Source organism: Macaca nemestrina, chromosome 10, assembly GCF_043159975.1.
Source record: "Macaca nemestrina isolate mMacNem1 chromosome 10, mMacNem.hap1, whole genome shotgun sequence".
In the NCBI taxonomy this organism is placed as follows: Eukaryota; Metazoa; Chordata; class Mammalia; order Primates; family Cercopithecidae; genus Macaca; species Macaca nemestrina.
In genome coordinates, this window is record NC_092134.1 from 128,856,889 (window position 1) to 128,982,435 (window position 125,547).

The following is a 125,547-nucleotide window of genomic DNA, read 5'->3' on the forward strand; positions in this document are numbered from 1 at the left end:
AACCAAGATCATGCCATTGCTCTCCAACCTGGGCAAAAAAGAGCAAAACTCCATCTCAAAAAAAAAAAGAAGTTGTATTGGCACACGGTCATACCCGTTTGCTTATGCATTGTGTCTGGCAGCTTTGGCTCCCCTAGACAGCAACGTTGAGTCATTGTGACAGACAGTGTCCTGCAAAGCCTAAAATACTCACTCTGTGGCATTTTATGGAAAAAATATGTCAACCGTTGGTCTAGAAATTCTTACTCTAAAAAATCAATAGAACCTGAAAGTGTGCTTCCTGACATCATTGGTTTACATTTTGGTGCAAGCACCTTAACTAGTTGTAACTGGTAGCAGTTTCTGGCCAGGCTTCTGTGATGGACTTTGAGCAGTGCTGTCCATAGAGCAGTGGGGAAGGACAGCTACAGCTTACCTGTGGATTCAAAGGTCAGGCTCCAAGGAGGCGAAGCCACCGTCCTTCCCTCCATAACAGACAGACGTCCTGGACACCATACTTAAAAGATACTCAGGAGCTACAGAGCAGAGGCCCTGCCTGCAGGTTATTTTGATGAGAGAAGCATGTATGTGTGTTTATGCTTGTTTGTGTTCATTATAATTAGACTGCTCACTCCTCAGGGTAAAACTTGTTTAACCATCAACTACTGAGGATACATTTTGTCACTAAAGGTAAATAAAATTATAACAGGAAACCACCAAAATCTTTACTAGGAAAGGAAAAAACTATTTATTTTCATTCTATGGAAATTTTTGTGAAGTAGTAGATAATAATAATGTGGAGGTAATTTGTCCAATTTCTCCCGATTTTAGCATCTGATTAATTTCCTTGAGCTTTGCAAACTGTCCTAGGTCAGGGTGGTGTTGTTTGCTTTATTTCTTGGGACACGTGTGTTTTAAATCAGGAATGGTAAGTTGTTTCAGAAATGTAGTTGGTTATATTATAAGAGGATAACAAAGAAGCCTCCTTACTCCATCTATCCATCTACCCATCCATCTATTCACCCATCCGTCCATCTATCCATCCATCCATCCATCCATTCATTCATTAGTGAACACTTACCTCATGCCAGGAGCTGTGCTAGGTACTAGGGGTAAGTGATGAGACAAATACACAGAAAAGGTTGTAGTCTGAGTAGGGTAGTGAGGAGAGGCCTCCTGCATGACTGAACACTGGCTTGGATCCTGATTCTACTCTAAACTAGTTGTTCAACTCAATCGTCTTTGGCCTGCTGGGCACACAGTGTTCCATGACACGGAGATGACCCTGCCAGAATGTGGTCACATTCGGACCGGATCCCTGGGCTGGCTCCGACTCATCTCACTGCCCTGACACCACTGTGGTACTTGACTCACTCCTCAGCCAGTCCGCAGGGAGGCGTGGGTGCCCAGAGGAGCTCTCCCACAGCCACACCTCCCCCAGCCTTACAGAAAGTCCCCTCAAGGACTCTCCTGCGTTCCAGCAACCAGCCCTTCCAGTTGAGCAGAAATTTCCTGCCCTGGCAATCAAGAGGCATTTTGTTTTGTTTTACTTTAAATGCACAGCACATCCCCAGGCAGCTCCACCCCCAGATCTAAGCCCTTTAAATCTATTCCTTTTGGACCTTTATTTCTATGCATGAGAAAGGGAAACTGGGAGAGAGGGTGGGGAGAGAACATAACAAAATAAGGGTCTCCTGTAAACAGAGGAAGAGAAATTGAAAGGCCCCTTGCACCCCTTGTTCCATGTCTTTACGTTCTCCTCCCTTGAATATGTCACCTCCAATCACCAAAGGCTCTTGAGCTTGTGCCCAGCCTCCTCACCCCAGGGACCCTGGGCTGCATTAATTGAGCTGAAATATGTAAGGTCACAAGAGCTGGTAATAATTAAAGAATACAGCAGACATCCGTGTCTTCAGACTAGAGCACATGTGCTTACTGCTCTTCATTTAAAACTAATAACAATGTCATGCTTATATAATTAATGCCTCATTTATTAGGTCTAGTGGGAAATTAGCTGTTCTACATAATTGATTCAGATTCTTGGAGCTTACAATTTGGGGAATGAAGTCATTTAAACATTTTTAATTGTTATGGAAATCTTTCTAAATATATTGTATTATTCTCCACTTTTCTAAAGTTTACTCAACATAATTTATTACCTTCTATTAGGGCAGGACCGTGTCTGTCATTACATACCCAGTGCCAGGTGGAGTATCCAGGCTTCCAATATATGTTTGTAAAAGAGATAATTATAACCTCCAATATTTAATTTTGATGAAGAAAAATAATGAACTCTTGGACTCATGAGTTCTGGAGAGCTGTTTGCCCTTACCTCAAATTAATACATTTTCTGCATTCTTATATAATTCTCCTGGCTCCTCCCTCATCATAAAACTGCTAACTTCTAGCTTCTGTTTCTAAAGTTTCCCCCTGTCCCATTAATGTGCTGTTTCTAATCTTCTGTAGATCATAATTAAGCTTACTAGGTCATGCCTGAAATAAAAGTGAATAGTGTTGAAGAGATACAGAATAGTTCGAAGATTTTTTGATGTCCATGTTGGCCACCCAAAGGCCTTTTTTGCTTCCTGCTGGTTTCACCTGTGTTTCAGATGGCTGTGTCTGCGTTGTGTGAATAATTGCCAGATAAGTCAAATATTACTGTGAGAACTGCAGAAGAAATGCATAATAGATGCCTTCTACATTGGTTAGAATATCTCACCATATGTCATCCAGGAAAAAGATTGCTTCTAATTATAGAATACGACATCTAAATTAACCGGTTCCTCCACACTTGGGAGTCAAAGCCAACCGGGAATCCCAGTCCAGACAAGTGGGAGCCCCTGACACATCTAAAGGCTACAATATTCCTCAAAAGTCCAGGGTAAACTTCTCCCAGGATTTGGTAAATCTTCCACTTGCTGTTGCTTTGGATCTGACAGTAATTCCCTCCCAGGTTCCAGGAGTCTCCAAATTTATCACCATAATCAATCTAGTAGGATTGAGTGTCCCACAGTCCAGTGAAATTGTAAGAATCTCTCCTTTATGCAAAAAGGATGCAATAATATATTCTGTCAAGCCACAAAGAGTTCAATGAAGACAGCAATGGACTGGTCCAAAGTAGGGAGGGAAGAAGTAGAGAAATGAGATGGATTTAGAATTAGACCCACTGGTTCCCACCCTTGCTGTGGCCTCTAATACCACACTGGTGCCAATGCAAACTGCTTAAACCATGAATTTTCTTCCCCCTACTTGGTCTGGTTTAGAGCCAGAGAGTTCTTTGTCGGTTGGAGTCAGGCAGGGCAGGGCCAGAAGGCAGAACTCTTTTTTTTTTTTTTTTTTTTTTTTTTTTTGAGACGGAGTCTCGCTCTGTCGCCCAGGCTGGAGTGCAGTGGCGCAATCTCGGCTCACTGCAAGCTCCGCCTCCCGGGTTCACGCCATTCTCCTGCCTCAGCCTCCCGAGTAGCTGGGACTACAGGCGCCCGCCCCTGCGCCCGGCTAATTTTTTCTATTTTTAGTAGAGACGGGGTTTCACCATGGTCTCGATCTCCTGACCTTGTGATCCGCCCACCTCGGCCTCCCAAAGTGCTGGGATTACAGGCGTGAGCCACCACGCCCGGCCAAAGGCAGAACTCTTAAGCTTCATCCCTGAGTCAGCAGCTGCCTCGCCAGATGACCTCAGACAGGTTGTCTGCACCTTTTGGGGTTCCAATTCAATATCTGTTAAACCAGCAATGAGTGCACCCCTCTGCTCATACCATGGTGCAAGATTTTGTTAATTGGTATCTGGAAAAGTTTGTATCTTCGGATGAAAGGGTTTATAAGTTTTGAGCTCTGTTCTTAGCTGAGGTCTTTGTACAGCTGGGTTTTATTGGCAATGGCAATGAGGTTTCTATAATTTCTCTTTGGAGAGTTAATTCTATAAGCCTAAGAGTGTCGTGGCAAATAGATGCATTTACAAACCTCTTTTATTTCCTTCTGACTAATTTTCCTTCTCATAGATGGTCAACATAGATTCATTCAACTCTAAGAAAAATTCTTTGAATAATTTTAATTCTAAAGATATTTGGGGGCCGGGCACAGTGGCACACACCTGTAATCCTAACACTTTGGGAAGCTGAGACAGGTGGATTGCCAGAGCTCAGGAGTTGGAGACCAGCCTGGGCAACACGGTAAAACCCCATTTCTACCAAAATACAAAAAATTAGCCAGGCATGGCGGCATGTACCTATAGTCCCAGCTACTCGGGAGGCCGAGGCAGGATAATCATTTGAACCCTGGAGGCAGAGGTTGCAGTGAGCCAAGATCATGCCACTACACTCCAGCCTGGGTGACAGAGCAAGATTCCATCTCTAAAAAAAAAATACTGGTATTAACTAAATTTTTCAAAATAAAATTGTGGATTAAACATAGTAATAAATATTGCTGGCTTAAAACATTTAATTTTGAATCTTTTAGAAAAGATCATGTTTTTTAAAGTGAATAGGTACCTTCTGACGTTATCTTTTTTAACAACTTAATTGGGATATAATTGACATATAATAATATACGCTATTTAAATTGTACAATTTGAACAATTCCGACATACATAGACATCCATGTAACCATCAACACAATCAAGATAATGAATATATCCACTACACCTAAAACCGTTGGTGCACTTTTGTTAGGGCTCCCTGTCTCCCTTCCTCCATGGTTTGTATTTTCTAGAATTCTAGGGAAATAGAATCATGAAGCATGTGCTCTCTTTTGTCTGGCTTCCTTCTTTTTTTTTTTTTTTTTTAGACAGAGTCTCTCTCTGTCACCCAGGCTGGAGTGCAGTGGCATGATCTCGGCTCACTGCAACTTCTTCCTCCTGAGTTCAAGCAATTCTCCTGCCTCAGCCTCCTGCGAGTAACTGGAATTACAAGCATGCACCACCATGCGCGGCTGATTTTTGCGTTTTTAATAAAGACAGGGTTTCACCATGTTGGCCAGGCTGGTCTCGAATTCCTGACCTCAAGTAATCCGCCCACCTCTGCCTCCCAAAGTGCTGGGATTGCAGGCATGAGCCACAGCGCCCTGCCAGGCTTCCTTCACTCAGTATAATTATTTGGGGATTCATTCATGTTGTTGGGTGTATCAGAGTTCCTTCTTTTTTATTGCTGACCAAGATTCCATTGTGCAGATATTCCACAATGGTATATCTATTCCCTTGTTGACGGACATTTAGGCTATTTCAGACACAGCTACTACACACACAGCTGCTGTGGACATTCATGTACTAGGCTCTATATGGATCTATCCTTTCATTTCTCTCAGGTAAATACTCAGGAGTGGAATGGCTGGGTCATATAGTACAGGAAGTCCTTGTTTAACGTCATTGATAGCTTCTTGGAAATTGTGACTTTAAGCAAAACAACATATAACAAAATCAATTTGAACATAGGCTAATTGATATACACCAGAGTTAAATTCCTACAGCATATTTCTGATCACAAAAACATCACCAAACTTTTAAATAAAGACAAAAGCAATTCTAATATTAAACATTCAAATAAAAGTGGACCCAGCATGGTGGCTCACGCCTGTAATCCCAACACTTTGGGAGGCCGAGGTGGGCAGATGGCTTGAGTCCAGGAATTTGAGAACAGCCTGGGCAACATGACAAAACACTGTCTCTACAAAAAAATTAGCTGGGTGTCGTGGCGCGTGCCTGTGGTCCCAGCTACTTGGGAGACTGAGGTGAGAGAATCACTTGAGCTCAGGGAGTCAAGGTTGCAGTGAGCCATGATCATGCCACCGCACTGCAGCCTGAGCGACAGAGCAAGACCGTGTCTCAAAAACATAAAAAAAAAAGAATGAGTTATGCAGACATTTATGAAAGATTAATAAAAACAAGTAAGATAGCTATTTACCCAATTATTCCAGTTCAGTGTCATGGGTGGCCAGAGCCTCTTCCAGGATCTCAGGGCACAAGGCAGGCTCCCACCCTGGACAGGATGCCATTGCATCACAGGGCACACTCACTCCCACACTCACACACACACAATCAGAATGGACAAACTAGACACACCAATTCACCTAACGTGCACAGCTATTGGGTGTGGAAGGAAACTGGAATACCTGGAGAAAATCCATACAGACAAGGGGAGAAGAAGTAAACTCCACACAGACAACAGCCCCAGCCAGGAAATGATTATTTTTCCTCATCAGTATTATAACAAAACTACATTGAATGAAATGACATTATTCAAGGACCTGCTGTTCAATATTCACTTTTTATTAGATCCTGAATAAATACATAGTGTATTGTAGAAAGCATGACACATGTGAACCCTTATTTATAGTTCTTTGAACCCCTGCAAGTATTTATCATGGCAATAAAACATTGGCACTTTCTTCTTCTTTCCTTATGTTGTGTTAATAATAGAAAGAAATTGCTTTTGTGCTATGCAGTGCAATTGACAAAAATTCTTTTGCATTCCTTTTAACATGTCCTTGTAAGTGATTTTTTCTTCTTCTTCTTCTCTTTCTCTGGTTCGCTCCAACTGATTGTCTGCTAAACAACACTAACTAACATTTCCAAGACAGGATGAGATAGTCTAGATGTGTTCTCAAAAGAACTATATATCCATATTTCTTTTGTTCCCTTGTTTCTCAAATGGCAACGTTGACCCTACATCATGCTCCCTTGCCAAAGGCTGCCTTGTCCCCTACCTCAAAAGTGAAACTGCAAAGTGTAGCCAGACCCTCCCTCTGACTGCTGTGCTCTTGGCTGCTGTCTTCTCTCTCTCTTCTTTCACATGTCCCCAGACTCATCAGTTACTAATGCTGCAGTTGATATCTGACAAATTGCACACCTTGACTCCAACGCTTTCACAGATAAGTCTTCACTAAAAAGATACAGAAACTGTTTTTGACATAATTCCCAAGCTCTGAATCACCGTATTATCCTGTTAAATAAAATTACGTGGGAGATATTGTTGAAGACAAAACCTGCGTTTTCACAGTTTTATGCAAAAAATAACTTTGTTCAATTGTTGCAGAAAAAATTTCGTGAGACTTTTAGAATCTTCACTCCAAACTCTCATTTTCTGTCCATCCCCTCTGCACTGCCTTCTCCTGCTTTCTTGCTGCTTTCTTCCTGCCTTCTTGCTGCCTTTTCTTCTTCCACTCTTCCAACTTCTTCTAAATTTTGGAGAAAATCATCCATCAAAGACTAAAGCAGATAATTCTGAAAAGAGTCTGGCTTTGGGACAACTGGTTTGCTATTGCAAGAGTTAGGTTTTATTAATCCCTACACAAAAATATAATTTAATATAGATTTTTAAAATTAAAACTATAACTACCAAAACTCTTAAAAAATTGAATTTGTAAAATAATATTCAATTATTTTATTTAATAAAATAACATTCAATTATTTTATTTAATAAAATAAAATAACATTCAATTACTTTATTTAATAAAATAAAATAACATTCAATTACTTTATTTAATAAAATAAAATAACATTCAATTACTTTATTTAATAAAATAAAATAACATTCAATTACTTTATTTAATAAAATAAAATAACATTCAATTATTTTATTTAATAAAATAAAATAACATTCAATTATTTTATTTAATAAAATAAAATAACATTCAATTATTTTATTTAATAAAATAACATTCAATTATTTTATTTAATAAAATAACATTCAATTATTTTATTTAATAAAATAAAATAATATTGGGACAGGAGAAGTCATCCTAAGGAAGATGCAAGCTCTAGAATCCATAAAGAAAATTATTGACTATGTAAATTTTGCAGTTCTGTATGTGAAGGATATCATAACAAAGTTAAAAGGTAAGTGCCAGATTGGAAGAAAATACTTGCAATATAAATAAAAAGGGAACGATTATTCCCCTTAACATATATATATAAAGCCCCCACATTGAATTAAACTTTAAGATTTGTGCATTTTACTATCTGTAAACATTACCATAAAAAATAAAAAGGATTGTAAACAAATATTAAATTCTGTTATTGATAAGAATCTGAAATAGTATACTGAGATCTGCAACTTATTCTGAAATGCATAAAAAGAAGGTGGATTGATAAATGAATAAAAGGATGGATAGGTGAAAAGCTACGTAATAAAAGTCAAAACAGCAAAATGTTATTTATAAATTCTCGGTGGTGGATACATGGATGTTTATTATATATGCAATTCTGTTAATTTCTCTGTATGCTTAAAAATTAATCATAAAATCTTGGAAAAGAACCCCATGAAATTAATAAGAAAATATGTACAATTCCTAAGAACAGTAAAAAAAGAAAATGAACAAACAATTTGAAATTAGAAAAAAAAAAATGGACAGAGAACAAGAGGCTCAATGTCACCTGAAATCAGCAAAAATTTGTAAAGTTTTATAACATCCACAAAAATATATATGAAAAAATATATGTGTAAGGGTATTTATTGCTTTATTGTTCGAAATAGAAAAAGGAAAGAGAGAATAGGAACGATGCCACCCCAACAACCCTCCCTGGGAGAATGGTTAGGTAAAGGATGTTATGCCCATGTTCCAGAACCCTCCACAGCAGCTAAAGAGGGAGATAATTCTGTATGCACTAACATGAACGATCTCCAAGGTCTGTTATTCAATGAATAAATGAACATCACAGAATAAATTGTATGACCATTTATGTGAAAGTAATAATGGAACCGAGTGTGTGCAAATGCACAGGGAAAAAAATTGTCCCAAAGCGCACATATTCAATCCATGAATTTGTCTCAGGAAAGAGTGAAATGGAGGGAGAGGAAGGAAGGCGGAAGGGACATTTAAGCTTCTGCTCTGTAGATTTTCATATTATTTGGACTTCTTACAGCAATCATGCAATAGTTTGCTAACTTTTTTAATTATCTCAACTGACTCAAGATGCTAATCATGACTATTACCTAAGTATCCCTAAAACACCCTGTGAAAATTGCAAAGTTCAGTCAAGAATCCACATTTTTCCTGCCTAACATCGAAACCCTCAAGCCTTGCAGACAAAACATCTGCTGATCTTTTACTGGATTTTTCTTTACTTTTCATTTGAATGTCTCAGCATTCATGTCTATAAGTCAAATGGTCACAAGCCTAAAAACCATGTGAAAATTCTTTCTTCTCCCAACTTCATCCCCTTAGGGCTTAAGCCAACTCTGGGTGCAAGGTCTGGTCTTAATAGAAGCCCCATTGAGAGAAAACTGTTCTTAGATATAATGGAATGCATTCTGAGCTAAATGCCAGGGATTATATGGGGTCAAGAAGGGGAGAATTTTACAAAAACACTGCAAGCCAAAGGAAAGAGGGAGGCAGACATGAGAAGTAAGAAAAAAACAGAAGAGAGGTCGCGGCAGAGGGAGGAGAAGAGAGAAAGAAAAGGGTTTTGACTTAAGTTTGCAAGATTCTGACCCACGGAAGAATTCAGAAGGTATTTCACCACCTGAGCACGCACATGCACACGCTCTTACAGATCCATGCAAGAGATGAGACTTTGTGGAGGCAGACAGAATGGTAATTGTTCCTTCACAGTGAAGATTCTAGCTAAACGATAAGCAGGAATGGAAAAAGGAGTGGGAAGAGCTGAGTCAGGACACACTCTAGAAAATTATATGCAGGCGACAGACACACTTCTTGCCCACGAAGACCCCCGGAGCAATTTACAAATGTATTTACCCTGACTGGGGAGGAATTCGGCCTCTAATCACCCACCCCTTTTCCAGTAGGGAGGGATGGCTTACATCTGGGATCTATCAAAAATGCCTGTGTCCAGGCCAGGCGTGGTGGCTCACGCCTGTAATCCTAGCACTTTGGGAGGCCAAGGTGGGTGGATCACCTGAGGTCAGGAGTTAGAGATCAGCCTGACCAACATGGCAAAACCCAGTCTCTACCAAGTATACTAAAATTAGCCAGGTGTGGTGGCGCGTGCCTGTAATCCCAGCTACTCAGGAGGCTGAGGCAGGAGAATCACTTAAACCTGGGAGGCAGAGGTTGCAGTGAGCTGAGATCACACCACTGCACTCCAGCCTGAGTGACAGAGCAAGACTCCACAAAAAAAAAAAAAAAAAAGCCTGTATCCAGGTAAGGATGTAATGGAAACAAGACCAGGAGACACAGCATGTTTCTCATACTTCTGCTGAAGCAAAACTCACCCAGTGCTTTTCAGGGAAGCAGGGGTGCCCTGCTCACTTGGGTCCTCATTTTACACCTTTAGCTCACTTGACACACATATACTACACACATTAGCTAGTGTCAGATACTATGCTTTGCTCTGGAAATGTAAAAATGAGTGGCATATCCCTCTCCCCAAGAATGTTACAGTCTGATGAGTAAATATTTATAATATGATGGATATTTGTAAAAGACACAGTAATGGCACAGAGTCAATAGTGATCAACTTCTGGAGACAGAAATAGACAGTTCCAGTTATCACAAAAGTTGAGTCCCAAGCTGTGCTTTAAAAATGAGTAGGAGCTCTTCCAATCTGGGGAGTAGAAAAAAATAAATTTAAAAAAGAAAGAAAGAAAAATGAGTAGGAGCTCAAGAGCATGAGAAAACAAGCCACAGACCGAAAGAAAATGTTTGCAAAAGACGTATCTTATAAAGAACTATTATCCAAAATGCAGGCCTGGCGTGGTGGTTCACGCCTGTAATCCTAGTACTTTGGGAGGCTGAGGCAGGTGGATCACCTGAGGTCAAGAGTTCAAGACCAGCTTGGCCAACAAGGTGAACCCTCGTCTCTACTAAAAACACAAAAATTAGCTGGGCATGGTGGTGGGTGCCTATAATCCCAGCTACTCGGGAGGCTGTGGCAGGAGAATCACTTGAACCCAGGAGGCAGAGGTGGCAGTGAGCCATTGTACTCCAGCCTGGGTGACAGAACATATATATATTTGTGTGTGTGTGTGTATATATATATATATATATATACAACTCTTCAAACTCAACAATAAAGAAAACAATTTGATTTTAAGATGATGAAAAGATTTGAACAGACACCTCACCAAAGAAGATATACAGATGTCAAAGAAGCATATGACAAGGTGCTCAATATCATATGTCACTAGAGAATTGCAAGTTAAAATAAGATACTACCACGCACTTTTTATTTAATAGAATGGTCAAAATCCAGAACAGTGATGACATCAAGTGCTGACAAGAATGTGGAGCTAAAGACACTCCCGTTCATGACTGGTGGAAAGGCAAAACAGTACAACCACTTTGAAAGGCGGTTGAACGGTTTCTCAAAAAACAAAACATGCTCCTATCAAATGACTCAGCAACCATATTCCTTGGTTGGTTTCAACCAAATGAGTTGAAAACTTATGTCCATGCCAAAACATGCACATAGATGTTACAGCAGTTTTGTTCATAATTACCAAAACTTGGAAGCAACCAAAATGTCCTTCAGTTTTGTCCTTCAAAAACTGTTTTGCATTCAGACAATGGAATATTATTCAGGACTAAACAACAATGAGCTATTAAGCCATGAAAATACATGGAGGAAACGTAAATGCATGTTACTAAGTGAAAGAAGCTGCTCTGAAAAGGCTATGTACTGTATGATTGCAACTATATGACATTTCAGAAAAGGCAAAACTATGGAGATAATAAAAAGATCAGTGGTTGGCAGGGGTTTGAGGGAGTGAAGAAGAGGTGAAGCACAGGGGATTTGTAGGGCAGGGAAGGTACTCTGTCTCACTGTAATAGTGGATACGTGTCATTACACGTGTGCCTAAACCCATAGAATGTACTACACCAAGAGGGAGCCCTAATGTAAGCTAGGGACTTGGGGTGATACTCATGTGTTAATGTAGGTTCATCAATCATAACAAATGTATCACTCTGGTCTGGGATGCTGATAGTGAGGCTGGGGCAAGGGCTTAGAGGACATGTCAGAACTCTGCTGTCTGCTTAATTTTGCTGTGAACCTAAAACTGCTCTAGAAACCAAAGTCTATTTTTTTAAAATGAGTAGGAGGGCAGCACTGACTACCACACATGCCAACGTGGGCTCGAGTAAGGGCCCAGTAAAGTCAAGCCCTCTGTATTCCAGGTGAAGCACTCCCGTAAATCAACACAACGATATATTCCTAAAGATCATAATTCTGTGCCCAGGCGCAGTGACTCACGCCTAATCCCAGCACTTTGGGAGGCCTAGGTGGGCTGATGATGAGGTCAGGAGTCCAAGACCAGCCTGAACAAAATGGTGAAACCCCGTCTCTACTAAAATGACAAAAATTAGCTGGGCATAGTGGCACACACCTATAATCCCATCTACTCAGGAGGCTGAGGCAGGAAAATCGCTTGAACCTGGGAGGCGGAGGTTGCAGTGAGCCAAGATTGTGCCACTGCCCTCCAGCCTGGGTGACAGAGTGAGACTCCACCTCAAAAAAAAAATCATAATTCTATTTGAGGAGTTCACCAGGTAACCAAGGTTGGGGAAAGACAGATTATGAATGCAAAGTACTGAGCACAGAAAACGGTTATTGTTGTAAATCGCCGATACCTGGCAGCTGTTACTGCTACTCTCAGCCTCTTCCTCTTCATCATCATCATCAACCGCATTCCTAGAAAGCAGAACATGTCTAAGGCACAGAGACAGGAAATGCCATAAAGCTATAGAAAGTGCCCACAGAATGCCCTGTTGCTGGACACAGGAGTTGTGGTAGGAGTAGTAAGGAGACCGGCTAGGTCTTGCAAAACTGTGATTAATCCCAAAGAAACGTAGGCTTTATCCTGTAGATAAAGAGGGCACCAGTGGATAGTCTTAAGCAAGGAAGCAATGAGATCAGATTTGCATTTCTGAACAACTGGTGCGGGGGCCAGTCTGAGGGTGCTGCCATTGTCCAAAATAGGAATGAGGCTGCTCTGGACCAAGTAGCTGAGCTAAGGTCGGCGGAAGGAGGGTGAGCTGGTAGGACTCATAGACTTTAGAGACTGCTTAGATGTTGAGGTGAGGGAGGAGGAGAGAGAGAAGTCTAGGGTGATGTCTTGGTTTCTGGTTTTAGTAAATGAGATGGTGGGGACATGACGGGAGTCACCTGTTCGGACAGAGCAGTGAGGTGAGGAGGAGGAAACAGGAAAGAGCATGTGAGTTCTCTGTCCATAAGGCATCCTGGATGACTCAGGGCTTCCTGGAACCATCGATGATCAACACAGGTAGCATTTATGAAGCCCTGACACTCTGCTGAGCCTTCTGCTGCATTATCTCATTTAATCCTTCCAACAACCATATAAAACAGATCTTGTTGTTGCTATTGTTTTTATTCTTGTTTTACAGATGAGAAAACTGAGGCTGACAAACTTGCCAAAAGTCACACAGATAGTGGTGGGGGGCAAAGATCTAAGCCTATGCCTCTCTTCCTGCAAAGCCCACATGCTCCAAATTAATCCACCCTATTGGCTCCTTGGACCACCATCACCTCCTGCCCTTTCTCCTTCGTGTGAACTAGAAACATGTGGCCTTGTCTTCCTAACAGACCCAGACTCCGCTTGGGTACATAGCTTAGTGAGGGAGCCCACTCTTCCCTCAGCTGGAGACCCTTGGCAGGGTGCAACCTGCACCACTGTACACTGTGTCACCGTGCCCTATCTCCCAAGCACAGTCATGCACAGTCCTCTTGTTCTCACCCTGAGGCAGGACTGGGCAAATCTAAAGGCACCATAAGTCCATGAGGGGATTTCAGCTGTAGTAAGTGGTCAAGTTCCACTTTGGCTAAATGACACTTCAAAGAGGAATGTCCTTATCCACATATGCTGCCATCTCCCTTTCCCGGACAGTGTGAACTGACTGGGGAACTAAATAAGCCACCATGACAAGGTAAGATATTCACTTAAAAAATAAAAAGTAGAGCTAGGGTAAAAATTGAGCCATGAAGAAATAAACGAAGGATGTATATTTGGTAAATTTGTCATGAAAACCTTTGGGACTCAGAAACTTGCTTTCCTTAGCAATATAGAGCAATGGCAATTGCTACAGCTAATTAATGGCTGTGACTTTTAGGAGAGCAGTTTCCAAATATCAGTCCTTGGACGAAGTGGTCCGTGATGAAGTGTCACTGCAAGATAAACTGAGAAGCATAAGGGCAAAGCAATGCCTGTTTCTGTGCCAGTAGGTGGAATACATATTACATAAATATGTACCTATCAGTCTAACCTTCCTCATTGCCTTTCTTGGGAAGAAATACTTTAAGAACTACTCCATTTTTAGAGTATTTTTTACATTCCAAGCAGCAACCCCAAAATTCTGGAACATCGATTGCAGTTAGCAAACCTTCATCAGTCATTTAACCAACATTCACTAAGCATCTCCTCTCTGCCAGGCCCTGGGGATGTCCCAGTGAACAACAGCAACCAACTTCCTCTCTTACAGAGATTCCCTAGTGGAAAAGATGGGTACTGATGATGTCAGGAGAAGCACAGTGAAGGAGGAGCCCCAGGCATTAAGGGGGCAGATGACAGGCAACCTCGCCTCACTGCTGGCATCTCGGAAGACTTTTCTGGAAAAAGAGCACTTACGCTGAGACCTAAAAAATGACTGGGAATTGGCTGAGTGAAGTAGCCCTAAGTGGCAGCAAAGAATAGAGCAGTTTTGATGAACTGAAGGAAGGCGGTGAGGCTGAAGGGCTGGTAGGCTGGCTGCATCACAGAGGACTTGACTGGTTTACATCCAGATAGCTAAGAGAGGACAGTGCCCCCACTACAGGGTAAGCCATAAACAAACACATCACCTGTGTCTCCAGAGGATGCTGCTGTCTGTCTGCTGGCAGCGAGTCAGCAACCAATGAATGATTGACTGCACACGATCAAGCCCTTGATAAGTAATCAGTGTTCAGTGAGTAAGTTTCCGTCACCCCTGGCAAGGTTGAGCAAACAGGTCACTTAGCTGACTGCTCTGAGCTTCTTCATTTCTTCTCATGTCTAAAATAAACAGGTTATATTAAATATGCCATAAGGTCCCTTCCAGGACTAGCATTCCATCAGGATCAATCTATAACAGCCACCACTTATCGAGCATTTATTTATTTTATTTTATTTTATTATTATAATTTTTTTTTTTTTTGAGATGGAGTCTCGCTCTGTCGCCCAGGCCAGAGTGCAGTGGCACGATCTCGGCTCACTGCAAGCTCCGCCTCCTGGGTTCACACCATTCTCCTGCCTCAGCCTCCCAAGTAGCTGGGACTACAGGCACCCGCCACCACGCCCGGCTAATTTTTTGTATTTTTAATAGAGACAGGGTTTCACCGTGTTTGCCAGAATGGTCTCAATCTCCTGACCTCGTGATCCGTCCGCCTTGGCCTCCCAAAGTGCTGGGATTACAGGCGTGAGCCACCACGCCCGGCCGAGCATTTATAATTCAAAGTCACTGTGCTAGATATTGTATCTGTTTTATCGACAATCTTCATAACAGCCCCATTGGGTAGGTATTATTATCACAGTTTTCTAGATAAGAAACTCTGAGACACAAAGTTCCAAGGTCACACCTCATAGGTAGCAGATCCAGGATTCAAATCCATCTCTACCTGACACCCAAGCCATACTGTATCCACCAGTCCACACCACCATGGAGTCTCTTGTGATGTTCGATGATTCAGTCACTGAGTTCTGTTTGCATTCTTCATCCTGGCATTGGGAATCTCTATTCTCCCATTCTTTACCCCGGGTCAGATCATACTGGCTTCCTGGTTGGCCAAATACACTCATTTCCCTGCAGCACTTTGCTTATGCTGTCCACCTTTGAAGCACCCATCACCACCTCTCTCCCCTCATTGCAATGAAACCAGGTAAACAACTGGACAAATGACTGCCGGAGACTGAATGTTTGTGTCCCTCTAAAATCTGTATGTTGAAATCCTAACCCCCAATATGATGGCAATTATAGGTCGGGCCTTTAATAGGTGATTAGGTCATGAATGGGATTAGTGCCCTTACAAGAAGAAAACCCAGAGCGTTCCCTCACCCCTTCCGCCATGTGGAGACACAGTGAGAAGACAGCTGTCTGTGAACCAGAAAGTAAGCCCTCCCCAGACACATAATCTTCTGGCTCCTTGATCTTGGACTTCCCATCCTCCAGAACTGTGAGAAATAAATTTCTGCTGTTTATAAGCCACCCAGGCTATGGTATTCTTTTACTGCTGCCTGAGTGCATCGAGACAATGATCCAGCAACAAAACACACGGTACAGGGTGAGACAAGCACATGGGAGTAGATGTAATAGAAGATACTTGAAATCCAACAGAACCTGTGGAGCAGTCTTAGGTTGGCAGATGAAGTGACAGGTTAAAGTTCTTGGTGGGCAGGTCAACAAGGCAGAGCTCCTGCAAGTGTGACGAGTGGCCCATATGCAGCAGCACATCCGGGATAGAAGACACAAAGATCCAGGCATCATGCTGGCCAAGAGTGGCCTGGAATATGGCAGTCGAATGCATGGGATTGTGGGACTAGGTCAAGGACAAGGCAGGCACTTCATCCTGGGGAACTAGACAAGAAACATCGCAAAAGTGGAGCCCAGGATCAGGGTGTGTCCCCAAGGGACAAAGAAGGAGCATAATCACTGACACGGTGCTACCCCACACAAGCCAGGCCAGCAACATAAAGGCCGTGTTGCTTAAATGCCAAAATTGCCCACGCAGGAAGAGAGGTGGTCCCAGAAATTGGGATAGATTGGAGTCTGATGATCTTGGACAGGGAGTCAGTGAGGTCATTAAATGTTCCTCGGCCTGCTTGGTTTCTAATCCTAGCCCAGATGCTTGCTGCTAGCTTGGGAACCTTGAGCAAGTTGTTAGGAGAGAATTCTCCATGGGTCTCTCACATTTTTCCATGTTTTGTGAGAGACGCACTATCTTTGGTTCCAGATTACTTTTTCAAGGATGCTTGTATAGTAAGCAGCCTTAGAAGACAGAGTAGAATTTTCCTTTGGAACAGAAGTCAAGCAGGCTTACTGTCCATTACAAAAGAGTTGGGAAGTCAGGCACGGTGGCTCATACCTATAATTCTAGCGTTTTGGGAGGCCAAGGCAAGGGGATCACTTGAGATCAAGAGTTACACACCAGCCTAAGCAACATAGTAAAACCCCATCTCTAGAATAATAAAAATAAGAAAGTCACAAGCACAGGGGTGCACACCTGTAGTCTCTGCTACTCACGAGGCTGAGGTGGGAGGATCGCTTGAGCCTGAGAGGTCGAGGATGCTGAGATCACACCACTGCACTCCAGCCTGGGCAATGGAGCGAGACCCCATCTCAAAAAAAAAAAAAGAGAGAAAGAAAGAAAGAGATAGAGAGAGAGAGAAAGAAAGAGAGAGAGAAAGAAAGAAAGAAAGAAAGAAAGAAAGAAAGAAAGAAAGAAAGAAAGAAAGAAAGAAAGAAAGAAAGAAAGAAAGAAAGAAAGAAAGAAAGAGAGAAAGAAAGAGAAAGAAAGAAAGAAAGAAAAGAGAAAAGGAGAGGACAGGAGAGGAAGGCGAGGCAAGGCAAGGCAAAGAAAAAAGAAAAGAAAAGAAAAGGAAGGAGAAAGAAAAGAAAGAGAAAGAAAGGAAGGAAGGAAGGAGGGAGGGAGGGAGGGAAGGAGGGAAGGAGGGAAGGAAGGAAGGAAGGAAGACAGACGGACGGATGGACAGACAGACAAGAGATGGTTTCTGTAAGTTCTTAGAATGAACCCTGAGCAGTTGTCATCTGGTCCACTTTGCATAGTTTGCTTAGTTACTCAACAAATTGTCCTCCCTCTTTCTGTCTTCCCTCCTTCTGTCACCTTTCTCAGAGGGATTATAAAAAGAGCTCACTGTAAATGCTAATGTACTCCATTATAAGTATTATTAATAATTCAAACCTTCTTCAAGGTCCTGCTTATCCCTTTGTCTTCATGGTGACCTTTTCAAATACTCCAGGACAGAGGTTAGTCACATCATTTATACATATTGTCAAAAATTTTTATGCTGGCTTCTTGAGTGTTATTTTTAGCTCTCCGATTTGATTATTCATGCACAAGGGAGGCAGGGATCATATCTTTCACATCTTCTGGATCAAGCATCTACACTTAGCTTTATGGTGGGAACACACAAGATGCCAGTAAACACTTGTGTATGGATTGAATCTCACACATCACCATTCTACATACCCATTCCCAGGGGAAGCTTAAGACAAGTCAATAGGAAAGAATGTTAATCATTTTTACTCAGTTTTACTGTCTCTATGACACAGGCTTTGTAGCCTGGAGAGAGGGCAGGCTGGTAAAAACTGTCTGTGGGATGGCAAGCCCACTGAACTTACCTGAGGCTGGTTTAGCAGTAAATGTGTTTGCAGGATATTTGGATCAAGTGTATTATTAAGCACAACTTAAGTATTTATGTATGCAAAGTCAACTGCAATAATTCATATTAGTTCTTTCCAGCAACTCATCATGTGGAACGGGCCATTTGCCCACCTACAGAAAACAGTCAGGGTCAAACCTCAGAAGCCACATCTTTGCCCCGTTCCTAGGATCCCTGACCCACCAAGCATGTCATCTGTTCCAAAAAACATGTTAACAGAATTAAGGTCTAAGCTATTATGATCTGCAAGCAATAATTCTCATGAGCAAAAGCAAAACTAAAGCAATAGGAACCAAAATCAGCTGATATTACAAATGGTAATTATGCCATTGCCTGCATTTTTACAGATTGGCGGTAATACAAGCAGTTTATTTCCTCCTCCAAGACGTTTGTCCTGCAAGGTAAGAAAGATGCCTTGGTTATAGCCTCATGGTCTAACAGCTATGATCCTCAGACATGTGGCTAACTAAGAGCTGAGAATGTTCTCCCAATGAGTTAGGCTAAAGATACTAAAGTGTTTCTGCAGAGACACTAACGCAGATCCAAAATGCCACTGCCAGTGGTATGACAGTCCAGAATGTAAATAAATCTATCATTTCAGGAACCTGCAAACAAGAATTTGTAACCCCCAAAAGTACCCAAATGTGGAAGTATACCAGTGCTAGAATCTGACATTTCAGCACTTTCATGCCCTGTGAGCAGAAAGAATAGAAGAGGCCACAGGGAATCTCCCTGCCCTCTTGCCTCCTGTGTTCTGGTCTAAATGTATATTAATATGTATATTACCCACTGTGTTCCTTAACTTGGATTTTCAAAAACACCACGGCTCTCAGGTCACATTACAACCTGTGAAATTAATTGAACTCATGTATGTGACACGTCTGATTCATGATAAGCATCCACTGAATGTTAATTCACTTCTCTCTTTCCATCTCCCTTAAGAAACTAGAAATGCGGGATAAGAATGTGCCACCAAACCCAAGGGAGTGGTGACAGTGAGAGGCAACAGCCAGTTTCATTGAGTGCCACCTCCATGCCTGCCAGCCATGCATTGAGCAGAGGACAAGAGGAACACCCATCTCTGCAGAGGACAAGGGCAGCGGGCAAGAAGAAAATCCAGTGGCATCTGTTGCCACTGGAAATGGGAATCATGTCTTTATATATATATGTACACACACACACATGTATACACACACACACACACATACGTATATATTTTTTGTTTGTTTGTTTGTTTTTGAGATAAGTCTCACTCTGTTGCCCAGGCTGGAGTGCAGTGCCACGATCTCGGCTCACTGCAACCTCTGCCTTCAAGCAATTCTCCTACCTCAGCCTCCCGAGTAGCTGGGATTACAGGTGCCCACCACCATGCCCGGCTAATTTTTTTTATTTTTAGTAGAGACAGCGTTTTGCCATGTTGGCCAGGCTGGTCTCGAACTCCTGACCTCAAGTGATCCACCCACCTCGGCCTCCCAAAGTGCTGAGATTACAGGCATGAGCCACCACACCCGGCCCAGGAATGCATTTCTTTAAAAACCTGTGTGGTGAACAGATCCGCCCTGATCAATGAACTTTAATCCTTCTGACTGATAGGTTCAGGTTATCTCTAGCAGATGGCACACCCTATTGAGACTGTTCACATGGGTGATCAGGAAATAAAATTTTGCCGTCACTTTTTTTCACCAAAAGTGAGGGATTTGCAATGCAGTTGAGTGCTAGTGAATTAGACTGAGTCAGCCTTGGACCATTCACAGTTGTGCATGTGCCAGCCTCCAAATGACCCACTATGTGGTTACTGCAGTGCAGTCAGCCGGCCCAACCATGCAGCCCAGAACTGAGACTGGAGCAGATCTTTTGCACATCCTCGATTGATGAATATTCCAGAGTTGATTAAAAATCAGAAAGAATGGACTGATCTTTTCACAAGCCAACACATTACTGTTGGTGCTGTTTACACCTAAAAAGTGCAATTCTAACCTGGGTCAAGTCAGAAATTAAGCACAGCTATGCCTGACAGCAGATATCAGTATGTTGAGTATAAATAGATCTGAGATCTTCAGAGGAAAGGCCCATTTCTCTCTGCTGTTGGTGATGTTATTTTGCGGGGATCCAATATGACTGTCCTCTCCCTCTTTTGTCCTGTGCTTTCCACTTTGCCCCATCTGAGAAAGCAGAGCTGGAGGGGACATTCAGACCAAGCCTTTGTCTCTGGTTTGCCAAGGGAGAGGGAAAGAAGGAATGGAAAGGAGATTCTGGGTTCAACTATTCTGGTCACTGAAATTCAAAGAATACTTGGAATAAGCAAACCTCTTAAAACTGCTTGAATGCTCCAGATAACGAGCATGTTTCACAATGGGCTGTATCGGGATGACTTGTTGTACCTGCCATGCAATTGTTAATGTTTTAATGAATGTTTTTGCTTCTTTTATTCGAGGGCCTTGGAATCTTTCAGGATGAAAGGCCTCAGGAGCCTGAAAGGCATTAATGACAGGCTTTAGGTGTTGTTCTCCTCCCCCAGAGACACCTGCAATCTAGAGGGCAGAAGGTGACTTTTCAGCCTGAAGTACTCATGCAAGGTGCAGTTTTTGCTGCTCTGGAAAATCTCCCCAAGAGTGACCTACAGCACCAAGAGAAAAGGAGGGCAGGGAGAATAATAATGATAATTTTTATAGCATGGGTTGAGACGCACCATGATGCCAAATGCTGTTCTCAGTACTTTTAATTTGATCCGGTACAATTTTACATGCCCCAAAGGAGGAAACTGAGGCACAGAGGAATGCAGTAACTTGCTCACATTTAGACATTGTTTAAGTGGGACAAGACAGGATTTGTATCCAAGTAGCCTGGTTCTGGAAATGAAGCTCTTGACATAGCAAAAGAGACAGAGGTGTTGAATCATATTCATTTCATAAGGCCCTTGAGCAACTCAGATGTGAATAAAGCCCCCACACTGCTGCCCTTGTTCCTCCCCCTGATTCTGTTCTTGTCATTGATGAGCGCCAATCCCATGTACTGTGCCCAAGAAAGTATGTGAAAAGAAGCTCCAGGAAATGAGGGAGCTAAGCATCTGCTCCCTGAGTCTAAGTGGCTATGTCAGGTCAGGCTGAGAGACACGAGAACGAGAGGCTGAAGGAAGCTGCATCGAGCTCTGGCCAGACCCTGTAAAACACAGACCATAGGCAGCTCATGCAGAGGAGCAACCAGGCCAATGAAAGGCCAGAAAACTACCCCAAATATGGGACTGCTGAAGGACCTAGAGATGTTTAGCCTGAAGAAGAAAAAACTCAGGAGACAGGAGAGCTGTTCCCAAATAGCTCAGCTGTCCTCTTGGGAAGAGGGATGAGGTTTTCCCCACCTGGTGATCCCAAGGGGAAGAAGTCATACAAAGACAAAGATGCTAATTTCAGCAAATACTCAGAGAAATTCAAAGACAAATGAAGTTCCTGATCTCAGTAAAGTATTTAAGCACCAGCTAGAAGCCCACTGGCATCCTCGTCAGTAACACACCTTTTCACTCAAAAGAGTCCTGGTTTGGGTCTCAATCACTGGTCACCAGAAAGAGGGTCCACGGCCCCTCAGCTCCCAAATAGCTTGTGTTGGCTTCACAACACTTCCAAGCTTGCAATTATGAAATTTGCATATAGAGGATGCTTTGAGATAGCAATCTTTTTAAGGATTTGTAACTACATGGCTTATACTTTTTATCTACTTTTCATCATTTCCATTGTGGTGATTGAACATATTCCTTCAAAGGTTTGCTCCATTTTCCTCTACCTACGAGCTGCATGCCAGCAGTGGAAACGAGCCCAGGAATGTTGTACGGAATGGAAAAGGCAGGAAAGCACTGTTTGACTTGGAATTCCGCAGCTGGGGCAGGCAGGGTGGAGGAATGACAGAGCTCTCTGAACAGGGTGTTCTTTGGGGCGTAGGGGACCTGATGAAGGGATCTAAGTTCAAAACAAATGGGCAGCAAGGGCAGGAGGGGCGTGAGAAGGGCCCAGGCTGGTGTCCCTGTGGGCCAGGTAGGAAACATCCAGGACACAGTTGTCCTTTCAGATTACAGCACTGTTCTGTTTTGCTAATTTATTCTTTGCATGCATCACATACCTCGTGGCTAAAATAGTAATTTTTAGTTACAGTTTATAGGGAGGGAGGAACTAAGAGAAAAGCAAGCAAAAAGAGAAAGAGAGAGAGGCTTGGAAGGGATCTCAGTAAAAGAAATCATCTAAGATGAAGTAATGCTGCCTCAATTAAAGGAGTAGAGCAAGGATCTTTCAAGTGTCTTTCTAGTTTATGATTCTTTGATTATTGCAAAGAGGAACTTCAGTCCAGTGCAGAGTGGGAGTCTCTCTTGCCCTGCTCAGCTGAGGGACTTTAAATCATCTCGCCTCTTTGAGCTTCAGGGTCCACATGTGCTCACATGAAGTCTTTAGGATAGATATTTCCAAGGCCCCTACTAACTCTGAAGTTCGCTGATGCTGTGATTTAAGCTTAAAGGACTTTGTGACTGCCCTGGAAACACCTTCCTCCAGGTAAAGCAATGAAATGCACAAAGTGGCAAGAAGGGAATTTGTTCATGAGCTGCTTGAAGAGTTTGTAAATATTAATAGGAACAGACATGATGAGAAATGTAAGCAAGGAAGCCTCTAGACTTTTCCAGGGGACCAGCCACCTCTGTCTTCCTCTGTGTCTTATAGTTACCAACAGAAGGGGCAAAAGCAAGCTCAGATGTCCCTTCTCTTTTGGAAACCTCCCCAAAAAATGAGGTGATGAGTGTCATGGTGAGAGCTGATGGTGTCCCCTTCCTGAGGGAGGAGGAGGCATGGATAGGAGACCTATCTGGCGTCAGCAACTGACTTTGTCACTAGGCAAGTCAGGCTTAAAGCTCCATGGGCCAGGTGTACCAGTGGCTTATTGTTCTTTCACCCCATACCGTAAGTTAAAGCAGAGACACTCAAAGGAGAAATCTGGCAAAATGTGGAGTAGACAAGGGAGGTGTCAGGGTAGAAATACTAGCAGAAGACCCAGAAAACACCAGGATCCCTGAACCACTAGGGGCTGGTTACCTTCTCACAAGGAAATTCTGCTCTGGGGTCCTCAAAAGCATCCCACTCACAACCAGCCATCTCCTAAATGCCTGTCAGTGCTCCCAGGGGCCGTGCGTGAAACAGGGGCTAGTCCATGTGAACACATGAGTGTTGGAATAGGGGAATATATTCATGCACATCTCCTTTACTTCTGAAGGACAGACAGGTTTGCATCTGTGCTGTTTGGAGGCAATCGAAGCACAGTCCATGCACTGGAGAACTGGGGCCACCAAGGGGCTCAGCCCCCAGAGTGCTCTGTACTGCCATCCCTCCTAGAAGCCAAAGAAGCATGTAAAGCTTTGAACGCAGCTGATTGTCATCTCTGAGGAAGGAAGCCACCAATAAAGACCCAGGCCCTAGCTGATGACATCATAATAGTACCTTCCATGTATATCATGCTTGACAGTGTGCACAGTTCGTCTGTAAACCATCTCATCGTATGCTGACGACAACCCTGTGAAGTAAACAGAACTGATATTATCACCCCTGTTTTAAAAATAAAAAAGCTGAAGCTCAAAGTGACCTAATGACATACTCAAGCTCCCACGGCTAGGGAGTGGCGGGGCATGGACTTTGGTGTCTAAATTAATGAAAGGCAGCACTTCAAAAGAGAACTAAAGGAGGCAGAACCAATCCTCTTTGCTTTATAGAATGTATTTTCATTCACGCCACTGTCGATGGAAGCCCTGGGGAGAGAACCACTTGTGCATTCATTTGTAAGCAGCCCCGAATTCCTGGCAACTCATTAGGCTTTCTAGAGCCCACTCCCAGTGTGCATCACACTCAGCTCCCCAGAATCACATTGGGTGGAAAAGTTAATAACAATCTCAGCTTTCCTCTGGAACTAGTTAGTACTTAATATATTGAACACCCACACAGTCCTCACCAAGCCCTTCAGGGCTTTATGGCCACAGAGAAAATGCTATCATTATGCTCAAGGAATTTACAGTCTCAAGAGGAAATAGAAGAAGATGCATATCAAGTTACACAGGACATAAAATGCTTCACCAAATACCAGTACATGAAATCTAAATATAGGTGTGCTATGTCTCAACCAATGGAAACTCATTAGGGTTTGGTCATACTCCTATGTCTGAAGCCAATCACTGGAACAAGTATATTCACCTTGCTTACTGTCATTAGTAAATCAAAACACACTTGCATAGATTCAGAGGCATGCTTTAATTTCACAAGCCTTGCATGTTCTACTACTACTATAACTAATATACTATAAAATTATTTTTCACCTTTTAATTCCTTTTATATAAACATATGAACTATGAACATTAATAATAATAGTTTCCATTAATTAAATGTTTACTCTGTGCACATGTAAATGCTTTATAATTGTTATCTCATTAAATCCCCTCCAAGACTCTATGAAGTAGCTTTTATTATCTCCACTCGTTACACATAGAAACTGAGGACTAAATGTATTCAAAATAGAGATTTTGAATAAATTTCCCCAAAGTCATATAGCATAGAAGTGGAAAAGGCAGAATTTAAACCAAGATCGGTCTAAATCCAAAGCTCTTAAGAAGTTTATATTTCCTTATTTTAACCTTATTATGTCTTTATGAAGTAAGTAGGGAAGGTTGTATCAACCCACCTTTTAAAGGGGCAACACCCAAAGTTTCCATGACTTACCCAAGAGTTCTGCCACTAACTCGGCAACTCAATTCTACTTACAATCCATCCCATCATCTTTCTAAGGTAACAGCAACTACTTGCATTTAGAGGAAAAGCAAGAGTGTCATAACTAGCCTTGAGACTGAAATATAAACAGGGTGCAATTTGTGCATTTTTTAATTGTTCTTTGCTTCATGGATAGTAGCACATCCAAATGTTAAAAACTCTACCTTTTCCTCAATAGAGAATGCAGATGGTTTGGAATCTTCAAAGCCACGCTGGAAATGACCTACATTTGAGAAAAGTTCTGCCCTGGTCGCTTCTCAAAGCCGCTTAATGCCAGAAGTGGTTGGATAATCAGCAGACTCCCCTGAGCAATCATACAATTTAAAATAGCAGTTATGTCTGGATCCCTGATGACTCAGTAGAGCCCAAACTCCATTGGAAATTCTCTCCATACATCCTGCCCACTCTCAGTTTGCCCTATGGAGAGTCACCTTCTCTGAAACTCTGTCATATTTGCTAATCACCATAGCAAGTTGGACAAAATGTGTATCTCGGCCATAGTACTCCCACTTGCATGAACCCCCATAAAAACTGTGGTCCTGCTGTAATTGATCAGAAAGTCACATGTCACCATCAATAAAGCCACATCCTCAGGTTCCTCTTCAGTAAAATAATATTAATGGACCTACCTTATTGCATTATGGAGATTAAATGAGACAATAAGCAAAAAAGTTTATAGCATAGTACCTGGTACATTTTAAGTAGTCCATAAATATTAGCCAGTCAACGTTATATTATTATTATTAAGGACGAGGAGTTTAAGTCTGTTAAATTTCAATAAGGAGAGTATGACTAATTAGAATATGTAATTGGATTTTTTTTTTAAGTCTGAGTTGGATCCTTTCTCAGACTAACAATGCTTTAACAAAGAAAAGACAAGAGGTAGAATTATTCATATGGTCACTCTGGATCATGCTGTGGTTCATAATACTGGAATGGATCAAGGAAAGAAGGATGGGAACCATTTGCCTTTATCTATTAGAGGGAGGAGAGGTTTGCATGAAGAAGTTGTATTTTTCATACTTTTGCTCCTTTATGTACTATATCTTTATGTGTTCAATTTTTCTATGTCACAAATTAAAGCAATAAGACTCAGAGAGTACACGCCTTCCTGAAAGTATGCGTATGAGTTGCTAGTAGAAATGGAATTGAAGTAATTTCCATTTTACCACTGTATTACTTTTCTAAGGCTGCTGTAATAAATTACCACTAACTTGGTGGCTCAAAACAACAGAAATTTATTCTCCCAGAATTCTGGAGGTCAAGAGTCTAAAATCTGTTTCCTTGGTCCAAAATCAAGGTATCAGCAGGACTGCACTTTCTCTGGAGGCTCAGGAGCAAATCCTTCCTTGCCTCTTCTGACTTCTGGTGGCTGGCAGCATTCCTTGGCTTGTGGCTGCATCCTCTGCCTCCACAGTCGTGTTGCCTGCTCCTCTTCAGTATGTGTCAAATCTTCCTCTGCCTCCCTCTCCTAAGGATACATGTGATCATATTTAGGGCCCACCCTGATGATCCAGGATAATCTCCATCTCAAAATCCTTAACTTAATCACATCTGCAAAGTCCTTTTTTGACATATAAGATAATAGTCCCAGGATATGGATATCTTTTGGGTAGGGGGTCGCAGGGAGCATTTTCAGCCTACCACAACCACTTTTTCTGCTAAACTCTTTATCCAGCTTTGCTTTTACCACTTTCACCTGATCCAAAAAAAGGAGATCTTGGAAATACTGCTGATCAGACTACACTCCTTGATTTTAAAGGGGTTTTCCCCCAAGACCTCCAGACAAAAATTCTGATACTAGAACAATCTGGATTCATTCAATCCATTTCAGGTCAGCAAATGTTAACTGAGCACGCACCTGTGTTTTGGGCACTGTGGGAATTTCAAAGATGAGTAAGATATATTATCTGCCCCCAGGAATGAACCAGATGGAACTAGAAAAAACAGCAGTCCCACTTCCCTATATGAAAAATAACAGAGTAAACAAGAAATCAACTGCAATGAACACCTGGAAGCCACAGTGGGACCTGAGCCTATAGTCCCAAAAGTATAATGTCAGATATTCTGGATGTATTCACATCTATCCACAGAAAATAGTTGAGAACTGTATAGGGGGTCCCTAGATGCTTTTAATATTGTCTGGACATTGACATTTTTGATAAATACAAATCCTAACTTTTAAAAATGGAGTATTTACTCATTTTGAATTTGTATGATGATTTCCTGCATTTAGACTCAAGTTATACAGTCACTGCCTGAATACTACATAAGTGACATTGTGCCCTTCTCAGGAGACACACAATGGTCATCTGCCTCCTCAAGCTGAAGTCAATTTTAATTACCTGGTTAAGCTGTTATTTGATTTCTTGACTATGTAAAGTGTTATCTGAGTTCCCTATTGTAGGGCTACCTTTTCCCCTTAAAATTAATGAGCAATCTGTGGGGAGACAGTTTAAGACCATGCAACTGGCCTGTTCCTCATTAAAATGTTCCTCTGTATTTAGCATCCACTGATGATTGTGTCTAAATTCATATTTACTAAAATAGTTGCAAAATTATGATCTTCCAACTTCAGTACACCCTCCGTATTCATCAGTCAGCTCCTTGCTTTGTACAGTAAGCAAGAGTCTTCTGTTCTCATTCATTTATGTATATATTTATCTGCCTATCTATTTATCATCCATATGGACTCATGAAGTCCTGTTTTTTCCTGTGGCTTATAATTCAATACCGTGTTTAATTATTTTGGAGCTTAAATTGTACCAGATTTAGCCAGTAGGAATCCCTTCAGGAGGCTGGTGTGTCTCTGTGAAATGTCCCCATCATTTTTTCATAGACATTTCTTTACTTTCTGGCATATCAAGATGTCCCAGGTTCATCTTGTACCTGCCCTATCCCAGCTCTAGAATTGGACATTTATTTGAGGAGCTCTGGTTCCTCTTAGTATTAGAGACCAAGATTTGAGTGCTAGTTTTTCATTGCTACTGGGGAGTCTTTCTTCTAAGTCCTTTTAGCAAATAAAACTAGAAAAAAATACTCATTTATTTACACAAACATATACAAATATAATACACATATATACATAGATAAATATACGTGCATACGTGTTTATGTGTACATGCATGTATGTATATGTGGGTATTTCACATATAAATATAAGAAATCATGGCTTCATACTGATGCCCCTCATTCCAATCTAACCCATAGGTTCCTTCTTGCCTTCCTCCATTCCATATGTTGATGTTCCTTTCCTATAATGAGAACTCTGGCTCTCAACAGCATTTACTCATGTGCCCAATCCCACAATACATCCAAAACGGTTCCACAGTTGTTTCACAATCTACCACAAGATGAATAAGGTATATACACTAAAAATAGTTCAGCAGACCAAGAATGAGTAATTAAATAGAATCAATAATAAAAAACCTGACAACCACAAAAAGCCCTGAACCAGATGAATTCACAGCCAAATTCTACCAGACATACAAAGAAGAGCTGGTACCAATCCTACTGAGACTATTCCAAAATATCAAGGAGGGGGGACTCCCCACTAGCTCATTCTTCAAAACCAGTTCATCCTGATACCAAAATCTGGCAAAGACACAACAAAAAAAGAAAACTAGAGACAAATATCCCTGATTAACATGGATACAAAAATCCTTGAAAAAATACTAGCAAACTGAATCCAGCAGTACATCAAAAAGTTAATTCATCACAATCAAATGGGCTTTATTCCTGGGATGCAAGGATGGCTCAACATATGCAAATCAATAAATGTGATACAACACATAAACATACTTAAAAACAAAAAACATATGATATGATCATCTCGATAGATTCAGAAAAAGCATTTGATAAAATCCAACATCCCTTCATGATAAAAACCGTCGACAAACTAGGCATCAAAGGAACATACCTCAAAATAATAACAGCCACTTAAAACAAACCCACAGCCAACATAATACTGAATGGGGAACCCCTAAGAATGGGAACAAGACAAGGATATTCACTCTCACCATTCATATTCAACACATTACTGGAAGTCCCAGTCAGAGCAATCAGGCAAGAGAAAGAAATAAAAGGCATCCAACTAGGAAAAGAAGTTATCAAACTATCTCTTTGCTGATAATATGAAACTATACCCAGAAACCTTAAAGATTCCACCAAAAAACTCCTAGTCTTGGTAAACTTCTGCAAAGTCTTAGGCTATAAAATCAATGCACAAGCACTATATTAAGCATGATAGAAGTAAAAAAGCAGATTCTGTCCTCAAGCAACTTAGAATTTCACGAGAAACAGACTAACACACTGAAAGCAAAGCAGGCATGCTGTGTGAGCACAGAGGAAATGGGGAGTGAGGAAGAGCCACAAGGTGCTGAGACTGGAATCATGTGCCCTGAGGTTGTGTAAGATTTAGGCGGGGCAGCAAGGAGGAGGAAGGGATCCCAGTGAGGGGAGCCCTGGCAAAAGCTCAGAGGAGGACTGAGTGTGACAGGTTTCACAGGGCAGAGGGCCCTGTCCAGACTGTGAGCTGGAATCCTGGATGAGGCCAACATTACACCTTCTTCCAGTCTCCAAGAGTTATACCTCCTATTAACAGTCCCCAGACACTAATTATGGATTCATTAAAATGATGTTAGTGAATGTTTACTGGGTTTCCAGATACTAGTCCTTTAGAAGGGTAATTTCTGTACATTGTTACCTTTTCAGAGAATGGCCTTGAGTTGTGCCATCCAATACGGTAGCTACTTGCCACGTGTGGCTGTGGAGCCCTTATGATATGGACAGTGTAACTGAGCAACTGAATTTCTCATTTTATGTAATCTGAATTCATTAAATTTTAATTTTAAAATGAAAGCAGTATAAAATACTTTTCATTAAACCCAACTTTATTGTTTGGGGAGGGCTACATTTTAAACATAGTATTGTATAGCATATGATTGCTGTATCGCCGTATGTGTGTCCAATTTACTTTTTTTTAATGTGGCTACTAGAAAATTTTAAGTGACATATGCTGCTCACATTGCATTTGGCTTTGACAGCACTGGTCTAGAGTCTCACAACTCAGTGTGGTCTGGCTGGACTCGCATGAGAGCCATCCCAGACCTTCAGGACCTGCACTTGACTAGGCTCCCCAGGTGAATCTTACGCACAATAAGAGAAGCAGTGATCTGGACGACCTCAGAAGACATCCAGCCACTGGCAGGTACCCAGCATGACCCCCCAGTCCTTCTGGGGCTGGAAAGAGGAGGAGGCTGAGGGAGCAACAAGGAGACCCCTGCTTGCCATTGTGACATCACAGAGTAAACCCCCTGGGTCACCTAGCCCCGCCCTGGCTGGTGTCCTGCCCTCAGGACATCCTCTCCAATCCACCACACACCACCTTACCCCTCTGCTGGCAAGAGGGGAGCTGATTCATCCTCACGCTAAACACCCATTCTACCCAACTGATTGAGACAGAACAGAAGATAAACTGAAACTTCTCTGCCTTCGCACTGCAAGAGTGAATGAGCGATTCCTCTCAACTGACTCAAAATGTTTGCCTCACCCAGGAGGTAGGTACATGGATTTTGAAATCTCATGAACATCTCGTACACATACTTACTTACTGCTGGATTTGTAACACAGGTTACACTAACTCATCAATTTCATGTATTTCACATGGTCACAGTAAGGAGCTTGGAAATGCACTATAGGGTTCTACAAAATGGAATGAAAATGTGTTACTCAGCCCAGTTTTCATAGATAAAACTGGTATGTCCATACCTTAGCCTATTACCTTTTCATCTTCCTTCATTAAAACTTCCATTTCTTCTTCCCTTGCCTCATCGTCTTCCTTCTCCTCTCTGTTCCCAGGGCTCCCTATGCCTCTCCTTTTTTCCTTTCATCTGTATTATTCTTGTTGCCAAAATCTGGAGCCCGGTAAAGGCCCAGTAGTGGTGGCAACAATAGAGCTGTGTGTCACCGTGAGCTGGAAGAGCAGACATTAAGCTCTATGCCAGAGAACAGTGGGGCACCCCCAAAGTCCTGCTGGAAACCAGCTCTGATCTGGAACTGGGAAGGACAACACACGGTCGAGCTCTTTCTGGTCTCAGAGAATCCAGGAGAGTCTTCAGGGATCCTTCTAGACCCGGGCAGACTCTCACACTCTGCAGAGAAGTTGCGGCTTGTTTAGGATTTGACCTACATTCAGAAACGACCAGCCTCCCAATTTTCAGCTCTAAGGATTACTTAAAAAAACAAATGGTGTTCATTCGCAAATATCTTGCCTTTCTCATGAGAGAAAAATGAAGCTTGTGATTAGCCAGCAAACTAGCACATACACAAACTCACACACACGTACACACACACACTCCAACGGAGGGAGCAATGTGGTGTGTAGTTGACCAGCTGGAAGTTAGGATCTCAAAGGAAAGAACAGGATAACTTAAGAGGTGCTTCTGGGACTGCAGAGCTGAGCTGGTGGTTCTGAAGAGCCATCGGGGTGTGGGCTCAGGCAGTTTCCCTGATTCAGAAGCAGCCCAAAGTGAACAGATGATAAAGAAGTGGATGTGAACATGATAGAAAAAGCCAGTCACGGCTTAGAATAAATTTTATTATTGTTCTTTATCAGTGGTTTTCTAGGAGAGACACAGAGGGAATATGGGAGCTTCTGGTTGCTAATATATACCTGAGAGGTATAAAGTACACTTACTCCATTGCCTCATTCTGCAGGAGGTCCCATAATCTGGCCTGCAATCTGTACATTTTGTTAAAGGTGACTGTGCCTTGGCTTTTACTGAGTGGCAGCCTGGTGATGAGTCAGGCGAACAGTCCTCAAAGATTGCCAATGTTGACTCTACCATTTACTACCTTTGTGGCCTTGAGCAAGTCAAACCCTCTGAATCGGAACCCTCATTTGTAGAGTGGGGATGCCACGTCTCTTTCACGCTGGTTGTGAGGATTAAGGAAGATGTCTGAAGGGTCTAGCAAGGTGTCTGCTGGTAGCACACGTGCACTTCCCCTTCGTTGCTGCTTAGAGGCAATCTTCTACCTGTTTCGACTTTCACAGAAGGACAACTCTTTGACCTCATTTACCCCGGAGGGTAAATTTAACCCTCTGGGAGGTTAAGTAACTTGGCCAAAATCCTCAGTGCAGTCGTGCATAGGGGTCGTAAATAGAACTCGGATCTGCTGAGGGGTCTGGGTGGCGAAGTCCCGCCCCTCGAGTCCTCCCAATGAGGTGCAGACATCCCCTTCCCGTAGAAGGGGAGCCTGGGACCCGTAGCGTTAGGAGGCAGGGGCAGGGAAATGCCTGACTTTGGACTCCCAGCAGCCCGACACATCCCGAGCCCTGGCCCACCCGCCTGGGTGTAAGGAATCCCTCCGACTACCCCGTCTCTCCCGCCCTCCCGCCCTCCCGCCCAGCCTCGCCAGGCCGCAGAGGGGCCGCGCCGCAGGTGGCCTAGCGCCCCGGCCCAGCTCCCGGACACACATGGCCCCGCCCTCCGCGGCTCGCCGGGTCCCTGGCCTGCCCTGGCAGTCCCTGCTCTCTGGGAGGGCCCCCGGGACACGGTTCTCAGCCGACGCAGGAAGACCCAGAGGAAGAAACAGCCCGGGTCCCCCGCCCCACCCGGTCAGGAAGCCCTGGGTGGTTGGCGGCCGTGGGGCGGGGCCTCGCAAACAATGCCAAAGACGCCCGGCCCGTCGCCGCGGCAACGCGCCCCGTTGCTAGGCGACCGGGCGCCGTAGTAAACGCGAGAGGGCGCGTTACTCATTGCGGTGGGAGGGCGCGCTCGGAAGTGAAGATGGCGCGGCCCAGGCACCCCCGAGAGGCCCCACCCGTTACGCCCCCGCCCCGCCCCGCGGTCCCCAAAAGCCCCCGACCCCAGCCGGCCCGCGGGAGCCGTCACCCGCGCGTGAGCGATTGCCCCACAGGAAGTGCAGATGTGGCTGCCCCTCTGATTCACTCCAGCTGCTTGGGGCCTGGAAGAAAGGCGGCTTCCTCTCCTGGAAATGACTGCGTTAGCAAAAGTCCTCAAACAATTCCATTAAAAGGCGGAAAGGGAAAGACGAGAACGAGGTCCCGAAACGCTTTTCCAGGGTCCTTCCCACTGAATTGAAGTGTTCCCAACACTCGGGATCTACGTTAGGAAGACTAGAGTCATTTGATTGTGTGACCATTTGAGGTGATGTGGCCCCTTAAATGTGGTTACAGCTAAGAATAAATCCTGGAGCTGTGTCCTACAGTGATGTAGTCATTTTGAACACTAAGCCTGGGCATTTTGGTGGCATTACTCTTCCCTTCCGAGTTGGGAAACAGATGTGAAAATGTCCCGTGTGAAGACCTTCTTTGTCTTCATCAGTGAAGGAGCTGAAGGTCAGGCACTGATGTAAACATTGCAGTTAGAGCAGCAAAAGCTCAGAAGGTTGGAGATACATCATCCAAAATGGCTCTAATCCGTAGGGGACCACCCAGCTTGGAAAAGGATATAACATTTCCAATCTGTCACTGGTTTTTGAGCAATCTGTTTGTCCCCTGATCTCTGTGCACTAAAGATAATATACTATTTCATGAGATAATCACTGTTTTCTGGGCTTTGCTCATTTAAAAGCAGGAATGTTTCCACAGGTGAGAGGAAATGGATTGGCAGAGAATCTGTTTGATGAAACTCTGGGTGCATCTGCGTAAAAAGGCTTAGGGTGTGCCTGTGGACCCAGGACTTCCTTTGTAGCTTCTCACTGCTCTTACATATGTGAATCCGGAAGTATCCTGTTTCCTTTAGCAACAGAAGGCTGTTTGGACACACTTCTTTATTCACATCTTCACTCAGGATTCCTAATTGTATCCATAAGCCTTTTTGCATTACAAACCTCATTCATTCATTTATAGATGTTAAAACACTGCTAGGCTCTGAGGATAAACAATGAATAAAACATAGCTGCTACTATATCAAGCAACTTACAGTCAAATGAGCATAACAGACAGGAAAGCCATGTGATGAGTTACATGAGAGAGGCACATGCTAGAACATGCAGGAGCAGAGAACAGGGGCAGGCATGGTCATCAGACCAGTGATAGCCGAAACATTTACACCCCACTCCAGCCTTTGTCTACTGAGTAATAGAAAGAAGTTAATGGCGCGTGGGTCGGAAATCTAGCTCCTGGCAGGATAGAGATACTCCTGCCAGGGAGAGAAAACAAACCTTTCCAGGAAGATGCCAGTATGGATGATGTGAAGAAAAAAGAAACAAACCAAACAAACAAACAAACAAAGAAAAACACCGGATCCCTTAGCCCCAGGCCTTGGCATTAGGGAAGTGGTGTGATATATAACCTGCTTTCCGGCTCAGCATTCACGCTTGTCATTTAATCACCCCTAACCTGCAGTGAACTCACAAAACAATAAATTGCATTCCCATTTACAAAGTATGTGTAGGTGCCCCAAGACCACCGTTTTCTCTTGATGCACAGCCTAGTAAATGTGGTTTTGTCCAGCACAGGGAACAGGGACTGAGGACCTTAGCAAATATGGGTTATCCCCCACCGTTGGCCTTGTGGTGTCATAAATTGTGAGGTGCATATATATTCCTGCGGAGGTCATCTTGGAATGATCACAGTCCAAAATGCCGGAGCTAAATACTGTTTTTAGGTGTGGAATCTTCGTGTCTGTGCTGAGTCATGAGCTTCTGAGCCGAACCTAATTATATTTATGTCGCATTGACTAGCAATTACTTCTTCTGTTCTAAGAGAGGAAAGGGAAGAAAAAAATATTAACATGCCCAAATTACAATGAAAGGAAGTGAGTGGGATGCTGGGCTCTGATGTTTGTGGCCAGGCAGAAAAACTCATGTTTTGTCAAAAAGAGGAAATTAGACGTTGTGGTCCAGGGTCCTTGGGGAGGGGGAGATCAAGACTGGTCACATTCAGCAGCCAGGCAGCCAAGTACGCACACAAAATGCACAGCTTCCTAAGGGGTGGACCCAGGCTTTGTGGAGGCCTAAAATAATATAATTTTGGAGGCCCTCTTTAAGAAAAAGAGTACATAATTACAAGTGTAAATTAGGTAACAAGGTTTTAGAAGAGGTGGAGGGAGTAGGGGACATGGAAGCTGAAGCTTCACTTATTAGCTTCATTCTAAATAAATCCACCCCTGAGCCTCCTCATATAACACACTTAAGAGCCTGCCACTCCCATCCCCATTTCCCTGGAGAAGGCGAACTTCAGGCTATTAAGGCACAGGGGGTGCGGTTTATGAGCAGAGGCAATAAAAACCAAAGACATAAGACCGTGCCAAACAGTGACTCAAGCGGGCTATGAGAAGTGTCTGCAAGTATTTGAAGGGTGTAAGCACAGAGAGGGGAAAATAATTGTTCACTGTTCTGGGGTGGAAAGACAATGAAGATACAATTAAGTAAAGAAAAATGTGCACAAAACTCATCAGGAAACATTGGCTAACTGTATTTTCTGATACTGTGGAGTTGTATTTCCCATGGGAAGTATATGAGGATCTACTGAGTCACTGAAGCTGGAACTGGCCGCACAAAAAAAAAAAAAAAAAAAAAAAGTGCTACAGGAAACAATCCTACAAGACTCCTATAGGGAGTGGCTGGATGCCCCAAAGTTCAGCCTGAGCCCTGAATTCCACAGGGCTGACACATGGCATTCTGTAGATTAGCAGGCAGGGAGGATGCCAAATTTTAAAAAAAAGGATCCTATGGGGAGGAGCAGCCACCTCCACCCACATTTTGCCGACTGGTGGGGGAAGCACGTGACGGAAGCGGAAACGATGAGGGGATAGCGCCACCCAGCGTTATGATGAAACTACTAGCTAGGAAACCAACAGCCGATGCAACTGTAAAAAAAAAATAAAGAACACAAAATTCCTGCTTCTCCTCCCAAAGGAGAGTGGATTCTCTCACAATAAATAAAGGGTTGTTTGGGCGATGCAGAAAATATGCTTGAACATGGCACATGTTTATCAAATTTGCTTGTTAACATCAGTCTGAGGAGAGCAGACATTACAGGTGACAAAAGCAGGATCCAAAGCAACTCATTCAGCTAGAACGTGGACTAATTCAAACAGTTAAGTTCACAAGAACCTGCCTTTGATTCCCTAAACGAACTGCACAAATATAGAATGGGAAAAATACGGCCTCATGGCTAGTCTGGAAGAGGGGGAGGAAGGGCCAGGTGGGGTACAGAGGGTTTTATTAAATGTAAGCCCAAAATGAGTCCAACAGGTACCATTTTACATGAATTCCCTGGGTATATATTAAGAACTTTCTAAAATTCCCAATCCCTGGGCCTCATCCAGAACTATTATGAAATCTCAGGGTGGATCCAGGAATCGGCATATTCTCCAGACTTCCAAAGGTTGTTCTGATACTCCATCAGAACTGAGAACAACTGCTCTAAAATGAAAGTGAGACCTTTAAGGAAGTTACATTTAAGACAAATGCAGTAGTTATAATGGAATATAGAAAGTGTTGTGAGAAGGCCGGGTGCAGTGGCTCACGCCTGTAATCCCAGCACTTTGGGAGGCCAAGGTGGGAGGACTGGTTGAGCCCAGGATTTTGAGACCAGCCCAGACAATACAGTGAGACCCTGTCTCTGCTAAAATTTAAAAAAATAATAATAATAAGTGTTGTGAGAGAGGTATAGTGTGACAAGGACCATGAGGAGGGAACTGTATGTCCTAGGGAGAAAAGAAACATTTTCAAAGAGTGGATGACTTTTTAGACTAATTTCGTTGAGAGGCAGGCAGCTCACCAGATAAAAAGAGACTGAAGGCATTCCAGGCAGAAGGAAGAGTATCAGCAAAGGCTTGGAGGATGAAAGTCCATGCAGCGTTTAGGGACTCACAAACAGCGGCAGAATCTCTTTCAACGTTGGTGTCCCAATTAATTTGCACTTTTTTTTTTTTTTTTTTGAAATGGAGTCTCGTTCTGTGGCCCAGGTTGGAGGGCAGTGGCACAATCTCGGCTCACTGCAACCTCTGTCTCCCGGGTTCAAGAGATTCTCCTGCCTCAGCCTCCCAAGTAGTTGGGATTACAGGTGCCTGCCACAATGCCTGGCTTTTTTTTTTTTTTTTTTTTTTTGTATTTTTAAGTACGGACAGGGTGTCACTATGTTGACCAGGCTGGTCTCGAACTCCTCACCTCAAGTGATCCAACTGCCTTGGCCTCCCAAAGTGCTGGGATTGCAGTCATGAACCATCGGGCCCAGCTGTTTGTACAATTTTGAGGAGAAAAAGAACAACTTGTACTTCTGACTGACTGGTGGCAAGAAGATGTGCAAACGACCCCTTACTGGTCTGTCAGATTACTTTCTCAACATTTTAGAAACTCTTTTTTGAAATATAAAATATTGTCATTCCTTTGCCTGAAGGTTGGAAGAGGAATGGTAAATAGCCATGGCCTTCCGGATCCTGGAATTCATTTATCTCCAATCCTATCTGCATCCTCACCCCATCCCCAGCCAACACTCTCACTCAGCATTCCATGTGTAGAGGAGATACTTAATAGTACTTATTCTAATGTTCTAACTGGAAGGTGGAGACCACCCATGGAACGGGGAAACTATTTCCTGTTCATGGCTCCGTGAGGCCCTGACATTGCAGAGAACAGAGTTTCTTCAAAGGGCTGGGAAACCCTACTCAAGGGAAGGTAAACTTCTGCAATAATGGTGACCTGCCATATCTTCATGTCTGCCATAAATTCAAGCCCAATCTATTCACTCCAGTTACCTACAGAATGGCAGGCAGTGGAAACTAAACCATCATTTACTTTTTAAAGAAATTTTCCTCTGCAAATTGCACGTCCTTGCTTCTTTATGCTTAATCCCGGATCCCCATTGGCAAGCTCTCTGGTGTAATCTCCCAGAACAGCTGGGCCCTGATTGCCTTGTCAATTATTAAATGCCCATGTTCCCTGTAAGGCAGCATTTAATCATGAGGCACTCCAAAGAATATGAGATAGAAAGGGAGGGGTAGGAGGAGAGGAAGGAGGGTAGGAAGACAGTTTGTATTCTTGCAACGTTAAACCAAAGGGACTTGGAGTACAGATGGCATCCTTCGGTTCTTCCAGACAAGCTGCAAGACGCTGACCATGGCCAAGGTAACCGGCTTCCCCTCATATTGCTCAAGGGATGCAGTCTACAGCTATTTTGTACCTGGCTCTTTTTATGCACCTGCCTCATCGATCTGTTGTCCTTTCTAGCCTATGCTAATTTTGGGTTACTCTGTTGATATATGTTGATGGAAGGGTTACTGATTATACATTGGCGCCTATGCACTTCCTAATGATCTAAGGGCCCAAGTGTTAGAGAAACCACTCTGTCCCTTTTCCAGAGAGTCAAGAGTCACCTTGGCATAGGATCTGTTGCATACGCAAAGATAGAGTTGTTCTTATGGTCATTACTTCTTCAGAATCACTTTATGGAAACCATTGCAAAATTAGATTTGTTCTTCCAATTCAAGAGGTAATTGGATCCTAGCAGGGAAAGGCATGTTTGGGGAAAGGAGTAAAGTATGTGACAAAGGGCATGGTACTATAGGTGTTGAAGATAATTCTTGAAAATTCTCGAGTGAAATTATCATTTGATATCAAGAAGATGATTTTTGAATGAGGTTCCTTGTGTCTCTGCCTGGTGGACACTCCTTCCGGAAGGAACCTCTTTGAGCTTCAGTCCGAGCTCTTTTTTATTCTTTGTTTCTCACATTGCCTCTTCCTTAAATTGGTTGTCACCTTGTTGCCACAAAGTGGGTGTATCTTAGCACAGGGTTCATTATTCTTTCTTATTTCTGAATAACCCCGAGAATAACTTGCAAATATATATAACTTGAAGTGGATTGAATGTGGAGTAAAAATCTTGCAAGTGTAACTTGAAACGGATTGAGTGTGGAGTTAAAATCTGACATGATAATTGACAAATTTCCAAACCAGACTGAAAATGATTGTTGAAAAATGAATGCTGAGGTCACAAAAGTTAGAATTGCCTAAGTCTTTAGGTCAGTCTTTACACTAAATAGTTAGTGAAGATGTTTTACCTGGAAATCCATTTCTTATTCAAGCAATGTAAGAATTATTAGAAAAGGATGACTCACAGTAAGAGAATGATGACTAAAACCAATAGGATTTTCATAACTAAAACCAAGATGAAAACATTTTAGGAAAGGGGAACTGGGCAACATAGGACTTCAGTGTCTGGCAATAGAAAATCTTCCCTCCTCCCAGATGCTGCAGATAATTTGTCCTTAGTCAAGGTCACCCAGAGTCTTGCAAGAACTGACAATTCTTGGCAGAGTTCATTTGTTGAGTGCTTTTAAAAGTAAAATCATATTAGCAGATTGCTTTTCAGAAGTTGTCTTTATCATGTTTTGTATATTGGTTTTACATGCATATGATCTTTGTGTATTTCTTATTGCCATAAATAATAAGCACTTTGTGATATGCACTGTCTTAGTCCCTGGAAATTCTGAAGAACAAATTGTTTCATTTCTAAGGTAAAGTTCTCCGTTAATGTAGAAACATTAAGTTGGGCGTGATAAGGGAGGGAAATTTATGGGCCTGTCCATTTAACTATGGTTTTATTTATGGCTCTTAAGCTAAGCAGATTTAAGTCTGATTAATTCTGATATGAAGGATCCCCTGGAAAGCTCAAGAAGGTTTACTTTAAGAAGCGTCTGTCAGCAACTAAGCATGGGCTTCTTTTCTGTTCAGTGTGCATTAATATGACTGTATAAACTGCTCTAACACAAAGTGAGAGACTTGCCAAATTACTCCTCTAAGTCAAATTAAATCTGGCTCCAAGCCACCACTCAACAAAGTTGGCAGTCTAATACTGGTCATATTTTAGCTTGCCCTCCTATTCTCTTAGGCTGAAAATGACATAGCGAGTAGGGGCTCCAGCCAGAGCCATCCGGGGGGCTTCAGTTCTTTCGGCAGCCTCCTCTAGGTCCCCACCGTGAGGCAGGCATTTCTGCACCAGGCTGGAAGACACCGCCCTCCAGGTTCCTCTCCACTGACCAAGGGCTTGGCTGCCGACACCCTACCCATGGCTCTGTGGACACCAAACCTGCTGTCCAGCCTACACAGGCACCACAATTTCAAATGCGAGCATTTGAAATTCTATTGTCTCTGTGGCAGTGGATGGAAGCTGGGCCTGACTGCTACCTCTCCCAGAACCAGAAGCCCCATCTCTTCTCCAAAGGTTTCCATAGCCCCACATCCCAGTAGGTTCACTGCCCTCTTTTATCCTCCAGGCCCCAAAGCATCCATTTGCTTCCCCCGGAGGTTTCCAGTTTAATATTCATTGCCATACTCCTTTCAGAGGAATCTATAATGCAGGGAAGAGGACACCAATAGCTCACTACATTGTTACAATAGCAAACACTTCAGCAAGTCAGTGCTACTACCTGTCAGTGAAGACAAAGCCAAAAACGATTACCACGAAGAGCATTTGGAATGCTCCCAATTCTTTTTTCTAAACTTTTATATAAAGTTGAGACTTTATATAAAAGTTTTCCAGAAGTTGTCAATTGCCTTGTCAATTATTAATTATATAATTATATATTTATATATGTGTATATATATTATTATTTTATATAAAGTTAAAAGTTTATATAAACTGTTATGTAAAAGTTTATATAACCGGCCAGGCGCAGTGGCTCACACCTGTAATCCCAGCACTTTGGGAGGCCGAAGCGGGCAGATCACTTGAGATCAGGAGATCAAGACCAGCCTGGCCAACATGGTGAAACCCCATCTTTACTAAAAAAAATACAAAAAAATTAGTCGGCGCTTGTAATCCCAGCTACTCGGGAGGCTGAAGTAGGAGAATCTCTTGAACCCAGGAGGTGGAGGTTGTGGTGAGCCGAGATTGTGCCATCGCACCCCAGCCTGGGCAACAAGAGTGAAACTGTCTCAAAAAAAAAAAAAAAGTTTATATAACCTCTGACTGAGGTCATTGCTATCTGATGCTTATTCAGAACATCCTCAATTTACTCAGTCGTTTAGTATTGAGTGTCTAATGTGTAAAATACTGTGCTAGTTGCTGTGGGAAAGATAAAAATCACAAAGACACATTTGCTACCTAATGGCAGCTTGAAATATTGAAAGCTTGAAGACATGACCAAAAATAAATATGAAAAGAATACCATTAAGAAGGCACATACCACAGTCCTTGAAGCCCTTCCAAGCCTCACTTCCCATGGAAGGTGCTGTTTAGGGGATGTCCCTGAAGCAATTGGGACTTGGGGTGAGCCCCAGAGGGGCAGGACTTCAGTAGACAGGGCCTGGCCAGCAGTGGTATTAATATTTGCAGCAATCCACCTTCTCTCTCTCTTGCTCAATCTGCTGGTCCAAGAACTCCAGGTAGTGGCTGCTGGCAGATCCATCACTGCTACTCAGAATGATCCCCCTGCTGTTTGTTGGTGGGGTCATTATGGCACTTACCATAAAGGTACACACACACACACACACACACACACACACACACACACACACACCCTCCCTAGGATTTGCTAGCTGGAGGCTATGTTGATTCTACTCTCACCATTTGAAGCAGAAATGGAAGATTTTAATACGTTCACATCCAATTCATTCTGACTTCTGCATTCATCATTCTAATTTGTCATATCTGGTGGATCACCTTTATCCTACTTCTGTGTATTGCTGCATATCATGCCCAGAGACCAGCCCCTGTCATTCAATCTACGCAAATCACCGCTTTTCTGCGGTTGGACCTGTGTAAGGTCAACTTGAAGAAGCATCATCCCCGCGTTGTGTAGACGCCAGGAGAAAACTTTCCTTTTGCCCTCCGAAGGTTCACTGAAAATCACTGACAAGAGGCAGATTAATAGGAGAAAAAACATACAAGTTTATTTGATCATAGTTTCACATGACAAGGGATCCTTCAGAATGAAGACCCAAAGATGCAGGGAAAATTGTCTGTTTTTATGCTGAGTTTCAAAAAAGTATGGACAGTCACGTAGAAATATGATTGGACATCAAGGACATGATCTACTGTTTTTTTGTTTATTGATTGTTCTTTATTTTTTAGAGACAGATAGTCCAGACTGGGGTGCAATGGCACAGACTGCACTCTGTAAAACAGACTTTAGAGACAGTCTGTTGCCCAGACTGGAGTGCAGTGGCATGATCATGGCTCACTGCAGCCTCGACCTCCTGGGCTCAGGTGATCCTCCCACCTCAGCCTCAAAAGTAAGCTGGGACTACAGGCACGCACCATCATGCCCGGCTAATTTTTCATAGTGACAGGGTCTCACTATGTTACCCAGGCTGGTCATGAATTCCTGAACTCAAGCAACCCTCCCACCTCTGGGAGGGATTATGGTGCTAGGATTACAGGCGTGAGCCACTGCATCTGGCCTGATCTAATAACGTTAATAGACCGCGTGGGGGAAACCCAGCAAGGCCTGCTTCTCGTTGGCCTCTGTGAGCGTGCATTTCTTCCTTCCGGGTGCGGGGCGCGACCCTCTCTGGAATGGGAGTCTTATGACCTACAGTCACACAAGCTAGGTCAGAAAACTTCTTCAGGGTCCGTTTGTACACGGAAAGGCAGAGGGAAAGTTAGAGTACTATTTTTAGGTTTTATGGCTGGCTCTGGGGAAAGGGGCTCTGGTTTCTATGACCCACCTTGAGGCAGAGGGATCCTAGTTTCTGTGGCTAGCCTCGGGCAAGAGTGGGACTGAGACAGGAGGACAGGAGAAGGTCAGAGAGAGCTGCTCTGAGGCCCCCGTGCGGGCATATGGTTTTCTGAGACCCTCTGGGTGCTGGCTGCAGACCACTCCTGAAGCCGGGCTTCCATGCGGCCCCTGGAGAAAACTGGCAGAGGAGGGTTGTGCCTATCCGCCTTGGAGGGGTATGGCTTGAGCAGAGGGAGCACAGGGAAAGGTGGCCAAATCTCCGAGGCGACTCTGAGTCAAGCTCCCTTGCTCCCTTCCCTTCCACTTGTGCTTGTCTATTACAGATGGAGCTCGCGAAGGCCTTCTCTGGCCAGCGGACACTCCTATCTGCCGTCCTCAGCATGCTATCACTCAGCTTCTCCACAATATCCCTGCTCAGCAACTACTGGTTTGTGGGCACACAGAAGGTGCCCAAGCCCCTGTGCGAGAAAGGTCTGGCAGCCAAGTGCTTTGACATGCCAGTGTCCCTGGATGGAGATACCACCAACACATCCACCCAGGAGGTGGTACAATACAACTGGGAGACTGGGGATGACCGGTTCTCCTTCCGGAGCTTCCGGAGTGGCATATGGCTATCCTGTGAGGAAACTGTGGAAGAACCAGGTAGCCTCAATTCTGGGATATAAGAGCAACGGGGTCAGGGTGGGCAAGAGATCTAATGCAGGCATGGAAACCAGGTAGGCCCGCTTAGGGCTGGGGTTGCCCTGGGAAGTGCAGCCCACACCCCAGTGGGCCTCACCTCCTTCTCCCAGCACAGAGCCTTCCACCTCTGTGTAGTGTCCTTCTCTATGGCAGCCCCTTTTAATAAGGTTGGCTTTTCACTTCCTCCCTCTGTAGTAGACTTGTGGGTTCAAAATAGCATGTTAAAAATAGAATTAACCTTAAAAGTTTCATTTAGACCATTCACATTATGAGAATTTCCAGTCTAGAGACCTAGAATTGCTGTTTAGAAACAAAACGGAGAGGAATATTGTAGGAAAGCCCTAGCTCTGCTCAACTGTGACCTCATACAAATAACTTTGTTTCCTTCTTTTTTTTTGAGACGGAGTTTCACTCTTGTTGCCCAGGTTGGAGTGCAATGGCACCATCTCGGCTCACTGCAACCTCCGCCTCCCAGGTTCAAGCAATTTTCCTGCCTCAGCCTCCCAAGTAGCTGGGATTACAGGCATATGCCACCATGCCTGGCTAATTTTGTATTTTTAGTAGAGATGGGGTTTCTCCATGTTGGTCAGACTGGGCTCCAACTCCCGACCTCAGGTGATCCGCCCACCTCGGCCTCCCAAAGTGCTTAAGATTACAGGCGTGAGCCATCACGCCCAGCCTATAACTTCGCTTCTATAGGCTTTGATTTGCTCATTTGTGAGATGAAAGCATCACAGTAGATAATCTTTACAGCCTTTTCCTGGCCCCAAAGTGTTTTATCATTCTAAGTATTACTGCTACCATTTAAAAGTGGGGGAACTGAAGCCAGCCAGCTAGGGTAACTAGATCACGTAAGGGAGCCCTCAAGGAACTGAAGGCAGATCTGCCAGATCTCCTGCCCCTCGGTGCACACTAGCAAAGCAGGCAGGTGCTGGTCGATGTGTGTTCCTCAGGTTTGGAGGAACGAGTTGAAGGCACCTCCTCTTCCCTGCCCAGAACACTGAGAGGTGACTCTGTGTCCTGGGAAGAAAGCACCTGGTAGTGAAGTTTTTCTAATGCCCAGAATCATGAACAATTTGATATCTGCTACTTCTCCCTATTTGAGCTAAAAGGGAGATGGAAGAGGAATTTTTTTAAAAAATGTATTTACATTTATATTTATTATTGTGCCACTTAGCACTGCTCCATCCCCAGTCCTGGAAACAATTTAGAGACCTTCGGTCCAGTGGTACAGCGGCAGCAAAAGGTATTAGTTAACACTAAGATCGTTAACTCTTCAGGACACGGGAAATGGGAATATTAAGCTATGTAGGTGCTCTCAGGGAAACAGCTTCTGCATTATCAGAGATTGAAGAGAGAGAAATTCACCTGGGCTGACTCTTGGCTGTGCCATTCATTCACCCAGGTATTCTTTCCTGCTTTCCTGCTCTATGTGGGGCAGGTGCTGTCAGAGCAGAGGGAGCAGCGCCAGGTATGGGGTGGGGAAGGTTTTCATTCCAGCCATCCCCGGGAGCAGTTCCATGACGTTGCACCTTGTATGTTTCAGGGGAGAGGTGCCGAAGTTTCATTGAACTCACACCACCAACCGAGAGAGGTGAGAAAGGACTACTGGAATTTGCCACGTTGCAAGGCCCATGTCACCCCACTCTCCGATTTGGAGGGAAGCGGTTGATGGAGAAGGCTTCCCTCCCCTCCCCTCCCTTGGGGCTTTGTGGCAAGTATGTGTCTGATAAGGAATTTACAGTAGTTACCATTGACTTGAGCCTCTCCGGATCTAAACTGCACTGTGATCTCTCACTTTTCTCTTCTGAGCCCCACAGGGTGACACAAATTCCTCCTTGAACTGACTTTCATTCATATGCAGGAACGCAAAAAAAGGAACAGCGGGGATAAATAAGATTCACAAATAGAAAACCACCAACAGCGCTAACCTACTCTTGTTGCCAAGTAACCGTGTAGGAAGGCTTAGGTTTTTCCTCCTTCTCCTCCACTATTATTATATTATTATTTGGTCAAATGAAAGGAGTGAAGAAAGGAGGCAGGGAGGGAACCGTCCCAAAATTAAATGAGGAAAAAGAGGACAAAAATGATAACTAGAGCAACATTATTTCCCTGCAGGATTTATGAAAATTCGATGATTTCTTCTCAAATCTCCCCAACAGTATTGACAGTCGGTCAAACTTACTTGGGTATATACTGGTTATAGAGTAGGAGCTGTGAGCGACGTCAAAGAACCAGAATGAAGTAATGGTCCTCCCTGGTTTCAGCTGTGCCTCATTCTCCCCTTCTCGGATGCTGCTAGGGTCTTAACTCCTAATAGGCATCCTATGCTCACCGTTTGTTCAGTTTTTTAACTGAGGGTGAGCGCTCCCTCTTCCTCTGGTTTCTGGCAGAAATCCTATGGTTATCCCTGGGAACGCAGATCACCTACATCGGACTTCAATTCATCAGCTTCCTCCTGCTACTAATGGACTTGCTACTTACTGCGAACCCTGCCTGTGGGCTCAAACTGAGCGCCTTTGCTGCTGTTTCCTCTGTGCTGTCAGGTGAGTTGCTCCTGGAGTGGGAGGGGGTGATTGGCCCTGGCCACCTTTGAAGCCCTAGCTGGAGGACTTGAGTCTTTGCCCTGAAGGAGAGGGAGAGAAGGAGCCCAAAGACAGTATAAAGAATGGAGGTAGGCATCTTTAATTTTAAATTGAAGTAACATGTAAAATTGTATATTGGATCACCATGTACTTTACAAAATGATTTACCTCTAGGTTCCTTTATTTGCAAGCTTTCTCAATATGTAAAATCTATTGTTTGGGTTACTTTTCAGCTGTGACATACACACAGCTTTTCAAGACCAGTCTCCATTGAATAAAGTGAGAGATGCACATATGAAATGAAGAATTAAGCCAACATTGGGGTGTGGGTGGGAAGGAGTAGGGGTGGGGTGCAGTGGCCTTGGGTGCAGCATTGACTCAGACTTTTTCCATAGCTCTCAGCCTGCAGTCTGGGATCACCTACTGCAAAGATGTGCATTTAAGGAGAAGCCCCCCTTGTGGATTACTCTTCAGGAAATGTGGTGGCATAGGGTAATGGGCTACTCCAACAGAGGCTGCGCCTGACTGCGAGAAGGGTGATCCAAAATCATACTCCTGGCAGACGGCATGAAAGCCTTTCTCTAAGGGCTCTGCCTTCCTGTTTCCTCTGTAGGTCTCTTGGGGATGGTGGCCCACATGATGTATTCACAAGTCTTCCAGGCGACTGCCAACTTGGGTCCGGAAGACTGGAGACCCCATGTTTGGAATTATGGCTGGGCCTTCTAGTAAGTGCTGTCATCTCCTGAACCTTTGTAGCCCCAGCCAACCTTCATGAGATTTTCTACCCCCAGCTAGATGCTTATTCGGTGAAGCCCTGCCTTCTCTTCATCCCTCATCCCAGGAGCCTGTCAACCACACACAGGGCTGCATCATCAGGACACATCCATTCTTCCCTGCCTTGAGTGGGTACAGGGAGGATTCCTCGAGGGTGTCTTGGGAGGATGTTATTTTGTCCAGTTTTCCTGCTCATCAGCTGTGGCAGTTGCCTCTTCACCTGGCATATATGTCACCCTGGGGAAACAAGACTGATTTTGTAGGCCTTATGGAAATGGGCTCTATTTTTTCTTAATGATTCAAGGTATTAGAGAACAGAGAAATCGAGAAATCACTTTGAAATTTGGATTGAATTGCATTCTCTGTAAATAGCTTACTCCTCTCCTCTTCACTTCCTTCTATATCCATTCTTATTCTATTGAACCGCGTTGGAAATAACACTTCACTACCACAGTCGTTCTCTAACCCTTAAAGAACTAAGGGGTCAGTCATTTTAGATTTCTCTTAAAAAGACAGCGACAGCAAACATCACGAGGCAACACATTCAAGTTAAATACTACCTTTGAGAGCTCTTACTTTCTCCCTTAAGGAGCACTCTTTATTCACAGCAAGTTGTCAACTTGTACTGATATTTACTAAGTGCTAAGTACTTTGAGAGCACTGAAAAAGACACAGTGATGGGCTCAAGTTTCCACTCAGAGAAGGAAGCCTGCACGTCTGTTGTGAGGCCCTATCCCGTTTCCCGTGGCACAACCTGTGCTAATAATTTGGGAGTCTGAGTCTACTCCACCAGCCAGGGCATCGGCTCAATGCAGTTCCCAGATCCAGCATTTCTCACCTTTTGTCTGTCTTCAGGCCATTCTTGGCATTACGGCTGTGGAGCTCAGGCTAGGCAACGCCTATCAATCAACTCCCAGAAGCATCCCAGACTGAACCTACTGCGTTTGTCAGAGGCAACAGATATGAACACACAGTGCCTGCATGTGACCTGGCTTTAACCATCACTTGGCCTCATGAAATCCCTCCCTAACCTCACAAAACTTCCTGTTTCCTGAGCTTCCCAGAACCACAGGGAGATTTAGGGATTTGATTTTCCAAGTTTTCAGGAATGTGTTTAATATAGTTCCCTAGTGTCTTCTTTTCCTTTCTTGAATCCATCCAGATTCCCTTAATCTCCAGCTCCTCTCCCATCCATTATGAACTCCTGTAAGCCAAAACCACACTGTTTTCATACGAAGCAAATTCCACTAGTACAACCCGTAATACCTCCTGATTTGTAGTAAATGTTTTCCTGAATGACTTTCAGAGGCTCAACTTTGTGGACCCTAACACTGCTAAGTTCAAAACAAAGGAAGATGGAAGAGGGATGATTCCTCCCAGCATCTGAGTGGGGGGACATCTTTGGCAGAGAGTGTGTGTGTGTGTGTGTGTGTGTTGGGGTGGGAGAGGGAGGGTATGCAGTGGGTTATGTCCACTGCACACAGCTCAGCTTCAGGCCTGGGGAATCTTGGAGATTTTACAAGGGTCAATGCAGCTTGGGAAACAGGAGTCCAAATACACACAGACACACACACACAAAATAGGCACAGCAGATAGAAAAGGGCATGGCACCGACAACTCAACAATTCAGTGAAAACAAATCCATTAAGCTCCTAGTCTGATACTAGGACTACATGAGTCATTCTCTTTTTAGAAATCGGTAAGTTCTCTTCCCACAGTTCTTTACCTGAAACATGGTGGAAAGTCCCTAAATCCCTACAAGGCATTAAGCTAGTCTACTAGTAGGAAGAGGTCATGGCATTTTTCTCTCAAGAAAGTCCTATTCTTATTGTCCAATCTTTTTGTGCGTTTGTCCCTAGCATGGCCTGGCTCTCCTTCACCTGCTGCATGGCGTCAGCTGTCACCACCTTCAACACGTACACCAGGATGGTGCTGGAGTTCAAGTGCAAGCATAGTAAGAGCTTCAAGGAACCCCCGAACTGCCGACCACATCACCACCGGTGTTTCCCTCGGCAGCTGTCAAGTGCAGCCCCCACCACGGGTTCTTTGACCGGCTACCACCAGTATCATAATCAGCCCATCCACTCTGTCTCTGAGGGAGTCGACTTCTACTCTGAGCTGCGGAACAAGGGATTTCAACGAGAGGCCAGCCAGGAGCTGAAAGCAGCAGTTAGGTCATCTGTAGAGGAAGAGCAGTGTTAGGAGTTAAGCGGGTTTGGGGAGTAGGCTTGAGCCCCACCTTACACGTCTGCGGATTATCAACATGTGCTTAAGCCAACGTCCGTCTCTTGAGCATGGTTTTTAGAGGCTATGAATAAGGGTTATCTTTAAGTCCTAAGGGATTCCTGGGTGCCATGGCTCTCTTTTCCTCTACAGCTCCATCTCATTTCACCCACCCCACATCTCACACATCCAGAATTCCCTTTTTTACTGATAGCTTCTGTGCCAAGTTCTGGGCTAAACCATGGAGATAAAAAGAGGAGTAAAATACACTTCCTGACTGACCTTAAGGGTCTGATAAATCTAGTTATCAGTCTGGAAATTGGAGAAATGGAGGTGAGCAAATTAACGGTAGTGTGACTGTGGCTCAACTTTCCATGGTGCACGCGAATTGTTCTGGAAGTCACAGATGGGAAGACAGAAGCACCCCTGAGTGCTTTGCCATGTAGCACAGAGGTCCTCCACACTGCCTGAGACAGTGTCCTGCATCCACACAGTAGGTACCCAGTAAAAGTGTTATGAAACATTGTCCCAGGAGCCCTTAGGAGAGTGGTTTAACATGAGAAGGCGCCAACAGCACACAGGGGCAGGGTCACTTCTAGAAATAGCCCACCAAGGCTATTCAGATGGGACTGTGGTTCCCTTCTACACAGTCATACCAGGGACTTGCCAGTGAACAAGGGGGCACAGGCTCCTCTCTGGATCCCACCTTTTCATCCCTTCTGAGAAATATACTCTATTATTTCCTCCATAAAGAATGCCACCCATCCGATTCCTCAAGGATCTAGAACTAGAAATACCATTTGACCCAGTCATCCCATTACTTGGGATATACCCAAAGGATTATAAATCATGCTGCTATAAAGACACATGCACATGTATGTTTACTGCAGCACTATTCACGATAGCAAAGACTTGGAACCAACCCAAATGTCCATCAGTGATAGACTGGATTAAGAAAATGTGGCACATATACACCATGGAATACTATGCAGCCATCAAAAAGGATGAGTTCTTGTCCTTTGTAGGGACATGGATGCAGCTGGAAACCATCATTCTCAGCAAACTATCGCAAGAACAGAAAAACAAACACTGCATGTTCTCACTCATAGGTGGGAATTGAACAATGAGATCACTTGGACACAGGAAGGGGATCATCACACACTGGGGCCTGTCGTGGGGTGGGGAAGCGGGAAGGGATAGCATTAGGAGATATACTTAATGTAAATGATGAGTTAATGGGTGCAGCACACCAACATGGCACATGTATACATACGTAACAAACCTGCACATTGTGCACATGTACCCTAGAACTTAAATTTAAAAAAAAGAAAAAAAACAGAATGCCACCCATCTACTTGCCCATTCTCTTTTCCATATGGGGAAACAAACCATCCTTGATGACTCAGACAAATGAGAATGGCACACAAGTATATTCCCTTAGAGTATTTATTTATTTACTCTGTAACAGTTCACATTTTAAATAGTGCTTCCTGACAATATACCAGCTGGCTCTTCTCTAATAAGGGCAATAAGGATAGCAATTCACATTCAGGGGATTCGTTTCACCATACCACAACATTTGGGGGATGGCAAAAATGGGGTCTAAGGAAAAGGGAGGGTACTTAAGGGACAGAGGAGGGGAAGACCCTTGCATTTGCAGAAGTCATTACTATTTCTCAGTAGTGGTCATATTGGCTTTGCTGGCAACCCCACGATGGGATTAGAGAAAGAAAGGAGCATTTCCTATCTTAGACACCTGGGTGGGTGGCTGCCTGCAAGGAGAAGGAGGTTTAGGGACACATTTCACAAGAAACCAGCACCCACATTGGTCAGATGAAGCTTCCTCAATTTTCAGCCACCACTTACACCTTTCTGTGCCGGCTGCAAGAGGAAGAAGAAAACTAAGCGTATAACGTTGTTTCGCAAGGAGAGATTCAAACTCATAGTCCAAAGAATCTATGTTAGGTTAGTTTGCAAATACATCATGAAGAATTCAGAGACATTAAGTTTTTCTAGCTTCCTCTCATCTCTTTCTGGGATTTGCCCTGCATCAACACAGTCCTCTCCCCAAACAATCCCACCAAAACAGGTCCTCATTAACAACTTCATGTTTCACTGCCACATAGAGTGGCTGGCTTCCCAGAAAGCTTTAACATGACAGAGAACCAGGTGATGCCTGGGCAGCTCAGTCAGACCACAGGACCACCACCCAAGTTTTGGGTGTTCAGCTGCCTATAAATTAATCCTTCAAATTCTATACTAAACCAAAGTAGGTCCCAGGCCCTTATACTCAAGTAGATTCAAATCCCAGAAATTATCTGGAATCATTTCCATACTCTGGGAGTATCTTCTTAATCCCCCAAAGTCAAGCTGGACCCACAGAAGACTTCCAAACTGTTGAAACCAAATTTGCCTTCAGGATCTTAAGGCAGAGGTACCCAGAAACCTGAGAAGGCCAATCTGAAGCCAGGCAACATGCCTGCTTGGATCTACTGCTACCAACCTCCTGTTACGTCATAATGCCTGTCAGTGGGTAATTAACAGAGATCCCTTTAAATCTGGACTTCATAATTTTCTACAATCCTTTTACTAATACAAGCTAAAAGATACAAGCCCAGCCAGGCACAGTGGCTCATGCCTATAATCCCAGCATTTTGGGAGGCAGGGGCAGGTGGATCATCTGAGGTCAGGAGTTCGTGACCAGCCTGGCCAACATGGTGAAACCCCACGTCTACTAAAAATACAAAAAAAAAAAAAAAAATTAGCTAGGTACGGTGGCAGGCACCTGTAGTCCCAGCTACCTGGGAGGCTGAGGCTGGAGAATCGCTTGAACCCAGGAGGCAGAGGTTGCAGTGAGCCGAGATCGTGCCATTGCACTCCAGCCTGGGCAACAAGAGCAAAACTCTGTCTCAAAAAAAAAAGATACAAGCCCAGGTAAAGAGAGAACCTGAGTTGCACTCAGGGAAGACCTATCAAGGTTATTCAAGAAGCAGTTTTCCATCTGCCAACGTTGAATTTTCTGCTATATAAACAATGACCTAAAAGTTTAAAGAAGAACTTAATTGAAGCAGCAGATTGATACAGAAGAAAGGAGGAGTAAGCACTGGAGATCATTCTAAATAACTTAACCATTTTAGAGTATTTACAGAAGAATTTTCCCAAAATACAAAGCTTCAAAGGCTCTATAGGAAAGGAGAGATGCAGGACAAAATGGTTGCATCCTGGACTCAAGTAGCAGAAGCAAAAGTCCAGAAACATATCCCTGAATAGAAGAGAAAGCAGAGTGAGGGGAGCTAAGGAGGATGCCCTATAGAAAAAGATGCAGAGAAGAGATAGAGCAGGATAAGGACATCAAAGGCTCCTGACTTCCAGTTCTCCTCTAAGTTGAAGACAGCATGCAAACATACACTTCTGAGGTCGCCACAGAAAAAAAGATCATGACTGGCAGAACCATCAGAGCCACATATAACACAACATGTGGACTTGGTCAGAGATGGGTCACTCAGACTACATCCTCTTGCTCCCCTTGTGATAGGAATATGGTTATTCTTGTGGTCACTTGATAGACATGGATGGAAAATCTAAGGAAATAAGATATAAAACAAAAGAGATGAAAATACTTGGATAGCTAACTCTGTCTTCTACTATAAATCTTTCGCACTCTGTCTACAATTTGGAAGTAGCCAAGGTACAGGTGGAAAGAATAAGGAGAGAAATAAGTGGCCCTCAAAATCAGAGGTAGGGGATCTGGAAGTCTCAAAATGACCAAACACACCAGATATATTTCAGAAGGACAGGAAACTGGATCCCTGAAACTTAGGACATACCTGGAAAATAACTTCACCACAACATTAGAAAATACACACACACAGCATAATGTACAACAAAATGTTTCCTAGTCATAGACTTCACTGGCTTTCCCAGCAAGACTTCATAAATTAGACATACCAAAAAAATAAAATACTTAAGAGAGTCACATTTCCAAACGATCCACGCAGAGTTCCTAGAGGGAGTTAATGCAGGGACTGAAAATGTAGGTAAGACACCCCAGCCAAATAGAACATGCTGCCGTCAAAGACTCCAACATGCCTTCCCAAGCCTTTACAACCATCAGGGAGGCGGTAAATGAGGATGAAGTCTTCTCTCCATAGAACTGATTTTACAGTGACAGGAGAGTAGAGAGGGCATCCACTCTGTTCATTTCTTCTGCAACTGAAGATTCCATCAGATTAGATCTATGGAAAAAGAGTTATCAGTGACTATTGTTTTTCATGGTAGAGATGTTCAAAGAAAAGCAGGAAAACTAAAGGTCAGAATATTCAACTATTTTCCTGACCTTTTCTTTAGCCCCAATAGTCTGTAAACATCTCCTCCTTCCAGAAAGGCCCAGAAACTTTGTTATTTTCCATGATAAGCTTTTGAACTTTGAACTAGACTATAATATTTCTTGGGAGTGGGGGTGGGGAGGGAACATTAGCATTTTAAGCAAGATGACTCTTTTTAGTTTGTAACTGCTACAAGCCCTGCATGATGTTAGCATCACTAGCCCCAACCCAGAAAATATCAGTCGTAGCCACCCCTGTCAGTCATTGGGACAATAAAAACTACGACCCCACATTGTCAAATGTCCCCTAAGGTAGATGCTATTATTTCCAGCTGAAAACAACTGAGAATCATTTCTTCATGGTCAGATAGGAAATAGTGTTGGTCCAAAACAACTGTCTTGATACACATCTACTCAAGAAAGTTCCCCATTCTGCCACTTTCTAAAGGACAAAGCTGGAATTGGTAGTATTTGTCCTAAACCCTCAAGAGGAACAATATTTCAGCAGCCACTCACCTCGTAGGGAGCTTCGACAAACTTTATCCTAGAGAGAAATCTTCGCAGCTCCCCACGGCCAATTTTGGGGGTAGACTCCTGTAGCTGAGCCATCTGGCCCTCCATTAGTGCCCACCGTAGACTAAGCTTGCTGACCACCAGGGCTGCTGGATGGCCTTCGGAGCTTGGACCTGTTGTCCTGGTAACATAAAAGGCATCTTTCCAGAGGTCGTTAATTCCAACTGAGGAAGGACAAAAACAAGAGCAGTTAACATGGACACATACTGTCTACTAACAGGAGAGGGGTTTGGTTCAACAATACATTTATTTACTCATTAGTTCACACAGGAAATGTCCTGAGCACTGAATAAACAGAAGGCAGCGAGCTAGCCCACGAGTGCAAACTGGGGAAGGACTGGATGCCAGTAAAGCAGCACATTCTTCCTTGTCTTTGCGCCTTTACTCCTCTGAAGCTATTTCCAAAAAACCCAACTCAGGAACAGAGAGAATGTGCCCCTTGTGGTGAGAATTCAGTAGAAAAGAGAGCCCGAAACGCTAGGGAGCCTGAGAATTCCCAGACTGTCAGTGCGCAGTCACAGAAGCGATTTACCTCGCCAGCGTTTATTTTGCCTCATCTTTAAAATACAAATTGTAATAAAAATGGTGTCAAGAGTCTTAATTACCATTATTTGATGTTCACTGAATATTTTATGCTCCTGTTGAAAAAACAGCTCACTCAGATCTAATCACAGGATTTTCCAAGCTCACACCTCCCTGCCCCCACCCCCCAACCAGTGGACAGGTGTGCCTGCAAGTTCCAGGTAAGCTCTGTTCTTCCCATGTATCCCAATAAATCGAGAGGGCTACAAACGCCAGCTGCAGCCCAAGGCCAATGAGTTGGTAAGTAGACAGCCAAGTCCATAAGTAGCAAGAGAATGTGGAAAGAAAGAAAGGAGCTGTGGCCATCTAGTCCTCTTCCACTCCTGCACCCCCTGACCCCCCAACAGGAACAGCAGATTCCATGAGGGAAGGAATCGCCGAGAAGATCTCCAGACAACCTAGACTAGCAGCAGCACAGGCTGCGATCCCAATGTTTTGGTTTTCTGAGTTGAGAGTCTCCCATATAGTGTCCCATTTTATTTACAATGTTATTTAGACAGATACGTAAAGCAGAAGAACACTTCCAAAATGTTAATCGTGGTTATGAGTGGCCAGATTATGGCCAATTTTTCTTTCTGCCTTTGATTTTTCTTCTTTCTCTGATTTCTATGCAAGGTGCATAGTTATATTCAAAAAAAGGTTTTCTAAATCAGTGCCCTGGCAAAACACATTCTATCTCCATCATGTCCTCCCCAGTTAATTCCAAATCCTAATCTCTGAGTGGGTCAAGGAACTAGTCTTATTTGTAGTCCCAGCAGCTGGCACAGTGCCTGGCATACAGTTGATGTTCATTAAATGTCTGCTGAAGGAGTGGCTGGATGAATCACACCTTACACACTCTTTGGAATGGGACGCACTTTCACCTCCACATTCAGAGCATATGGGTTCTCACCCTGTGAGCCCAAGGCTTCCACCCAAAGGAGCATTCCAGAAAAGCCCGAGGCACCAGGGACACCAGGGAAAGTGCCCTGCTGTCGACTGAGAAGCACACATCCTTCCCTGGGTGGGGCAATGGTCTTATCACACACAGCCAGCACCTACTCTCCCACCATCTGTGTACACAGACTCCCGCTGGCACCGGGACTCACCCTCTGAAGCCGTCACTGTGCCGGTGGTGTTGGCCAGATCCAGAAGGATGGAGGGGAACGCAGGATGCAGGAGGTAAAGGTGGTGAAGGCTGGGCGGCTCAGTTCCTAGGATGATATCCTGACAATGAACCGCAAAAAGGAAGAGCAAAGGTAACTCTACATTCCCACACATGACAGTCCGCAGGTGAAAAGGCAGAGTAGAAAATGGTGATTCCTCATTCCTCTCAGATGCTAATGCCTGATCCTAACTACAAGAATGTTTGAAAGAAACTCCCCTGTATAAGAGACATATTTCAAAGAGCTCAAAATACTAATCACTAACTCTTTCAAACCACTATCTACAGCTGGAAAATGCTTTCTCCCTTGTAAGAAAAAAAAGGCAGGCAGGCCAAGCACAGTGGCTCACGCCTATAATCCCAGCACTTTGGGAGGCTGAGGTGGGCATATCACCTGAGGTCAGGAGTTCGAGACCAGCCTGGCCAACATGGAGAAACTCTGTGTCTACTAAAAATACAAAAAAAAAAAATGCTGAGCATGGTGGCATGTGCCTGTAGCCCCAGCTACTTGGGAGGCTGAGGCAGGAGAATCACTTGAACCCGGGAGGCAGAGGTTGCAGTGAGCCAAGATCGCACCACTGCACTCCAGCCTGGGTGACAGAGAGAGACTCTGTTGCAAAAAAGGGAAAGAAAGGAAAGAAAGGAAGGGAGGGAGGGAAGGAAGGGAAGGAAGAGAAGGAAGAGAAGGAAAGAAGGAAAAAAGAAGGAAAGAAGAGGGAAGGGGAGGGGAGGGGAGGGGAGGGGAGGGGAGGGGAGGGAAGAAGGAAGGAAGGGAAGGAAAGAAAGAAAGAGGCAATGTGCAGGCCCCAAGAGAGGAATCTGACATGGAGACTTCCCAGTGTTCTGCTCATGGAAGTACTAGAACACTGGTTGATCCCTTGCAGCAGATGAGGCTCTGTGGAGATGAAATCTATTTATGAAAACACAGTAAGCCAAAGGTATTTCCTTTCACTGGTGTCAAAGCCAATTGCAAGCATCGGGCTAAAAATTACAAAAATCTTATCCCTTCCTGAAATGAATGGAATGTTGACCAGACAGAGGCAAATCATCAATTATAAAACAAAAGTTCCAAGGTCTGAGTGTCAGTCTTCAAACTCTCTACAGCAGAAAAAATGCACATTGGGACTATCTTCATCAGTATGATTTCTATGGGGGGATGGGACTTGAGACTTGGCAGGTACATGAGTGTGCACCTATGCAGTTGTTAAAGCACAGAAGTACACCCATGTGGGTTAGTAAGTGGCTGCTCTCCAGAACTTCCCAAGTGCCTCTCCTCCCCTGGGACTACCTTGGGCCTCCTGCAGTAGAGGAAATGGAAGCTCTGAGGGATGAATATTACCCCTGCTTCCATATGGCTACATGGGAAGAAGTCCCCAGGTAAGGAGAAGTGTGAGCAGGAAGCTTGCAACCTCACTCTCACCACATGCCCACAAAGCAGAAGAGGGCATTTTCCACACACCCTTAGGATCCCAGGTACAACGGGACAGATCTCTGGCTCAGCTAACATGAGAAGAAAACAACCAAACACCTTCCTCACTGCCTACAAAATGAACACAAATTCCTTAGCATGAAAAGCAGTCTTACACCATTTAACCAAAATATGCCTTTTCCAGACTAAACTGCAACGACTCACCTGCCCACCCCATGCTGCACAAATGTTTGATCATCACCCTCAATCCACGCTTCACCCTACTCTGCCTAACCGTTGCCAATCTTATTTGCCCCTTAGACTGCCTAACCACCCTCTCTACCCCATCTCCACACATTAAAACACTTATCCTTATGTGCCCACCTGGGCCCCCTCTTTGAGGAAAAGCTCCCTTATTACCCTAGGCAAAATTAATATCTCCTTTCTTTTGTGCTTCCATGTAAACTTATTACTTGTACCTCTATTAAAGCATTTGTAACATGGCGCTTTATTTATAGAAGACTACATTTGAGACTTATCTTGTCCAATACCCTCATTTTATTATACTAGGGGTCTTCGAAAAGTTCATGGAAATGCAGATTATGAAAAAACTACGCAAGGACTTCAAAATTCTTTTTGCACCAAAATAAACTCATACTAAATTGTTATAACATACCTGAACAGGAGCTAGTCTGAGGCACCAAGAAGGGTAAGATATCAGTTTGAAAAGAGCCTCTATCAAAGTAACTCGAATTCTGCCAAAAGGTTGAAGCAAGAACATGCATCAAATTTATGGTGAATTTTGGGTGGAAGAATGGTGAAATCATTGATGCCTTCTGAAAAATGTATGATGACGATGCCCCAGAGAAATCAGCAGCTTAGACGTGGATAGCTCATTTTAACGAGGGACAAAATGATGTTGGAGATTAAGCCCACAATAGCAGACCATCCTCATCAATTTGTGAGGAAAAAATTCATCTTGTTCATGCCCTAATTGAAGAGAACCAATGATTAATAGCACAAACAATAGCCATCACTGAAGACACTTCAACTGGTTCAGCTTACATAATTCTGGTTGAAAAATTAAAGTTGAGCAAACTTTCCACTGGGCGGGTGGCAAAACTGTTGGCCCATATTAGCTGCAGACAAAAGCAGGGCTTTCAATGGAAATTTTTAAAAAGTGGGATCAAGATCCTGGAAGCATTTCTTTGAAGATCTGTAGCAGGAGATGAAACATGGCTTTACCAGTGTGCTCCTGAAGGCAAAGCACAATGACTACAAGAGGTGGAAGTGGTCCAGTCAAAGAAAAGTGGAAAGGTCAACAGCAAAAGTCATGGCAGTATTTTGGGGGGATGCCCAAGGCATTTTGCTTGTTGACTTTAGGGCTAAAGAATGATAACATTGGCCAGGTGTGGTGGCTCACGCCTGCAATCCCAGCTCTTAGGGAGGCAGAGGCAGGAGGATAGCTTGAGCCCAGGAGTTCGAGGCCTGCCTGGGCAAAATCATGAGACCCCATTCTCCACAAAAAGGAGAAAAAAAAAAAAAAAGAATGATAACATCTGCTTAAAATCAGAGCGTTTGAGAAAGCCAAAGCTTTAGCAGAAAAGCACCTGGGAAAGCTTCCCCAGAGAGTTCTTCTCCACCACAACAATGTTCCTACTCATTCCTCTCATCAAACAAGAGCAATTTTGTGAGTTTCAATGGGAAATCATGAGGCATCCACCTTATAGTTCTGAGTTAGCTCATTGTGACTTTCTTTAGTTTCCTGATCTTAAAAATTCTTTAAAGAGCTCTCATTTTTCTTCAGTTTATAATGTAAAAAAAGACTGCATTGACATGGTTAGATTTTCCCAGGACCCTCAGTTCTTTAGGGATGGACTAAATGGCTGGTATTAACGCTTACAAACTGTCTTGAACTTGATGGCACTTATGTTAAGAAATAAAGTTCTTTTTTTTTTTTTTGAGACGAAGTCTCCCACTGTCGCCTGGGCTAGAGCGCAATGGCATGATCTCAGCTCACTGCAACCTCCGCCTCCCAGGTTCAAGCGATTCTCCTGCCTCAGCCTCCCAGGTAGCTGGAATTACAGGTGCCCACCACCACACTTGGCTAATTTTTTGTATTTTCAGTAGAGACGAGGTTTCACTATGTTAGCCAGGCTGGTCTCGAACTCCTGACCTCGTGATTCTCCCGCCTCAGCCTCCGAAAGTGCTGGGATTACAGGCATGAGCCCCTGCGTCCGGCCGACACTTTTTATTTTTATATTTTAATTACATTTTTCCATGAACTTCCTGAAGTCCCCTCATATGCGGGGAGGAAGTTAAAAAGTTAAGTAAATTGCCCATGGTCACATTGTTAGGGCATGTCAGAGTTAGAAATATAATCTAGATTTTAGGTAAATCTGATCCTCAAAATGAGCAAATATATTAGCATCTTCATTAACCATTAACGGATAAAGATCATGAGGCTCAGAGAAGTTGAGTGACTTGTTGACTGAGCCTGGTGGATGAATTCAGGATCCTGCCTTCATCAGGTTCCCCCCATTATCTTGGACCATCTGTCTTCTCTAGAGAGCCAAGATTATTTTCAGTTTATCCTTAGATCCCTACAGAGATCACAGTGCCTGGCACACAGAAAATGCTGAGTCAAGATGTGTTTCATTGAACTAGGTCAGGGTTGGTCTTACTAAAAACTCCCAGGTACCTAACACAGGTAGCACCCTGCCTCATCAACCCCATGAAAACACTGCAGTGTAACATTTAGGACTTTCTAAAATCTGCCTTCTAGGTGTCAGACGTTCTCTCCCATAGTTCCTCAAACAACCTCTCAGTTTTATGTGGTCAATGTCCCTCTCCAACTGCTGGCCACCCTCCCCCATATCCGTTCCTTCAGTCTCAGGGCATGCGCCTCAAAGCCCAGCCTTACCCCTCCCTGAAATTCTCTCTGCCCACTCCAGACCAGTCATAATGATTTCTCCTCTTCAACAATTGTAGCATATATGAATTGTCTGCAAATTTGGATCTAGCATCTTGGGAGGACTTTTTATTCTTTATTCAGCTTCCCCCTGTCAGTAGCCAGCAGTCAGGGGCTGTTGTCAGCATTCACATTCTCTGCTAAAAGGCAAAGGTGTGGCTCAGGAGGACACAGGGTTCCTGCTTTTCTCCACCGAGTGCTGACTTGTTTCTACCCCAGCCCTTGGAAAGTGATGGATCAAATAACATCTCCAGAACACAGTCAGCCCTGCAGAGCAGCTGCCATCTGACAAACTAAAAAAGGGACCCTCCCAGGCTCACTCACGGAATTGGGAGATGCAGCTGACAGCCCTTCGGCCCAGAAGAGGAAGACAGACTTCCGGTCTGAAGTAACTGCCGAGGTGGCTGGCGTTTCTTTCATGTGACACGGAGCACGGTAACTCCAAACAACAGAGCCAGAGTCACCATCCACAACCATCATCTACAAAAGAGAAGACAGAGAATAAACATGGCCAGGCCTCAAAAAAGCAGCAGGCCCAGAAAATGCACACACAAAAATGTGCAGGTATTCAAATAACACAAACATTAACAGGTTGCACTTTTAAGATGCAAGCAAACTGGGTGTTCAGAGAGCATGAATAATGGCTAAGGACAGGACCTAAGCTTCTGCAGCCCTTGTTCCCATTTAATAGATTTCAAGAACTGCAAAGTTCTCAAGTGGGAAAGGGACATTCAAATCATGTAGTCCACCCCATTTTACAGGTGAGAAAAGCAGGATCTGAGAAACAGGAAGTGATGTGGACACAGGGATTGTCCACGATTAGGACAGTCCTCAGAGAGACAGCAGCAACTCTGCAAATGCCAACAGCAGCACCTTATTCCCCACAACACAGCAGCCACTCAGAAAACAATGGCCCAGTGAACACTGTCCTCGGGCGCGGTGTTCCCAGCTTTACGGATCTGACTCTTGGTGTCGTGGCATATGGACCTAGGGAAGTCTCAAATTTAAAGCAATGCTGTTTAAACAGGCAAAAAAAAAAAAATCCAAGAGGGAATTCATTGCTTAGTTGCATTTATCAAAGGATAATGATGAAGGAGTTCAAATTCATAATCCTGGCATATGTCTGCTCTTCACCCTAAATGCCTCACAAATCTGGAACCTCTCATTTACCACAATCCCCAAGAAGTTCCCCAATTTCCTCTAGCCCAAGTGTCTTTACTCCCTCCTACTCAGCGTCTCCACACTTCTATAAGTGGAAGACCTAACCTCTTTGGACAACTGCTTGCCCTATTCTTCCAGGCTCCTGAGTCCCGCCTTTCTGTGTCTGTACTCAGAATCTGCATCACACAAGTTCCTGGAACCAACCTGGCAGAGGCAAAATCTTCTCAACCAGCAGAGAAAGAAAAACAGAGAAGCACTTTAAGATTCCCTTTGGCAGTCTTGGGGAAAAAAGAAGTCTAGAGACACTGCACTAAAAACTTGTATCCACTCAAACACATATTTCATTTAACTGTCACAATAATCCTATGAAGGCAGGCAATATTATTACCCCTGTTTTATAAATGCAGAAACTGCAGCTAGGCAAGATTAGGTAATATGCCCAAGGTCTCCAATAAGTAATGGTGTCAGGATTAAAACCCAGGGCTGAAACAGTATCTCCACCTTCAACCTACTATACCTACTATACACCCTTCTTCCATTGTCCTCCCAGCACCAGTGAAATCCCAATCTGTATCGGAAATTCCTTTGAATTACATGCAGGCATTGGCTTTTCCTATATAGCACTGTTGGAAGTCTCTCCCTAACATGATGCTTTTATCACTGTATCTGTCCTCTGCCCATAACCAAATAGCCCTATGGCCTCCAAAGCCTCATCCAGATTCTGCAGCTGTGCTTTCGGGGCCCTCTGTAAGCTGACCTCATTCTCGTCTCTCTGGCGGGAGTGCACCTCAGCCCACCCTTATCTATTTAGCAAACCTTTTCTCTGCTCTCATGATTCTGCACATACAACCCCTGACCAACATGAGGCATCTCTTGCCTCCCTGGCCCTCCAGCTCGCCTGCACTCCATCTGCTCCCTGTGTTTCCGGTGGACCCCTGTGTGAACCTCCACAACAGCACTTTCCAGCATGTGGCAGAGCTGTGCAGTGACTTTGTCTTCATTAATTTTGTGTCTCCAGCATTCATTACAGAAGTTGGCACACATTAGAGGTGATGATAAAGTGTTTGTTGAATTCTTTTTCTCTCTCAGGGAACAGTGGGCAATGTATAGAAACAGATATATATTTCACAGTGAAAATGAACCAAAATGCAAGGTCAATAATTCAAAAAAAAAAATTGTAACTCTGTAATTCTGCTGTAATGTTAAAGAAATGAAAGTCATCTATCCAATCATTATATTCTCACAATATACAATTTCATATAATATCAAGGATCTATTCAGTGTCCTTGGAACATGCTCTATCCTTTCTGTGTCTGGGCCTCTGGTCTTGGTGCCCCTGACCTGGCATGTTTTCCTCTCCACATAAATATGACTCAGCTTTAAAAAGCCCTGTTTATATTTCCCTTCTTTATAAGGTCTTCCATAAAACCCCAGTCACCACAGACTTCTCTGAAATCTCAGGTGTAGCTGTGTGTTAAAGTATTACATTTCTGTATACCTGTCTTTCCCCACCAAGAGATTTCAGAAGGTTCCCACTGCCTAACTGTAAGCTAGGGATCCAGAACAAGAAACTCCTATATAGGAAGGAAATTATCCTAGAAAGGCTTCCAGTGCTCCAGATTTTAGCACTGAACTGTGAATTTTCATTTTATCCACTCAGTGAGACTCTGAGTTCTTTGAAGGTAGAGATCATATTATAGGTTCTTTTTATTCCCTGCTGTGCCTAGCAGAGGGTTGGACAGAAAGTATATACTTTACATATGCTTTGATTGATCTGAGGCCCAAAGTTTTACCTTTTTCATCCCAACTCCATCCTGTATCTGCAGAAGGAAGTCTAACGTCTGATCATCAGTGAAATATCCAGGAGTAGGCTGGCTGCAAATAAGGATAAAGTAAGCAATCAATAGTGAACAAGAAAAACAGGAAAACTAAGAACTCTCCCTCCCTTCTCTTGCACTGGCCCCAGATATAAGAATTGCAAGCAATTGTTCTGGACAATTTTTAGACATGGGAAAGTGGATCAAAACAGCAAACACAAGAAGGAACACACTGCAAACCTGCGCAGGCCTTGAAGTCTCAATGTCCAGTAAGGTGTCAGATTTTGCCCCCGAAGCAGCACAAGGCCTTGTCTGGTTGTAATCAGAAGGTTGCTGCAGTTGGAATCTGGTGCCTTCACCATCTGGAGTAGCTCAACACCATCACTGGGTTAAATAAGACCCCAACAGTTAGTCTCTGGCTTGAATGAGATTTCTGAGCCATTTATTTTGGCTTTTTCTCTCAGTATACATATACCTGTATACACTCTTATATTCATGCCCCACCATTATCTCATCAAGTGGGACACACTGTTGTTTCAGTTGAATCTCATTTTCTTGACCTTAGAAACCAAGGATCCCTAGAAAATTCCATACAAGTTCAAAAGGAACTCATAGGAGAAGTGTTCCAGTGCAATATCTCTCACATTGGATACTCTGAGAAAGGCAACAGAGTCAAGGATAATCACAGGGAAGGCAGACAGAGATCTGGACAGGAGGCCAGAGGTTGCCAATGAGTTTGGGCAGCAGCCCATGGCATACACTTCGCTGAATTTGTTCTTGCTCGGTGCCCCTGGGACTATTCTACTTAATACCTGTCAAATTCACCAAAACATGATACTGCCTAAAAAAATGCTAGAAAATGAATTGGAACTTCTGGTAGAAAAGAATGAAACAATTATTATCCAGCCTTGGGGTTAAATGGGTAAAATCCCCAGCATGTGACAAACTACATGCTTCTAGTTAAGAAATAAATAAAAATAAAAAAATAAGATTTCATGGACGCTATTCTCACTTCTGTCAAAATGATGCTTCAACTAAGAGAAAAATACAGAAAAGAGTAGGTCAGATCCTTCAACACAGTTTTACAAACAGTTAGATAAGTCTATCTCCCTCCCCACTCTGACTCAGAGCCCTAAGTATCCTTCCTTGCATCCTACCTGAGGAGTGATTACACATGGTCACCAACACATAGATACCAACGCATTACGTTACCAAGAGAAGAAAATTTCTAACTCATGTTAACCAGATCAGAAGATAGTAAATTAAGATTAGCACTGTTTCCCCCAAACCTCTACCCACATATTCACCAGCCCAACCAAACTTAGAGACTCAAAGGCATGTGAGTTCACAGGACACCTCACTGTGACCAAGGACAGACATCTGCCCTACCTGTAAACATCAATGAGCTCAGAGAGGTTGATGGATCTTCGCTTCTCCCATTCTGGCTCTTCTATCTGCAGAGAAGGTGGTGAGCTGTCTCGATTTTGGGCCTGAACAAAAATGTCCCGCAGGGCGACAGCCTGTATATTTCCTAGCACCACAGGAAGAACCAACACTGAGAATCTGAATTTAACAGAACTGTTCCATGGTGAGGATCTGAGCAAGAGACACAGAGGCTGACCAGATGGGTCTAACAGAGCCCACCCAGACTGGACAACACAGAACAAGTGGGGAGGTGATTAAGTGGATGCTGGACAAGAGTCTTCCCTTTTGAGGAGGCAGCAAAGGAAAGCAGAGTTAACAGCCTGTGATAGGTAGGGGACAGTGAGAGACCCCTGCATTAGAAGGCTCTGGGAAGGCTGGTGTCAGGAGTTCCTGAGCTTTCAGCCTGTCTCACAAGGAAGACCCCATCACATATGCCAGTGGGGAACAGGAGCAAAAAGTAGCCTTGCATCTTACCAAAGCCAAACAGGATGTAGACAGCCCCATTTGTTGTGATGTAAACCTGAGGACCAATCAGATTCCCAACTCCCACGATGTTGTACTTCACAGGTCGACCCACTGGACTTCCGGTCCGGCCGGACACCAGTAGAAAGCACAGATCTGGCTGAGGAAGTAAGAGAGGGGGGTGGAGTCAACAGAAGCCCTATCGTTTCCTAATTAAATGGCTTCTCCAGACAGTCACTGCCTCCTCATTAGCCACGGGTTCAGAAACACTCCCCCAAATTGGAAAGCACAAAGCCAAACCTGCTTCGCTTTATTTCCCTTCAAGTAAGCAAGTGAGGCAAATGTCCCATTGCCTCACTAGAGCCAGCAAAGGGCATCTTCAAAGCACCTCAGACAGTTTCTCTGAAGCAGAATTGTTGCTTGCGGAACAGTCTCCTGAGGCACAGAATTCTAGCCTACAGCTAAACATAGGATGGCTAGCCCCTGGGTCTTTACTTCAATACCAGAAATCCCCAGTAATATTTGGTTCCAGCTAGAGTTAATCCAGGCAGTGCTCTCCCATCAGAACACTGGATGTCTGGCCTGAACACCATCAACTTTATTCTCAAAGAGAGATCAGCAAACTTTTTCTGTGAAGGGCCAAATTTTAGGCTTTGCAAGCTAGATGATCTCTGTAGCAACTATTCTACTCTGCTGTTCTAGTGTGAAAGCCATCATAAACAACACATAAATGAATGGGTGTAAGTATGTTCCAATAAAGCTCTATTTACAAAAACAAGTAGTGGGCCAAATTTAACCTACAGGCCACAGTGGCCAACTTCAGCTCTAGAGGATTTTCTTCTGGGGATAGAGTCACCAGTTAAATATGACGATTTTACTGATATCTTGACTTCAGTAAAGCTTTTGACAAAGTTTATCATCATGAACTCTCTGGACAAGATAAAGAAATGTGCTTTGCCGTGTACCAGGAAAAGGTACTTATGGGATCAATAACAACCTAGAGGGAGGTTTTTAGAGGAATGTCGTAGCACTCTGCCATTGCCCCATTCCTATTAAACATTCTTATCAAAGACTTGAAAGAATAGAATTTAAGTTTATCACAAAGCTGAGAAGGATAGCTAATATGGCATAAGACAAACTCAAAATTCAAAAAAACCTTAGGCTGGAAGATGAGTCAAAATCTGCCAGAAAAAAAAACTGGTCTATTAATAATTAAACATTAAAAGATACAGGTACTTTAACTGGTTACAAACAAAAAGCAAATCTTAGAAAATATATTATGATCTTTGTCTGCAAAAACAGAAATACAGAGTCTATATCAAAATAAGTAACTATTCCCTTAGGTTGACACATTGGTTATACTACAAATAAAATGCTGTTTTTAGATATAAGTACCACATTTTAAAAGAGATTTGGACAAACTAGAATGCAAAGGGAAAGAAATCAAGAAAAAGAGGGGTCTGGACTTCCTGGTTGCATGAGGAACAGTATAAGAAATGGGGATATTTAGCCTTGAGTAGCAAGCTTAGAAGGACTAGGCTAATGGTTAAACGGCTTTCCTATAGAAAGGGGATTAGACTCATTCAGAGTAGTTCTATGGGAATGAAGCTGGAACAATGAGTGGAAGCTATGAGAAAGCAGATTTCTTTCTGCTTAGGACAGAATTTTCTGGAGTTGGCCCAAAAATGAAATGGACTGCCTCACAAATTCGTGTTATTCCCATCAGCCTGAGTACGCCAAGAGAGTGGGGTGCCAACATGCCTGTAATGTTGAACCACAGATCATGGCATGGTGCGAGAAAGTTAACCCAATGGTCTTCAAGGTCCCTTCCCACTAATGTTCTAGACCTTATCAGTTCCTCTAATCAAAAACCAGGTCCAGTTCTCCAAGCCCACTTCACTCTAAACCCGGATCAACAAATGCAATCACTCTACGTCACAGACTTAGGTTTCCTTCCTTGTGAAGAGTCTTCCATCTCAGAAGCTTATGCAGGTTCCTGGGGTCCCTTGTTGCTGGTAGAGAGGTCAAAAGAGGTCAGTACAAGGATGAAGCTGCTGCACTATATACCTAGTGCCTCTATAAGGTTTTCCTAGAACTGTCTACCACTTTTCAAGCAGAACTGAGACTATGCCCTAGCTGTACCCTATTGTGAAAATTCTGTAGGGCAAGATGGGCAATGCACTGCATAGAGACCAACACAAAGGGCACAGAGTAAGAGTGGGCAAGAAGCCACTTCCTCTGGTGGAGACCTCCTTACTATGGAGGGTCCCCAAGGGCCTGAGCCACTCTCCTGCCAACCACCACCAGCTAATAAGCGGCCAGACGGGACAGTCAGACCGATTTCTAAATTCAATCACGACACAAAAACTTGTTCAATGGCTTGCTGTGCCTCCCCATATGTTCCCCTTCAGAGAATTGCTCCCTGATGTAAGCAATAATTCAAATCTTCCCTAGTCCCCAATCTCTTTATTCATAATGGCTAGGATAAAAAAGATTACATGAATAATTCCTGAATCCTTGGTTCGGGTCCACTTTGAGACCAACTGGCTAGCTAAAGAAAACGAACATAAAGTACCCTTAAAGCTTAAAACCCTTAAAACTAAGTAGGCTTCAGAAATTTAGCTCATTCTGGATCTTGCCTTTATCTTGCAAATGTAAGGGAGAGTTTAGTGTGCTAGAACAGTGCTCCTCAAAACTCATGACTGACGGGGCACTCTGAGTTTGGGGGACTCTTGGCAGAAAGATACAAAATCTTAACAGATTTCATTCCATTCTGCATAATTTTACCTGTAGAATTTACAACTCTACTCCATATAGGCAATACAAAGATCACAACAGCAAACACAAGGTCTATTAAAATTAAAATAGGTTATCAAATGAGGCAAAATTAGCCATATCCACATTTTTCCATAAACATTCTTTGCCAATTGACTCTTTTGTGCCCAAGCATTTCCTTGGCAGACACACTAGGAAGTCTGAGAAAAAGTCTTTGACAAAAGCTCTGAAAAACGCTTCCAGAATAAAAACTTAAAATCGAGATCATCCTGCTCATTAATTTACTCCTGCCTGTGATTTGGAGGAAAGATCTACTCTTACTTTACCTGTGTGCAGAGTGACCAGTACACTGAAGTTCCTGCAAATCACAAGTTAGGACCATAATTCAAGGGCCACTGTCCTGGATCAAAGTCTGCCTTATCACAGCCTAGATTACAACATTCCTTTCTTTGGTCATTGTTGTTATTATTGCTTGACTTAGATTTTTTTCCTACGTATCTTTTATGAACTTTGTACCAGCCTGTTCTATTGTTTTATAATTGACATAAAAATGTATATATATAATATAGGAAAACTAAAAATACATATACACAGTAAAACGTACGCATTGCTCTAGGCACTTTAAATATGTTAGCTCTTATTTTCATAACAATGATATAAGTAGATATAACATGCCCTTTTTACATATGAAGAAACCAGAGCTTGGACAGGCTCCATGGCTTGCCCAAGGCTGCAGAGATATAAAGTGGTAAAGGTGGAATTCACATACAGACCTATCTGACTCTAAAGCTCCACTACACCGCAGTCCATGGAGCCATGAGGCTGCCAGAGAAAATGGGTTCATAATGGTCATATATTCACTTAACCTCACAAAGAGAATTTACTTAAACCCTTGTAAAAAGAACATTTCAAGCAGTATTTATAATAGCAACACTAGGAGCTGAGACAACTAAAATAGAAGCATTCCCTATAAGAAACAAAAACCATTTAATAGAGATCATACCTGCAATTCCCCAATGGCCAGAACCACAAGGTCTCGAACACCATCTTCATCCAAGTCTGGCAGCACCACAACTGGGGCAGCTAAGGTACCATTAGACAAGTAGTTTGGGTTCAAAGTCCAAATGGCTTTCCCTAAGGAAGGACACATAGGCTGGTCACTATGACAGCTTCTTGCCTCTGGAAAAGGCAGATGCCATGTTCCCAGGCCAGAAAAGAAAGACGCAATGGGCTGAACAACAGACAGCAACTCCTGCCTACTTACTGCCTTTCGTTTTTGTCTTACTGAGGAGGAGGGAGCAGGGAGTGTGATCTGAATCCTCAGGTATCTGGCTAACAAATCCATGCAATAATTTCCCACCTAGATCCTTTTAGATAAAATGGAGGTGCTAAATCCTTTCCAACAAAGAAGGGCTCACTTGCCTGGGGTGAGGGAACGGATCTGTTAGAGATTATAACAACTACTAAGGAAACATCCAGGGGCAGCTGACCAGACCACTCTGCTTCCTTCCCCCACACATAAGTAAGCACCACAGCATCATAGGAAGTTTTCCAGATGGCTTCAGTTCTACAGTTAACTCAAATCCCAGTTTTTTTCACTCAGAAGCACCCCGCAACCAAACTCCAACCTCTAAACCTGGGAAGGATGTTATTTATTCCGCTCCATGTGAGCACACGGCCCAGCAGTACCAAGCCTATGGGCCGTATACTTAGGATTCTGTAAGAACCTTCAGGACATGTGATTCTTTTTCATTCCCTTCGTCATGTATATCTGAATGCAGTAAGAAGCTAAAAGGCTAGTCAACAAGCCTCAACAAACCTTTATTTCTTCACTGGAGTATTTTTTTTTAAGTAGTTAATGCCCAAGTTTACACATGGATCCCATGTATATCAAATATGAAGAATCAAAGTTCAGTTGTCTTTTGTACAAAGAACAGAGTCAGGAGACTATTTACACACCAAAGGCCTCAGGGTAGTTTCTGTTTGGGTAATTCAGTTCCAGCCCCATCCTATCACCAAACAGGTTGAACCATGGATCTGTTTACTCAAAGTGCCCAAACCTTTTCTCTCATTTTTCTTAATAACCATATTCCAGAGCAGTAAATCAGACATTCCACCATGTGAGAGTAAAAAGGTCCCCTACCCAACAGATGATTCTAATCCAAAATTATGGCTCGTAGGAGCAAAGTTCTTTTGTGATCAATGGTATTTACCTGACGTTGCATTGAATGCACTGAGCATTTTGTGTGTCCCCGTCACAAGGCAGACGGTTTCAGCCAAGCTTCCTGGCATCAGCTCCAAACATGTGATATCTCGAGCCTCCTCAGGGAGAAGACTAGACCACAGTGTGCTGCCATTCATCCCCGAAAGGCACACAAGATTAGCAGCTGGCCTTGAGCCACCTAAAAGCACACAAGAGAGATAAAAAAGGAAAGCAGGCAGAGGAGATAAGAGGCAGAGATGAACAAGAGGCCACAAAACTCCAAGTGGATGGTGGTAAGGCAGCAACCACACTTGTGTATTTAGCTCCCTCCCACACTTCTGGCAGCAAGGTGTGAACACAGAATGCCTGTCATCTTTGCTCAACACGCTTCTCATGTAAGACAAGAGCTGCGGCCTCCTCTACACCGTTGAATGCATCTCCACTTTTGCACCTTTCCCAACACTTCTCTTTACATGTCTGCCACCTTGGCCCCAACTAAATGGTGATATCCTTAAGGAGAAAGACTGTCTCACTAATGTCTGCACCTATAGCAACCAACTGTTTGCCTAATAAGAGACAGGAGCAAATTCGAGAATACGAAAAAGTAGTTAAGAACAAAAAACCGGTAGGAAAAGATATGCTCGGAAACATGAGACTGATCTAGAATGTGTGCAGAGCAGGGAGCAAAATACCTGAATTCTAATCATCACTAACAAATGCTTCCTGAGAGTAGAAAAATTAAAAAAAAATAATAATAAACTTGAAGATTACATATAGCAATGATGAGTGGGTCTTGCTAGTCTAGAGTTGTACGGAATCAATTGATTTGGTCCCAGTCAGGAAAAAATATTTGGGAAGACCTAATACCTAGGTCCAAGGACAGCTAGTAAGGGATTAGAGTAGCCATGCCCTTAGTAAATAAGCCTTTATGTCACTTAATTACTACATCAGACTCAGAACTTTCTCCCTTGTCAGTTTCACATGCATTCTCAGGACAGGGATACATGACTCATTTCATACAGTTCCCACTTTCAGCAACAACTAATACAGAAAGGGAAACAAAACTTTTAGAGCTTCCTTCTATCTATTCCTCAGTACGACTAATTAATTATACAACCTAAAAACGAGTGACAAACTATGGTTGGCTGTTTCAGACCTTGTTGCCAGAAGATATATATGACAAACAGGGGTGGTATATGGTAACTTCCAGGCTTCTCAAAGGTGCTAGGATCCCTATCCTGTGCAGTTCTCCCTACTGGAGGAACCTACTCCATCCTACAATGCTCTAGCTCATCTTTTCCCAGGTGGTGATGCGTTACCCCTTCCTGCTAGACCATGACTCCTCGAGGCTGAGGCCAGGCTGCTCTTGTTCGGCAGTCTGTGTGTAATCAGCAGAACTCTAGAGAAGGTGCGCAGTGGCTGCCACACAGTCAGCATCAACACACAGTTGCTGAATGAAGGAACAAGTGAATAGACCAAAAACTTAATTCCTCTGTGTCCAGTGGCACAGAGCTTTGTGGGTTATGGGCACAGCAGCTTGGCATGAGGGTCAAGGACATGAACTCCAGAGCCGGACTCCTTGGATCTGAATCCCCAGCTCCACCATTTACCAGCGGCAGGACTTCGGGCAAGTTCTTTAACCTCACGGTGTCTCACCTTCCTCATGTGCAAAAGGGGAATAATAATGAGTCTACCTCACAGGACTGTGTGGAGGGATAAATTCCTTCATACGTTACGTGCTGACAATGGTGTGTCAACACATAGAAAGCACCATATGTTCACTACATCCTTATTTGCGCAGTCTGTGGCCAAATCAGCCTGGTCTATATTGTGTCCAAACCCACGGCCTTGCCATTATGAGTCTTGATATGAAGCAAACCACATAAGATACCAAATGACTAAAAACATCTCTAAATCTAAGTAGATGGGGAAGATTTTTACTTCAGAAGTCACAGGCAGGAAAAGCGTAATCAAGTTTTGATTGCACGGAAATCTACTCCTAGGCTGGAGATGCTCTCTATAGCAGATCTCCACCCAGATTGCTTTTACATCTCATGTGGGCCTCAGAAAGCCACCCCTACTAATGTAAGAGATGTGGTTTAGAATTCTCTAAAACACACCTAGACGTGTATTCCAAGGCCTAGATGACTTAAAAGCAGTCACTAGGGCACCCTCAACATCAAACTAGGTCCCTGCATCAGCTCACAGCCTGCAGTTTGACTCCACTGTAGTGGAGACTGCAGGACCAACCAAAAGCCTTGTGTACTTAGGCTGAAATTAGAACATTTTTCTTTTTCTACAGCTGACATGTGTAAAAGCTGGGATCCCAGAAACAGCACCCTAAATTAGGGTAAGTGGTGGACGGTTTCATAAGGAGACTATTCACAAAGATGTGGCCAGCGTGTAGAAACACCACAAGTTATAGTGCAGACCCTCAGAACTGTTAGGCTCCCCCACAAAGACACAAGGAGAGGATGCAATTACTGGAATCCAGAAAAGCAAAGTCCTATAAGAGGGCCACCTTGAAACGAGCTGTGACCCAGGGTCAAGGCTGTAGCAGCCATCCTGCGGTGACCCCGGCGGGGAGGGAGCCAGGGGAGTGAATACCTCCCCTCACACTCTTCCTCCCCTCCCATTCCTGAGCTGTGCTCCCCATTGAAAGCAGACCAGCAGGCAAGGAAGCCTGTTGATACCATCCATACAGCTCAGCTTCCCCATGCAGAGAGCAGGATGGACAGCAGGTCTACAAGCGTAAACTGAAGGGGGAAAGGAAAACACCCGGCCAACAGGTATGTGTGTAAAGATGTGTAAGTCTATGAACAAAACTTTTCTGCCAGGAATAGGAAGGTAGCATAAAGTCAATGTTCACTATAATCTAAGAAGCAATGGAAAACCAGGAGAAAACCCATGAAACCCGAGGACTAAACACTGTTCATTGCAAAGTGTGTGAGCAAGTCGCTTCCTCTCTGCATCGCAGTTTCTCCACTGGCCTGGTCACGACTAAAAATTCCTTCCAGCTATAATTCCTTCTGATTTTTTAGACTGAGCTTTATTTATATGTGGAAGCTTTCCTATGAGGGTTTTCATGTATGCCAGAACCAAGGTTAACTTTCTGTTCACTGCAGATCCTTCTGCAGTACCACTTGGGACACAGCTCTGATGTTTTCTCCTAGCTGACGGTATCCCTGTAGCAGTCTTGAAAAGACACGTCACTTACCTACTGCACTCCCATTCCTTGACATCACAAAGGAGAGAAGCACATCACGCAGGCCATCTCCATTCACATCAGCCAATTCCAATGGAGACAGGTCCCCACCTGTTATACAAAAAACAAAAAGGTCCTGAGCAAGTCACCACAAACCAGTTCTCTGTTGCCAGTAGCTCTATAAACACCAGGCAGACTCCAGTTCCTTGACTAGGTACAGTAGACACACCTCTCCCTACTCCCTGCTCCCCTCACCCCGGCTAAGTGCATCGAAAAGTCCTGCACACTGTATGTACAACCAACATAAGACAACTCTAAAAGGCGGAGAGAAGGAAGTAGACCAGCTAGGGACTGCAAGACCCAAGGAATGACAAGGTGATGAGTCCTCTGGGTTTTCTTTTGGCCTCATAATACCCAGACAGGGTGCTGGAAAAGCCAGCAACTGAAAAACACCACAGGTACAGACAAAAAAAGCCCCAGATAAGGCTGGCTTCCCTAGCCAAAAGCCCAGGAAAGGTGCAGTCCAGCAAGACAGGAAAGTTTTAGATAACTGTCCTACTCCAACCAAACACCCCAGATAAAATTATGGGCCCAGCTCCACCCACCCATATAGCAAAGGCTGAACGTGGAGCCGGGCTCCCATCCTCTCCTGGATGTAACAAGGCACCCCACCACCACCACCACCATCAGGGTCATGTCAGAGAAAGCCAGCTGGGGGCCAGGACTGTCATCCTCACCGAGCAGGACCAAAGGAGTTCCACCCCAACTAGCACCAACAAGGCAGCCCTCTCCCTCCTCTCCACAGGGGTGGTGTCAGCAGAGGCCTCGTGTGGAGTCTGGACTTCCATCCCCCGACCACCCAACAGTGTGGACTCCGAGGATGCCCACACAATTTGGAGAGAACTCACACACTGCTAGTGGAAGTGTAAATTGGTACAACCACGTTGGAAAATAATTTAACATAAACTACTAATAATGAGCATGCACACACCCTGTGGTATGATCCAGCAATTTTACTCCCAGGTTTATGCCTTAGAGAAATTCTTATACACTGCAATAGGAAACACACACAAAAATGTTCTTAGCAGCATCACTTATTTATTTAAAAAAAAAAAAAAAAAAAAAAAAAAAGACTGGAAGCATTACTTAAAGGTTCATCAACAGTAAAATGGATAAATCATGGGATATTCATACCATGGAAAATTAGACAGTAGTGAAAATGAATAAATTCCAGGTATAATGCGTCAATATAGATGAATCTCAATAAATTGTTTTCAGAAAATTAAGTGGCACAAAAAAGCAGGTCACGGGCTGGGCGCAGTGGCTCACACCTATAAATCCAGCACTTTGGGAGGCCGAGGCAGGCGGATCATCTGAGGTCAGGAGTTCAAGATCAGCCCGGCCAAAATGGCGAAACCCCGTCTCTATTGAAAATACAAAAATTAGCCAGGCATGGTGGCGAGCTCCTGTAATCCCGGCTACATGGGAGGCTAAGGCACGAAAATCACTTGAACTCAGGAGGCGAAGTCTCAGCAGTGAGCTGAGATTGTGCCACTGCACTCCAGCCTGGGTGACAGAGCAAGACTCTGTCACAAAAAAAAAAAAGGCAGTTCACAGAAGACTGCATGATTAAATTCATGTAAAATTTAAAACCTGGCATATTGACATGGTTAAACTTTACAGAAAAAGGAATAATCAACAAAAAATTCAGGATAGCAGAGGCCTTTGGTGGGCAGAGGAGGATGTGGTCAGGAGGGACACACAAGAGATTGTGAAGGTCTCAATGATGTTCTATTTCTAAAGCTGGGTGGCAGACACACCAACAATCTGTCACCTTTAGACTGTATATAAATATATGTAAATTAAACTTGCCTTCAGAGAAACTGAAGATGAGAACACAGAACTTGTCAGAAGCTAATCCAACTGGGCTCAGAGAAGTGGCAGAGATAAACATTTCTAGATCAACAGGATGCCAGGGTCTGAGGAGAGCCTAATCCAGTTCACAAGAGACAGGACTACTCAACACAGGTGAGACGTAAGTCCCATTCTAGAGCAAGAGGTTTTAAAGAAGCCTGCTCCAAAAGGAGACAGAATAGCTGGAATTACTCAGACAGCACCACCCTAACCATGAGAAGCAAGAAAGAAAAGATAGCAACTATCTTTTACAGGAAATGAAATTATTTTATCATTTAAATTAGATCAGGCCTCTATAATCAACGAATGTCGAAGGGTTCTACAAGAGCCCTATACCTGGTGCAGCCAGGCCTTGAACCTTGCTTTTCTCTGTAAATAGCCCTTCCTACAGCTTTGCATTTCCCCGATACAGTGCTGGCTCCACAGCAGGAACCCAGCAAACCAGCCCCGTCCTCTCTGGGTCGAATAAAGACCAATGCCAACAGACACACAGAGCAGTGATTCCCAGGTTTTTGGAGGTGTTTGTTTTCTTTCAAATCTTAATCTCCTTGCCACCTCCACACAGCGGGGAGGGCAGAGTGGGGAATGCCACATGACACATATTAAGTTTTCAGATTTAGAGGAAAGTTTAAATGTAATGAGAGATAGCATGAAGTTTCACAGGATTAGGGCTGAAGATTCTGCAGCTCACCTCCCTGGGAGCCCAAATGGCGGCTCCAGGTGCTGTGCAGATCTCTGGGAGGACAGGGGATCAGGAAAGCACACAGGAGGACCAGGATCATCGAGATCCCCAAAGTCAGCAGGAAGACAGATGTGCGCACATATGACACCAGGGAGGAGGCTGCCTTCTGTTCCAGGCCCCCAAGGGGTTCCGAGGGGTAGCCCTCCGTGGTGACTTCCGAAAGATGTGGCTTTGCAGCCTCTGCAACCTCAGCATCTGAGTCGGGTTCTGGCGCTTCTCCCAAAGGACTCTTCCCATTTTTGACCCCTCCATTCTTCTGCAAGTTAAGCACCAGATCGTCTTCACTCTCATCACTGTCAGCCTGGGTGAGGGGATCATACTCCCCTAGGTCTGGACTCTTCTTCCCTGAAAAGACAGAAAAACAGACAGTCAAGGAGAACTGGGGAGGAGACACCCTCACCAAATATATGGCATCTGTAAATACCCAGGAGAACACAGAAAACTAAAACAAAAAAATCCAGGTTTACATCAAGTTTGAACCTTGGTGGCTATCTGTAAAACAAGCCAGAGAAGCGGGGGTTAGGAATGGAAGGAAAAACAAAAGCAGTGCTCCAGGATCACTGCCTGCATGAGTTGAAGACAACGGAAAAGGAGGCAGAAGTTAGCAAATTTAAAATGTCTTCAGTTTAAAAAGAAAGCTCTCTTAATGTGTTCGAATCTCACTCAAGAAAAAGACCATGGCTTCGTGTCAACTCTCCATGTGCCTAATGTGTATACTGCCTCAGATTTTCTTACATCTGTGACGTCCTAATCTTTCCTGGTAAACTTTTAGAACAATTATTCTCCATACACTGCTTCTCACAGCCCGATATCTGTGGCTTCCCAACTGTTTCTATGGAAACAACTTAGAAAGTTGAACACTGAATGTTCATCTGAAGATGTATTGAAATCTCACTTCTAAGAACCATCCTGTGATTTGAAGGCCCTTTCAGTATATCTTTTAGTAAATAGTGTTTACCCCCAAAAACTGCTCTTCTGAGCAAGCATTCTGGGAGGGGTGGTGATCTAGCTGGAATACAGAAGTAAGGGACTTGCCTTGAGGCTGCTTTGCACGGCAAGCACTTTTTTTTACTTAGCCTGCAGTGTTGATTTGGGATAGCTGAGACAGAAATTACAGAAAGGCCTAGGCACACCTTCTCCCAAGCCACTCACCCCTTGGCCTCACTGCCAATGACTGAATGATTTTATGCCTTTACTTCATGTTACCACCAAGTAACAACCAAGAAAATGTTTCTTTTGGGGAGACTTTATCTGGTAATCTATCACTAATGTAAACTCTATCATTAAATCTTTTGTTCAGAGGAAATATTAAAAATAAAAAACACATAACCCAGCTAATTAAAAAGAGGAAAAGAATAATTACTAATGCTAGTGTCTACCTCTGGGTCACCTTGGCCTTGGTGATGTCATTTCATACATTATATCTCAGTTTGTTCAATTAATAAAATGAAAGAATAAAACACTATATGGAGACCAGATTGTTGCAGGAAGTCAGGGACCCCGAATGGAGAGACCTGCTGGAACCGCGGCAGGAGAACATAAATTGTGAAGATTTCATGGACATTTATCAATTCCCAAAATTAATACTTTTATAATTTCTTATGCCTGTCTTTACTGCAATCTCTGATCATAAATTGTGAAGATTTCATGGACATTTATCCCTTCCCTAATAATACTCTTATAATTTCTTATGTCTGTCTTTACTTTAATCTCTTAATCCCATTATCTTCATAAACTGAGAATGTACATCACCTCAGGACCACTACTGTACAAACTGATTGTAAAACATGTATGTTTGAACAATATGAAATCGGTGCACCTTGAAAAAGAACAGAATAACAGCAATTCTCAGGGAACAAGGGAAGATAACCAACTGCCTGCGGGGTTGGGCAGAATAGAGTCATATTTTTCTTCTTGCAGAGAGCCTAAAAAACGGATGTGCAAGTAGGGAAGATATCGCTGAACTACTTTCCCAGCAAGGAATACCCTGGGGAAGGAATGCATTCCTTGGGGGAGGGCTATAAATGGCCGCTCTGGGAGTGTCTATCTTATGTGGTTGAGATAAGGACTGAAACACGCCCTGGTCTCCCAAAGTACCCTCAGGCTTACTAGGATGGGGAAATTCCAACCTGGTAATTTTTGGTCAGACTGGTTCTCTGCTCTCCAACCCTGTTTTCTGTTAAGACGTTTATCAAGACAATACATGCACAGCGGGACATACACCCTCATGAGTAATTCTAATTTTGCCTTTGCCTTGTGATCTTTATTGCCCTTTGAAGCACGTGATCTTTGTGACCTACTCCCTGTTCATACACCTCTTTCCCTTTTAAAATCCCTAATAAAAATTTGCTGGTTTTGCGGCTCGGGACATTACGGACCTACTGATATGTGATGTTACCCCCAGAGGCCCAGCTATAAAATCCCTCTCTTTGTACTCTTTCTCTTTATTTCTCAGACCGGCTACACTTAGGGAAAATAGAAAGAACCTACGTTGAAATACTGGTGGCTGGTTCCTCCAATACCAGATGTTGGAAGTAAAACTTGTGGTGTTAAAGTTTAGTATTTGGTACATTAAAAAAACAATAAATTTTAGATTTTTTAAAATGAACATTCCACAGAATTATAACATTAAGGACTTTCAAAAAAAATCCAAAGAAATACTGAATAATCTGTCATCCTAATAACTAGAAATTATTTCCATTTATTTTTATTTTCAAAGCTACACACTTTGCCCAATAAATATTATATTTGATTTTTAAAAGGCACAAATTACAAGAAAATAAATCAGTTATTAGAAACTTAATTCAAAATAGTACTTTCAGAATATGCCATGGGGTCAGTAGAGGTTCCAGATAATCTCCTTCAATTTGTATTTCTACTCCATGAACCAAATTATTTGGTAAATTAGGGCACAGCATTCCCTAACCATCCCAGATAACTCTATACATAATAATTTGCACACAGAGCCATGGGTTGTTAGAATAATATTAACTCTAATGCTTTTTAAAGTGATTGTTTTTGTTTTGTTTTTTAGCTAAAATACACCTGACATGATAAACAAAATGTGATATGTACATACCACGGAATATTATTCAGCTCTAAAAAGGAAGGAACTTCTGACACTTGCTACAAAATGGATGAACCTTGAGGACATTATGCTAAGTGAAATGAGCCATGCACAAAAAGACAATACTGTGTGATTCCACTTATATGAGTTATCTAGAGTAGTCACATTCACAGAAACAGAAAGTAGAATGGTTGTTGCCTAGGTCTGGAGGTAGAAGGAAAAGTTGTTACTGAATAAGTATGGAGTTTCAGTTTTACAAGATGAAAAAGTACTAGAGATGAGGTGCATATACAATTAATACTGACCTGTATACTTAAAATGGTTAAGATAGTAAATTTTATGGTGTATGTATTTTTTGACAATTTAAAATGTTTATATGTATCTGAAAAACAGGAAAGCACACACAGAGTTCTCAACTCTAGAGTCACTTGAGAAAGCACAGCAAGAGACCTTAAAGATCACATAATCCATCCCCACCCCATCCCAAACTTACAACTAGCTACTTACAAAGACCTACCAATCAGTCACTTAGCAAACACCTGAATGTAACCTGTATTAGGGCTACACTGACCTCTAATTTAGAAAAAAATTCTTTACACTGATTCAAGAATTTTTTTCTGGGAAGTTGCCAATTATCTACCCCAGTTTTAATTTCTGGGATCCCTCTTTCACATGCAAGTCCTTCAAACACTCAAAGGTATCAGTCACAAGAGACATATGATATGGTATTTAAGAGCTCAATTCTTCACAATCAAACATCAAGCCAAATCCTGGCTATATCTCTTATGAACTATGTGGTCTCAAATTTCTTAACTTTATTGAGCATCAATTTCCCTATTTATGAAATGGAATAATTATTCTTTTTAGCTCATACGATTGTGATGAGAATCCAATAAGATAATATATGTGTGGTTCTCAGTGCCTGGCTTATAGTCACACAACAAATTTTAGCTTCTATTATTATCATTGCCATCACTGGTGCTGGCATTGTATCTCCCAGTGCCCTCCCCCACTCTTCTCATCTCCAAGTCAAACACCTCCACCTCTCTCAACCCATGACTTGAAGAAGCATTGTTTCAGGTGTCCTCAACATCCTGGTCATTCTCCTCTGGACACAATGTGATACGTCTGTGCTTTTTAAAGTATGGTTCCTGGAACTGGATACAATCCTAGGTACAGTCTGACCAGAGAAAGGGAGGGCAGACCTATTTCCTATCTACTCCAGATAGCAAACAACAGTTCAATTTCTATAATGTAAGATCTTGATAGCTTTCTTGGCATTCACATCACATACTGATTCAATTAAAACTCCCAAGCATTTTGAACACATGCTTAAGCCACCCTATAATTGTGCAATTGGATTTTTAGCACCAAGTGAAAAATTTAGCATCGACATCAAATTCAATCTTGCTAGTCAGTCTCCACCCTGCAAGAAACATATCGGGCTAAAACAGTACCTTTGTCAAAGTGAAATCATTAATAAAATGCTGCCCAGCAAAACAATTTAAAGGAAATTCACTTTTCTCATGCTATGTACTATCACAGGCAGGCAGGAAGAGAAGCATATGCTCCAGGAACTTATAAAATCTGTAAGAAATTTATAAAACAATTTGCAAGCATTCCTTGAGAAAAAAGCTGCTGTCAAATTGGTCTGTTTAGCAAGATTACATGCTTCTAGTTAACGATGGCAAAAGTGGGCATTTCTGTCACATTCTCTTCCTAAAACCAGGAAGACAAATAAAGAAAAATAAAAATAGAACACAAAATAGGAAACAGTCGCATTCCCAAACCACAAGTTATGAACCAAATGCACTGAAACTTGTACTCAGCTGAGAAAGCTCAGTAAGAGCAGGCAAATACATCTTGTGGATATATATTGCACATACATTGCAGATCTTCAGCAATGAGCCGAGTTCACAGCATTCATAATCATGACAACAGTAAGATGATGATGACGATGATGATGATGATGACGATGACAACTGGAAGTGTATTGAGTGCCTACTGTCCCAGGCACTGATCCAAGCATTTTGCATGTGTTAATTCATTGAATCCTCACATCAACCTCATATGGTAGATATTATTATTATTATCCCCCATTTTATCAACAAGAAAAATAAAACATAGAGAGGTAAGATGGCTAAGATCACAGAACTAGCCAAAAGAAAAGCCAGGATTCAAACCCAGGCATCTGACTGCAGAGTCTACTTGTTGTTCTAACCAACAAGTTATACTACCTCCCTTGTTCCACAAATACAGCCAAACCAGTAATTGCTCGCTTGGAAAGACAAAGTCTGGGGTCACAGAAGCACCAATGAGCCCCATTCGACACCACAGAGTCAAAGGGAAGTAGGACCGAAGGAGGAAAAGCACAAGCTGACATCGTCACAAAAAGCCCACTGTCAGGATGGCAGGTTCGAAAAGTCACCGGGCATAATCACTCTGACTGCGCCCAGTCAGGAGGCAGAAGCCAAGCAGTAGTTCAAAGAGGACAAGTTTAACATAAAAAATTACTAAGCGAAGACAGGAGAGTAAACATAAAGATGGAAGAGAACTCTACAAGGTCCCCTAGGACTGAGAGACAATATCCAAGGCAGGACAAACGATATTTAAAAGGGCTCACACCCGCTTTCACAGATCAGTCAACAAAGGTGAATTTGGAGTTCACAGGCAATAAATTGATAACTGGCACAACAAAGTCAGTGAAGGAAACGCCAAACCAGCACCCTACAGTCCTGTGAAAAGCCTCGTCCTAGCCAGGATAGAGACATCCACACAGGAAGCGTGCTGGTGGGGAGCCAGCTGACTTAACAGGCCTGGATTACATTCTAGCTTCCAACTGCCCTACATCACCCTTCTGGCAATAGCCAGGCTGTCAAACAACTGCCCCATTTAAATGTGAGTAATAACCAGAAAGAAGCCATGTTTAGTACTCATTCCACAAGATACCACAAAGCTCTATGAATATTCAAGAATAACAATGAAACATAGCAAACAATTAGCTGAAGAACAAATGCTGGACAAATCACACCACAAGATGGAAGAAATAATGAACATATACTTCCCCACAGAGTCTGGGAAATTTAGGAAAATCGTCTTCTCTGAAATAAGCACTCAGGAAAACACTGGAAAAAATAAAAAACCAATTTGAGAAAAGAAATCCTTATTGGAATCAGCTAAAGGAACAGATATTGCTGAAAACAGAGTCAGAGACATAAAGAACAGACTAGTGAAAATCAAGCAAAATGAAATGGAAATAACTACAGCTGGCAGTTCTGAACACTTATCCTACACTCTTCCAAGCCCTTTTAATGTCTTATCTCAGGCCAGGGGTGTTGACTCACGCCTGTAATCCCAGCACTTTGCGAGGCCAAGGCGAGGGATCACTTCAGGCCAGGACTTCAAGACCAGCCTGGCCAACATGGCAAGACCCCGTGTCTACTGAAAATACAAAAATTAGCCATGTGTGGTGGCAGGCGCCTGTAACCCCAGCTACTCAGGAGGCTGAGGCATTAAAATTGTTTGAACCTGGGGAGGTGGAGGTTAGAGTGAGTTGAGACCGTGCCACTGCACTCCAGCCTGAGTAACAGAGCAAGACTTCGTCTCAAAAAAAAAATTCTTATCTCAGCAAATCTTCATAACAACTGTGTGAGGTAGACACATTACTGTCTTCACTTTCAAGACGAGGAAGCTGAGGCTTTGAAGTTTAAGTTAAGCGGATATGGTTTGGCTCTGTGTCCCCACCCAAATCTCAACTTGAATTGTACTCCCATAATTCCCATGTGTTGTGGGAGGGACCCAATGGGAGATAATTGAATCATGGGGGCAGTTTCTCCCATACTGTTCTCATGGTAGTGAATAAGTCTCACGAGATCTGATGGTTTTACAAGGGGAACTCTGTTTCGCTTGGTTCTCATTCTCTCTCTTGCCACCACCATGTAAGATGTGCCTTTTACCTTCCACCATGATTGTGAGGCCTCCCTAGGCACATGGAACTGTAAGTCCATTAAATCTCTTTCTTTTGTAAATTGCCTCGTCTCAAGTATGTCTTTATTAGCAGTGCAAAAACAGACTAACACACTGGCCCATAGTTAAACAGCAAGTGATAGGTAACAATTCAAAACCAGTCTGGCCTCAAAGTCTGTACTGGCTACATATGATCCCATGGAAAAAAATCAAGGCTTTTTAAAAAGACTAGAAACAACATGATAGATACTGACAACAAAGGTGAGCCAATATATGCATGACGGAAGAGGATAACAGAAAAGAAAATACCAAAAGCAGTATTTTAAAGGGTTGCAAAAAAAAAAGTTCCTACAATAAAGACCTAAAACTGCAGAATAATGAGTACACAGAGTCCCAAAAAAAACTGATTCAGAAGAATCAATACTGAAATACATCCTAGTAAAGGCACAGGACTTCAAGGACAAAGAAGGAATCCTATGAGCAGCCAGGCCAAAGGAAAAAGAATCAAGTCACTACTGACGGGAACAAAAATCAGGCAAAGATTTCTCCATAGTCACACACACTATTAAAAGATGGTGGAGCAATATCTCAAAAGTCCTCAGAGAAAGAACATGCAATTTGATGTCCAAGCATTCTGACCCAGCCAGGATATCGCCGAAATATAAAGACAAGCACACAAGTGCTCAGAGTTATCATACTCCTGTGCTTTCTTTACATTACAGAAGACTAGGGGCCAGTTCTTGGCCAGCCTTTTCAGAGGAATAAATACTTTTATACTAATTTTTTTCAGATAGTGCAAAAACAAACTTCAGCTTAAGGATCACCGACTGCAAGTTTTTATTACAGAAGTCTTAAATAATTTTTTTTTCTATTTACAGAAAGACAATAAGAGAGAGTGAAGGAAAAGAAGTCCGCCAACTTGCCTTAAGTCCTACTCAGGCTGAGGAGCTAGGCATCAAATCCAGCTTCCAAGTTCAGGACACTTAACACTCACTCGCTTCCTTGCTACTTTCAGCCAGCACCCAAATTTTTAATGAATGAAAGGTTTTCAAAGAATAAGGGAGAGGGCACTGATTTCATAGCAAATCATTGTAAGTGAGCTTTCCACAGCTATTGCTTTTCCTCTTAGGAAGACTAAAGATGCTGTTTAAATATAATAGGATTTCCAAAATGGTAGAGAGGAAAACACAAATAGGAAAGTGATGCAATTATACCATACCCAAATGTTTTCAGGAAATATACTAAAACATACACTATTCTATAACATATATGATACTATAGCATACACTGTACTGTACATATACTATACAATACACTCTACTGCAACTAAAGGTAAATAATTCATATCATGGGTTAGTTTATCCAAGGGCATATAATGACTCTAAGTTACACAAATAAAACAAATCATAAAAAATCATTTTGCTCTGATATTCCCTCCAGTGTTTGACCTTCAAACTATAAAATGGCCTAAGGAAAAAAATACATATATACTTAGGAGACAAGCTGTCCTACTGGCTTTATGAATGTCATATTGGCCTTCTGCTACTAATTAACCTCATTTTATGCATGTGAGCCAAACATCTTTCCTTCCCGAGCTTAGCGAAACTGCTCTTTTCTAACAAGGCTGCTGAGATCTGTCAAGAGCTCACTATTACATCAAGCCTTCCTTCAGGTATCACATTCATAAATGAGCATGGTGCTGATGACAACAGCTAACACTTACTGACTAATTAACGTATGTCAGAGCTTACTAGATCTCCTAAGTACATCCATGTCCTTTACTATTTCAGATAACCCTAGGAGGTAAATATGTAGTAGAATGTGTGGCATAGAGTGAATGTTCCATAATAATGTTATTGTTACAGATGAGGAAACTAAAGCTTAAAGAGATTAAGTAACTAATTAAGTAAAGACTGGATTTGAATCTGAGCCTGTTTCATGCTCTCAGCCACCATTCCATCCTGACGTCCTCACACATGAAAACAGTAGGGATGTTGGGGCTTGGCACAGTGGCTCACGCCTGTAAACCCAGCACTTTGGGAGGCCAAGGCAGGCGATCACCTGAGGTCAGGAGTTCGCGACCAGCCTGACCAACATGGAGAAACCCCATCTCTACTAAAAATACAAAATTAGCCGGGTGTTGTGGAGCATGCCTGTAATCCCAGCTACTCGGGAGGCTGAGGCAGGAGAATTGCTTGAACCCAGAAGGCGGAGGTTGCAGTGAACCGAGATCATGCCATTGCACTCCAGCCTGGGCAAGAAGAGCGAAACTCCATCTCAAAAACAAAAACAAAAAAGAAAACAGTGGGGATGTTAACTACGGGAACATAACACAGTAGCCCAAACAGGACAGCAGTCTCAGAACCCCAATTACAGGGGAGTCAAAAAAAGCTATATGAAAACAACTTGTACCTAATGCAAAAACTAACAATAGTATTTTGGGTGGAGGCAAGAAAGGGCAAGAAGACGAGGAAAAGTGCAAGTGGTTTTATTTTCTTAAAACCCACATCACATGAAAGAACACATGCCTACTATATCTGGGCCTAAAAAGGTATCAAGCATGTCTCAGGGTTCAGGGCCAAGCTGCCTGCCAAACAGGCTCAGGGACTGGGCTATGGGAACCCCAACCAGTTCCTACAACTAATACTCCAGGGAGTAATAACACCACAGCCTTGGGGCATAAGAACACAAAAGAGCTCAAGAGTTGCTAAAGCAAGATTTCCCCGCATTCTCATTCTTAGAGAATAACAATGACCTACACTGAAATAAAAATGTTTAAAAAAAAAAAGGACCCTAAAAGAAAAAAAGAAATAAAGCTAAATGTGTCTGACATCTTATTATCCCTCTGGGAGGATATCATTCTACACTAAGGATATACAAGGCTACTCTCTTCAAAGTAAAAAATTAATCCTGCAAGTAAAGGGCCACGTCTCTCATTTAATTCCAGTGTTATGTACACATTCCAAGACAGATACTATCAGTGTTCCTTCCAATGTTCCAATGAGCCCATTAAAAAAAAAAAAAAAAATCTGTCTGAGGTCATGAAGTCTGGGGACAGAAATGCAAATTAATATCCAACCCAGTGTCATCCAAATGGCAAGGTTCACTTCAGGGTAGCAAACTGGAAGCTCCTTGAGAACAAGGACCCTGTAATCCCCCTGCAACCTCAAACTAGCTATCCACCCAACACCCAAAGAGCCCTCTCTAGAGATAACAGTGAAAGCAACTGCTTTTCCCTCTAATACAAATTATCAGCAAACAAATGTTTATAGTTTAATGCTTAAAACTTATTTAGATAGAACCATCAGTTTTTCTAAAGCCTAATGTTTAAAATTTACTTGTGTGGAATAAATATATTTTTATTAAAATAGCAAGTTTCTAACAGTACAATCCTACTCTGGAGGTTCAGGAAGGAAAAAAAAAAAAAAAGAAAGGAAAAAAAACTTGGAGCTGCTGCCCGAAGTACTGAATCAGCTCTGGAAGTTGTCATCACCCCTAACGCTGCCTTAAAGAAGATTCCATACATTATCTTCAACTTATAGGTGCCAAATCATTTCCCATGCTTAATCTCGGCAGCTGGAGACCGACCAAGTGGAATCATAAGTTCAGGATTTAGAGTGAAAAGACCCCTGACGTTCAAGGCCGAGCTTTCCCAATACTTGAGAGACCTGGGACAATTCAATTAGCCAAATAACTCTCATTTTGTCTTCTGTAAACTAGGAAGGGACGTAAACACCTGTCCCACCTGCCTCATGGATGCTTCGCTGCTGTCATTAGGTAGAGGGGATGATCCACAGAGGGCCACTCGCCGTCCCGCCGCCCCCGCCCAGGTCCAGCCAAGACAGAAGGCGCCGGAGTCCCCGCGGTGCCCGGTCCGCGGCGCTCGGGAAGGATGCTCCTCTCACTAGCCTCCCCTTGGGACAGCGGCGACCGGCGTCCTGACACTCCCCGCCACAACACCTGCTCGGCGCCCTCTCCCCGCGCGTCTCCGCGTTCGCCCGGCGCCCGCGACCCCTGCCCCGCTGGACGCCCCTCTCGCCCCCTGGTGGCACAGGAACCCCAGCCCCCAGGGACTGCACCCTCCTCGCCACTGGGCGCCTGCAGCTGTGTCTGGGTTGAGGCCAAGGCCCGACCGGCCTCACCCCAGAACCTCGCCTGCCCTTATTCCAACACTGGCGGGGACAGGGTGGTCGCAAGGTTGCGACTCCTTACCCGGGAGCTTGAGCGCCCTGGACAGCACGGTCGCCATGGCGGAGGCCCCGGTGCGCGTGCGCACGCCCGGGTTCTGCCGGGAAGCGTAGTTCCGGGCGGGCGGTGCGCCGGGCTGGCACCGGGAAAGGTGAGACCTGCTTGCTGGGGACAGAGCCGAGGGAAGCCAAGCCCGAGTACAAGCTCCGCAGGCTTTTCTTCCACCCTACCTGTGCAGGTCACCTCACCATTCTGAGTCTCACTTGCCTTGTCAGTGAAATGGGGAGAAAATACCCCGTAAGCTTGCAGTGAAAATGATTCGAACGAGATATTTAAGGAGGTGTGGATTGTGCAATGTACGTGGTCTTTGAAATCAGGCAGACTGGATTTGAATCCTGCTTGCATCACTTACTAGCTGGGCCATCTTGGGCAAGTCCCTTGGGGCATCTGAGCTGCAGCTGCTTTTTTTAAATTAAAGGCATACTACATACTTCACAGGCTTGCAGTGAGAATTAAATGATATGACCTGTTTAAAACACACAGCACACAGTAGGCACCTAGTAAGAGTGTTTCTATTATGCTTCTTAGGTAGAGGTTGAAGTTTGCTATTAGCTGGAACCCTCATTTCTTGCACCCAGTTCTTTACAGGTGTCTACTCAGCATCCTACGCTGCAGCTTCTAGTTGAAGGGTGTAGAAGGAGCAACTGACTGTGTACACACATCCAATAGATGCAGCATCTCCAGCTCCTCAGATATCAATGCTTGACCTTTAAGGCATCTCCACACTCCCCATAATCACCCTAGCTTTGCCCGAATGACTTTTGCCAGGAGGCCGATGCCCAGGAATCCCTCCTTCTTTGGCTCTCTGAGCTTTCCCCCACTTCGTCTTCCTTGTCCCTCTGGAAATCTCTTTCATCCCTCCACAACTTTTTTCCATTTGAATATAGGAACTGCAGCTTAGAATAGTATTTCACAAATTTAATGTACTTTTTTTTCAATTAAAGAAAAAAAATCAAAGCAGCTGCCAAATGAATCAGGATCCTTACCTTTACATAGAGAATACCTGTGAGTTCCTCTCTAGCTACCGAGTGGAATGTGAATACCTTTGTTGCCCAAACACCCACTGAGGTCACTGCGGAAAATGCAAACACCACCCGGGCCCTCTCTGCCTTCTGAATTTGACTTGCCTCAGGACCAGGCACAGTGGTGTAGAAGGAAGAACTGACTTGCTGCTTTCCCACAAGCAAGAGATCAGCATTTTAGTGCAGGGATGCTAATACTATGTTATCTTAGAACTGGAACAGATCCTAGAGGCCATCTAGTCCCACTCTCCTTGTTTTATTTAAGAGAAAGCTGAGAAATAGAAAGGTAATGTAACTTCTGAGGGTCACAACAAAAGCTCCAAGATAATCTCATTTGCAGGCTGCCTAATTCCCGTGAGAAACTGCAGACAGGACTATCCTGTGGGAGTAATCTGAGAGTCTCCAGCAATCAGTCTCACCTCCTTTCTTCCCACGAGAAAAAAAAAATGTCATTGTCTCTGATAGAGCACAGGCTCTGGAGCCAGGAGCCAGGCCTGCGGAGATCAAATCCCGACTCCCTCATTTCCTAGATGCCAGGCAGAGGGTTAGTTGCTTAATTTCTCCCCACCTCAATTTTCTCATCTGCAAAATGGGGACAAAACAGTTTCTAGTTTATCGAGTTCTCCTGAGAATTAAATGTATATGTGGAAAGTACTTACAACAGTGCCTGGTACTTAGTGTTTTCTAAGTGTTCACTCTTTTTATCAATAATTTCTTAATGTTTTAACAATTTAGAATTTGTAACTTAATAACAAATAATACATTTCATAGTAATTTAATAGTTTAGTAATGTATTTATTTATTAATTCTTTCAGCATTCTACAATACCCAAAATTTCTACAGCTTGCCACATCTCTAGAGGCATGATTAAAAAACATACTTTACATCTATGTAGGTCATCTAAGAGGAGCAACACTACAAGTCACCATGAGCCAGTAGTAGCTTGCCTGATATCAGTTTAACTAAATGAAACACATTCCTGAAATATGAAGACTGAGAAAAGTAACCTGTGAATGTGACAGGGATGTAGAAAAATGTTCATTTTAGTTGCAGAACAAGAACTTGAGTTTCTAGGAGAAAGTTTGGGTGGAAAGGCATAGCCAGGTCACACAGGATAGGAAGAAAGAAGAAAAATCTGTCTCCTTTTCTTAGTAAAAAGGTATATTCCAGGAGAGTACTTTCTTCTGTGATATAAATAAAATAAAGATGTAAAATGTAAAGTTTTATTTAAAAACTTTTTCTCAGGACCAGGCACAGTGGCTTGTGCCTGCAATCCCAGAATTTTGAGAGGCTGAGGCGGGAGGATTACTGGAGTTGAGGAGTTGGAAGCTGCAGTGAACCGTGACTGAACCACTGTACTCCACCCTGGGCAACAGTATGAGACCCCTGTCTCAAAAAAAAGAAAAAAAAAAAAACTTTGCTTCAAACTGTGTAGTTACCCAAAGTGCTCATGTGCATGCACACACTTACATGTGTACATATAAACATGTGTTAGTGTACACACATCCAATAGATGCAGCATCTCCAGCTCCTCAGATTTCAATGCTTGACCTTTAAGGCATCTCCACGCTCCAAAATCACCCCAGCTTTGCCCGAATGACTTTTGCCAGGAGGCCAGCGCCCAGGAATCCCTCCTTCCTTGGCTCTCTGAGCTTTCCCCCACTTTGTCTTCCTTGTCCCTCTGGAAATCTCTTTCATCCCTCCACAACTTTTTTCCATTTGAATATAGGAACTGCAGCTTAGAATAGTATTTCACAAATTTAATGTACTTTTTTTCAATTAAAGAAAAAAAATCAAAGCAGCTGCCAAATGAATCAGGATCCTTACCTTTTACATAGAGAATACCTGTGAGTTTGTGAGTTCCTCTCTAGCTACCGAGTGGAATGTGAATACCTTTGTTGCCCAAACACCCACTGAGGTCACTGTGGAAAATGCAAACACCCGGGCCCTCTCTGCCTTCTGAACTTGGCTTGCCTCCCTGACAAGTACAAGAGTGGCAGGGGCAGGATGCCTATGGACAGTCTAACCTGCCTGGCGGCTGTGCCTCTTTGAAGAAATTACGTTTCTGAAAAAGCACAACTGAAGCCAGAAAAATCACCTTCTATTTTTCCTACATTGATCTCCAGTGAGAGTGTTCTTCCCCAAACTTCTCAAGTTCCCATAACTCATAGAGGGAACCCATATTGCTGGTTATTACCTTCGTCATACTCCAAGTACTGCTCAAAATCTCTAAGTGTCCTGCATGGGTTTATGATCAAATCTGGCCATCTAATGCTTGCCTTTCCCTGGACAGTGTGGCCACTTCTGCTGGTCCTGACTACCCCCGCTAGGTTTCACCACCTCCTCTTGGAATCAATGCCACTGTATCTACCAGCAGCCGCCTCCCTTCCTCCTTGGTTCCACTGCGCTGCCAGGCCCCTCAAAAACCGCCTCCTCTCAAAAACTGCTGCCTCTTCCTGTATCTCCCACTGAATGCCACCTCATATTTTAGTGCTCCTAAAATGTCAAAGCTGTGAGGAGCAAAGTAACTATGGAAGACTGCCTCTCTCTCCTTTTTATGTTACACTTTATTAGGAAATTGCCAGTGCTATGCTGCTACTCCTTCAGGTTGAATGCAGTATTTTCATTAGACAGAGCTCTGGTTACTTAGCGAGTCAACCAGAGCAAGATAATTGCTGTAACAAACAACCTCAAGATTTCAGTGATTTTAGAGTGTAAAAGTTTATTTCTGCCTATGTCACAGTCAAGGTGGGGGTGCAAGTAGACTGCGCTGGGGCTCTGTTCCTCCCAGTCATTCAGGGACCCAGACCCTTCTGTCTCCAGCTGCTTCATCCTTAGGGCCTCAGAGGTCTCCACTGGATCATTTGCATCCCAGATCATGCAGGAAGTTTTATGGGCCAGGCCTGGAGCTGGTGTATGTGACTTCTGCCCACATTTATTAGGCTAGACCTCAGACACAGAATATGTGTGCTGGGAAGGTATGAGCCCAGGAAGAAAAGGAGACGAGTTTGGGGAGCATCTAGCCAATCTCTGTGACACTGGTCACCCCATGCCTTTGTAAATTACAGACCTGACTTCTTGAGTTCTTGATGGTAGGAAAGGGTTCAGGCGCTGCTCTCCTTAGGATTGCCTTTCTGCTGTAGGGACTAAAGCTTTGTTCCTGAGCTGAGTTTCTCATCACGACTTATGTGTCTAAGCTGAAGTTCTCCCAGGAGGCGCCTCACTCCCTCTGCAGAGAGATTCCTGGAAGCCATTCCTACATCTATCAGCAGAGGATGGACAAATCTGAACTCCATTGACTTATCTGAAGCGGAGGGTAGTACCCTCAGCTACATGGGTGCCAAAAAGGGTCAGGAAGCAGTAATGAGTACAAGATCCAAAAAGCAAAAAGAAAATGTCATAGCAAATAGCAATGTGGGCAGTGAGATTGAGAAAAGCGAAAGAGGTACCCAGCAGAGGACATTTGGGGGTTAAACACAGATGTCAAGGAGCCTGTGAAATCAGTCTTGCGTGGGGATCAGGAAGTTTGAAAGGCATGTGTACCTGTGGCATATTCACTTCTCTTCACAGAGAACTGAACTCTACCCAGGAGTTGCATGCCTTGTCATGAAGACAAACAGGTTTATGTTCCCAGAATGTCCTTTGATAAAACACAAGGGCTCATCTCACTCAGATCACACAGACTTCCAGCCTATAAAACTTTCTAGAGTCTGGACTCTAAAATGCTTTGTGGGCCCTGAAATTTAAACAAAGGCTTCTTCTTAACAAGCCTCTGGCTGGAACACATGTTTGAGAACAGTGTAATTAAGGACAGACACACCCAGGCCAAATGAGCTCTTCGTCCTCCCATCCCTCATTCTAGCGTGTTCATGTTGACCGAAGGACCTGTAGTAGCAGTATGGATGGTAACAGCCCCCAAGAGAAGACAGTGTTTTGGACCCTTGCCAGTCGTGATCAGCCCTTTCAATGACTTCCAAAAAAAATATGCAATGGGCCAAGCATCTTGTGACTTGAGGGGTTTTCCTGAAGATTCAAGGGACCAGGGAGATGGGTCAAGGCACGTAGCATTCCCCCCCCACCCCTGCCCCCCAAAAAAATCTCTGTTAGATGCATCTCTTCTCCCAGTCTCTGCTCTTGGCCCCATCACTTCCTCTTCCCCACCACTAAGATCTCTTGGGTCAGTTCCACTCTCAGGCTTCCTCCTCCTCCCTTATTTCCTTGCCTCTGCAGCCGTTAGCTTCAACATGAGGCTGGAATCTCACCTCCATCCTATGGGCAGAACATTTCCATGGAAGTTGTCATTCCATACAGTGGAATTCTCACACACTGTTCTCCACATTGCCCCTCTAATAATATCTTGTTGAATTCTGACAGCAATCCTGGGAGGCAGGTCGTCTATCAGTGAGAAAAGGTAAACTCAGATGCATAAAGCCATTTGCCCAAAGTTACACAATTCCCGAGGACTTGAAGAAGGATTTGAATGCAGGTTTTTCTGTCTTTTAATCACAAGCAGTGACGTCAGATAGATGGCATGCATGCTCCAATTTCTTTTTTTTTTTTTTTTTTTTTTGAGACGGAGTCTCGCTCTGTTGCCCAGGCTGGAGTGCAGTGACGCAATCTCGGCTCACTGCAAGCTCCGCCTCCCAGGTTCACACCATTCTCTTGCCTCAGCCTCCCGAGTAGCTGGGACTACAGGTGCCCACCACCACACCTGGCTAATTGTTTGTATTTTTAGTAGAGACGAGGTTTCACCGTGTTAGCCAGGATGGTCTCAATCTCCCAACCTCGTGATCTGCCCACCTCGGCCTCCTGAAGTGCTGGGATTACAGGCGTGAGCCACCGCACCCGGCCCAGTTTGTCTTTTCTTCTTCCAGGGCACATGTCAATCACCACACTCTGACAGTGAGCCCAGACATAGCTTCAGAATCCCTCACTCTGCTATCCAGGGAGCCACTACCTATCAATTGGATTTGGCTCAAAAATGGAAAACTACTTGTAATCCCTGCCTCACTTATAGCATTGTAACCAAACTATGAACTCCTTTATGACAGTACTTAATTCATGACAGATGTCAGTGTTGAATGTAACTGACATTTGGCCAACATTTGTTCTCATTGGTTGGGAGTGCTAGCTGATTAGTCAGACATGTTCTGGTTAGTCAGGACCTATGCAGTACTGTGTTTTTCATATTTAGATTACATCCCTGTTGACTCTTCTCAGTTCTGCATGTCTAGCTCACTGGTTAAGTCCTAAGTAATCCTCTAAAAGTCAGTAAATCAGGGTACCACTGGCTAGGTAACTGAAGTTCTAGAACACTTCATTTTTCTGCACATCTTATTTATTATAGGCAGCTGTGTGTTGTAATATGAATATATATACCACGTTCAATTTGAATATCTAATATTAACTTTGAATATATGTCTATCATATTAAAACTCCCATACTAAATGTTGAGTTCTTAAAGAATGGAAGTGAAATTTTGTATCTTTTTAGCCCTACACAATGCATAGCATATGGTCCCAGATGTGTATTGGATAAATGTGAATGTAGGAATAAATACCCATCACATTATGAGAAAAGAATGAAATCAATTTAGAAAAAAAAGAGGGGGAGGACTTTATTTTGTTTTATTTATTTATTTATTTATTTATTTATTTATTTATTTTCTGAAACAAGTTCTGGCTCTATTGCCCAGGCTGGAGTGCGGTGGCACAATCTCAGCTCACTGCAACCACTGCTTCCCAGGCTCAAGCAATCCTTCCCAATTCAGCCTCCCGAGCGCTGGGACTATAGGTGTGCACCACCACACCCGGCTAATTTTTGTATTTTTTGTAGAGATGGGGGTTTTGCCATGTTGCCCAGGGTGGTCTTGAACTTGTGAGCTCAAGTGATCTGCCTGCCTCGGCCTCCCAAAGTGCTACGATTACAAGCGTTAGCCACTGTGCCCAACTGGATTTTATAATTAATATAAATATAATTAATAAATATAATTAATAAAACAAAGCATACTCCCTGCTTTATGTAATGCAAATATTCTCATGTTCTTTCACCACTCTTCTCCATACCAGTGTCATAGTCCAAGCACCCAGGCCGCATGACAGGGAAACGTAGTCCCTCTGCGTGTGAATCTCAGCAGCGTGCACATGCGCCACATATGCCTCGTGGCTGTCACTTCTCCCCATCCCTCCTGTTAGGTGGACTCAGCATTTCTGATAATTACTTCTGGCCATTTCATCTCTGCACATCTGTAAAGAATTATAAGGCCGGGTGTGGTGGCTCACACCTGTAATCCCAGCACTTTGGGAGGCTGAGGCGGGTGGATCACCTGAAGTCAGGAGTTTGAGACCAGCCTGGCCAACATGGTGAAACCCGGTCTCTACTAAAAATACAAAATTATCCGGGCATGGTGGCACATGCCTGTAATCCCAGATACTCGGGAGGCTGAGGCAGGAGAATCACTTGAACCCAGGAGGAGGAGGTTGCAGTGAGCCAAGATCGTGCCATTGCACTCCAGCCTGGGCAAAAAGAGTAAAACTGTGTCTCAAAAAAGAAAAAAAAAATGGTAACACAAAATAGGAAAAGTTGACACTTAGTATCAAGTTACGCTCATGAGGCCGTTCCTAGCCCATGCTTTCAAGGAGCTGGATGTAGAATAGTAAACAAATCCTGTAAGCTCCTTCAAAGGCCTTGCAATCTAGGGGAGAGACAGACATTAAGCAAGCAATAAATACATATATCATTACCAAGTGCAGCAAGCACAATGAAGGAAAAGAACCTAGTACTGTGAGAAAGAATCACGGGGACATCATAGATTAGTTTGGGGAGTGAGGAAATAAATGACTCTCTGAGAAACTGATACTTAAGCTGAGGCCTGAAGAATGGGTAGAAGTTGTTCACGTAAGGCTGAAGAACAGGACGTGTAAAGGTCGAGTCAGAAAAAAGCTTGGTTCAACTGGGCACGGTGGCTCATGCCTGTAATCCCAGCACTTTGGAAGGCCGAAGCGGGTAGATCACTTGAGGTCGGTAGTTCGAGACCAGCCTGGCCAACATGGTGAAACCCTATTCCCACTAAAAATACAAAAAATTAGCCAGGCGTGATGGCACATGCCTGTAATCCCAGCTCCTAGGGAGGCTAAGGCAAAAGAATTGCTTGAACCTGGGAGGCAGAGGTTGCAGTGAGCCAAGACTCCACCCCTGCACTCCAGCCTGGGCGACCAAGACTCCATGAAAGAAAGAGAGAAAGAGAGAAAGAAAGAGGGAGAGAGGGAGGGAGGGAGAGAGGGAGGGAGGGAGGGAGGGAGGGAGGAAGGAAGGAAGGTAGGAAAGAAGGAAGGAAGGAAGGAAGGAAGGAAGGAAGGAAGGAAGGAAGGAAGGAAGGAAGGAAGGAAGGAAGGAAGGAAGGAAGGAAAAGAAAGAAGCTTGGTTCTATGGAGAAAACCAGTGTGCCTAAGGATAGTTCCGAAAGCTGATGTGAGAAGCAAGAGGCAGACAGGAACCTGATCACGCAGGTGCCTTGACACTGAAGGACTTTAATTAGAAAAGTTGATGTGATCCAACTGGCTGCTATGCAGGGAATAAACTGGAGGATAACATGAATGAAGACAGGAAGACCAGATAGTTATAAGCAAAAGGTCCTGGTGGTGGATTCAGATACTCATGCCCTGTCTCCCAGACACAACGTGTGCACAAATTCTCGCTTTTCACCTGCTTTCCCGTTCTGACAAGAAAGAAAATACGGGTCCTGTTTATTTTTCTGTTATTACACAAACTATTAAGAATAACAGAGCTCCTGTTTCTTCTGCGAGCCTGACTGCAAATGAGACAGTCACCCATACCCAGCCTGACACATTCCTGCCCCCCCCAGCAGCTGGTCTTCCTGCAGCCTCTGTCAGCTCTCACCTGGGGACTGGACCAAATCATATAGACACTGAGGTTTCCTGGCTCTCTTCTCCCCTGAGAGATGCCAGGGCTATCTAGAACCATTGCGTTAGGTGAGAGCCCAATACATAATATATGGAAAAAAATTCCCTCTAAATTGAGCTATCATGAAGGGAAGGTAAACAGCCATCAGTTGAGCTATACTATATAAAAATAAATTAGCAGTCAGCTGTGGTGGCTCACACTTTGAGAGGCTGAGATGGGAGGATCACTTGAGGCCAGAAGTTCAAGACCAGCCTGGAAAACATAAGGAGATTTCCATCTCTACAAAAAATGTAAAAATTAGTTGGGCATGGTAGTGCACACCTGTAGCCCCAGGCTGAGGCAAGAGAATTGATTGAGTCCAGGAGGTCAAGGCTGCAGTGAGCCCTGATTGCACCACCGCACTCCAGCCTGGGCAACAGAGCAAGAACCCATCTCAAAATAAATAATAAATAAATAGGCCAAGCACGATGGCTCACACCTATAATCCCAGCACTTTGGGAGGCCAAGGCAGGTGGATCATTTGAGGTCAGGAGTTGGAGACCAGCCTAGCCAACATGGTGAAACCCTGTCTCTACTAAAAATACAAAAATTAACTGGGCATGATGGCCGGTGCCTGCAATCCCAGCTACTTGGGAGGCTGACATAGGAGAATTGATTGAGCATGGGAGGTGAAGGTTACAGTGAGCTGAGGTCACGCCACTGCACTCCAGCCTGGGCGACAGAGCAAAACTCCATCTCAAAAACTAATAAATAAATAAATATAAAAATAAATTCTCCCTAACACACAATCATGCTAAATACTATCCATAGTCTCACTCCTACACAGTTAACACTTTTAGCTTTCTTTATTTGAAGCACATTGTTTAATGTAATTTTATGAATTACCTAAGAATAATTACTTTTTTTTTTTTTATGAGATGAAATCTCGCTCTGTCGCCCAGGCTGGAGTACAGTGGCACGATCACAGCTCACTGCAGCCTTGACCTTCTTGGTTCAAGCAATTCTCCTGCCTCACCCTCCCAAGTAGCTGGGACTACAAGTGTGAGCCACCATGCCTGGCCCAGTTGAGGTTTTGAGAGGAATAATCACAATGGCAGAGCTAAAAGTGTGCATGTAACCACAAACTAGAGAGAGTTGTGAGACAAATAAATCTACTGTACCTTTGCCACCACAAATATTTTTATTTCTTCTTTTATGTTTTATTCCTTCTAAGAGTTTATCTTTAAGGAACTAAAGGCTCTGGAAAAGTTTTCAAGGACTTCTGTATGAAAAGCTACTTTTTACTTGTCCAGTTCATAAAATCTCACTCACTTCTTTTTCTTCTTTCTTACCATAAATGTTCTCCTTTTATATTTCAGTCTTCAAGATCTGGGAATTTTATTCTTTAATCAAATGATTAATTTTTGTTCTCTTACCCCAGCCTTAATGACCAAAGGAGGATTGTTTAGATTTTTCTGGAAGGTATTTCCTAACACAAATCATTTTCTTTCTTTCTCTGACTCAATTTTTAAAACCCTAGTTTTATTCTTCTCCTGAGAGATTTTGCATGAAGCTCATCTTTTCTCCACTTCCGCAATCTTAAAGAACAACACTGGCCTGATTGGAAGAGACATATTGTGATAAATTTTCTCCCATCATTTTTTTTTTTTTTTTTTTTTTTTGAGACGGAGTCTCGCTGTGTCTCCCAGGCTGGAGTGCAGTGGCGTGATCTCGGCTCACTGCAAGCTCCGCCTCCCGGGTTCACGCCATTCTCCCGCCTCAGCCTCCCGAGTAGCTGAGACTACAGGCGCCCGCCACCACGCCCGGCTAGTTTTTTGTATTTTTAGTAGAGACGGGGTTTCACCGTGTTAGCCAGGATGGTCTCGATCTCCTGACTTCGTGATCCGCCCGTCTCGGCCTCCCAAAGTGCTGGGATTACAGGCTTGAGCCACCGCGCCCGGCCTCTCCCATCATTTTTTAGAGGAACACTTAGTCCCCAACCCTCAGATTCCCATAGGGAAGGGTTTTCACTAGAGTATCTTGTGAGTCTCCTGACTGGTGTTCAGAGGAAGGAAGCAGGTCTTGCTTAGCACAGCTGCTTCCCCTTGAGATTCATTCATTGATTCATTTTTAAAATTACTTATTCAGGCTGAGTGCGGTGGCTCATGCCTGTAATCCTGTCACTTTGGGAGGCCAAGGCAGGCGGATCACTTGAGCCAGGAGTTTGAGACCAGCCTGGCCAACGTGATGAAACCCCATCCCTACTAAAAATGCAAAAATTAGTCAGGCATGGTGGCATGCGCCTGTAATCACAGCTATTCGGGAGGCTGAAGCAGAAGAATCAGTCGAACCCGGGAGGCGGAGGTCGTAGTGAGCACCACTGCACTCCAACCTGGGCAACAGAGTGAGTGACACTCCACCTCAAAAAAAAAAATAAATAATATTACATAATATAAAAAATAGAATTATTTATTCAACACATATTTGAGCAGTCGTAACTGAAAGGCCCTATTCTAGATGCTGGGGATGTCAGACCAGACAAAACAGACAAAAGTCCTTGTCCACATCATGTATGTTTGTGGGAGCTATGGGGTCAAGCAGGGGAGAAGAGAAATAGTTAAGTAAAATACATGCTGTGTCAGATGGTGGTAAGTATTACAGAAAAATAGAATAGAGAAGGGGAGATGCGATGTGGAAGTTGCAGGGAGTGGTGGGCAGATGTCCAATTTTAAATAGGATGGTTAGGGAAGGCTTCAGTAAGAGGGTGATATGGGAAGAAAGATCTAATAGAGGCATCATGAATAACAAGAACTTGGAGGCAGAAGCATACCTGACCTGTCTGAAGACCAGCAAAAAGGTGGCTGGAAAGGATGGTTCTTTTTTTCTGAGACAGGGTCTCACTCTTTTCCCCATGCTGGAGTGTGGTGGTGCTATCTCCGCTCACTGCAACCTCCAACTACCAGGTTCAAGCGATTCTCCTGCCTCAGCCTTCCGAGTAACTGGGATTACAGGTGCCTACCACCTCACCTGGCTAATTTTTGTATTTTTGTATTTTCAGTAGAGGTGGGGTTTCACCACATTGGCCTGGCTGGTCTCAAACTTCTGGCCAAAGGTGATCCACCCACCTTGGCCTCCCAAAGTGCTGGGATTACAGGTGGGAGCCACCGTGCCCGACCAGGAAAGGATGGTTCTGGGGACAGATTAGAGATTACATGAGGTCAGATATGGCCAGAGTAGGAACAGATTCTGTAGACTTGGTAGGGAAAAGTAAAGACTCTGGCTTTTAGTCTAGATTAAATAGGGAGACTTTGAAAGCTTTGGGGCACAGAAGTGTTTATTTGACTTAGATTTTAAAAGTGTCTGTTGAGATCACTTTGCTGATTTGAGAACAGACTGTGGGAGTACTGGGAGTGATAAATCACTTTTGACTATCACAATGACCCAAGCCAGAACTGATGGTGGTTTGGACTAGGGTAGTATCTTTGAGGGTGGGGAGAAGTGGGAGGATTCTTAAGTTAATTTGAAGGTAGAGCCCACAGGATTTGTTGAAGAATTGAATGTATGGCATGAGAGAAAAAGGAGTCAGGGACAGTGGTGAGTCTTTTGACCTAGCAACCAGAAGACTAGAGAAGGGGAAGACCGAGAGGGGAGTGGGATGGGAAGGAGACATCAGGGGTTGGCTTTGGATGTGTCAAATTCAACATCCAATTAGATATGCAAGTGGAAATGTTGACTAGGCAGTTGCATGTATGAATCTCAGGAGTTCAGGGAGAAGTCCTAGATGGAGATATAAATTTGGTAGTCATTTGGTAGATTTGAAGTAAATTTGGTAGCTAATGCACATAACCCAAAGTCAGGAAACTGAATAAGATCACAAAAAGCATGTGTGAGGCAGGAGGGGAGGGGAGAGTGAACGCTGCAGCATTTCAACATTCACAGTTCAGGGAGAAGAGGAGGAACCAGCCAGGGAAAGCAGCAGGCATAGCCAGTACGATCAGAGGATAACCAGGAAAATTTGGTGTCCCTGAAACCAAGCAAAAAAGTGTTTGTGGGAAAAGCGTGGTCAATTATTTTAAATGCCACAGAGAGATCAAGGAAGAAAAGACTAAAGGGTAATGTGCCTGCCTTCAGAGAGCACACATTTTGTTCTACTCTGCTGTGGTTTAAGGGCCTTCAGTTGTCCAGCTGTGCTAGCCTGAGTACACCTCTCCAATTCAAATAAAGAATTTGCAAGTCCCTTTTGCAACAGATCTAAGCCATGTCATTCAGCATAGCTTTCTCTCAATAGTAAAGCTGATATTTTATCTCCATCTGCCCATCTCTTCAGTCTATTCCCAGTTCAGAGCTATGCAGAGAAGATGGGTATTAATTTACTGAGTCCCCTGAACCTTCAGTAATCATAAATATTCCTTAGGTTTATCTCTACTTAGTAGACGTGAATTTTTGTTCTCTTATATAGTATATTTGCCCAGTGGTATTATCTTATCTACTTCTTGCTCTATCTTCGAGAGATTCTCTCTAAAGCGACTTTCTTCTTCTCTAGCCAAGCTTTTTTTTTTTTTTTTTTTTTTTTGAGACGGAGTCTCGCTCTGTCGCCCAGGCTGGAGTGCAGTGGCGCGATCTCGGCTCACTGCAAGCTCCGCCTCCCAGGTTCACGCCATTCTCCTGCCTCAGCCTCCCGAGTAGCTGGGACTACAGGCGCCCACAACCGCACCCGGCTAATTTTTTGTATTTTTAGTAGAGACGGGGTTTCACCGTGGTCTCCATCTCCTGACCTTGTGATCCGCCCGCCTCGGCCTCCCAAAGTGCTGGGATTACAGGCATGAGCCACCGTGCCCGGCCTCTAGCCAAGCTTTTAACATTTACTACGAGAGTCTTTGCAGATGTCCCTATGTAGGATTGGAGAGAGGCCCTAATCCATCCCTGTAGTGACTCTTTCTCCTCCTGGGAAGCAGATGGGATTAACAGACCATTTCTAATTATTGTTCTTAAACAAGGCACTGCAAGATTTATAAAGCTCTTCCCAAAAGCCAGGCTGCACATCTGACACAAAGAGGAAAACGTCGACTTTTTTTTTTTTTTCACAACTTTACCATGAAGAGTCCCTCTTTGCTGGGAAATTGTGCTTTGTATTTTTTCGTGTTTCTAAGAGGACAGGCATACACTTGTCCTTCGGTGAACCAAATGAAGTAGAGGATAAGCTGCGATATCTCTGTAAGCCCACAGGATCTGCTTTGAACAAAGTAATATATTTGAAGCGAAAAGCAATCCTTCTTGAAATAGTCACTAGGTTGTGCCTGCAGACACTTAATTGCAAGGGGTCGGCAACCTGTCTTTTATCCACGTCCTGACGAACAAAGACTCACCACATGTGGGCCAAGGACCACTGGAAACTTCAAAGAGGCCTCTTCAGGCAGAGGACAGGAGCCACAAGGGTCATACCTGGTACTGTATGTTGAGGATAAAGGTGATAACAAATTCTCTAATGGCGTCTGTCCCTCCGTGTCTGAAATTTCTATCTCAAGATCAAAAAAACCAAGGTACAGCCTAGGTAAGAAAGGGCTCTTGTCCTAATTTTGGAAGAGCCTGAAAATGAAATCCAGGAGAATTTCTTAGACAGATGATATTGCATGGAGTTACCTTTCCATGAAATTAGACATTTCATTTTCATTCTTTCTTTTACCCTGGAGTTAAAGACTTGTTTGGTTTTTTTGGCTGTTTGTTTGTTTTGCCTTGTCAATAGCTTGAAGATTTTTAAGTAGGATTCTTAGAGAGATTCACATGAAGCTGTTTTCTTATTACCATCACAAATACTTTATTTTCATCCTACTCCCCACCACCTTCCGCCTCAAAAATCTAAGATTTTATTCTTTTATTCAGGAGATTGTGCATAATGCTACTTATTTCAGTGAAAAAATACTTGTTTCTGTATTTATTTTTATGCTTTGGCCTGAAAGTCATGAAACTGTTGTCTTATTCCAGAGATTTTATTTACATAAAGCTACTTTCTCCTTCAGTAATAGAGGTTCTGAGACAAATAGATTTCTCATAGAGAACTTTCACATAAGCCAAACTTGTTCTTTAAGACTACACATTTTTTTCTCAGCCGTAAAAACTTATAATTGAGTTTTCTTATTGAGAAAATCTGTATACATCTTTTCTCTTTTACCTTGAAACTCGGGCTAAAATATTAGACACTGAAGAATTGTATTGCCCTTTAGTTTTGTATTACATAATTCTTTCCAAGTAGAATAACAATTTAACTTTCAATCTATCTTCCGTTACGTCATTACTCAGGTTTTAAAATATTCATCTCATTGGTGATCTATCATCTCTCGCAATTTCTGGTACTCAAAAAGCTACATGTTCTTCATTTTTAATTTAAGTGAAGAAATGCAGGAGAAAATTTGGCAAACATTTAGTTTAAGATGGAATAAGAAACAAAAAAACTTCTTTACTCCTAAACACCATGTATTTGCCAGAGATATTATTCACCTACCAACTTTAATTTCATGCCTTCTCAGTAAATCCAGAAGGACAATTTTAGAGTGAAGAGCAGTACAGCCCTCACACAAAAGGGGCCCTAATTCTGAGCCTTATGCCTCAGAGAATGCCATGCTATGGGGTGTCCTCCTTGAAATCTAAGTCCCCTCCAGTGGCTGCAATGCCAACTGAGGAAGCATACCCCTGCTATTCCCTGTTTCTCTCCTAGGGGAACCTGCCCCAACCACATGCTGGGGAATTTAGCTATACATTTGAAACCAAACTGTTTCTACTGATGAGGCTCTGCTAGAAACACTTCCCCAGGTCTTCCCCCAACCCTACCATCTCCCCACCCCACATAGCCACCCCACCTCACCCCTACCCAGGTCCAATTTCAGCCCTGCTGCAGGGGATTGGTGGGTGTGTGTGGTTGTTTCTTTTAATAACATTTGATCTCAATGTTGGAAGGGATCTCAGAGGTCTACAAATCTAATCCCCAGTGAGTAGCAATTGCTTCTTTAATCCTCAGTCATGTTATCTCTGCTGGGACATCCTCAGCTCCCCAGAACTCAGCACGCAGCAGATAGCCGCTGTTGTAGGGCTTGGAGACTGCACCTGTGACTGCCTCCCAGGAAAACTGATGCTGTCTTCTGAAGACAGAGAGAGCAATGCTGAATCCCTGCTCCATACATCAACCCTGAAAATGCCTGAAATATTGATGCAGGGTTCTTCGGAAATTTTGCTTGACGCTATTTCCTTCTTTTTATCAAAAATACAGCCTGGACAGCATGGCAAGACCCCATCTCCACAAAAGAAAAAAAATTAGCCAGGCATGGTGGCACGTGTCTGTGATCATAGCTACTCAGGAGGCTGAGGTGGGAGAATTGCTTGGGCTGGGAGGTTGAGGCTGCAGTGAGCTGTGATCACACCCCTGCACTCCAGCCTGAGCGACTCCAGCCTGAGCAAGACTCTGTCTCAAAACAAAAAAGAAATTTCCCCTTCCCTTTGCCTTAAGTACATGAAGTTTTATCATTTTACTGCAAAAGGTTTTCCTTTGAGGCTAATATTCACTTCTGCAATCAAGCCTTACATTCCCTTGAGAGGTATTTCTTTATGGAGTTAATTCCTCCTGCCTCTCACAAATGTTTTCTCTCTCACTGCATGGGCTTAGGTCTTTAAAGACCTTAGATATGGACTCTAAAAGCTGAGAAAATTTCCATTTCCACTAGTACAGGCTTAAAGACCAAGAATGGCAATTTTCATTATTCTTCTGTAGCTATTTTGTCATGAAAAAAATGGCTATTTTTAGAGAAGTGAATGTACTGGAGGCTACTTCAACTGTCTCATCACAGAACTCACTTCTTGTTTTTCTACATTGGTTGGCCTGAAAAACCTGAAGTTTGTTCTCATTTCTAAGAATGAAGCTATTTTCTTCATTACAAAGCCAACCTTAAATAACAGTAAACATTTTAAAGAAAGGGTTTTTGCATGAAGTTTTTCTGCCTGTCCCATATAATTGCGTTCAAATTCTCTTTTTAACCTTAATTTTAATCCTCCATCTCTGTTCTCTCATTTGATAAATTGTTGAATATATTTTCCTCCACTCCCCAGTCTTAAAGACCAGGCATTCAAGAGTTTATTTGCGGCCGGGCGCGGTGGCTCAAGCCTGTAATCCCAGCACTTTGGGAGGCCGAGACGGGTGGATCACAAGGTCAGGAGATCGAGACCAGCCTGGCTAATACGGTGGGTGAAACCCCGTCTCTACTAAAAAATACAAAAATCTAGCCGGGTGAGGTGGCGGGCGCCTGTAGTCCCAGCTACTCGGGAGGCTGAGGCAGGAGAATGGCGTAGACCCGGGAGGCGGAGCTTGCAGTGAGCTGAGATGCGGCCACTGCACTCCAGCCTGGGCGACAGAGCAAGACTCCGTCTCAAAAAAAAAAAAAAAAAGAGTTTATTTGCTTCCATTACAAATGTATTCCTTTTTACACCTTAGCCTTACAGATCTGTGAATTTCTTCTCTCTTTTAGTGAATGTGCAAAAAATACAAACTGGCAACATAGAAAAGAAGAGATACAACTGGGACCAATGATCAGATACTACTTTTTCAGATTACTTTTATAATGTTTTATTTTAAAAAGGAATAAAAAAGATATGGTCCATTTTATTCTATTTTATTTTTATTGTTTTATTTTATTTTATTTTATTTTATTTTATTTTATTTTATTTTGTTTTATTTTTGAGACAGGGTCTTACTCTGTCACCCAAGCTGGAGTGCAGTGGTACAATCTTGGCTCACTGCAATCTCCACTTCCCAGGCCCAAGCCTCCCACCTCCACCTCCAGGGTAGCTGGGACCACAGGCAGATTCATTTTAATTTTCTCTTTTTGTGTGTATTTTTCAATGAAATAAAATATAATTTATAAATATATGTGCAAAATCAATTTTAGCTATTTCAAATAAAGACATAGATCTAAATGTACTAATAATATCGAAACATACCCATCGTAAGTTTCAGATACATAGAGATGTAATTATCTCTCTACATATATCTGAAATACATATGTATTCAATATATGCATGTGTATGTAAAAATGTTAATTTGTGTTTCTAAAGTCTGGAAAGATAAATACTAAACTGTCAAGGGCAGTTATCTCTGGGAGGAATGTTGCCTTGCATCCATGAAGGGAAGGTTCTGCTATCATAGGGGAACTTTCACTTTTGAGTCCTTTTTCATCTGTATTGGTAGATAATAAACATATTTCTTGTAAAAATTGTTTAAAAGCCACCAGTACAAAAATAGAAAACAAAAAACAGAGTATACTAAGGACATAGCCAATTAAGAGAAACTATATAAAAATGTAGATATTAATTTCCATCAGAAAACTTTTCTAAGATCTATTTAAGTTTTATTAACTTCCAATTATGTCATTTAGTTTAACTTTATAAACTACCTCTCCTGTTTGTTTTAATGTTCATCGTATTTAATTTTGATTGTAGGTTTTTATGCTTGACTTTATAATATTAAAACATTTTGTCTACATAACAGTAGTGAATCATACAAGATTGAAGAGAAATAATCTGAGATGAACTCGGTATCTTTCCCCTTGTTTACCATAGGCTGGGGAAATGTAGCTTTTAAGGATATACTATACATGTTTACCCAAGGTAAAATTTCAGAAAGGTTTTAGAGTTAAAGCATGTCTTCACATAGAATACTTTTTGTTTCCTGGCAAGTAGTCAGTTCTTTATTTTCTCAGCCAGTACGCAATTTCCAGCTTTGTTGAATCCCTGTTTTCTCCAGGCTGAGTCTAATCAGAATCAATCTCCTTGGAATAGTTCCACAGGATATTTGAAAGAGATGATAAATCAGTTTCCTCATCTTGTTTCTCTTAAAAAAAATTCTTTCCCCTGTTTAATTTTTAAAATCTAATAGAATTTCGAGTTCCTGCAAAGATGGAAAACTGGCATGGGTTACCGGCTTCCTTCCCCAGAATTAAACAAGCAGAAGCTAAGAAGGAAGCATAGATTCCAGGAACTAATTACATCAACAGTAAGAAACCCTGGGAGATGGAAGTTCTGCACCTGAAGAGGGTGGGGGAAGAAGGGTTGACAATAGCCCAAGAGAGAAGACTGGCAGGGGACATAGGTTAGCGAGAACAAGATTGCATTTTCCTCTTGCGCCTTTCCTGCTCTGCTTGCAGACAGTGATTGCCTACCTGTTCACCACGGAAATCAGTGAAACAGGAGTCCAGGGGCTAAAAACAGGCAACCCAAATCTCCTACATTTAGGAGTTAATAAAATCAGGGGAGAAATGACCAGCCTAGAGCATTTACTCTTCCATTCTTTCACCAAACTCCCCAGCTATTAACTTCCAAATTATATGTCTAGCCTGGACCTCACCCTTGAATTCTAGACTAGGGTATCCAAAACTGTCTATTTGTAGTTCTTCTTACATGTCTAATAGACATCTCAAGCAAAATATGTCCACTAAATTTCTGATATTTCTCCAAAAATTTTTTCCTTTTGCAGTCTTCCACATTGCAACAAGTGATAAATCTATCCTTCTAGTTAAGGACGCAGTTGCTTTCCAAATCTGCTTGCACTGTCTTCAATTTATATCTTAATAAGTTCACAAAAAGGAGAATTGTGAAGCTCTAGTAAGGAATACAATCTCTAAGTATCATTATGAAGTGAATTGCATGAAATACGATTAAGTGAAAAAAAGCAAGGTGCAGATTAAGGTGTGTAGTAGTCTACCTTTTATCTAAGAAAGGAAGGAATGCAAATATATCTATCTATACATATATATAGATTTTTTTAATGGAAGAATAAGGGGCTAGGCACAGTGACTCATACCTGTAATCCCAACACTTTGGGAAGACAAGGTGGGAGGATTGCTTGAGCCCAGGGGTTCAAGGTTACAGGGAGCTGTGATTATGCCACTGCACTCTATCCTGGGTGACAGAGCAAGACCCTGTCTCTACAAAAACAAACAAACAAAAAACTGGAAGAATAAATTAAACTCTAATGAAAAATGGAAGGAAAAAACAAGTTAGAGGGAATAGGGTTAGAAGTTAAACTTCTCTGAATATACTTTGTTTTAGAACTTTTGACTTACAAACCACATAAATGGTTTACATAATTTAAAAATAAAATTAAATAAAGGTGGGAAAATATCAGTTCCTAAAAATTGAAAACAAATACTAAGTTGATGGGATGGTTTAACTATTAACATATAGAGAATGTGATATCCAATTAATTCAATAACTTCAGCCGGGCGCGGTGGCTCAAGCCTGTAATCCCAGCACTTTGGGAGGCCGAGATGGGCGGATCACAAGGTCAGGAGATCAAGACCATCCTGGCTAACACGGTGAAACCCCGTCTCTACTAAAAAATACAAAAATCTAGCCGGGTGAGGTGGCGGGCGCCTGTAGTCCCAGCTACTCGGGAGGCTGAGGCAGGAGAATGGCGTAAACCTGGGAGGCGGAGCTTGCAGTGAGCTGAGATCCGGCCACTGCACTCCAGCCTGGGCGACAGAGGGAGACTCCGCCTCAAAAAAAATAAAATAAAATAAAATAAAATAAAATAAAATAAATTCAATAACTTCAAAACATATTAATTTGACTGTACCCTCCTAATGGGATATGTTCTAAGGGGAAAAATAGAATTGCAAAGAAATCTTAAATTGTATTCAGGGCTCATATTGTTAATAACAATATTGATATGGTGAGTATCAAACTATCATACACACATATATGATAGGGTATAGAAAATAAGTAATTTTGTAATGATGTTTGAAACAATTATATATACAAATAGAACAGGTTAAACTGTGTTAAGTTAAAGCTGCCTCCTTGCATATTTTAAATTTGACCCAAAGTGGACTGTAACCTAATTGGATATGTAAACAGACTGTAACCTATCACAGGTTCCCAACTGTTGAAACCATGTTCAAACATGGCAAACACTGAGCTGTAACCAACCCAATTGTTTCTGTACCTCACTTCTGTTTTCTGTCCACCACTTTCCTTTTTCTGTCCATAAATATTATCCAACCACGTGACAGCTCCACAGTTGCTCCAAACCTATTCTGGCTCCGGGAGATGGGAACGCTCCCCGATTTGTGAATCCCTCTTTGCTCAATTGTGTCTAAAGTTTTTCTTTTAACAAGCAAATAAGTAATTATGTTAATTAGAAAGAGTAAAGAAGTGCAAATATAAAATCAAAGAAGGTAGGTAAAGAAAAACTGTAATATTTTATTTGAATTGGAAATATGAGTACTAACTCATGAGGTATTTCTCTTTTCCATAAACAAAAACATATTTCTAGCTCTGTCCAGGAAACAGGTCTTCATACATTGACCAACCCAATAGCAACGAGGACCTCTAGTGCCAGATCGTGATCTCTGAAGGGCTCCTTGGGAAAATGGATGATTTCGTGTCTGGAGCAGGAATGAGCCTAGAAGACCTTGTCATGCTAGAAAACAAGGAAGCTACTGAAGTCTGCTGGATTCAGGTTAAAAGGTCACAGGAACCAATTTGAAGGCGCTCACAATAGCCAAAGATGGGACATTATCAATAAGAGTAATGATTACAATAGAGAGACTTAAATATGTTAAAATCCGTAAGTTCATAATGATACCTTTTTAAAAGTCTCATTGATCATCTTTAAAACATAAAAAAGAACCAAATACTTTTTTCCAAAAAATGGAAATGTGAGAGTTATATCCCATGGGACAATCCTCAGCCAGCAATGTACAGGAGTCAGTGATAAATATTCCCTTCTTCCCCTTCAAGTAGATGATTCTTAAATGTGCTGCACATGACTTCCCAGAGGGTCCCTAACAAGGATTAATCTCCAGTTCTCCACAGTGCCATCCACTCAGTAAGGTGCTCTTAAGTTATCTTTCCCTCCTTTCCTGCTTCATTCTTCCCTTATTCTTTTTTGAAGTATTATTTTCCAAAATAATGACCATTGCACAAGCCTTGTCTCAGGCTCAGCACTTTGAAGAAACCTAGGCTAAACAGTTGGTACTAGAAGTGGCTCTGCATAATGGAATACTAGTCTGTCTTGAAAACAAAACAAAGAAATCCTGTCCTTTTCAATAACATGGATGAATCTGAATGACATTTTGTTAAATGAAATAAGCCAGATCCAGAAAGAGAAGTACCACATGAACTCACTTAGATGTGAAATCGAAAAAAATCAAACTCATTGAAGCAGAGAGTAGAATGGTGAGGGGTAGGGAGGTCTTTAAGGAGGATGTCAGTCAAAAGATATAAAATTTCAGTTTCATAGGAGGAATAAGTTTAAGAGATCTATCATAGAATATAACGACATTAGATGGTGATTGTGAAACATGGTTATAGTTATAACAATGTGTGATGTACTTGAAAATTGCCAGGAGTAGATTTTATGCATTCTTGCCACAAAAAGTAAGTATGTGAGATAAAACATATGCTAATTCAGCTGTTCCACAATATATACATATTTCAAAAATTATGTGGCATGTCATAAATATATGCAACTTTTTTTTGTCAATTTAAAAACAGTTAAATAAAGAAGTAGCTCTAGAAAGCAGACCCTCAGATTGAGATGCTGAGACTGGGTCACTTACTGGTCAGCCTTAAAAAGCACCAAGTAGGATAAGCAGGAAAGAGATAATTATAAAAACTATGAATTTGGTTGACTTTTGTTCACGGCTTTAGAGGTCTTGAAGAAAAAGGGGAAAAAACCACAGATGGGCGCAGGTTAAGCTGACAACTCAAGACATACCGTGAAAGTGAGAAAGCTTCCATGGTAGTGTTTGAAGAGGTTCTTATCCTTTGTAGCCACAGGGCAGATGCTATTCAAAAGCAAGCCCAGAATTGAATTGCCAGGCTAGCAGAGCTCCAAGAATACTGAATGATAGCCTCAATAGATCTCCTCTGTCAAGGTCAAAGATCTGGTATGATAATCGTGAGAATCAGAGACTAAGATGAGGATATTTGGTTGCATGAACCTGACCACCTTGAACCAAATATCCTCATCTTAGTCTCTGATTCTCACGATTATCATACCAGATCTGTGACCTTGACAGAAGAGACCTACTGAGATTTTTTTTTCACCAACCTGAAGGATTAAGGTTCTTCCCCCTTGTTAAAAGAGAAGAGCCGCCATTCAATAGGAGACCTTGCAGAGGGCTCATGTGAAGCAGGTGCTTCACAAAATGGTGCTTGTCCTTCTCAAGATCTAACTCTATCTTCCCTAACTACCTCCAAACCAGTGACAGGAACAAGGCGCAGCACAACTCAAGTGAAGATTCTTCCTCCTGAAGCATATTATATACACACAGAACAAGTTTAAAGACCTGGTTAACATATACTAATTGGAGTGCTTATGGGAGTGGAGCTTAAGGATGTTAGACTGGGGAGGGCAGAATATAAGGTGAGCTAAGGGAGCAGATAATGATATGGGAGCACTCTTTCATGACTCATGACTTGAAACTTAATGTCCTGATAAGGACACTTGTAGTCAGTCCTAAAGTGTTGTTGGGACGACTCCTCGAGGCTTGGATACAGTGTCAATCTCTCATAAGATAGAAATGCTGGAACTGCCTCAACAGAGTGTTGAGAAAGGTGTCAACAAGTTAGAAAGGTATACATATTAAAATCCTTTGTGATGTGAATCAGAGAACCTAACACCTGACTAGGTCCCCCAGGAAGGCCAAAGTAATAACCAGTACAGGAAGTAATAATAGAGGTAGTGAGGCGCCAGCGTCTTTTGAGGTCAGCCATAACTGTCCCTTAGTACATCTGTGTATCTTATGTCTTAGTACATTTGAGAGCAAGAGATTTTGCAATGGAATTAGGCTATTATCAATGGGGATGATAAGATTCAAGAATAGCAGAGACCAGATGGTGGCATCTAATCTTAAAAGTCAGGAGGAACATAATTACTGTGATACAGACCAAAGCTAGAGTGACAGTCAAGGTTTCTTGACCTACTAGTATCTGTGGCAATGGCCAATAAGAGCAATACAGAAGGGCAACCAATTAGACTACTACTTGGTTTATATAACCACACAAAAATTGAAAGCTAGTGAACAAAAGGCTGATGCCAGTCACCAAATGGGTAATTGCAATCCTATACTTCAGATCTCAGGCCAGTTCTCAGAACTAAAGCCTACTGATTGCAGAGGAAGTCTAACCTCCTTGATAAAGAATCCTGCAATGCCACTGCAAATACACACAATAAGCATGCCCCCATTCCCTCCCCAAAGGGACCTGCAGCCTTTTTCCAGATATACTAGGGAAAAGGGAAACACCCAGATTTTTGAGAGCCATTAGACATACAGTCTTAGCTGATACTTCTGCCAGGGGGTCTGAAATGCCAGCATAGTCCCCAGGTTAGAGTAGGAGCTTATGAAAGCCAGGAGATTTATGGAGTCCCTGTCCAAGTCTATTTCACAGTGGGTACGTGGGCTACATAAACCTACCAGTGATGGTCAGACCCCTGAGTGCATAACTGGGATGGTTATAATTAAAAACTGGAAAAACCCTCAGATTTCTTTCTTGACCTATTGTATTAGAGTTATTACGGTAAAAATGACCAAGTGGAAGCCTCTAAGCTCACCTATGTCTTCTCTTCCAGCCATGATGGTATATCAGAAGGAAAGCCACATCTTGAAAAGAATTACAGAAATTAGTGCCACCTTTAACGAAGGAAAGGAGGCAGGGATAGTGGTCTCCATCACATTCCAATTTAATTTGCTTTTCTGGCCCTGAAAGAAATAAAAAGAAAAAAATTAACTGCCTGCTGGACTACTAATTTAAACCTATAAAAGCTGAACAACGTTGTAGTCCCATACACAGCTGCCATCCCATTGTCACTGCAACCCAGATACATTGCAATATGGCACCTTAACTGAAATAGACAACACAACCCTGTATTGCTTGGTCTACATTATGGAGTTGGCAAGGGCATTCTTTTCAATCCTCAGCAAGAAAGAGGGCCAAATGTTTTTCAGGTTTTTGCTTTTAATGTGAGATGAGCAGCAATACTCCTTTACTGTTTTGCCCCAGGGCTCTGTTAACTATCCTACTCTTTGGCATATTTCACCATGGAGCAGCACTCTCGCCTGACCCAGAACTCAAAGAGGTCCATCAAGAGCTGAAGGAGTCTCCAGTCCGTACCTCCAAGACGACAAAGAAAAGAAGGAACAATGGTTGTGCCAAAATGGGCCGCAGCCACATGCAGCTTATTTGCTGCACGAACTGTGCCCAATGTGTGCCCCAGGAAAAGGCCATTAAGAAATTCGTCATTTGAAACACAGTGGAGGCTGCAACAGTCAGGGACGTTCCTGAAATGAACATCTTCGATGCCTGTGTGCTTCCCAAGCTGTATGTGAAGCTGCATTACTGTGTGAGTTATCCAGTTCACAACAAATTAGTCAGGAATTGACCTCATGAAGCCCGTAAGGACCGAACACCCCCAACCAGATTTAGACCTGCGGATGCTGCCGCACGACCCCCACCAAAACCCGCGTAAGGAGCTGAGTTCTTAAAGGCTGAAGACAGACTATTCTCTGGAGAAAAATAAACTGGGAATTATACTTTAAAAAAAAATGAGGCCGGGCGCGGTGGCTCAAGCCTGTAATCCCAGCACTTTGGGAGGCCGAGACGGGCGGATCACGAGGTCAGGAGATCGAGACCATCCTGGCTAACACCGTGAAACCCCGTCTCTACTAAAAAAAAAATACAAAAAACTAGCCGGGCGCGGTGGCGGGCGCCTGTAGTCCCAGCTACTCCGGAGGCTGAGGCAGGAGAATGGCGTAAACCCGGGAGGCGGAGCTTGCAGTGAGCTGAGATCCGGCCACTGCACTCCAGCCCGGGCTACAGAGCAAGACTCCGTCTCAAAAAAAAAAAAAAAAAAAAAAAAAATGAGCTGAAGGAGCTGCAGATCCATGCCAAGAAGGTAAATCAGCAGATCAGTGATAATGTGTCTGGGTTGCAATGGCAATTGATGCCCTACACTGTCCTTTAGAGCATTAAAAGTGACTGCTTCTTCATCTCCACCCTTAAAAGCTTGCACAAATTTCTTCTGTGGCCAGCTCCAACCTGGAACCACACAAGGAAGGAAATTCTGAGAACTGTTTGACTTTAGCTAGGTTAAAACACCATACAACCATGACGTCAACTTTCTTGGGTACAGTGAAAATTATCTCAGACAGTAGTTTTCAAATTTTATTGTGCAAAAGATTCACCAGACATTCTGATTGTCTGTTGCTGTATAATAATCCTCCTTCACATGAATGCCATAAAACAGCCATTTTATTACACCTAAGGATTCCATTGGTCAAGAATTCCAACAGAGCGCAGTGAGGATGGCATGTTTCTGCTTCACAATGTCTGGGGGATGCCACTGGAAAGGTTTAAGCAGTTGGGGATGTCTCAAATGTCTACGGATGAAGTCTTCTTCACTGACATGTCTGGTACCTGGGCTAGGATGACTCGAATGCTGGGCTTAACTGGGATTATCAACCAAGCTTTTCCATGTGGCCTCTCCCTGTGGCTTAGGCTTTCTCAGCATGGCAGCCTTCTTACATGATGGCTCAGGGCTCCAAGGGCAAGTGTACTGGCAAACAATGCAGTAGCTGCAGGACTCTCTGACTTAACTCAAAAGTCATGCTGCGTCATTTCTGCCACCTTCTATTAGTTATATGAGTGAGTGGCTGAGGCTAGTCCAGATTCAAGGGGAAGTGGAGGTAGACCCCACCTCTCAATGGAAAGAACATCAAAGAACTTGAGGTCATCTATCACACTGAAACCTTCAAAATGCAGATTCCATCTTTTCAATTAAATACGGTGGTGTAAAAGCAGAATTTCTCTATTGCCTCTTAGAAAATTATCCAAAAATAGCAAGGAGAAGGAGAAACGCAAACACAAACATAATACATGGTAAAATTAGGAAACAGTTAAAACCTTGAACCTCAAAGTATGCAAAAGAATGCCAAAAGTGGAGAAGATTAAGCAGGGAGTCAAAAACATTCAGAGAGGGAGCAATCACTCAGGATTGTACATCTCAGAAAGAAGTGGCAAAGACATTTCGCCAAGGTTAAGGGCATGCACTGAAGTACAAAATCAAAATCACTGGTTTGCACCAATGGGAACTGGGATGCACAGGTTGATTTTAAAAAATTATGTAGGTTTAAAAGAAGAATCCCTTGATGCAGGCATATTCACTTCCTCCACATTCTCTTCCTCTTCTCCTCCTTCTCATCATCTGTCCATGGGGTATTAAGAAAACTGAACAGATTTTATCTGGTTGGGTGCAGGGAAGGCTAAATAAACTCCCATATTGAGATAAATAAATTCTCATACTGAGAATTGTTTCTGAAAAGTTCCCTAGTTTGAAACACATTCTTGCCCCTTCTCCACGTTGACTTACCATGAATCGCTGATACAGTAAACACTGTATTTACTTAAAACTAAGTATTCAAGGGCTGGGCACAGTGGCTCAGGTCTATAATCCTAGCACTTTGGGAGGCCAAGGTGGGTGGATCACTTAAGATCAGGAGTTTGAGACCAGCTTGGCCAACATGGTGAAACCCCGTCTCTACTAAAAACATAACAATTAGCCAGGCACGATGGTGCATGCCTGTAATTCCAGCTACTTGGGAAGCTGAGGCACGAGACTCACTTGAACCCAGGAGGCAGAGGTTGCAGTGAGCCGAGATCACACCACTGCACTCCAACCTGGGTGACAGAGCGAGATTCAGTCTCGGGAAAAAACATAAAACAAAAAAACTAAGTATTCAAAATAGAACCAACACAGGAGCTGTCCAGAAATACAAGAGGAAAAAAAAAAAACACCGAGAAAAGGAACAGAAAATAAATGGGTCAAAAAACACCAGAAAAATATCCCTATAAAGCAGATGAAAATTTAGGCCAAATATTTTGTCATGAATTATAAAAATTTAACGAAACAATTACCACTGTAGAACAAAACTAAAAAGCAGAAATACAAAAACTCAAGAGAGCTCAGAAAGAAGCAGAAATAAAAATATCAGAGAAACGAAAAAAATGAGGGATAGAATAGACTGCAGAAACTGAAAAAGAAGGCAGGAATGAGAAGAGCAAGCAAAGCTGAACAAACGTGGAAATAATAGAGTAAAATGTGAATGTTATGAAGCTCTACAGTGCATAAATGATATAATCAGCAAAAATTGAGTGGTGACCAAGAGGGAAGATAGAAAGCAGTAAGTAATTTGATTTATTCATCATTTAGAGTCAGAAGTAAAAACTATAACTTAAAAATAATAAATTAATAATACAACCATAGTACATTTACTAGTTCAAAGTAAACATTAGGAAGTGAGTAATGTGGCTAAAATCTAGCTGTAGAAGAGTCTTATAGTTTGAATTGTGTTCCTGCAAAAAAGGTGTTGAAATCCTAACCCTCAGAGCCTGTGAATGTAGCCTGATTTAGAAATAGGTCTTTCCAGATGATTAAGCTAAGATGAGGTTATTAGGGTGGGCCCTAATCCAGTGTGACTGCCCCCTTATAAAAAAAAAGGTGGAAATTTGAACTCAGAGACAGCCACATACAGAGTGAAGACAATGTGAAGACACAAAGAGAATGCCATCTGCAAGCCAAGGAATACTTGAGACCACCAGAAGCTAGGAGAGTGACATGGAACAGATCCTTCCCTCCAAGCCCTCAAGAGAAACTAACCCTGCTGACACTTTGATCTTGAACTTCTAGCCTCCAGAACTGTGGGATAATAATTTCTGTTGCTTAAACCACCCACATCTTGGTACTTTGTTATAGCACCCCTTCCAAACTAACACCAGGAGGGAGGTGGAAGAACAAAGATGTTAATTTTATTGCTGCTCATTGTAGGAAATTAATTGGCCTTATCTCAAGAAATGCAGGTGAATAGGGTGTTATAAATAACACAGTTATAAAGGAAACCATTTGTATAAAAATACAAATGCTTTAGTATTTGCACAGGAAACACACAAAAAAAGAGGTTATAAATTGTGAAAATAGAAAATATAACTTGAAATGTTATGACAAAAACCAAACATTTGTCTTGGAATTAATGTGAAATAGCTAAATACACTTTTTTTAAAATTTGCAAATTGGATTGCAAAGCAAAACTCTGTTTTGGGCACACCTAAAAGAGATTTTCTATTGTCTATTGCTTTGTTCCTTTAAAAACAAATCTTTAGTGACGAGGTAGGGGCTGAGTCAAGAGGAGTATGATACCCCTGAAGGTAACTCCAGTACTATATTACCTTTGAATACACATTCTCATCCATCACAAATAAATTTGGAAACTTCTTTGGTAAAGATCATATGCATATGGATGCATCTCTGCACAAGAAAAGTGTGATTTCAGATGTAGTATAGGCAGAGGTGGAATTCTTTGTCCATAGTCAAATATGTGTGCTCAAAATTCAAAAAAGTTAAAAATAAAAGGACAGCAAGAGTGTGTCTGAAAAGTCTAACTATAAAAAAGCTGGGGATATGATCTTAATATCAGAGATAAGAGCAAAAAGCAATTACAAGATTTTTAAAGCACTTTATAATGATAAAGGGTGTAATGCATGATAAAGATATGAGTTACATATATCTGTGCACCAAATCACATAGCATCAAAAACTCATAAAAGCAAACCTTTAGGTGATACAGGGAGAAGTAGGCAGTATGGGACTCCTTAACCTCTTTTTCCACCAATGAGAGATAAAGTAGATTATTCAGTCCTCCACACATTTATCTCTAAAACCCTCCAGACTTGCTTAAGATTACAACCTAAAGAGAGTATCTGTACTACAGGTGAAATGGTATAGTGTTATTTGAAGATAGACTTAGATTAGTCAAAAATTCATACTGAAACTAAGCAAAATACTTAAAAAAATTTTAAGAAATATAATTGATAAACTAAGTGAGCAGATAAAATGAAATCATATAAAATGCTCAATTGAAACCAGGGAAGGCAGAAAGCCTCTGGCAATAAATAGAAAATAGTTGCAAATAGTTGATATTCATCCAACTATATCAGTAAATACACCAATTAAGAGATAGAGGCTGAGCACAGCAGCTTACACCTGTAATTCCAGCACTTTGGGAGGGCAAAGTAGGCAGACTGCCTGAGCCCAGGAGTTCAAGATCACCTGGGCAACATAACAAAATCCCATCTCTGCAAAAAATAAACAAAATTAGCCAGTCATGGTGGCATGTGTCTGTAGTCTCAGCTTACTCAGGAGGCTGAGGAGAGAGGATCACTGTAGCCTAGGAGATTAAGGCTACAGTGAGCCGTGATCATGCCACTGCACTCCAGCCTGGGTGACAGAGAAAGACCCTGTCTTGAAAGAAAGAAAGAAAGAAAGAAAGAAAGAAAGAAAGAAAGAAAGAAAGAAAGAAAGAAAGAAAGAAAGAAAGAAAGAAAGAAGAAAGAAAGAAAGAAAGAAAGAAAGAAAGAAAGAAAGAAAGAAAGAAAGAAAGAAAGAAAGAAAGAAAGAAAGAAAGAAAGAAAGAAAGGAAGGAAGGAAGGAAGGATACACTATCAGAGTGGATAAGGAAAGCAAGATTATATATTATCTACAAGAAAACCATTCTTATTATAAAGACATTAAAAATAAAGGAATGGAAAAAGAAAGAAAGGAAAGAAAGAGAAAGAGAGAAGGAAAAAAGAAAGAAAGAGAGAGAGAGAGGGAGGGAGGGAGGGAAGAAAGGAAAGAAAGAAAGAAAGAAAGAAAGAAAGAAAGAAAGAAAGAAAGAAAGAAAGAAAGAAAGAAAGAAAGAAAGAAAGAAAGAAAGAGAGAAAGAGAGAAAGAGAAAGAGAGAAAGAAAGAAAGAAAGAAAGAAAGAAAGAGAAAGAGAAAGAAAGAAAGAAAGAAAGAAAGAAAGAAAGAAAGAAAGAAAGAAAGAAAGCAGACACTGTCAGAGTGGATAAAGAAAGCAAGATTATATATTATCTACAAGAAAACCATTCTTATTATAAAGACAGATTAAAAATAAAGGAATGGAAAAAGAAAGAAAGAAAAGAAAGGAAAGAAAGAAAGAGAAAGAGAGAAGGAAAAAAGAAAGAAAGAAAGAGAGAGAAAGAAAGAAAGGAAAGAAAGAAAGAGAGAGGGAGGGACGGAGGGAGGGAGGGAGGGAAGAAAGGAAAGAAAGAGAAAGAAAGAAAGAAAGAAAGAAAGAAAGAAAGAAAGAAAGAAAGAAAGAAAGAAAGAAAGAAAGAAAAGAAGAGAGAGAGAGAAAGAAAGAAAGAAAGAAAAGAAGGAAGGAAGGAAGGAAATAGAGATGGATAAATCGTTCTAACACTAATCAAAAGAATACAGGAGGAGCCATATTAATTTCAGACAAACGGACTTCAGAATGAGGAAATTTTTCTGCGATTGAGAGGCACTCTGTAATGATAAAGGGGTCAATTCTCCAAGAAGACGTAACAATCCTAAATGTGCCAAAGTCCAAGCTGAATGGAGAAACAGACAAATCCACTACTTATAGTTGGAAACTTCAACAACTTTCTGTTAGTAATTGATAAATCAAGCAGGCAGAAAATCAGTAAGGATATAGTTGACCTGAGCAGCACTATCAGTCACTTGATCTAATTAACATTATAGATTATTCCACTCGACAACAGCAGAATACACATTATTCTTAAGCCCACACAGGACATTCATCAAGATAAATCACATTCTGGGCCATAAGACACACCTTAGCAAATTTAGAAGAATAGAAATCATACAAAGGAATTTATCACACCACAATGAAATTAAACTAGAAATCAATAACAGAAAGATAGCTAGGAAATCCCTCTAATATTTAGAAATTAAACAACACACTTCTTAGTAACACATGGGTCAAAGAATAAGGCTCAAAGAATAAGGCTTTAAAAGGTATATTTTGACTATTTTAAAGCACTTTCTTACAGTCATTAATCAGAAAATACTATGAGCTGGGCTCGGTGGCTCACACCTGTTATCCCTGCACTTTGGGAGGCTGAAGCGGGTGCATCTCCGAAGGTCAGGAGTTCGAGACTAGCCTGGCCAACATGGTGAAACTCCGTCTCTACTAAAAATACAAAAAATTGGTCGAGTAGTAGCACACGCCCATAGTCCCAGCTACTCAGGAGGCTGAGACAGGAGAATCGCTTGAACCCAGGAGGCAAAGGCTGCAGTGAGCCAAGATCGCACCACTGCACTCCAGCCTGGGTGAGACAGAGCGAGACTCTATCCCAAAAAAAAAGAAAGAAAATATTATTACGAATACCCATAATTGCACGTTAAATTGGTAATTTTGTCATGTGTTTTATAGATTTAAAATAAAATGCTTTCCAAATAGACATTCTCCCAGTAGGAATTACTATCCGAACTCTTTGCTGGAATTCTCTCTCGCCTTTCCCTGCTAACCTAAAACCTGTTCCACTTTCTTGGTTCGCAAGCTCCGTTGTTTCCTCAACTTCAGCCTCACATTGCTCTCTGCGTTTTCTCTAAGCACAGGTAGTCAGCAAATATGTCAGTTTTTAGGTTACAGAGGCTCAACAACTTATCTTTTATGGGAAGTTTATAATATTTTGAACTAAATAAAAATGGAAATACAATTTATCAAAATCTGTGAGGTACAGCAAAAACAGTGATTAAAGGGAAATTTAGTGCATGTGTTAGAAACACAGAAAGATGTAAAGCCAATAACCTAAGCTTCCACCTAAGAAACTAGAGCAAGAAAGACAATTTAATCCTAACACAGGAACAGAAGGAATAAAAATTAGAACAGAAATCAATGAAGTTGAGCACAGAAAAACAATAGAAGGAATCAACAAAACCAAAGACTGGTTCTTTGGAAAGAACAATAAAATTGATAAACCTTTACCCAAACTAACCAAGAAAAAAAGAGGAGACACAGATTACCAATGTCAGAAATAAAAGAAGGGTTATCACTACTGATCACATAGATATTAAAAGGAGAAAAGAAGAATACTATAAACAACTCTATGCCAACAAATTTGATAATTTAGATGAAATGGACCAGTTCCTTGAAAGACACAAACTACCAAAATTCACACAAGGATCAATAATCTGAATAGCTTTATTTCTATCAAATAAATGGAATCGATAATTAATAGCCTTCCAAGAAAGAAATCTGAAGGCCCAGATGTTTTCACTGGTGAGTTTGCCAACCTATACAAAAAATAATTTAGCAATATCTGTCAAAATTTTAAATGTACATATCCTTTGGACCAGGAAAATTTTCTTCAGGTATATTTATACATGTGGGATATGATACATGTCAGAGGTTATTCATTGCAATATTGTTCCTATTATCAAAAGACTGAAAACAATGCGAACCTCCATTGATAGGCTCCTTGTTAAGTATTTATGGCACATCCATACATGAAAATCCATACAGCTGGGAAAAACGTGAGTCATTCCTCATATACCACTATGGCATGATTTCCAAAATATATTGGCACATGACAACAAAAGAACAATTTACAGAAATCATAAGCATAGTACATTATCATTTGTGTAATAAGAAAGTAGAAAGAAAAATATATGCATGTATTTGCATGTCTATGCACAAAAAAACTCTGGAAAAATATATATGAAAGTAATATAACAATGCATACTTTTATGCTGGGTGCGGTGGCTTACACCTGTAATCCCAGCACTTTGGGAGGCTGGGGCAGGTGGTTTCTTAAGGTCAGGAGTTTGAGAACAGCCTGGCCAACATGGTGAAACCCCATCTCTACTAAAAATACAAAAATTAGCTGGGTATGGTGGCATGCGCCTGTAATCCCAGCTACTTGGGAGGTTAAGAGTCAAAAATCACTTGAACCTGGGAGGCGGAGGTTGCAGTGAGCCAAGATCGTGCCACTGCACTCCAGGCCTGGGTGAAAGAGTGTGACCCTGCCTTAAAAAAAAAAAAAAAAAAAGCAATAATGCATACTTCTAAGAAAGGGAAAAGGGTAGCTGAGAAACAGAGTCTAGGAGAAAAATTCTTAATCTCATATCCTTTAGTATATTTTGAATTTTTGAAATGTATATTTTACTTAAAAAAATGAAAAAATTTTAAAGTTAACAGTTTCCCTGCTGCCCCCTCTCAGAGATTCTGATTTGGGGCCAAGGAATCCGCATAATTAACAGGCTCTCCAAGTGATACAGCAGATGCAAGGAGCACACTGAGAAACACTGACCCACATCATAGGTCGACATGTGAGAGCAATATAAGAGAAGTATCACAAAGAATTGAGAATTTAGGAGGTAAAAAAGAAAATGTAAGGATGAAGAGAGCCAAAGACAACATCCAGGTGCCGATCCCAATAGAGTGGGAAACTTACAACATTGTACTAAGTAAAGATGGAAGGGGAATTTTCCAAAATAAAGGACAATACACCCATGTGGATGTCATTGGAGACTGGCTCCTTTTACTGTTCTAGATACAATTTTAATGTGGATTATGTCATCAAAAAGAAATAGCTGACATTAGGCTGGGCGTGGTGGCTCACGTCTGTAACCCCAGCACTTTGGGAGGCTGAAGTGGGTGGATCACCTGAGGTGAGGAGTTCCAGACCAGCCTGGACAAATGACAAAATCCTCTCTCTACTAAAAATACAAAAATTAGCCAGGGGTGGTCATGAGCACCTATAATCCCAGCTACTCAGGAGGCTGAGGCAGGAGAATTGCTTGAACCTAGGAGGCAGAAGTTGCAGTGAGCTGAGATTGAGCCACTTCACTCCAGCCTGGGTGAAAGAGCAAAACTCTGGCTCAAAAAAAAAGGAAAGAAATAGCTGACATTACAATTGTTTTGGACATGTCAACAAAGTTCCTCTCCTTTGATTCCTCTTTTTCTCTAAAAGTGCTGATTATGATCAACCTCTAAGTTTCAAATAAGCATATCTTATACTTTTTTCCTCTTTGTGCTTTCTCTCTTTCTCCTCCCGACTTCTTTTAAACGTATCTCCCTTCTTAAAAAGTTATACGTGTAGTAGGATGGAATGATAGACACTAATGCATACACAGTCTCTCCAATAACTGTGTTCATGCTGCTGACCTTCCTCCTAGAGTCTTCTCCTATCCCACAACAACCCACCCCTATCCCATCCCATTCATTCAACAAGTGTATATTGAGAGCTTATGTTTCTGGCAATATTTTAGGTACTGAAGATGGAGTTGTGATCTAGAAGATGTTTCCTCTTACGGCATGTACAATTTAGTGGGAAGAAAAAGACAAAAAGGAAAAGAAGCATAGAAATGAATTAATTATTTTCAGATAATGATAAGCGCTCTAGGGAGAGGGGACACTTTAGGTTGGGGAGCCGAGGAAGCTCTCTTAGAAAAGGGGATTGGAAACCTGAATGATGAAAAGAAGCCATTCAAGTCAATTTCTGGGAGAAGAAATTCTAAGCAAACAAACAGTGAATACCTACATCCTGATCTAGAACATACTTGTATTCTTAAGGAATACCAAGGAGACCAATGTGGCTACAGTATAGGAAACTAGGAGAAGGATACTAACATATTAGGTTAAAGAAGTAGGCTGTGTGTGTGTGTGTGCGTGTGTGTGTCACAGTTTATCTCTATACCATTTGATGGTAGATTGCATATATCATGTCCCCCATCCCCTTAATACCCCTGTGTGTATTTCATAAGAACAAGGATATTCTCTTATACAACCACAATATAGTTATCCATGTCAGGAACTTTAATATTGATATGATACTTTTGTCTAATCTACAGTCTGTATTCTAATTTAATCAATTTAATCCTACTAATGTTCTTTAGAGTATTTTTTCCTGGCACAGGGTCCAGCCCATAATCACAGATGACATTCAGTTGTCGTGTCTCTCTAGTCTCCTTTAATTTGAATCAATTCTTCAGCCTTTTCTTGTCTTTTAAGACATTGACATTTTTAAAGAATGTAGATTAGTAATTTTATGATACTGAAATAGTTGCTTCAATTTGGATTTTTCATCATTCTTCTCCTTTTTTAGGTTAAGATTCACTTTTAGAGCACTTACTATGTGCCAGGCCCTGTTCTAAGTGCTTAGAAATTATTCATCCTCATAACAAGCCTCTGAGGTACATATTATCATTATTGCCATTTTTCAGATGAGAACCCTGAGGCACAGAGAGAGTAAATAATTTGCCCAAGGTCACCTGACTTGTAAGCAGGTGTTTGAACTGAGGCAGCCTGGTTCTGGACCCCATGCCTGTAAACTTCTTCCTTCTCGGTCAACTCCAGCCACACTGGCCTCTCCCACCTCAGGGCCTTTGCACGTGCCTTTCCCACTGACTTGAAAACTTCTTCCTTGGCTATCTTCTCAGTGATGCCCTCACTTTTTGGGAAGTCTCTCTTGAAATGTCACCACCCTATCTAAAGTGGCGCACACTGACATACGTCGGCCTCAACAAACACCACCTGACCTATTATATATTTATGAATGTGTTTATTTGCTGCCTATCTCCCACACCAAAATGTAAACTCCAGTAAAGCAGGGATTTTTGTCGGTTTTGTTCACTGCTACAGTTTAGAACCCCATAGACTACCTGGGAACTGGGTAGGTAATAAGTAAACAGTGGTGAATAAGTTTAACACAAATCAGTAAATTTAAATCTATAAATTGTTTATACATTTAAACAAATCAGACATCCAGAAATGTTGAACATTAAAGAAGGTGACTTTTCATTTTACAATTTAGAAAGAAAGATGAAAGGAAACAATTTCTTAGTGAGTAAATATTGCTGGTACCCTGTGTTCCGATGGGAGACAGAAGAAAAAGCACACCACTGTGGGCAAAGAGTGGGCCCACCCTGAAGAGGGGAGCATGTCCACAGTCAGACACCTTGGGAGGAGCCCTATCCTGGATGAGAAATGCTGGTAGAAGCACAAGCAACAAAAGCAAAACAGACAAATGGGATTACATCAAACTAAAAAACTTCGGCAGGGCAAAAAACAGAGTGAAGAGACAGCCTACAAAACAGGGGAAAATACTTGCAAACTATACATATGATAAGGGGTTAATACCAAAAAATGTATGAAGAACTCACATAACTCAATAGCTATACAACAAATAATCTTATTTTTAAAATATGACCGGGCGCAGTCTCTCATGCCTAAAATTCCCGCACTTTGGGAGGCCAAGGTGGGCAGATCATTTGAGACCAGGAGTTCAAGATCAACCTGGCCAACACGGTGAAACCCCGTCTCTACTAAAAATACAAAAAAATTAGCCAGGCCTGGTGGCGGGCGCCTGTAGTCCCAGCTACTGGAGAGGCTGAGGCAGAAGAATGGCATGAACATGGGAGGCAGAGCTTGCAGTAAGCTGAGATCGCGCCACTGCACTCCAGCCTGGGCGACAGAGCGACACTCCGTCTCAAACAACAACAAAGATAAATTGCCAGGCATGGTGGCACATGCCTGTAATCCCAGCTACTCAAGTGGCTGAGGCAAGAAAATCACTTGAACCCGGGAGGTGGAGGTTGCAGTGAGCCGAGATTGTGCCACTGCACTCCAGCCTGGGCAACACAGCAAGACTCTGTCTCAAAAAATAAAAAATAAATAAATAATTTTTAAAATTTTTAACGGCGGGCCAGGCCTGGTGGCTCACACCTGTAATCCCAGCATTTTGGGAGGCCAAGGCAGGCAGAACACCTGAAGTCAAGAGTTCGAGGCCAGCCTGGCCAACACGGTGAAACCCTTTCTCTACTAAAAATACAAAAATAAGCCGGCCATGATGGTGTGCACCTGTAATTCCAAATAGGAGGCTGAGGAAGGAGAATCACTTGAACCCAGGAGGCAGATGTTGCAGTGAGCTGAGATCACACCACTGCACTCCAGCCTGGGCAACAGAGCGAGACTCCATCTCAAGAAAAAAAAAAAAATAGACAAAGGACCTGGCTAGACACTTCTCGAAAGAAGGTGCAAATGGCCAACAGGTATATGAAAAAGGCTCAACATCACTAATCATCAGAGCAATGCAAATTAAAACCACAGTGAGATGTCACCTCCTACCTCATAGAAAGGTTATTATCAAAAAGACAAAGGACAATGAGTGTTGGCAAGGATGTGGAGAAAGGAACCCTTGCACACTGCTGGTGGGAATGTAAATTAGTACAGCCACTAAATTCCATCCTCTGTGTGTTTGGAAAACAGTATGGAGGTTCCTCATGGAATTGCAATTAGAACTACCATGTGATCCAACAATCCCACTTCTGGGTATCCTTATATTCAAAGAAAATGAAATCAGTATGTTGAAGAGATATCTGCACGTCCATGTTCATTGCAGCACTATTCACAGTACTTGAATCAATCAAGCCAAGCTATTGGCTTTGCTTAATGAACAGTACTTCAAGTAAGTAGCCAAGATATGAAATCAGCCTAAGTGTTCATCAGCAGATGAACAGATAAAGAAAATACAGTATATGCACACAATGGAATATTATTAAGCCATAAAAAAGAAAGAAAATCCTGTCATTTGCAACAACAGGGATGAAACTGGAAGATACTATGTCACGTGAAATAAACCAGGCCCAGAAAAATAAATGCTGCATGATCTCACTCATGTGGGTGCTATAAAACTCGATCTCATAGAAGTAGAGAGTAGAACGGTGGTTAGGAGGGGCTGGGGCAGCTGGGAGGGGTAGGTATTGGGGTCATGTTTAG

General features: G+C 42.7%; 2 protein-coding genes, 1 long non-coding RNA gene and 1 pseudogene across 14 annotated transcripts; 2 read left to right on the forward strand and 2 right to left on the reverse strand.

The window, feature by feature from the left end:
- Positions 1-6,227: 6,227 nt before the first annotated feature.
- LOC139356858 (uncharacterized) lies at positions 6,228-30,344 on the reverse strand. Of its 3 annotated transcripts, none has more exons than XR_011609330.1 (5): positions 30,235-30,344; positions 23,765-23,837; positions 14,723-14,912; positions 12,499-12,559; positions 6,228-7,146 (listed from the first exon to the last, which is right to left on the reverse strand). It is a non-coding gene; the product is annotated as an uncharacterized lncRNA (long non-coding RNA). The 3 variants fall into 3 exon arrangements; XR_011609329.1 differs by having other exon boundaries at positions 30,104-30,330; XR_011609331.1 differs by lacking the exon at positions 6,228-7,146 and adding an exon at positions 7,156-7,255 and having other exon boundaries at positions 30,104-30,331.
- Positions 30,345-30,431: 87 nt separating this feature from the next.
- Positions 30,432-49,050, forward strand: LOC105482008 (germ cell associated 1). 10 transcript variants are annotated; one of them, XM_071072184.1, is made up of 7 exons: positions 30,433-30,636; positions 43,056-43,374; positions 44,591-44,659; positions 44,960-45,131; positions 45,807-45,959; positions 46,612-46,727; positions 48,632-49,050. In XM_071072184.1, the coding sequence occupies exons 1-7, from the start codon at positions 30,589-30,591 to the stop codon at positions 48,820-48,822; spliced, it is 1,068 nt and encodes a 355-aa protein (XP_070928285.1). In that variant the 5' UTR covers positions 30,433-30,588; the 3' UTR covers positions 48,823-49,050. The 10 variants fall into 10 exon arrangements, with proteins under 10 accessions (XP_011740199.1, XP_011740202.1, XP_070928285.1 ...); XM_011741890.2 differs by having other exon boundaries at positions 46,612-46,723; XM_011741854.2 differs by having other exon boundaries at positions 44,960-45,007; positions 46,585-46,723.
- A 1,377-nt stretch (positions 49,051-50,427) lies between these two features.
- LOC105481999 (family with sequence similarity 234 member B) lies at positions 50,428-87,091 on the reverse strand. The gene is made up of 13 exons (XM_011741835.2): positions 86,947-87,091; positions 75,651-76,046; positions 73,058-73,156; positions 69,851-70,039; positions 68,641-68,771; positions 64,875-65,022; positions 64,365-64,506; positions 63,216-63,359; positions 62,952-63,033; positions 60,322-60,477; positions 55,563-55,680; positions 53,836-54,056; positions 50,428-53,230 (listed from the first exon to the last, which is right to left on the reverse strand). Exons 1-13 carry the CDS (start codon positions 86,981-86,983, stop codon positions 53,225-53,227), a joined length of 1,869 nt encoding a protein of 622 aa, XP_011740137.1. The 5' UTR covers positions 86,984-87,091; the 3' UTR covers positions 50,428-53,224.
- A 24,827-nt stretch (positions 87,092-111,918) lies between these two features.
- On the forward strand, positions 111,919-112,419 carry LOC112426791 (small ribosomal subunit protein eS26 pseudogene; annotated as a pseudogene).
- The last annotated feature ends 13,128 nt before the right edge of the window (positions 112,420-125,547 follow it).

Coding starts and splice junctions, on each gene's coding strand:
- LOC105482008 (XM_071072183.1), top strand. CDS start 30,589: ATGAGCGATTCCTCTCAACTGACTCAAAATGTTTGCCTCACCCAGGAG. Junction 43,375..44,590: donor GGAAACTGTGGAAGAACCAG/GTAGCCTCAATT, acceptor TGTGCCACTTAG/CACTGCTCCATCCCCAGTCC. Junction 46,724..48,631: donor AATTATGGCTGGGCCTTCTA/GTAAGTGCTGTC, acceptor GTTTGTCCCTAG/CATGGCCTGGCTCTCCTTCA.
- LOC105481999 (XM_011741835.2), bottom strand. CDS start 86,983: ATGGCGACCGTGCTGTCCAGGGCGCTCAAGCTCCCGG. Junction 63,034..63,215: donor AGACTTCAAGGCCTGCGCAG/GTTTGCAGTGTG, acceptor CCTTATTTGCAG/CCAGCCTACTCCTGGATATT. Junction 60,478..62,951: donor ATGGAGTTGGGATGAAAAAG/GTAAAACTTTGG, acceptor TCTCTTTTGTAG/ATGATGGTTGTGGATGGTGA.